At 35.9% G+C, this 143185-nt stretch overlaps 15 protein-coding genes and 3 pseudogenes across 22 annotated transcripts; 11 read left to right on the top strand and 7 right to left on the bottom strand.

Moving 5' to 3' along the window:
* Positions 1-12190: 12190 nt before the first annotated feature.
* LOC120141896 (trehalose-phosphate phosphatase A-like) lies at positions 12191-15267 on the top strand. 2 transcript variants are annotated; one of them, XM_039156655.1, is made up of 11 exons: positions 12191-12511; positions 12781-13271; positions 13372-13512; positions 13592-13663; positions 13778-13900; positions 14000-14056; positions 14141-14242; positions 14347-14424; positions 14555-14624; positions 14708-14871; positions 14964-15267. In XM_039156655.1, the coding sequence occupies exons 2-11, from the start codon at positions 12987-12989 to the stop codon at positions 15063-15065; spliced, it is 1194 nt and encodes a 397-aa protein (XP_039012586.1). In that variant the 5' UTR covers positions 12191-12511; positions 12781-12986; the 3' UTR covers positions 15066-15267. The 2 variants fall into 2 exon arrangements, with proteins under 2 accessions (XP_039012586.1, XP_039012587.1); XM_039156656.1 differs by lacking the exon at positions 12191-12511 and adding an exon at positions 12645-12697.
* Positions 15268-15357: 90 nt separating this feature from the next.
* On the bottom strand, positions 15358-17184 carry LOC120141905 (annotated as a pseudogene).
* Positions 17185-19077: 1893 nt separating this feature from the next.
* Positions 19078-22008, bottom strand: LOC120141963 (plant intracellular Ras-group-related LRR protein 9-like). The gene is given in 4 exon segments (XM_039156725.1): positions 19078-19787; positions 19790-19818; positions 19896-20062; positions 21246-22008. Coding segments are annotated over 4 exon segments (1536 nt in total). The 5' UTR covers positions 21975-22008; the 3' UTR covers positions 19078-19176.
* Positions 22009-22376: 368 nt separating this feature from the next.
* On the bottom strand, positions 22377-26351 carry LOC120141906 (C2 and GRAM domain-containing protein At5g50170-like). Its single transcript, XM_039156669.1, is given in 10 exon segments — positions 22377-22592; positions 22700-22978; positions 23105-23279; positions 23378-23640; positions 23739-23855; positions 23937-24220; positions 24294-24476; positions 24548-25658; positions 25661-25743; positions 26000-26351. Coding segments are annotated over 10 exon segments (3063 nt in total).
* Positions 26352-27782: 1431 nt separating this feature from the next.
* Positions 27783-29412, top strand: LOC120141942. Its single transcript, XM_039156703.1, has 2 exons — positions 27783-27965; positions 29021-29412. Exons 1-2 carry the CDS (start codon positions 27822-27824, stop codon positions 29171-29173), a joined length of 297 nt encoding a protein of 98 aa, XP_039012634.1. The 5' UTR covers positions 27783-27821; the 3' UTR covers positions 29174-29412.
* A 2762-nt stretch (positions 29413-32174) lies between these two features.
* Positions 32175-34267, top strand: LOC120141953 (L-type lectin-domain containing receptor kinase S.1-like). The gene has a single exon (XM_039156713.1). It carries the CDS (start codon positions 32207-32209, stop codon positions 34193-34195), a length of 1989 nt encoding a protein of 662 aa, XP_039012644.1. The 5' UTR covers positions 32175-32206; the 3' UTR covers positions 34196-34267.
* A 1414-nt stretch (positions 34268-35681) lies between these two features.
* Positions 35682-38336, top strand: LOC120141949 (annotated as a pseudogene).
* On the bottom strand, positions 38245-41571 carry LOC120141950. 2 transcript variants are annotated; one of them, XM_039156710.1, is made up of 4 exons: positions 40842-41571; positions 39337-39392; positions 39063-39255; positions 38245-38740 (listed from the first exon to the last, which is right to left on the bottom strand). In XM_039156710.1, exons 1-4 carry the CDS (start codon positions 41442-41444, stop codon positions 38369-38371), a joined length of 1224 nt encoding a protein of 407 aa, XP_039012641.1. In that variant the 5' UTR covers positions 41445-41571; the 3' UTR covers positions 38245-38368. The 2 variants fall into 2 exon arrangements, with proteins under 2 accessions (XP_039012641.1, XP_039012640.1); XM_039156709.1 differs by having other exon boundaries at positions 38245-38743; positions 40842-41558.
* A 3680-nt stretch (positions 41572-45251) lies between these two features.
* LOC120141897 lies at positions 45252-68804 on the top strand. Of its 2 annotated transcripts, XM_039156658.1 has the most exons (3): positions 45252-45256; positions 60168-60180; positions 67258-68804. In XM_039156658.1, coding segments are annotated over exons 1-3 (1491 nt in total). In that variant the 5' UTR covers positions 45252-45255; the 3' UTR covers positions 68735-68804. The 2 variants fall into 2 exon arrangements, with proteins under 2 accessions (XP_039012589.1, XP_039012590.1); XM_039156659.1 differs by lacking the exons at positions 45252-45256; positions 60168-60180 and having other exon boundaries at positions 67239-68804.
* On the bottom strand, positions 63053-64362 carry LOC120141952 (probable aspartic protease At2g35615). Its single transcript, XM_039156712.1, has one exon. It carries the CDS (start codon positions 64358-64360, stop codon positions 63053-63055), a length of 1308 nt encoding a protein of 435 aa, XP_039012643.1. The 5' UTR covers positions 64361-64362.
* Positions 68805-69278: 474 nt separating the features above from the next.
* On the top strand, positions 69279-74664 carry LOC120141955 (pentatricopeptide repeat-containing protein At4g19440, chloroplastic-like). Of its 3 annotated transcripts, none has more exons than XM_039156717.1 (5): positions 69279-72098; positions 72220-72498; positions 72612-72699; positions 74140-74210; positions 74323-74664. In XM_039156717.1, the coding sequence occupies exon 1, from the start codon at positions 69475-69477 to the stop codon at positions 72064-72066; it is 2592 nt and encodes an 863-aa protein (XP_039012648.1). In that variant the 5' UTR covers positions 69279-69474; the 3' UTR covers positions 72067-72098; positions 72220-72498; positions 72612-72699; positions 74140-74210; positions 74323-74664. The 3 variants fall into 3 exon arrangements, with proteins under 3 accessions (XP_039012648.1, XP_039012647.1, XP_039012646.1); XM_039156716.1 differs by having other exon boundaries at positions 72220-72293; positions 72372-72699; XM_039156715.1 differs by having other exon boundaries at positions 72220-72699.
* Positions 74665-87626: 12962 nt separating this feature from the next.
* LOC120141908 (carbon catabolite repressor protein 4 homolog 4-like) lies at positions 87627-89749 on the top strand. Its single transcript, XM_039156670.1, has 8 exons — positions 87627-87782; positions 87879-87928; positions 88126-88195; positions 88344-88465; positions 88623-88705; positions 88851-89025; positions 89147-89294; positions 89376-89749. Exons 1-8 carry the CDS (start codon positions 87627-87629, stop codon positions 89709-89711), a joined length of 1140 nt encoding a protein of 379 aa, XP_039012601.1. The 3' UTR covers positions 89712-89749.
* Positions 89750-91088: 1339 nt separating this feature from the next.
* On the bottom strand, positions 91089-95234 carry LOC120141925 (probable apyrase 7). Of its 3 annotated transcripts, none has more exons than XM_039156685.1 (5): positions 95024-95234; positions 94632-94786; positions 92552-94537; positions 91592-91915; positions 91090-91414 (listed from the first exon to the last, which is right to left on the bottom strand). In XM_039156685.1, the coding sequence occupies exons 3-4, from the start codon at positions 94476-94478 to the stop codon at positions 91614-91616; spliced, it is 2229 nt and encodes a 742-aa protein (XP_039012616.1). In that variant the 5' UTR covers positions 94479-94537; positions 94632-94786; positions 95024-95234; the 3' UTR covers positions 91090-91414; positions 91592-91613. The 3 variants fall into 3 exon arrangements, with proteins under 3 accessions (XP_039012614.1, XP_039012616.1, XP_039012615.1); XM_039156684.1 differs by having other exon boundaries at positions 92552-94545; XM_039156683.1 differs by having other exon boundaries at positions 91089-91414; positions 92552-94786.
* A 729-nt stretch (positions 95235-95963) lies between these two features.
* On the top strand, positions 95964-96769 carry LOC120141909 (F-box protein SKIP31-like). Its single transcript, XM_039156671.1, has 3 exons — positions 95964-96241; positions 96322-96440; positions 96728-96769. The coding sequence occupies exons 1-3, from the start codon at positions 96118-96120 to the stop codon at positions 96767-96769; spliced, it is 285 nt and encodes a 94-aa protein (XP_039012602.1). The 5' UTR covers positions 95964-96117.
* Positions 96770-107841: 11072 nt separating this feature from the next.
* LOC120141910 lies at positions 107842-108462 on the bottom strand. Its single transcript, XM_039156672.1, has one exon. It carries the CDS (start codon positions 108460-108462, stop codon positions 107842-107844), a length of 621 nt encoding a protein of 206 aa, XP_039012603.1.
* A 1103-nt stretch (positions 108463-109565) lies between these two features.
* On the top strand, positions 109566-110579 carry LOC120141969 (protein MODIFYING WALL LIGNIN-1-like). Its single transcript, XM_039156740.1, has 3 exons — positions 109566-109696; positions 109795-110003; positions 110247-110579. The coding sequence occupies exons 1-3, from the start codon at positions 109592-109594 to the stop codon at positions 110476-110478; spliced, it is 546 nt and encodes a 181-aa protein (XP_039012671.1). The 5' UTR covers positions 109566-109591; the 3' UTR covers positions 110479-110579.
* A 1079-nt stretch (positions 110580-111658) lies between these two features.
* LOC120141911 lies at positions 111659-118280 on the top strand (annotated as a pseudogene).
* Positions 118281-119231: 951 nt separating this feature from the next.
* LOC120141941 lies at positions 119232-122372 on the top strand. The gene is made up of 8 exons (XM_039156702.1): positions 119232-119468; positions 119584-119652; positions 119925-119954; positions 120497-120529; positions 121113-121183; positions 121508-121589; positions 121893-121985; positions 122104-122372. Exons 1-8 carry the CDS (start codon positions 119355-119357, stop codon positions 122137-122139), a joined length of 528 nt encoding a protein of 175 aa, XP_039012633.1. The 5' UTR covers positions 119232-119354; the 3' UTR covers positions 122140-122372.
* Positions 122373-143185: the final 20813 nt, after the last annotated feature.

Raw genomic sequence — 143185 nt, forward strand, 5'->3', positions numbered from 1 at the left:
GAATAAGCAAAGAAAGCTTGAAAAGAAGCTTCTTAATGAAGATGACCTGCATTTCATCTTTCAAATCTAATGATTGATTTTGGGGTTTCTACTGAACCAGATCAGATAACTCAAAGAACACTTCCAGAAGATGTTATTGGGCCTCCTTACTTCTACTACAAGAACGTGGCACTTGTTTTAGTTGGTGTTTGAACCGAAATGCCATGGTAATTACACGATGTAGAGCCAGAATCTGTAGATTCGAAGTATTTTTATACTGCTGCACAGAAAAAGGGCTATAATCATAATCTGCCAAATTTCCTTTTATTCTGATTCCTCCACGTACCATACATGTTGTTTTTCCATTGAAAACAAAATGATGACCTTCTTGGGATCTAGGAACAAAGTTGAGCTATTTACAAATATGTACAGGAAGTGTCAAATTGACAGAAAGGATCTGAAGACTCTTGAAGTTTATGATGATGAGACACCTTCAAGTGTCCAGAAGTATGTTCTTGATGAATACCGAAAATGGAATCTGGTATGGGTTGGAAGGAAAAAAATTGCTCCACTTGAACCTGATGAGGTGGAAATGCTTCTAGGTTTCCCTAAAAACCATACACGATGAGGAGGATCTGCTATAGACATATTCCCCGGTGGTATCAATGTCGTGTCTCTTTTCCCTGGGATAAATGATACAGAGGTTGCTTTCTACTGTCTGGGCATACATTTGAAAGCAGATGTGCAAGAACTGAATGGTGATCGGTTGGAGCAATTGATGAGTAGATTTGACAGATTCAACCTTATTGTCAATGGCATCCAATGTAACAACCTTACTAGAAGAAATAAACATCATCGGGATGAACTAGAAGATTTTTGTTGGTGCATTTTGTTGCAATGACTGCTACAGTGACTGTATCTTCTGCTGCTCCAAAATGCACACTTCCATATCCCACTCTTCCCGAACTATGGAAAGGTTTAGTTGATGGTAAAACTGGTTATCTCAACTAGGGCTGTAAATGAGACGAGACAGATCGCGAGCTACTCGAGATCGACTCGATCTTGGCTTGATAAATACTCGGATCGAATGGACTCGACTCGAGCTCGAACTCGACTCGAGTTCTTAACGAGCCGAAACGAGCTACTCGATATTCGACTCGAAAAGCTCGTGAGCAGCTCGAAAAAAATATTATATTATAATTTTATATTTTTTAAAATTACATTATTACAAATATATTAAAAATACATTATTGATGAATAAATATTCTTGAATTGAAAATGGTTAAAAATTATTTTTGAATAAATATTCTTATATTTATTTTAAATTGATAAAAAATTATTTCTCTAATGACAAATATTTAATATATTTCTAATGCAAATATTTGTAATAACTAATTTTTTAAATTGTTGTTATATTTTGAGTTTTTGGGTTCAAATATCATAAATATCAAGGGTTTGAGCATTTAATATCAAGATACTATATTGTACTTACCTCATAACTAATTATGTGATAAGGTTTAAGGTTTAGGATTTAGAGTTTATGTGATAGGATTTAAGGTTTAAAGTTTAGAGTTTAGGGTTTATATGTTAGGGTTTAAGTTATGCCATGAAGGTAACATACAAATTATGCAAAATGATGTTATGTGGCTCATAAATAAATTATTCACATACTTATACATAAACATATCAACATGCAAAATAAATATACACAACAAATTAAAGAAAACAATCCTAAACAGAGACTAAATTAAGAAAAATCTAAATGTGAGGACTAATTTAAGCTAAAATTTAAATAATTGAGGGACTGTTTTGTACAAAACGCATAAATCTAGAGAGCCTAAAGCTAATTTACCCCTAAGGATCAAATTTGAGTTTGAGTTCGAGCTTTAATCGAGTTCGAGCTTGAATCGAGCTCGAATCGAGCTCAAAATCGAGCTTCAATCGAGCTCGAGTCTCGAGCTTCAATCAAGCTCTTGAATTTTTTTTTAGTTCGAGCCTTTTCGAGTTCGAGTCGAGTTTTAATATTATCTTTCGAGTTCGAGTCGAGCTTGAAAATTTTAGGCTCACGAGTTTTCGAGTCGAGTCGAGCCTACATTTAAAGTTTTCGAGTTCGACTCGAGCTCGGCAATACTCGAGCTCGACTCGGCTCGTTTACACCCCTAATCTCAACTTTTGGAATCATGTAAGGAGTACAAGTGTAGAATCTGTTCCCATGTCTAATTATGTGCCTATAAGTTCTCCATTTCAAGTTCAGCAATCTTCTGAAGGACATAATGGATATAATCAAAGAAAATGATCGACATGAAAAAAGTAGCAATAATGTATCAAGACTTGAGCTAGCATCACAGTATAACCAGAGTGCAAGTGGTGAACTTGTTCATTCCTATAATACACCTTAATGAGGCTTATATCTCTGTGATGTAATCTTCTAGGGAACATGAATTGATGGCTGGGGAAAATAATTTGTCTGATAATGCTTATCGCCCTCAGCATGAGATAAGTGATAATCTTTCTTGATAAATTTGCTAATAATGTTACAGAAGAACATCATAAGTTCAATTCTCCAGACTTTCTGGCTTTTCAGACCCCTTGCCTTCAAGAATGCTTCATCATTCTGGCCTTGTTTATTCTTTTTCTACAATAGAGGTAGAATAGGCAACAATTTGCTTCAGGGACCTTCCTCATTTGAGACTGTCCTGTTTGAAAATGTTTTTTTCTCCTTTCTTTATCAAAGAATGAATTTTTTTTGTAAAGTATTGCCTATTTCATGTTCATAATAGAATCAAATCATAAACCATGAATTCAAAGAATATCAAAAGAATCAACAACTCTTTAATGTTTACGAATTATAGCTCTTTGACAAGTATCAAGATTTATGGGTTAGTTTCAATGTGGCTTTCCTATTTTCTATGGTTACATCTTAGTGAAGATGTCACTCCTCTCTCACTCTTTGTGAACTTTGTCACATGCTTCACTTTGAGGACTTGGTATTTTAACCGGATACGTACAAAATGACACAATCTAGCATAACGGTTACTAGACCTTCTATAATACTTCCATTTCAATTCTTTGGAATCTTTCATTTAGACTTATCTAATCAAAGTGATGCGAAAATATCGGTCTAAAAATAAAATTTCTGAGTGCTTGTGTGAAGTTGACTATAACAGGTGTTTCGCAACTCCCTTAGTCCATTTGTTAACACATTTGCCATTTTGGCTAGCTGAATTCAGCTTTATTGTATATAATAATATAATCACCTTTATCAGGCTAATTGAAACTTATCCATAAAGTCGGGGCGATTAACCAATTGCTCTAGAGGGATAATTTTATTGCATATAATAATATAATAGATTAGCTGAATATTATCCATAAAGCCGGGGCTATTAACCGTTTGCTCTAGAGGGACAAATCGAGCTTTATTATATATATAATAATATATCATGGGTATCCAAATCCAATTTCTTAAGCTTGTTAAGAAGAACCTGTTATAGTCTATGTGTTTTGGTGGAATTCAGAAGATCTCTTTGTTAGAGTTCAATTCCCAAGCAACTGGCTTAAACTAGATTTATCTATTTGTAAAGATTATGTTCATCATCGAATGTCATCAATAGAAAAATATTCTAGTCGGTTTTGTAATGTAATACACCAACGATGCCCCATGTTGTACGCTCCTATATATAAAATACCAAGCTTTTTTGTAATTCCTTTCAATAGGAGAAGGCTATCTCATATTTGTAATATGATAGTGTTTGGGTGTATTTCATCTGAAGTAAGGTCAAGGGTCTTTGTTTTTCTGGTTTTCAATCCTGATATTTTGTCAAAAATTATAACTCTAATCATTTAAAGAGTTTTTTTAATCCAGTTGATATTCAAAGAACTGCAAGATTGCAAAATTGATTCAATGCTCATAACCATAAAAGCAACATAAATTTATTTATTGCACAAAAGGTGGAGAAATGGAAAAAAAACAAGTTCAAATAAGATGCTGAAAATGAAAGGTACTACAGTGGTAGATAACACTTCCACTTGTTTATGCATCATTACTCTTCTAATGTTGGGTGTGTAATAGGATCATGGTCATTGTCCTCATTTGCTCCCCATTTCTTGATCATTTCTTTTGTCAAGACTCCTTTGTCAACAAGCATCTCTATTTCTTTTAACAGTTGCCTACAATTTCCCGTGGAATGCCCAAATACTCCCAAGTGGAAATCACAAACACTACCTTGATCATAACTATGAGAAGAAGGGTTTGGTGGCATTTTCATTGGTCTTGGTGTGATGTACCGACCTTTAATCAAATGAGGGTACAAGTCTGAAATGGAAGTTTGGAACACTTCCAAAGTTTTTCTTGATCGCGTGACTTTCTTTGGTTGATCTGAACAACTACTTGCTCTTTTTCTTTCGCAATTGTGGGGACTTTGGATACGATACTCATTTACATCACCAGCTTTCGCTTTTTGATCCGTCGGGCTCTTTGAGTTTTCTTCGCTGGTTACATTCTCAATTGATTCTCTACTTGTTACAAGATTCTCGAATTCCTTCGTCGGATTTTCCTGCATTAACTCGAAGAAAGGAGCGGGAAGGGAATCACGAAACATACGTGATATCTCTTTTTCTAACATGGGAGGTTGAACTTGTGCTGCTACTCCTCTCCATCTTAAGGCATATTCTTGAAACCTTTCATTGGCTTTCTTCATTACTCCTTGAAGATTCATACGTGTTGGAGCTAAGCCTTTAACATACCGATATTGTCCCAAAAATGCATCAACTAAATCAACCCATCTCTTGATCTGTTCTTAGGTCAACTGATTGTACCAGACTACTGTTGGGCCAATAAGGCTATCATGGAAGGAGTGAATTAACAGATCATCATAACTTAAATATTCTTCCATTTTCTTGTAAAAAATTTTCAAGTGGATTAAGGGACAACTAGTGTCGTTGTATTTCTCAAAATCTGGCATCTTGAATTTATGAGGAATAAACAAGTCTGGAACCAAGCTGAGCTCTCTTGCTTATAATTCTTTGTGGGAGGCATTAACACTTTTCATATTTCTGATTGCTTCATTCATCCTCTTGAATCTCTCCTCATACTGTGAATAATTAACGAGGCTATTCCTTGGGTTCGAGTGGGATGCCCCAGGGTATGTTATCATTTTTGACTCTTCATTCTGACAGCATGATTGCTCTTTATCGATTTTCTCTTCTTTATCAGATGCCTTCCTTTGATTTGATCCATCTGGTACTGAATCTGAAGTTTCTTTCCTTATATCCTGAGGTAACCCTATCAATTATTCTGGCCACTGATCTTGTAGTCTCTCATAAGATTGCTCCATTGTTTTCATGATGATGGTACAGTAAAATGAATGAATGATCTTGATTTTACTGTTACAAAACTTTTCATTAATTATTTTCATGTTTTTATAATTAATATATATACCAATACTTGAACAAATAAAAAATGTAATGTAAATGCAAAAATGCATAAATACAAAAATAAAAATACAAACTGTGCAATGCAAAAGCAAACACAAAAGTATAAATACAAAATAAAAATGCGAAGATGTGAAATGCAAATGCATGTATGAAAAGGTGTTACTCAAGAGTGATCATCTTAGAACAGATTTCATTAAACACAAAAGTTTCCGTCCAACAAACAAAACTTTTACATGTAAGGGATAGCTTTCACTCCTATTTTCTCTATTTCCCTTAAAATCCAAATTAACTTCCACTCATGCTCAGGTGTGGAGTTATCAATCTGCTTTAAGTCTCTCGTGAAGCCAGCTAAGTCCACCAGCTTATAAGCCACATTACTTGTTTGAGCAGCAGCTTCCTTCATGATATTGTCTTTTTCCTTCATCTTCTGTGTCGTTTCCTGGAGTTGCGAACAATATTGCTCATTTTTTCTCGTGAGATAATCTTTGTGCTCAATAAGTTCTTCTACAAGATTTCCATAATCCTCTAAACATTTCTTCAATGTCATGTTCTTGTCTATAGTGGCTTTTAATTCAGTATCAATCTCATACTGATGGATCTGATATGCTGCTTCCATATTGGTCATATCACTATTCAACAATTGATTTTCAACTTGACATCTTTTCAATTCACTGACAGATGTATTGCGTCTTTCTTCTGCAACTCGTAAATCATGAGAAAACTTCTTGGCTCGTCCTTCATTTATATTGCAGTATTTTGAAAGGCTTGACTAATCTTTTGAAAATCTTCATGCATGATTTCTATTTCTGTGCTCAATTTCTTGTATTCAATCTTTAAATGACGTATTTGAGCCTCGAACCTCAGCAAATCTTCTTCTTTCTGGGTGCCCCTACTGATACTCTTACCTTTGAAGATTTTTGGTATTAATCTAGCAGGATCTTTAATTACCAAACTAGGTCCATCATTTATCATAAATTGTAAGGTTCCATGATCCAAAAGACTTTGGACTCGACGTTTGAAGGCAAAACAATTCTCAATGGTATGTCCTTGAGCTCCGACATGATATTCACAATAAACATTGATGTCATACCACTTCGGATACGGAGGTTGGAACGGTTTTATGTAATATGGAGCCACTTCTCGTGCTTCAAGTAGCTTTTCATACAACTCTTTATATGATATAGGTATAGCATCAACATGAGAACTGCCTTTTGTCTTGGATTGAACATGAGTTTTAGATGTCGGGAGCAAACTAAACTTCGATGATTTCAGGTTACATAATTTATTCTCTTCTCTGAGAGCTTTTACAGTTGTCATCATTTCTTTGGTATCTCCAAACTACTTGTGAATACGAATGATGATTGTCTGTAACTTCTCCAATTGATTAGGATCAGAAGTCCCTTGCATATCTGAAATTACAAGATTATGTTCATTGATCTCTCTCTCTTTTTGTGCAGGAATCTCTTTTCCTTTGGCCAAAACAGATATTCTTTCCATCATCTTGGACATATGCTCTATTATTTGTGCTCTTCAATGGGCATACAATCTTTGGTTGCACAGCTCTCCTCTATCCTTGGAGTTCCTTCAAGATGTCTTTCCTTGGCCGCGTCATAATTTGTTCGATCATAAATTTTTTTGTACATTTATGATTTCTTTCCAATTTGATGAACAGTCTTTCAAGTCAACACCTTTTGGTTATGTCATGATAATGTAATGCAGACAAAAGAAATTAATATGAACAAGTTAGAGCAAAATAACATGCAGTAAAAAAGATAAAAAAATAAAATAAAATGGTTAGTACCAACTAATGAAAAGAAAAAACTTCTATCTATCAAGGTATAAATCCTAACCTTATGCTTTTTAGTTCCATGCTTTGTTTAAAAAAATTAACCTAACCGCATGATTACTAGTTCGCATACATTTATTCAGAAAAAATAAAAATCAAATAAATTAAAAAAGACAAAAAGTTAGAACTTATTACTCATTTGTGTACACCTACAGACAGAGGTTCAGTACTGTCTTAGATCAAGAGAATTTCTAGGGTTTATTATATGCAGGGTTTCAGCTCTAAGAGTAAAGGTACCTGAATTGTCCTTGTTGGTGCCCCTTTGGGCTGCTAACCCACAATCCTAGTCCATCATAGACTAAAGTGGATCGAGTTCAATTCGAGGGGATACACTTCTCTATGCCTGACACAGAGAATAAATTCTCACGAAGACATAGAGCATATGAACCCCGAAAGCTACTTGATAGGTTTGACACAGAGAATAAATTCTCACGAAGACGTCACTTTCACTCCTACTTAAAAGGGACAAGCTTGATTATAAAGCTTATGTATGCAATGCAAATGATGTATGTGAGGAGAAATGTTCAAACCTCTGACAAATAAATAATAAAATTTAATCAAAATAAAAACAATAATAAAAAAATAATAAGTATATATAAAATTTTGAAAAGAAATAATTATAAATTAAATATATAAAATTTTAATTTCTAATTAATAGAGATAATTTATAATTGATTTTAAAGTTGGACCGGTCCCCAGCGGAGTCGTCAAGCTGTCGTAACCGGTTTTCGCCCGGGCATGAAATTTTTACTTGGCGAGAAAAGTGAGGTGAATAAATGATTTTTTTAAAATGTTTTGGGAGTCGCCATCGGCCGTTTGGGTCAGGTAGGTCGAATATCTAAAAATTATATTTTAAAAGAGTTTTTTAAGAAAGCATCAGTTAAAAGATAAATGGTATGCGTTTTAATAAAAAAATTGTTCTTTTTAATAATAAAAAGGGATTCGTGGTCGATTACGTTTGTGGAAGGATTAACACCCCCACAACGCCCAAAATTGGTACTCATTAATTATAAATTGTCTCTATTATTAGAAATTTAAAATTTCGAAGATATATTTAATTCAATATCTTTTTTATTTCAAATTTATTACTATAATTTTAAGAAAAAATTATATATATATAAACAAGATATTTACTTATTTAGAAATATCAGAAAAGGACTTCTATGTGCTTTAAGATAACCATTTTCTTTGATATTAAAAAATGAATAAATATTAATAAAAATATGATGAGTTTTCCTAATAAAATCATTTAAAAATAATTTAAAAATTAAACATATATATATATATATATATATATATATATAAGCATGATATTTATTTATTTTTAAAATACTAAAATAGGACATCTAGTTATTTTAAGACCGCCCTTTTCTTAATATAAAAAAATAAATACATATTATTATTTCATCAAATTATGAAATTAGTCAAGTTATACTTATGAATATTATATATATTCATAGGACTAAAATGAAATGAACAAAAAATAAAGTGAAACAGTTAAAAGATTAAAATTAAAGTATTGAAAAATATAAAGCAAAAATAATTAAAAAAATAAAAAAACTAAAGTAATGAAATTAAATAACTGAAATTAAATAAATAAAAAGTAAATGACATAAATTAAAATATAAGGTAAAGGACTAAAATATAAGATAAAAATATAAAGTAACGAACTAAAATAAAAATATCAGAATATAATGCCCAAAATAAAATAGTTCAAAAGATTAAAATAGATAATTAATATGACTAAAATATAATTAAGTAAAGCAAAGAGATCAAAATAAAAGAAAATAAAAATATAGCAGCTAATTTCGAAATAATAAAAAAAGAAATTAGGAACTGAAGTGTAAATATGCACATAAATTAGAAGATTATTTCATGATTTTTCTTATTTTAAGTGAATAAAACAATACTCCTAAAACCCAGGGACCTTATGCCTTATTTACCCAAAACTTGTATAAACTAAAAACCCATTTTCTTCCTCTCTTCCTCACGTACCAGACCACACTTCTCTCCCTATATTTTTACTAGGAAAAACAAGAAAATAAAGAAGAAAACATGTACTAAAAAAATAAACCTTTAGAAATGTTTCTTGTTTTTTGTTATTATATTTCGAATAAATGGGAAAAGTTACAAATTTTTTTCTTGAAAAAACATACACGGGGCTTTCTTATAATCTTTCTTTGGGTTTTTATAACCCAAAATGTTACAAGATTTTTCCAATGTAAAATATCTTTTTTGATTTGTTTGTTGTATGTATGTGATTTGTTGATGAAGATGCTAGGATGTGGAGTATTGGTGGCCGTAGGTGTGGCGGCTGAGCTAGAACGAGGAGGTACAGCTGGTGAGGTGCTGGTAGCTACTGAAATACTGTTGTGGTAGAGCTGCCGACGTGGAGGGAAAATTGGTGTTCCTCTAAAAGCTGCTAGAATCGTCGGGTGGAGTTGTAACGTGGAGGGGGCTGTTGAAATTGGGAGGTAAAAATGGTGATTACACAAAGCAGTCAAAAAACCCTGCGCGATCCCCGATATCACATCTCCATCCTCCAGAAGCCCTAGGTGCATAGCAACATCCTCAAGTGTAATCGTGCACTCTCCGCACGGAAGATGGAATGTGTGGGTCTCCGGCCTCCACCGCTCTACTAAGGCAGAAATAATGTCTGGTTCTATCTTACAGTGATCATGATATCTACCTATGTAACCGAATTCAGCCTCTACTAAATACGGTAAGACACTGCTAGATATCACTAACTTAAGATTCCTAATAAATGGATCTAATACACGGCCCTTCTCCTAAAATTAAATAATTACAAAAATTAATTCTTAATATAATAATCATGCATTAAATAAATCAACAAATAATTACTAATAATTTAAATTAAATTAAAACGTTAAAATGTTACCGTATCAACAAAGTGTCGAGATATATGATTTACATCCAAGCGAAGTAGACTGTCTTCCATTTTATATCTACAAAAAAATAATTAAAAAAATATTAAATAAATTAAATATTTAAATAAATTAAATACAAAATATTAAAAATATAATAAAATATACCTTAGACAGATATTATAAGAGTATTTGAAAGAAGTTGAGAGAATTTGATGTGATGAAAATGATTGAGGATGGGTGTATTTATAGGGAGCGATTGGGGTGTGAAACGTCGGGGTAAGTGAGAAATTATACCCAAGGCGTGCCGTAGGATGGCGCCGCAGGGGACGCGCCTTACTGACGAGTGACAGATTCTGGGGTAAAGCGCGACCCCTGCACCGTGCTATACCCCTGTACACACGTATATATCATGTCAGCATAAGACGCGCTGCAAGAGGCGCGCTTTACCCTACGTGATATATTCAAGAAAATCGCCAATGTTTTAATCCCAAATAAATAAACAAAATCGACGTTTGAACAAAAATAAATAAGCGAACAAATCGTGGTTCTAAAACCTATATAATTACGCGCCTCTCTCCCGTCTTCCCACCTAAATAAGCGAACAAGTCTTCGCAGGTGATTATAATCTTCTACTTCGCGTTGTCGAAACACATTTTCTTTTATTTTTTTTATTCATTTTTGCTCGCTGAGAAGATGGAATGAAGGCAGTGGTTTATTTCATCACCGCGTCGCAAGTTTCTTCTTTTGTTTGTGCTTTATATAATATTATCAAGGCTTTCTTGCGTTCTTTAACAAAGTAAATGGTGCATTCATCATTTTGTTGATTTGGTTTTTATTTCTTTCAATGTTTGCTCTTTGGCGGCGTTTTCCCTCGAAGCTTCCTGCATTTCTCCAGCGCCGTTTCTGATCGCGTTTTGTTTCTTCTTTTTCACTCGTCGTTTGATTTCGAGGTTTCTAAAGTAGGTGAGGTTTTATGGCTTTTTTTTTAGCACACGATGTCATTTCGTTGACTTGACTTTTCTTCGTTTCTCGATTACTTGCGCTTTATTAATAAGAAAATCTCTTCTTTCTAGAGGATTTCTCCGTTTCGTTGCTCTCTACTCTGTTTTCTTCAAGATTCTGTCGATTCATTTTGTCAAAATCAAGCTCTTAATTTTCTGGTTAGTTCCGTCGATTTTTCTATACACACACACACATATATATATCAGTATATGTGTATGTATGCACATATACTTCTTTTTTCATGCTAGTTACATTATTGGTTAGTTCATTTTTTCCCTCCTGACAATGCACTTCCAATTTGTCTACCTCTTCTAGTTTTATTTGCTTTGGCTGATGTTATATTCTGGTATTCTTTTTGTTTTCAAGTTTGAGATTTTTTTTAATTAAGTAAATTACAATTGTATGTGCATTTTCATCCTCCCCACCAAATATATAAACGATTCAAAACCAGGTGCCCATTAATTATCCGGTAGTTGAATCTTTGGATTGTCTGCCGTCTATTAATTATATGTTATTGGTAGTTTTGATGCTGATTGATGGCAACTTGAATGAATGCCTGTTGTTTCAGTTTTTTGTTTTCGGTTTCATGTAAATTCAGGTTTTGGTGCCTTTTGCATGCTTGATTTGAGGATGATGTAGGTATTTGTTTTTATCTTCCTTTTCCCCATACACTTACAGTTTGAGTTATTGAGGGTGGTGTGTTCCTGCAATTTTGATCTTTTTTTTATATATCCTTTCATCCTTTGTTCCTTTAGGTGTTGTAATTAGGTGATAATGTTCTATTAGAGTTTAAAATAATACTATTCAATGGCAACAATTTGCCTTGAATTATCATAATCAGGTTGTACGGTAGATACATTATCATAATATTTTAGAAGTTCATGTAAAACTGCAGCCTAGATGCTTAAAAAAAGAAGAAAACGACACAAGACAGTGTTAAATGTTAGTGTCCAAAACTTTCGTTCTTGCAAATTAACTGTCTGGTAAGAAAAAGACTGAACTTTAAAATGAATCTGAGGCCGTGAATGGTCATAGAAAGTAGAATTTAATATATTTACCCGTGATGATTTATGCTTTTTTATAGAAAATTCTCATGCTTATAAATTCTCTTTCATTGCAAGTTGTGTGTCAGTTGTTGCCTGCCTGTTCTGACTGATAAGATGTTTCCCTTCTTCCCAATTTGTTTAAGTTCAATCTGAGCGGTTGGTTTTCATTTCCGGGGCATCTTTGCTCGTTTTCATCTTCCAACTTATATGCAGTGCATATATTTGACACCGTTGGTGTCAAAAGATGTATGTTTAGTTTTCCTGTGCTTTTTCTGCCTCGAACCTTTTTTTTATAGTTAATTGTTTATATTTGTTTGGTAAGGCATGGTTTGCAATCCTTGCCTTCAAATCAAAGAATTTGTCAATTTTGTTTATTATTCATTTTCTATTATGACGGATGTTATTTTTGATCTGTACATTAATCATAGTTCTCCAATCAATTCCCTGCAGATACTGTCCACGTACGTAAGTTTTTAAGCAGAGTAATCAAAAGATATGAACAGGTTTGACTCTGATAGCTGGTTCTTTAAAAGGTATTGTGATCTTTAGCTAGATTTTGCCCATTTTAACACTCTTTCTGTATCAGTTTTCAGGGCCCTTATGCTTGATGGACTTCTCGCTGAACAGCAGTGACAAGAAAACTTTAAAGAAGTGGTTCTTCATTGATAAAAGGGTTGGCTAATTAGAATATCTGAGATTGAACATTAAGATTTGCTTTGTTGCTCGAGTGGAAAGTTTGCTAAGGAATCTGTTAGCTTATACGCTATAAGTAGTGATACATAGGTGGACCAAATGGACCTGAAACCCAATCCCACTGCTGCTGTTCTTGCTAATCCTGTAACGATAAGCAAGTCAAGATTAGTAGTACCTTCTGGTCTGTTGCCATGCTCACCCCCGACATTGGTGTTTTCTCCAAATCTATTAACTGTTCCCAGGAAAAAAGCTGGAATTCTTGATGTTCGTGCCAGCAGCTGGCTGGATGCTACGAAATCCTCATCCCCACGTCATAAAATAACCATGAATTACAACCATGAGCGTGTATCAGCTGATACGGATGTTGCATATCACACATGGATGGTATTGTTTCACTTTTACTTCTTTTCTCTGAGTTTTAACTTTGAAGCAAGTTGACGGGTTATTGATCTGCTCTATGTACTTTACTCTCTGGTTTTTACAGGAAAAGTATCCCTCTGCACTCACATATTTTGATCAAATTACAAATTTTGCAGAAGGCAAGAGGATAGCATTGTTTTTGGACTATGATGGGACGCTTTCACCTATTGTGGACAACCCAGATCTTGCCTTCATGTCAATTGATGTAAGAATGAATGGTTTGCCTTCATTTTTTTCCTTTTGTTCTCTACTTATTAGTAGACTAACCAAAGGCTTTTATTTAGATGCGAGCTGCTGTAGCAAAAGTGGCTAAAGACTTCCCGACAGCAATAATTAGTGGAAGAAGCCGTGACAAGGTGATTTGAGGATCAAGTTCATTAATAACTTAACATCTTCCTTTGCACTTTTTGATGCCTCATTATTGCGTTTTAATTTTAACCGTATATTGCTCCATGCCCTTGTTTATTCAGGTATACGAGTTTGTTGGACTAACAGATCTCTATTACGCCGGTAGTCATGGAATGGATATCATGGTTCCTGTTAGGCAATCTTCTGATGATTCTCCTAACTGCATTAGATCTACTGATAAGCAGGTTTGGGCTACAAATGTTCTATCCTTTTACATCATTGCCTGTGTTTCCCTGTATTCTTTCTTAAGTTGTTTCTTAATCACATTTCTCTTTAATGCATAGGGCAAAGAAGGAAACTTGTTCCAGCCTGCTAGCGAATTTCTACCGACGATCGAGGAGGTATGTAAATGTCTTCACTGTGCCATAGTTAAAGCCCTCGACTTTTTCATATCTGTTCTAATGTCGAGCTCTCTTTCTTCGCAGGTTTTTAACTCACTTGTCAAAAGCACCAAAGAAATAAAAGGAGCGAAAGTTGAAAACAACAAGTTCTGTGTCTCTGTCCATTACCGAAATGTAGATGAGAAGGTAGATACTTTGCTCGGTATAAGAAGCCTGTATCTTTTGGTGACGATTCTCAATAGCGTCTACATAATTTATTTATTTCTGGGAACCTTTTTTTGTTCGCTCAGAACTGGAAAACTGTTAAACAATGCGTTCATGATGTCATCCGAAACTACCCTCGTCTACGATTGAGTCGTGGCCGGAAGGTGATCTTTAAAGACAATCTGATTCTCTTATCATTTTCACTGAATTTTTGCTCGTGACTTTTTCTGCATGGATGTTGTGAATTCGAGTTGTGTCCCTTTTGTAATATTATTCATTCATTTACATAATTAGGTTTTAGAGGTTCGGCCTGATATCGAATGGGACAAGGGGAAAGCTGTTACATTTCTACTTGAATCACTTGGTATGTTTCCTAGACTCTCTTCTTGGTCGTGTCATGAGGCGTGTTTTTTTATCCATAATAATTGTAAAAAGAAAATGGTTCAGGGCTCAGCGATCATGACGATGTGCTTGCCATCTACGTCGGTGATGACCGCACAGATGAAGATGCTTTTAAGGTTCTGAGAGATGGAAACTGCGGAAAAGGCATCTTAGTATCATCCGTGCCCAAGGAGAGTAATGCATCTTTCTCCCTAAGGGACCCTCTAGAGGTACATAAAAAAGGATGGGCAGACGTGGAATCCACTCATTTCTCTTTTTCTTGCTTGTGTTACATGACTCACAGTTGTTGCATTTGATCCAGGTCATGGAGTTTCTTAAATCACTGGTGACGTGGAAGAAGAAGACGAGCTCTCTGAATACAGCAAGTAAAGTAGAGAAGGAAAATACACTGATACAAACATAGACCATGTTTTTACTATATTATAGTTAACACATAGAGGCTCAATGCTTCTTGTCTTAACTGTATATTCCTCTGCTTCAGTTATCTTTTCTCACTTCTAGGTGCTAGCCAAGGATTAGATGCCCTTCCCCATGGAGAACACAGTATTTTTTTATATGTATTTACAAACTCCTCTGGGATTTTGTTTCCTTGCAATTTTCTCCTATTTCTTCTAGCAGATTTAATTGAATGGAAATACTCACCTTATTTTAGGTTGAAAAAAGGCTTTGTGTTTATACATACATGCATATAATACTCAATTTGTTTGAGGTGAGCTTCAGCTTTAACTCTATAGTCCTCTGTCCAGCATCATATGTCTAACTCTCTCCACATCCTCCCACCTACCTGCGTTGCTATAAATCTTCATCAATAGCTTGAAATTATGTCGGTTATCCGGCTCCAGCTCAAAAAAATTTCTACCTGCAATCTCTCCAGTCTCTATATTTCCATGAACTGAACAAGCATACAGCAATGCTCCCCACACAGTTGGCCCTGCCTCGAACTCCATTCTTTCCACTATCAAGTTGAAAGCCTCATATATCAGCCCTGATCTACCATGCAAGCATACTGTTCCATTCTCGGATCGATCCGGTACTTCTTTCTCATTAACCTAAACAGCCGATCTGCATCCTTAACCAAACCTAAATGAGTACAAGCTGATAGTATTGCCACAAATGTGATGCTATCGGGTGAAGTACCACTTTCATCATCTGTTCAAAGTACAGTAGAGCTTCTGGGCGTTTACTATGACCAGAGATAATCGAATTCCACGACACGACATCCCGCTCAGGCATTCGGTGAAACAACCAACTTGCCCCATCTAACTCACCAAGACTGGAATACACCATAATTAAAGCATTAACAACGGATATATTCCACTCGATTCCCCGCCTGAGAACCCACCCGTGTATCTGTGCCGCGATCTTCAATGACGAAAAACTAGACAGAATTGTGGATATGGCAACAGGGTCAGGCACAAATCCCTCTTGAATCATCCCACGGAATAACTGCAATGCCTTGACCGATAACCCGTGACGAATGTAACCCGTCAACATAGAATTCCAAGAAATGTTATCCTTACAAGCAATGTTATCAAAAAACTGCCTAGCCTTAACAATGTCTCCACATTTTGCGTACATATCAATAAGAGCATTAAGAAATAAGAACAAACCCATCATTTCCAAAGCCTTTGCGCACCGTATTGTGAAATTAACAAAACCTACAAAAGTAAAAAGAATTAAAATGTAAATAAATTTAAAAAAAGGTGAGTGAACAAGTTGAAATCCAAATCCCAGGGAAATAAGAATGGTATGCTAAATTCTAAACTAATCTTACTAGCGGTTTCAAGTCAGCAGAACTCAGGTTTAAACAATTCACACCAAACAAAACGTGGTCAGTTCGATACTGGACCCGGGATAGACCGAGGGGTTGTCCGGGTTAAAAATTTTAACTTCTCATATAATTTAGATAATTTTTTTATATTTTCTATTTATGTACACGACCCGGTATATGTACACTTTAAATACTTTCGCATCATCTCCATCGGACATATTTATGTTGATATGTGCAAACTCAAAGAAGGTTTGCAAATTAACAGGAAACTACATTTTTCCCTTACCCACATATGAAAGAAAAATAACACCACGTCCTTAAGTCAACCCATAAAGGAGGGCCCTTTCTGGGGGGGGGGAGTGGTGAAGAATCGGTCGCTTTTAAAGATTCAACATGTCCAAGCCTGACACAATTCGAAATGCAACATGTTCATCACTTCGACAATCGAAATACAATACCTGATGGGCCATCCCTGTTGTTAATGATTCCCAAGTGTTGAGTCTGGACGCTGCCTATAAAACAGCAACAAGAAACCAATTGTTTAAAACGATGAATAAATCAAAACCGTGTAATGAATTAGTATTGATTTTGAATTGAAAAGGGGAAGAGGTGGAAGAGAATCGGAACCTGGGCAACGAAGGAGGACCTGGAGGATGAAATGAAAGAAGAAAGCAAAGCCACGCGCCTCCACATCTCCTTTGCAGGGCCGGCCTAATACATGTGTCAGATGGGTCTTAGCCCAGTACAGCATGTTTGAGGGATGCATCAGTTTTTTAGTGCTTATAGTGTGTATATATATATTTGGCCTAAAAAAATTAGCCCAAAACACATGATCGGTCGATGGAAGGCTTAGGGTAAGCGACGAAGATCCAAAAAATTAATTCTTTCTTGGAAGTGCAAACGTCAGACGGTGTTTAATCAATTCTCCCTTCGAAAATCCAAAAAAATTAATGGAAGTTGGATGGTTTCTCAGTGCAGACGGTGCATAATCATCGATGGAAGATCGATAATCTTTTGCTTCTCCCTTCGAAAATCCAAACAACACCCAACGGTCAAGAACGAACAGGAAATAGATTGATGAAAGATCAATGGTCTTCTACTTCTCCCTTCGAAAATCCAAACAACACCCAATGATCACTCGGTCTTAACCTTGATTATCGTAAAATAATAGAAGTTTTTGCTTTAAAAAATGTACGAATACATCGTTTTAGGTGATATTTGTAGCCTTGTAGGTTTTGATTTGTATTAGTATTGATATTATTTGACTATAATTTTTATTACATTGTTGTTTTAAAAAAAATATTTATGTTTTGTCTATTATACGGTACAAGTATAGGGACATAAAATTATTATCTCTATTAAAAATATTAAAACTCATTAGACCGGCCTACTCCGTTGGACTTGTCTAGCATTTTAGCTCTTGCGCTCGTTTTTTGTTTTTTTTTTTTGGGTTTTCAGTTATAAGTCGGGGAATGAAGCTGAGTTGGATTTTGTTTCTATTATGGTGACATTACGTCGAACAAGTAACGTGCTCCATGTCAGATGTGTTGTGTCCGTATGTCGAGTGTTTCCTACAGAAACGCAGAGCAGCAATGCAAGGAGACTGTCAGATTGTGGGCAGTGACGTGTAGTAGTCCATTGTGGGCAGTTTGATTGAAATGGGGCCAGCTTACTTTTTCCTTTACAGGGATGAAGGATCCGAGATTCGGATGTGCTACCTTCTAAAGTCCAAATATAACTGAACTTCATCATAAATTTAATCACATTTTACAACTAACAATTCATATAATTATAATGTTTTAAAGACTAAATTGTCATATATATATAACCATTCACAATAGAAGAGACAACTTTGTTTCAATGTTATCATTCGTTAGGGAAGGTGATTAGAGCAACGTCGACAATGACCGACAACATTACAAGTTAAAAAAGACGTTGAGAGAATTTGCGAGTCAAATTAATATTTTATTTAAATTTTAACAGTCAATAAGAAATTATTTATTTTTAATAATATACCACATCATCAATATAAGGGAAGTTAATAAATGCACAAATTAGGGAAACAGAAATGGTGCCTGAAACATCAGTGCTGTTTATGATCCTTCACTCAGATCTACTTAATTAGTCAACAACATTATTTTTATATATGCTACTAATGCATACACAGATGCATTTCTATCCTAATTTTTTAACATGGTAAATCTGAGAAAGGATGTATGAAAAGGCAAGATGGCTAAACTGTGAATAAAATAAGATGCAAAGAGATCCAAAATTTAATTTACCAGTACCATTTAGGCCAACACGAACTACAACGCATACACATTGAAGATGATGGAAGAATTAATAAGAAGGTTCTTTCCAATCTATTTTCTTGCAATCCAGAAGCTCAAATATTAGAACAATAACAAAACTTGTTAGGTTATCAACCCTGGCCTAAAGCTGGAATTTAAGCTTAAGAAAAGCTTGAATAATTGAAATTGACAACAAACTTAAGGTGCAGTGGAATCATCCCTCCTCATCCAGAATAAAGTCTCTAGAAGCAGAAGTTCCAAGGTCCTCTAATAATATAACAAGGTTCTTCGCAACTTATTTTCCAGCAAAACTCTCACTTGAATAAGAACAAGAACAAAAATTGTTACCCTTCCAACCCTGGCCTGACCTGAAGCTGGAATTGAAGGGTAAGGAAAGCCTAGGAAAAAGTCGAATAACTGATATCAGCAGCAAATTGAAGGTGACGGTGAAATCATCGCGCCTCATCCAGAACTGGGTCCCTGGGACCAGCACTTCCAAGGTACGTTGATACGGTCTCACCAACAACTGAAGCATAGCTCTTCAACATAGAGGCACTGCGTGTCAACCACCCAGTCTCTTCCACTTCATTTACTTCCATCATGCTCTCTCTTTCTTCCTCAGCAAGTTTGTCAACCCACCTCTCTGCCATGAACATCTTGATGGCATCAACCCCTTGGTCTACTATTTCCTTAGGTGGAACAACAAGAGGATTTTGATCCACATTCAGTTTCGTCAGCTTGTCGAGCCGACCAAATGAATCAGGAAGAGCATTGATTTGGTTGTTACTTATATCAAGCTCTTTAAGATTGGTCAATTCGCCAAGTGACTCTGGAAGTTCTGTCAGATCAGAGAAATTGCACCTCACGTTGAGGACCTCAAGATTTGTCAATCTCCCAATTTCATCCGGAAGACCACGGAGTTCATTGAAGTGGGCATCCAGAAAATGCAAAGACCTCATCTTACAAATAGAAGTTGGCAGGGATCGGAGTTTGTTCAAATAAACTGAAAGCCTTTGTAGATTCTCCAATTCATCCCCAAGATTAGTTGGCAAGTACAAGAGGAGTTGAAGCTCACATCCAACTCTATCAAAGACCTGAATTGATGAAAGTCAAATTTTAGCAATGATAATGACGAAAAACAATTTGTTTTAAAATGATTAACTACAATTACCTGCAGTGACAAATGGAATCAGGTAAGGCATTCAGTTTATTTCCTGAGACATACAAGATTTTCAAGTTCTGAAGTAATCCAATTGAATCTGGCAGAGACTCCAGAAGATTCGAGGAAACGTTAAGCTCCTCGAGTTTTTGCAATCCAGCAAGCGAGTCAGGAATAACCTGTACCATCATACAGGTTAGTCAGATGCAAAGAGAAACTCATAAAAAGACTTGAGACCAAGGTTTAGTATGCCTATACAAGAACAAGTCAATTGCTTAACTTATCCCTTTTAATTACAGAACAGGAAAACAGAGACAAGACAAAAAAATATAGTCTAAATCAAGCTCAAAGTTGTATCTCTGATGTCCACTGACCAATTGTCAGAAAATAATAATGTAGGATTGTTTCCTAAGAATATTGAATCCACAACTTTGTTGATTATTTAAAATGGGAGATGAACTAAAGCAAATATCATTGGAAAGCAATATTGTTGTTAAGAGGTTAAGAGAGTATGAACAAATGGGCAATAATATAACAGGCAAACTGTTATGAACAGGACAAATATGGTTAGTTACGAACAGCAAGAAATGCCAGCTAAAAGGGCAGCTCAGCAACTGAGTCAGCAATCGGATTTGAAGGAGATTCGCGAGAAAGAAGGGAGCCAAAGACTAATTTTTTGAGAATAACAAAGTGGAGTATATATGTGGACACAGCACACAGGGTGTAATGTGTTTTTTTAATGCTAAAAGTTATCAACAATTTACTCCTGCAATCTCTATCTCCTCTTCTTCTATATTCAATTTTTTGGCAGTTTTGACTAAATTTTAGGATTATTCCTAGGAAACTGAAAATAGAAAAACTACTTATTGGTTCTTACCATTGAACAGTAAATAACTCTGTCGGCATCGTAAGCACTAACGGTTTCAAGTAGCAGGAGATGACATGTAATTGTTAAAGTTTTCCCAACTGAAAGTGAAACAAGCATAAAAACACTACTTTGGGGATGGGGGAGGGTTTACAACAAGTTTCAAATATTGGACATGGTGCCAACAGACTTGGAACAAAGTCTGAATCAAGTTCAAATTTTCATCTCCAATATCTACACACTAATTGTCAAACCATAATAACGAAGAATCGTTTCCTAAGAGTGTAGAAATCCAGAAGTCCAGTTGATTATTTACAAGGAAACATGAAATATAGTATATATCACTAGAATTCAATCCGCTTCTGCCAATAGCAACCTATTCTCAGTATAAACGAATGAACAATATAACAGGGAAATTGACAATAGAAAACTACTTGGTAATTCTTACACACTCGATCATCAATTCAATAAATATCAAGAATAAAAAAAGAACAGACCTCGAGCTGATTACCGGAAAGATTAAAGGAAAGCAAGCCACTAATCTTCCCGAAGGCTTCGGGCAAAAATCTGAGCTTCCTTCCACACAAATCAACTCTTTCCAATCCTTTTCCTTGCGCTTCCTCCAGTATCCCAACAACCTCCGGATCGGTCTCCTCAATTTGCTCCAAGCTTTCCTCCACTTCTCCCGCCTTCTCATAAATCTTAATCAGCCTCTCTTCCGCTTGCTTCACAAGCTTCTCGTACGCCTCGTGCATTTCGTCCAATTGCAATATCGATTTGTACATAGACATTTCTTTTTCGGCTTCTTGTCGAATCCGTTGCTCTTTTTCGGCCAAGTGAGCGCGCCACTCGGCTTGATCAACATCGGCGGGTCGAGGAGAGAGGACCAACTCTTCCAGGGATTTGGAGAGGCCGGAATTAATCTCGGCGAGTTTGGAGCGAGCCATGTCGACCGACTCGTGGTCGGGTCGGGGCCCGAGGGTTTGGAGGACGGAGCGGGTTTGGGCAACGTCGAAGATAGCATGGGTCATGGAAGCGAGGACTTTGGGATGGGAAAGGTTGGGCATTTCGTCCACAATCGATGGATGATTGGCGGAGGAGGAGGATGCCGGCGGTGGTTGTTCGAGGTCGGAGGGAGGATCGTAGTGAGGTTTGGAGGATGACATGGAAGGGAGTCGGGACAAAACGTAGGATAGTAGCGGGTAGCTTTTCAGGTGGGGATCCATTTTCAGGGACGGAAGCCTTTTGGGTTTTAGAAGGTTAAGACAGCGAATGATCGGATATTTCCAAGTTTTCACTTATCAGCTGTTTTAAGACTTTCAGATAAACTGGGTTCGGATCTTGGGGATGTCTAAGGTACACAAAGTTCGGATAAATACATCATTTTTTTCTTTTAAAAAATACAGATAATTTATTTAACTAAATTTTTATTACAAATGAATCCTCTATTGTTAAATATTTTTTTCTTTTGAAAATTGTGAATAATTCATTCAACTAATTTTTTATCACAAATTAAACCATTTTTTATTAAATTTATATAATTTATTTAACATAAAAAGTTATATAATATACTAAAATAATAATCTTACTTGTCAAAATTTATATAATTTATAAGCGCTATCTACCTATTATCTTGTTGAGTTGCAACTTCCAAATAGAATCTCTCTTTCAAGCAGTTCAAATCTCTCTTTCACTCTATGAATAAATTTATCAGTTACGTTCCTAGTTATTCTCAGCTGGAAGTTGGTGCTTTTAACTTTAAGCCACACGATTCCGATGTGTGCATCGCACTTACAAGCATTCTGAGCTAGACTCGACTTCTCAATCTGGTACCTAAGCTTCACCTGCATGCATGAAATCAGAACTAAATTTGCAAACAATGAAAAGCCGGCACATGTAGCCATTAGTGGCCAAAAAACGGAAAGGGGCTCGGCTTCGGCCTTTTACGTACACGAAATTCGTCGCTGAACGGAACATCTCGCAGCCGCATGACCTCATTCACAATCCACCCCTCACCATTTGCAGTAGGACATTTTTGTTGTGTGCAGGTAACTTCCCCTCCGAAGATCGAAACTTGGCGATTGAATTTGTAAGAGACCCGTCTTTCATAAACACCACTCTTAGACTTTACCTGTTCCCAAGTGGTCGGGACATAGTTAAGGCAACCGGATTTTTCCATAATTTTGTGCTCCAATTGTCCCCCATCAAAGATTTCCATTAGTGATGTTATCTGCAGCGATGTCAAATGCAGTTGTTGCACCAATGTGATAAACATATATAATGCAGTTCCTAGATGCATTGTTTGAATGTAAAATAAGAAGAAAATCGGATTAGGACGAAGAAAGAAATAATTTACACAGATAGGGAGTTCAGCAGTGTAAATCCTCGACATCTCTATATCTTCCGCATGGAGAATGGATCCAACCTCTTCGAGTACGAGAGGTCTTTCCTCTTGTTCCTGCTGCTCTTCTGCAATCTCTGCTCGTTGATCAGTTGTAAAAGTTCTTGTTCTCCACAACGCCATTATCGTCCTGTCATATTTAATAGAAAACACTATGATGGGAATCAGAAGATGATAATATCCAAAGGAGCTGCATTGGCTTATTTTCTTCTTTTGTTACATTAATACCTGCAGGCATCATTGAATGACACAAAAGATTGAAAATGAAATCTTAGTCGTCCTTCTTCATCTTGCGACTTTGCACCGTGCCTCGCGTCAAGACCTCGACCCTTCCCTAGAACTATGACTAGAGAAGGGCTAACGACCGATGCCAGCGATGGAGGAAGCACTTGGATGTCTTCTATGTCTCCCCAAAGGAAGAAAAACTTGGTCTTGTGTCCAAACAAATTGGCACTAAACCCCACAATTCTGGCAGATAAAAAGAGGCGGCCCTGCATACATACACATTTTTTTCCTGTTTTAAGCCATGTATTCTTACAAATGTAAGTGCTTTGATAACATGTAGTGATATGAAAAGTGTAATTAGCACCTGCACAGGCAGTTTTCTCTTGAGCTGACATGTGAAGTCATTGATAAGAAATTCTTCTGGTGGCAAGCTGAATAGTTTCTGAAACGTCGAGTTCTTGTGAGGCGAACGTAGATTCAACTGCAAAATACAGACTCTGTGGTTACACAAATAGATTCTTAATGATTATTTTCTGTAAAATATAAATTGTCTTTGTCTTACCTTCTTGCCTACTTCTTTTTCCATCTTTGTTAAATATTCCTTTATAGCTTGAACTCCTTTGTTATTGTCCAAAAATATTCTCAAGTGCAACTTCGATTGAGAAGGCTGAGCAAGCTTTCCCTCAAGGGAGACCCACAAGTCACTTAGTTCCGAGGGTGTATGCTTCAAAAGATTGATCTCACAATGCCCAAGTGAGGCAGCCTGGTCGAAAGGGCCATCGGAATCGAAAACTTCGACATCCAAGACTGACGGGGGTTCTTCCATGGCATCAAATTCAAGTATCTCTGCATAGTATCGTCGTTGAAACAGGTTACCGATATCTTCAGAAGAATTAACCAAAAGGTGTAAAGGAATTACCATTCCATTGAGGATCATGAGTTTGTAGCTTGACAGAGCTTGTTCTTGTTTTGCCATTGCAGGTAAAAACCACGTAAGGGTCTAAAGATTCTGCTGAGTTCAGGGATGCCAAATTAACACCCTCGATCAAAGCTACTGTGAGAACCCATCCATCACCTTGCGCTTTGATTCCGTGATCGTTTCCTGTTAACGTAAATCGACATGTAAGTTTAGTTGTGAATTGTGAAGTATGGATGAAGTAAGGTAATAGTCACCTCTTTTCAATCTAGCATGTATGAAGTGAGAAACCATGTTGTAAACATGCTGCAAAAGCATAACTAAAATTCCACTTGTGAGAAGCTCTTCGAAACTATCAGGCAAGTCAAGTCCATCAATTTCCAAGCCTTGGATTTCGGAAGAATGACAAAGTAAAACGTGCAACATGAAATACAAAACCGCGAAAATGGTGAAAACAACGGTGAAATTCCCGAAGTATTCGATCGCCAATTTCCAATCCGACTGGTGTTCTGTTTCCAAAGCTGACAGCATATGATCCCTGTCTGATAATTCCATGGGATTCAGAATCTTCAAATTCTGAGCTAACAAGTCAGAAAACTGATCAAAACTCTCCTTCAGTCCTTTCTTAGCTCCTCCTTCGATCATGCTTTGCATCATCGTGCTCTGCTGAAAATGAACTCTCCATGATACTATGAGATGAGAAGATTCTTCTTCTGTTGGTACCTCCGGTCCAGGCATTATCTTGTAAAGCAACTCGATCTTGAATGTACTTCCATACGGAACATCGGGAGTACTTACAGTTACCAGGATGACATATTCATGTCCATTAGCTTTGATATAGGTTTGCTCTTCGGTTGCTTTAACAGCCTTGACTAACTTCGTTGCAGCCTTCGTGTACGTAATTACTCGTGTTAAGCGCGAAACATCCTCGGATTTCCACTTCCATGGCCCCACCTCCACATCTGTTGTTCCCTGCAGCTGTGCCATATCTTTAATGAACTGTGAATCAGGTGCAAACAGAAACTTATTTAGATCACATGGGGATACTATGTACATCTGATCAACAAGGACGCCGCCGTCCAGGTTTTCAGGAATATCATCTTTGTCGTGCTCTAACTGCATCAATTCCATTGCTTCTTCAAAGCTGCAATTAGAGGAGTGTTCCTCCTCATGATCAGATAAAGCAGAGGAAAAGTCCAACGGCGAATCATCCATTCTCGAGACATCTTTGTTCTTATGGAAAAGCTTGTCAACCCGTCCTGCAATAGTCTTCACCAACCCTTTGGTGAATTTCAGACATGGAGCTTTGGCACTAATTATGTCTTGAGATAGTTTGTATGTACTTTCGAATTCGTCATCGTCTCGTGGTAAACGTCAGATTGTGCAAGAAGAAGATGGTTGTTCGAATGATCATGCCCTTTTCCGTGCAAAGAAAGGGTGAGAAGAATTTTTCCTGCATTAATTAACAAAAAGAAAATACCGTAAATTCATTAATGAAAACCGAATGAAACTATCTTAATTTAACTCTGTTGTTCTACGTCCTCAATGAAGTTCATCCACACGGACAATGATCGGTTTCTCCACTTAAATCAAACTTATATAAATTATTCAATCCATTTAATGCCATCAACAAAAATCAATAATGGCACAAAAATATAAGAAGATTAAGAGGAGGCAAAAAGGAAAAGTAATGGGCAGAGAGCAGTAACCAGAATCTTTGGTAATGAAGTTCCCAGTCTTGTATTTGTGAAGAGGAAACCAAGTAGGAGGCAAGGTTTGATTATGCTGATCAGCAACCAAGCTAAGTGGCACAGAAACGAGTCCTAGCAAACACTTGGAACCATTGAAGAAAGCCGAATCATGTTCGACGTGAAAAACAGAAGCAACAAGCTGTTCGCCGACAACATCATGAACCCTGAAAACGAACTCCTCGTTCCAGACGGGGTTCCAAGTGTTGGCCGGAGTCTTGGTCTTGGATTTGAGCCTGCCAAGTTGGAGCTTGACGTAGGTCCCCTGAATCGGCAAGTCTTTGGCTTGCAACACGTAAACGTAAAGCCTCATCACGGTATGGATGCAAAAGGATGAAACTTTAAAGAGAGTTTTTTGAAGCTTCAAGCGCGGCGTGTATTTATAATTTAAAGCGGTGGGGACTGGGGGACAGAAAGGTGAAGGTCAAGGCAACAATGATGTATGGCTCGCCATAGACACATGGATACGTTAGTAAAAGGACACGATGTTAGTATTTTCTATAGCTTATTATATTGTGCCTCTAGATGGACTAAGCTAATAGATTAGGAAAACCATAGAGGGAGGGAGAAGAAAAAAACTCGGCTCGTGTAGCGTAGGGTTGTAAATAATAAGAGATAGATCTTAAATTATTTGATTAAATTTTAATTAATATTCAATTTAAATGTATTTAGTTTGAGTTTGAATTCAACTAAATTTTTAATAAATCGAATTGAATTATTTGACATTCTATTCGAAAAGGTTTGTGAGTAATTTGAAAAAAAAAATTTAATTTATAAATAAAATTATTAATAACATTAACATATATATGTTGTTGGTTTTTTAAAATGTAATATAAGATTTTCATGTACTTAAGGTTAAGGTTTGACCTCGAGTTTGAATTTGAACTGAGCTCGAGTTCGAGTTTTAATTGAATTAAATATGAGAATGTCTTGAGTTCAAGTTTTTTCAAACTCAAGTTGTACTTTAATTATTTCATACTTGAGTCGAGTTCGACAATTTTAAACTTACAAGCATTCAAGTCGAGTTTAACTTAACTTTGAACTTTTCGTATTGAGTCTAGTTCAACAATATTCAAACTCGACTCGACTTATTTACCATCCTAATATAATGATGTAATTTAAACATGTATGAAGTATTTATAGATAAAAAAAATTTGTCTCGTTAATTATTGATGATTCATTTCTTCTAATTTAAAGATAAATGTATGATGTAGAAGTGAAGGAGGAATAAGTCAAGAGAATATCTCTTCCTCAATCGTTATTAAAGAGTATTTATATTGACTATAGTTGATGGTATCAGACATATAATTATTATGGTTACTCGTAAATTAACATAATAAATAGATCTAATGACCAGATTCTTCAATTTCATCTTGAAAAATCACGTAGGTCTATCAAAAGTCTTTATATAAGTATAACGAATTCAGATGATACGAACTTCTTAAAGACTCTGATATAATATTAATAAAAATCTAAATACCTTAACTTTAAAATTTTCATTTACATAACTAATTGTTAAATTGAGAAATACATCATTGGAACAATATTTTAATATAAGAACAGTAACCAATTTAGAACATGTCGTCTAATGCATTTTACTTTTTAGACAAATATGATTTATGCTCAGGCTTGGACCAATTAGTGGGCTAAATGGGCCGAAAAGAAAACTTGGAGGCCCAAAAGGCAACATCTAATTAAAGGCATATAAATTTAAACCGCCACGCCACTCGCACAAGCTGGTGTTTTGAAAAATACTAATTACATTTAAAATAGAAAGGAGAGGATGCTACAAGTCCCGGCGTTCATGACGCAGTTCCCATCTACGGCGAGGGCCATTCCGCCCTCGCATCTGCTTCCTTCTCAATGGCCCCAACCCCACAGCGAAGAGCTGCTTCTGGCCCTGGAGGAATCTCATCTCGAAGACAAGGTAATTTCAAATTCTAAATCCCCCTCTTCTAGGGTTTTTCCCGTCGCATAAATATAATTTTTATTTGCTTTCTCGGAAATGAGTATTTTTATTATTATTTAAAATTTAATTTCGAAAAAATAATAATGTAATTTTAATTAGGTGTATTGTAATGAGTGAATCATTTTTGAAAAGCAAATGATCATGTCATTTTAGTTGGGCAAGATTTAATGAATGCCGTTTGCTCTCTTTGCTGCTTGAATATACTGAAGTTTTTCTTTCTGGTGATATAGTGGGTGTGTTATGTAATGAATTTTGTAGAGAAGGTCACTCCATAAAATTCTAAGCCTTCTTTCGAACAAGAATCTAGCTCGCATTACCATTTTTTATTATAAAATTTCAAGAAGTAATGCTATGCTTTTTATATGATCAGTGTCTAAGTGTTTAAATGAAATAGGAGGCAGTTGTTGATAATTCAATAAATCATTTGAACAAATTAAAGTGAGTGCAATGAGTCCACTTGCTTAAAACGAGCCGTTGTACTTTTAAGGGACCTGGTCCTTTAAAAGGTTTCTATGCTGCAGGGGATTGAAACTTGAGGCTGCATGCATGTCCACTGAAACAGGATTTAACAAATAACTTGTGTCAAAAACCATGATTTCTTATACTTCGGGTTTTGCTTGTCCTTGTCCTAATTGTGCTTGGTTGCTAGGTTAAAAGTTTCAGCACGAAACAGATTAGAAGTTGAGTTTAAAGTGTTGGATGTCGGAACTTAACTTTAAAATGGATTAGTTTGTGATTACACGTTTTTCCAGTTCCCTCTCATGGTAGAGTGCGATCAACTTGAAAGACTGGAGAAATCTTTTTCCTATTTCCCTGTATTTCTTTTTCATAAATTCTCATGTTGGATTACAAGTAGTTTATGACATCGGTAGCTGACATCTCTTTACCGTATAAGTCAATATGAGTATGTGAACGGATTGTTAGAAATTAGTAGAAGCTGATGTTTATTGAGGCAGGTTCATGTGTTTGCCGCTGTTGGTTTTGTTGACACTTGTGTAATTAATTTTTTGCAGTTGAATGAAATCAGGGATACTAACAGAAATTTTGTTGTGATTGGGAAGACAACTGCTGATAATGATAAAGAAGACGGTAATGACGTAGATGATGATGATGCTGACAATGCGGATGAATCAGAGGGTGAGGATTTTGAGCAAGAAACTGGTTGAACATTATACCGGTTCTCTTGCTTACGACTCTCTTGGAAAATCCCTGTTGCTAGTCCCTGTAAAATGTGAATTGAGATGAGCATTACTGCTATGTTATTTTTCCACAGAGCCTGTTTCACACATGTAGGTGTTTCAACAAGGTTCAAACAGAGTGTTCATTTTCATTTTCATTTTCAAGCATTGCTGCTATTTTCTGTAAGACATGAGAATTGACGTTAGGAAAAGATTTCTTGTGCCCATTTCTGTCGTTTTGATGGGTGAGGCTGCGCATGGAAAGAGAGGAGGCAGGTAAGTGTTCATTCTCATGTTACAACTTACAAACTAGCGGTAAACAAAATTCTACTTGAAGAAATCAAAATTTTCGATTCAACCGGTGATTTCATAAATTTGATTAAAAAAATTTAAATTTAAGTGAAGTTAATAAAACAAACTCGAACAACTCGTGATTAGTAGATTGATTTTTAAGTTCGATTTGAATCTCTCAATTATGCATTATATGTATATATCATATATGAAAAAAAATAAGCAAAAGGGTCATCTTTGTCCTCGTAGTAAACTCAATTTATTATTTTCGCCCATATCGTATTTTCACATTAATTTAACTTTCGAAGTTGCTTAATTTTATCATTATATACTTTACTCCTCACTTAAAATCTTAAATTGAGGGTTTTAAGTTAGAAATTAAGGTTTAGGGTTTAAGATTTAGAGGTTATAGAGTTATGGTTTACAGTTATTAATTTAGGGTTTTAAGTTAATATAGGATATATAATGATGCAATTAAATAACTTTGAGGGTTAAATTGATGAGAAAATACAATAGTGGCGAAAATAACAACTTGCGACTACTATAGGGGTAAAGGTAAGCCTTTTGCCAAAAAAAAATATATGTATATTGTATAAGGTTATAAAAAAATTTAAATTGAGAATAAATAGAATTATTAATATTTATAATTAAATTAACGTAGAAACTCAAATAATTTGGTTTGACTCAAAAAAAAATTCAAATAAAATTTGAGTTATAAAGATTGATTCAAAATTTTTAAACGACGATTCGATTGAATAATTACCTCTATTACAAACCCAATTTCAGATCTCGGATGTGTCATGTCGTTTTGTAAGCTTTGAGAAACAAAACGAACCTATAATTGTCGTTTTGAATCATTGAAAGAGATGGTTTGAGAAATGAGCCAGGTCCAGCAATGCAAAAAGATACAAGCCTTTGATTTGTTGAAATGTTTTTAAGGAAATTAGAATATGTGAAGTAATTAGAATCGGTTAGGAATTGGAATCAAATTTCATATTCTATTTGGTTGGCAGAAAATAGAATTGGAATCCAATTTCATATTCAGTTTGGTTTGCAGACATATTAGATGAATTCGATTTCAATAATGTAAAATGACAGAATTGTCCTTCTTGTTTTTTTTACTTTATTTATGTTTGTTTTACAACTTACATGTAGTAATATATTATAAAAAAATTTAAAAAAAATTAATTTTTCATTTTATTGATTGATTATTCATTTCAATAAATTATAAAAATTATGCTAATAAACATCATAAGTTAAAATCATCGCAATCAAAATATGTTAATAAGTTACCAAAAGATAGAGTAATATTTCGATACATTCCAATCAGAGTATGTTAATTAGTTACCAAAAAATATACCAAAAACTATTTTTATTTAATATATGAATTAGAAACCTGACCCGACATGACACAAACTAATAAAAAAATTATTTTTATTCAATAAAACATTGATTTAATTGAAAAAATTATATATAGAGGGGTATTATTGTAATTATTCCTAAATATATAACGTAAAATTATATATTTTTTTCGGGTGGGGTTCGATTTTTTTCACCCTAAATCCGAACCCGACCCGAATATCACACTTAAAAAAACCTGACCCGACTCGAATATCACACTAAAAAAACCCGACCCGAATATCACACTTAAAAAACCCGACCCGAATATCACACTTAAAAAACCCGACCCGACCCAAACAAAATAAAGTTTCACCCGATCCAACCCGAATATATGAATTAGAAATCCGACCCGACCTGATCCGAAATAAAAAAAAAATTATTTTTATTCAATAAAAACAGTGACTTAATTGAAAAAAATTATATATAGAGGGGTATTATTGTAATTATTCCTAAATATATAAGGTACAATTATATATATTTTCGGGTCGGGTATTTTTCACCCTAAAACCGAACTCGACCCGACCCGAATATCATACTTAAAAAAACCGATCCGACCCGACCAAAATAAAGTTTCACCCGACCCTAAATAATAAAAAAATATTTTTATTCAGTATATAAATAAGTTATAAAAGATTGATGAGGGTAGTATGGTTAATTTCAACTCCCTCCAACAAGAGAATTAAATTTCATCTCCAACAAGGGAATTAAATTTCATCTATTATTGATGAAAAGTTGAAGCCATGAGGGAATCCAATTCCTTTAAAAAATTTAAACCAAATATCGTAAATTGGTGGAATTAGATTCTAATTCCCATAAATTTTAATAGATTCATGTCAACTAAATATCACCTTTGTAATTGATTTTTAGGGCGGCTGATCCTATTCTACTCAATCACCAACCCAAAAGTTGACCCACCACGCAATAGGACCTTTTCCTTTGGTTGAAGTACATAAAAATTTAATAAAAAAAAGTACATGAATAATAACTCAATTATGTTAAAATAAAATTTTATTATTAAAATTTTGAAAGTTATATAAATAAAAATAAAATTTTAAAAAATATTTTTTAATAATTTAATATTTTTTTATAATTATTTAAAAAGCTTAATGATTATTTATAATTTTTAAAATTTCAATAATTAAAAATATTATTTTAACATATATATTTTTTTATTATTTATGTACTTTATTCTTTTTTTTTAAAAATGATTTTATTTTGTTTATTTATTTTAGAAACATACAAAGCAAAAGAACAAGATAATGCTTGTCATCAGCTTATAGACTTTCTTTTCTCATAATCACAGTTCCTAATCAACCCCCACCACCTCCCATGGAGCCATGCCCACCATCACTCCGCCGCCCGCCGCTAGCCCTCCATAAGCCATCCTTTATCCTCCTCATCCTCCTTATATTAGTATCTCCCACTTTCGCTGTTGATTTCCTCTTCAATTCCTTCGCCACTGCCATCAACACCACCAATCTCACCCTCATCAACGATGCCCAGATCGACACCTCCACCGTCCGCCTCACCAACGACTCCAATCAGTTCTCCTTCGGCCGCGTCTTTTACCCCACCACCCTTCGCATGAAGCCAACTTCTAATTCCTCATCACTCTCTTCCTTCTCAACAGCCTTCGTTTTCTCTGTCTTACCGGAAATCTCCACCAGTCCCGGGTTCGGCCTCTGCTTCGTCCTTTCCAACTCTACTTCACCTCCTGGCGCTCTAGCTAGCCAATACTTCGGCATTTTCACCAACGCCACCACCCCTACGGTGGCTCCCCTTCTAGCAATCGAGTTCGACACCGGTCAAAACCCGGAATTTAATGACCCCGACGGCAACCATATAGGGATCGATTTAAATACTATTATATCTGCTCAAACAGCTCCAGCTCAATATTTTAATTCTTCAAATGGTAGTTTCGTTCCTTTTAACATGCGGACGGGTCAAAATGTCCATGCTTGGATTGATTTCGATGGCTTAAATTTTGAGATCAACGTCACGGTTGCTCCCGTGGGCGTTCCCAAACCCTCGAGGCCAACGCTTAATTATAAAGATCCGGTGATTGCTAACTACGTTGCTAGTGAGATGTTTGTCGGATTCTCCGCTTCCAAGACTCAGTGGGTCGAGGCTCAGCGAGTTTTAGCTTGGAGCTTGAGCGATACGGGAATTCTTCGAGAGATTAACACAACCGGTTTGCCTCGGTTCTTTATAGGATCACCATCTTCTTCTTCTTTGTCACCTGGAGCCATTGCTGGGATCGTGATTGCTTGTGTTGCTTTAGTAATTATTTGTGGATCTGGGTTTTATTTATTTTGGAGGAAAAAGTTGAAGGAAGAAAGTGAAGATGAGATCGAGGATTGGGAACTCGAGTATTGGCCACATAGATATTCTTATGATGAGCTTAAACAAGGAACCGATGGATTTTCGAATGAAAATCTTTTAGGCTCCGGTGGGTTTGGTCGTGTTTTTAAAGCGGCGCTTCCAAATCAGGCGGAGGTTGCGGTGAAGTGCGTGAACCATGATTCGAAGCAAGGACTAAGAGAATTCATGGCTGAGATCGAAAGCATGGGAAGACTCCAACATAAGAATCTTGTCCAATTGCGAGGTTGGTGCAGGAAAGGCAATGAACTCATGCTTGTTTACGATTACATGCCTAATGGAAGCCTTAACCGTTGGATTTTCGACAAACCAAAGAAGCTTCTCGGCTGGAGACAACGGCTGTTGTTGTTGGCCGACGTAGCGGAGGGTTTGAACTATCTGCACCATGGCTGGGACCAAGTTGTTGTTCATAGAGATATCAAATCGAGCAACATTTTGTTGGATTCCGAAATGAGAGGGAGGCTCGGAGATTTTGGATTGGCTAAGTTATATGAACACGGACAAGTTCCCAATACAACCAGGGTGGTTGGAACCTTGGGTTATTTGGCTCCTGAATTAGCCACGGTGGCAGTTCCTACGGCGTCTAGTGATGTATACAGCTTCGGCGTGGTGGTTTTAGAAGTGGTGTGTGGACGACGGCCATTGGAGATGTCGACGGAAAGGGAGGAAGAGCAAGTGTTGATGGATTGGGTGAGAGAGTTGTATGGAGAAGGGAGGTTGAGGGAGGCTGCGGATGGGAGGTTGAGGGAGGAATACGACGGCGAGGAAGTGGAGATGATGTTAAAGCTGGGGTTGGCTTGTTGCCACCCCGATCCTTCGAAGAGACCCACCATGAAGGAGGTGGTTGCGGTTTTGGTTGGGGAGGAAGTGGGTGCTGCTCCAGGTGAGTTGTTAAATGATCTGGCTCGTGGTGGCGGCAGCGGTGGAGAAAGAGTTTGAGAGGCGGCGCCACCTGCCTGAAGACTGTTTCATTTTGTTAAATATTATTCTGAGAGTAATAATGGCGGTGGTGGAACATGGTTGTTGACTTTACATGTTGTGTTACTTTTGATCAAATTTTGTCAATATTATTTTTGTTGAAAGCAATAATCAATGTTTGTGCTGACCGCTTAATATTGTTTGTGGGTCAATATTTTTTTCTCTATTCATTAGGGTTTGGTGGTGGGTGAATGATTTACCATTTAAATTAGAGTTGTCTACCTAACCTCAAGCAATAAGTACCATGATCTCAATTCAAATCACCAATATTTCTCAATTGGTTCATAGGTTGTCAATCCTCGAAAAAATGGTTGTCCCTTGTTTTCATATGTAATGGGATAAGGAGGAAGTAAGTTAGTAGACTGCCCCCAACATTAAGTTGAGAGCAATTTCCGTAGGAGACCTCCAAATTATGAAATGCCCTTCATAGGACGACTTTAAGATTAAGAACCTTGTGCTCTACCAACTGAGCTGGATGGTCATTTCTTGTGAATCCTCGAAAGTGAGTACTTATTATTCACTTATAATCACTTCCATTCCTAGAATTCTCTCTATCGATTTTGATATATTGGACTCCAAACGGGTAAAAATTGTCTCACACTCAAGGGTACAAATTAATTTATTTCAGTGATTAAAGAAATCAAGGGTTCGAACACTTACAATTACAAGAATGATTAGGCGTTTATGAATTACTTGCCATCTTAAGGGACTTAACTATTGAACCACATAGAAAAGACAAGTGTCTTCTTACCCATAATCAACATCTTTAATCCTTTGATCTTATACAGTTTGACTCTTCTCTTTTGACAACTCAAAACATTTTTATAAAATGAATTATATAATTTAAAATCATAAAATTTGATTTGAAAATAGACTCGAAACATACAATTTAAGTAACTAAAACAAAACCGTATAATAAATAATCTAAATTCAAAACATTTTTATAAAGTAGAGTTCTTTATCTCGGTCCAAATATATTGCGTCATTTATCGTTAAATTATCTTTTTTATTTCTATTTTGATTATTAAATTAATTTTTTTTTTAAATTTATCACTAAACTTTTAAATTATTCTTTTTTTTATCTATCAAATTCTCAGGACTTTACCCTAATTAATCTGAATCGACTCGTGTCGTACACTTAATTTTTGTGGGTAAGTATTCCAACGGAGATTTTTTGCATATACAAAAACTCAAACTTAGGATGTACTTAAATAATATCAAATTACTTACCGCTTAAACTAATCTCGTTAATGATTTATTCATATTTTAATCACTTGACACTGATTTTTTTTTATTATTTTCATCATAATATTTATATTTTATTAATATTAAATATTACGAAAAACTAAATTTAATAAAATATTAGTGATCATTTATATATTTTATCCTTTAATCAATTACCCAAAAGTACACATTTGAATAGACACAAACCCCACACCTGCACCAATCAAAACGCAATTGAAATGGTCCATTTCTGTAAAACCCAGTTTCCTTGTACTTTCTCGCCACTCACCTCCTTCAGTTCCTCTAAGCTTAAACTCGAAAGCCAAGAAGAAGAAAAAAACAGCGCAGCTTCTAAAACTCGATACAAGCTTTTGCAAATTCTAGAGGAAAATGGGTAGCTTCACGCTTGGGGAAATTTCAGGGCTCAGTGAAGAACTTGTCAAGAAAACATGTTTAGTTTCCATGGCAGCACACAAGTCACCGGATAAGCTATTCCTCGTAGAAAATTCTCGTACCTCATCCGATGTATTCTTCAGCTTCACCGGATCCTGGTCTGCTGCTCACTGTTTCACTCGACAACCTTTCGGGGAAATCAAGGTTGACCAGTCAGACTTGCTGTGTCCCAAGGGCAACGATAAAGTTGCCACATCTCTTAGAAGTATTGGTCGTTATGAACTCGCGACTGTTAATGAAGGGTTTTTGAGAAGATTTGAGAGGATTTTGGTCACATCTCCGCTTCAAACTGAGGTACAGATTAATTACCATTGACTTCATATTTCTGTTAACTTTTCCCCACTTTTAATTATAAATGTACTTGTCTTTGGATCCGGATGTTTATGTACTTATTGAGATTTTAGTATTAGTTTTACTGAAACTGTGGGATTAGATTCCGTTTACTAACTTTTTCTAGTTAAGTTTACATGGTGTTAAAAGGGCAGTTAAAATGAAAACCATTGGCCAAATTAATGGATTTGTGAAAGCAAATGAGCATAGCTTGAAATTGATGGCTATGATTTTTGATATTTCTCAGGTAGAAAAAGCTATTTTGGAGGAGGAAGATAGTATTTACTGGACATTCTTCTGGTGGTGCCGTAGCTGTTCTAGCAAAAGTTTGGTTCTTGGAGCAGTACTTGAAACCTGAGAAAACTATGATGTTGCCTCTTTGTGTGACGTTCGGATCGCCTCTCGTCGGTGATTTCATTTTCAACCATGCTCTTACGAGAGATAACTGGTCTCAGCACTTTCTGCATTTTGTGATGAGATATGATATCGTCCCTCGTATTTTGCTTGCCCCTTTGTCTTCCATGGGGCAAGAACTAGAGCACATCCTGTGTCTGTTGAACCAGAAGGGGGTGTTTCCGATTCAGGGATCTATTGTGGAAGCATCAAAGTTTTACAAAACGGTGATGAGAAATGTATCAGCTGTTGCCAGCCATGCTGCCTGCCGATTAATGGGGAACACGAATCCGATATTGGAAACTGTAGCAAGCTTCATCGAGCTAAGCCCTTATAGGCCCTGTGGAACTTTTGTTTTTTGCACTGGACATAGGAAGCTGGTTTTGGTAAGAAATGCAGATGCTATTCTGCAACTACTGTTCTATTCTTCTCAGCTGTGCTCCGAGAATGAACTTAAATCCATCTCCGAGAGAAGCCTCAACGACCACTTCGATTATCTAAGTAAGCTTCAAGAAAGCTTAAATAAGCCACTTGTGGAAGCACTTCCGCTTTCGCTGAACGGTGTAACTGCTGAGAACATACCAACAAGCAGTGCCTTGAATGACCTTGGCTTGGTAAGTATTATTTTCGCCTGTTCAACTTGTGAAAATATGCCCTTCACTTGATCAGTCTTGTCCGAAAGTCGTGTTATTCCTAACGTGATCGCTTTGCTGGTGTCTTCGAATTCCAGAGCGATAGAGCCAGGCTGTGTCTTCGGGCTGCAGGAGAGCACGAAAAGCAAAAGTTAAGTAACCAGCAAAGAATGGATAGTAAGAAGAGGAACATCGTATCGGGACTTCAAGCACTAGAAGAGTACAAGACCAAATCTGCTTTCTGCATTGTGGGATATTACGACGCCTTTAAGATTTCAAAAGACGAGGATGATTTCAAAGCAAATGTAAAGAGGCTGGAACTAACAGGGATATGGGATGAGATTATTGAAATGCTGAATAGGTATGAACTCCCTGAAAGATTCGAGAGCCGAAAAGAATGGATAGAGCTCGCAACCAAGTAACGTCGGATTGTTGAGCCTTTGGACATTGCCAACTACTATCGGCACGCAAAGAACGAGGACATCGGACCCTATATGTACAAAAGCAGACCAAGGCGCTACAGATACACCCAAAGGTGGCGCGAGCATACTTTGAGAATGCCTGTGGGATCGAGTGCAGAATCTTGTTTCTGGGCCGAGGTAGAGGAGCTCTATAGGACTACCAACCCTGGAGCATTTGAAGACATCAGGGAAAGAACTATAAAACTGGAAAGAGAATTGGAGGTATGGTTTCATAGTAAGCAAATAGGCAATGATGTGTTTTTGAAAGGCTCCACTTTCACCAAATGGTGGATAACACTCCCTCACCAACACAAATCCGCCTCCCGAATCCAGGGTTTAATCAACAGCTAAGATTAGATATCTATTCTACGGCTTAAAGAAACCGATGAACAAGCATCGGTGACTGATCTGGCAGCTCATTAACTACAGTTTCATTTTGATGCTCGCTATCAACAGCTCAATAACTTGAGGCTGCCAGAAACCAAAAGGAATATCACAATTACATAAGCTTACATTCATTGAAATGTAAGTTGTTTCATTTCATCCTCATAGATAAACTACCTACTAGAACTACTACTATATATATTACCTGATCAGTTCATATTTACTGAGAGGATATTTTGTTAGACCAATATTTGTTTCTATTGCACAAACTGGTTATTATTATATCTAGAAACGCAGTATTCCCGAACACGAGATGAACACGAGCCATCTCTGGCTAGAATCCCTTCCAGGTCTCCTATAATTCTGGCCAACCATATCTCCAGGTTTCTTTGTACTTCCTGTAAGTTGTTTCTAATGGAATCCATGGATCGTTTCATGCCCACTTTGGCCGTGGCTGAGCTTCCGACATCATCCCTGTTGTAACTCTTCCCGATCTCGGTTTGTAGTGCCATTAGCTTTTGTCCAGTTTCAGATGCATGCTGCTGAAGCCGAAACGCTTCCAGCAAAAACTCAGTCTGTCTTTGAGTTCGAAACTCTAGACTGAGTGTGGGTTCAGAGGGATCACTAGCCTGCTGCAAGATTAAGAAAAAGATTCTAGTGAAGAAATAGAAATAGTCGGTTACATATATGGATCATCTCCAAAAAGGATTGATCATCCAAGTTAGGCAAAATTTTAATGTTATTATTAACTGCAACAAAATCATCTTCAATCAAAACCGTAGAAAACCAAGCCGTAAATGGAAATGCACCATTGGGTTCCTCACATAGTCCTGTTACATATGTTTGAGTTCCATTTTGAAACTTTATATGGTATATATGGCTCTTAACAGTCCAAGATTCACAAGTAGAAAAAGTAGCAGAAAAATACAATCTAAGGCAGATATGTCTTACCATTCTTCTGCAGAGATCTTCAATCTTTGCAGTAAGAGCTTGATATCTTCTGGCCTGCTTTCTCATTAATGAAGGTACCCTTGAAAATTCACTTTTACCAATTTTTTCCAAATTCAATAGTTCCTGTTCAAGCAGCTTTAGCTTAGAGGAAACTCCAGTTGATTCACCGCCTACCTTCCAAGGTGATTCCCTTCTGAAGAAAAAATATAAATTGATCCTTCATCAGCCACAGCATTTCACATGAACATATTTTAAGAACCAATATCTACTGTACCTTGCAACAAAATGCTTCATATGATACAAAGATTCGAGAGATTCATACTTTACATCCTGCGATCATAAACATTAAACAATTAACCTTTAACAGTCACAGATGTAGCAAATTATTCAGGAAGAAATAATAAAATATGGCAAATAAATGGCCTGTGAATCCTCAAACTTTCAAAGTTCAAATACAAAGTTGAGAAATCCTCAACATCTGTCATGTTTTAACATTTTTTTTAAAAAAAGGAAAAAGTTTAAACGATTATGAGAATGCTTAACAATGCGGTAAAAAATGACAATATTAAACAATTTCTCACAAAAGGCAATCAATTTCACGCTCTCATCCCTCATTTATTCATTCTCCCCTCAAAGACAAGTACGACAAGACCAGAATCCACACAATAGTACTCATGGCAAGTATTAAAACCAGTCATGCATGACCAGATCCATCTAATATCTTCAGATGGTAGTAAATAGTGTGCGCAAAATATTCTGTTTTACGTTTGATAAGAATCATAGTTGATTGATATGAGGTCAGTTGCCAATATTATGAAAGGAACTAGACTTACAAATTTTAAAGTATGTGAACTGAATCAAAATCATATAAATGCTTCTTGAAGCTGCTTTGGTTGCAAGTTGCAACTAATTGAGGCCTTGTTGACTTTTATATGAAATTGTATAGGTTATGATGCAGTTGTCATGTCTTAGTTAAGGGTGGTCCAGCCACATGAGAGGGCTTAATCAGAAACCAAAAGCTACTTTTTGAGTGGGCACCAAACCAACATATCATGAAAAGGAACAAAAAGAATCAAGTAAAGAGAAAGGACTACATGCATTAAGCATTAATGATAAAGAGACTAATACACAACTCAATACAAACTTCATTGCAAACTGAATATTCTGAATGATGAAGATGGATGAGCAAGAAGACATCAATCCAATTATTCATTGTCATCTTTAAGCAGAAAGCTTCTGTCGGTATAAGGAATTTCGTAACGCAACCTACGGCAGAACAGAAGTTAACCAGTATGCAAAGCAGAGGTAATAAATGGTGGCCATTCAGCAAAAAGACTTTGGATTCATGATACAGTGCTCTCATGTTTGACCAAATTTTTACAGACCCTTCTAAGTTCTAAGTAGCGGCTTCCTTGTACCAAATAAATAAATGAGAAGTAAAAGGATTGAAGCAGTGCCTTTTTCTATTTAAAAATTCAACAATGAGAATTTCCATTCTCTCTCCGAGATACAGAAAAATATGGGATAAATGAAAGTACAAAAAACAAAGAGTTGGCAGGAAAGGAAAAGTTATAGTTCTACTCCTACTGATTTAAGGGTTTTCACCATAATTTGTCTCCTTTGTTCCGCACAATCAGAAGAATAAATAAATAAATAAATAAATAAATAAATAAGAAAAACTATGAGATATTTCAACATTCCCAGTAATCTAGTATTTGCTTGGGAACCAGAAAGATAAAAAAAGAGAGAGAGAAAATGAAGAAGAAGAGTGAAACAAACCTGCCAGGCAGTAGCTCTGTCTACCCAAAACTTGGAAGAAGCTGAAGCCAATAAATCTGAAGTGAAAGGAAAATGCCCGTTGTTTGCAACATTGAACTTTACTTGGCTCTCCCTGGAGTCTTCCGCGGCGAATTCCTCCTCCATTTTTTCTTGTTCTCCACCAGCAGCCCTATTGTTAGAGATGAAGCCGATAATGTCCTGGAGCTCCTCAATTTTCCGCTTGGATTCATGGGTCTCCTTCTCTAGCTCCTCGATCTTTGCTCGCTGATCCTGGATCTGCTGCAGAAGCTGTTTCTCCTCGGCTTGCCACGCGTTCCTGTGGGAAGCGAAGATCTCCACCACTCTGGCGTTTGCTTTGGAGTCCTCTTTTCTCCTCGACTTCATCTGCCTCAACTGTTCCTCCGCCGTCAAAAGCCTTGACATGATATCTCCCACCCGGGTTTGTAACTTGGGAATCAAAGAGAGTGAACACTCGGGAATGTAAGCCAAGAAAATACTGAAACTGACTCCGAGATACAAAGAAAGCAGCTTCTGGGTTTGCTGCCTGAGAATTTGATTATCATTTTCTTCACATTCGACTTCACATTCACCTGCTGTCGCCATCAACGGAGACGAAGAAGAAGCAAAGAGGCTATGAGTGCCTTGGATTACGTTACCGGCGTTGAAGGACGGGTGAAAAGGCTTTGGGAAATTTCGATTTGTGTTGAAAAGAATCTGCCAGCCCCATTACATTAATGCCTATTCTCCTTTCTTTTCTCTGTCTTGTTAACATCGTTATTTATTTATTATATCCTTAATATAAAAATAAATGTATAAATTATATATTTTTATTTAAATGCTTAAATCTTTCTTTATATGTTTAATGTTTTTAATGTTATTATTTCGGTATTTACGTTATGACGGTAAATAAATGTTTTTTTATTAAAAATCAATCAATTAGTATTTAATGTGTGATTTGATTTTTTATTTTTTTTTAATTTTTTTAAAAAATGAAATTCATAATTTTTTAGATACTATTTTTTTTATTTTTCATAAAATGTCCCATGACTTTTAATTCCGACACCAACCACCACCGACGACAATCTTACACTTATCCGTTAGCCATCAATTCATTTACTATCCCTCGACCACCCATCCACCAATTGAAATAAATATGTGTTGCAATTTAGAGATTGATGGATTTAGGTTTATAAATTTTGGGGTTTGATGCCATAATTGACGTCAGTTGATGGATGGGTAGAATGCGACAAGTAGGTAGGTCGTTGAAGGGGACAACAACGACGATGGATAGTCGACGGATGAGGTGGATGCTTGAGATTAAGGATTTTGAGATTTTTTTTAGATTTAAAAAAATTATATTTTTTTAAAATAATAATAATTTTAATTTTTTTTAAAAAAAATAAATTTTTAAAAATTTAAAAAGGCATTATGTGTCACATTCTGAGTGGTTAATGGAATTTTTTAAAAATATCAATTACGATCGAGAAATAAACATCCCATTCATGTGTTGTTCCAGAAAAAACATGATGGGAGTTTGAGATTGTGTGTGGATTATACGGCATTAAACAAAGTGACTGTCAGGAATAAATATCTCATTCCTTTGATTGCAGATTTGTTCAACCAGTTGAGTAATGCTAAGTATTTCACGAAGTTGGATTTCAAGTCGGGATATCATGAAGTGAGAGTTACCGAAGGGGATGAACCGAAAACGACATGTGTAACTCGATATGGGGCATTTTAATTTCTTGTTATGCTTTTTGGACTAACCAATGCTACTGCTACTTTTTGTACTTTGATGAACCAGGTGTTCCATTAGTACCTCGATAAGTTCGTAGTCATCTACTTGGATGATATAATGATATTTAGCTCTTTTATGGAAGAATATTAGGAGCATATTCGATTGATGTTGGCGATATTGCGAGAAAATCAATTGTTTGTGAAAAAGGAGAAATGTGCTTTCGCCCATACACAAGTCCAATTTTTAGGCCACATCATTGAGCAAGGGTGCATTCATATGGATAAGGAGAAGGTAAAGGCTATCCAGAAGTGGCTGACCCCACGAAAAATTAATGAGCTTAGATCTTTCCTTGATTTGACCAATTATTACAGACGTTTTGTGGAAGGTTATTCCCGTAGAGTAAAATTACTCATTGATTTACTAAAGAAAGGTTATGAGTGGGTTTGTTCCAAGAATTGTCAAGAGGCCTTTGATAATTTAAAGAATGTGGTGATCAGTGAACCAGTTCTTTGTCGGACCTTGAAAACCTCTAGAAGTAGAGACAGACGCGTTCGATTTTGCAATTGGAGGGGTACTCTTATAAGACGAACATCCCGTGGCATTTGAGAGTATGAAGTTGAATGAAACTGAAGTGAGATATACATCTCCGGAGAAAGAACTTCTAGCAGTAATTCATTGTTTGAGGATTTGGAGGCATTACTGTTGGGTTCCAAATTTGTGGTAAAGAATTATAATACACTAGTTAGCCACTTTTTTACGCAACCGAAGTTGACTGCAAAGCAAGCTAGATGGCAGGAGTTTCTAGCAGAGTTTGATTTTAGCTTTGAGCATAAGGTAAGGAAAAAGAATCAGGTAGTTGATGCACTGAGTTGCAGGGCAGATTTGACAGCACTCCGACGTTTGGCTCTCATATCTACTAGTAGAGTGTCCAACAAAATTCGTCAGCTTATTGTGAATTTTTCCAAGAAAGATCTGCAAGTGATGACACTCATGGAGATGGTTAAGAAGGGCCATTCAAAAATGTTTTTGGATAGAAAATGGTTTATTGATGACAAAGGGGCCACGAATGATTGTTCATCGTGTTGGGAATCTGAGACAGAAGCTGTTGAGGGAATGTCATGATACCCCATGGGCTGGGCATCCTGGTTGGAGGCACACTTTTGCTTTGTTGGGAAAATGGTATTATTGGCCTCAAATGCTCCAAGATGTGATGGGCTACACCAAGACATGTATTATCTGTCAACAAGATAAGGTGGATCGACAAAAGACATTCGATTTGCTCGAACCACTACCGGTACCCGCTCGACCTTGAGAGAGTATCTCCTTGGATGTTATATCACGCTTGCCACCGGTGGGAGATATTGGATCAATTCTGGTGGTAGTGGATATGTTCTCGAAGTATGCCACTTTTATACCGGTATCGAAGTATTGTTCGACAAAAGAGATTGCTAGGTTGGTGTTTAAACACGTGGTGAAATATTGGGGTATTCCTCAGAGTATAGTTAGTAACAGAGATGGAATATTTATTGGGAAGTTATGGAAGGGTTTGTTTCAGTTAGTGGGAACACTACTCAATTTTTCGTCGAGTTACCACCCTCAAACAGATGGGCAGACTGAGCGTTTTAATGGGCTATTGGAGGAGTACATGAGGCGTTTCATTCAGGCTAATCAGAAGAACTGGCCTCCATTATTGGATGTTGCACAGTTATGTTTCAATTCACAAAAGAGTTCGTATACTAATAAAAGCCCTTTTGAACTGGTGACAGGTCAGCAGTCAAGACTTCCTCAAACGGTAGTGTTGATTTAATCGATTGACGAAATCGGCCAAGAGGGGGGTGAATTGGCAATAAAAATTTTGGTGGAAGCTTTTGCAGAAAATTGAAAATAATTGCACAGCGATTTAGAGTGGTTCGACTTTCTCAACCAAAGTCTACGTCCACTACCTTAGCTATCCACACTAAGGATTTTCCACAAATTCACTAATTTATCTTTCTTTTGAGGACAAAGAGTAACCTTACAAACCCTCAAGAATTATACCCAAAATTCTTGAGAACACTCTCTCTCAAAGAGAACAATACAAATTTTGCAAACTTACAAGGAAATCCTCACAAGGTAGATTGTTTGCACAATTATAGAACAAATAAAAGAACACTCAAAATGAATACAATTGAGCAAAATAAGTGTTCTTGAAAGCAAAATGAATATTGAATGAAAAATAGGCTTGAAATGCTCAAACTTGAGGTTTGATGCTTTCTCTTTGATTCTATCTTGATTCTAGTTGCTTGATGTTTCTTGTTTTTGATCAATGGCTTCTAAGCTTGCTTAAATACACCTTGAATCACTTCTGAACGTTGAGGATCATTAATGAAGATAATATAGCCGTTTTAGTGTGAAATCAATTAATAAAACAGTTTGGAGCGTGGGGGAATCGGTACCCCCTATGGGGAATCGGTTCCCTAAGTGTAAAATTCAAATATTTCGACCGTTACACAGGGGGGAATCGGTTCCCTCCGAGCATACTGGAATTCTCGGAGCCAAACCATTCAGGGGGAATCAGTACCCCCTTGGGGGGGAATCGGTTCCCTCTGAGCAATCTGGAATTTTTGACTTTGAAATGGTTCGAAATACTTTGTAAAATTATTTTGAAATTGTTTTAAGATTAAAACTTAATTTTACACTTGAGTAAAGATTAAAAATGATTTTTGAAAGATTTAGAGTAATATTTTGATATTCGAATAATTATATCGAATATACTTAGAAAACCTTATTGCACAATCTTAAAATTCATTTAACTTAATTTGTTATATCGAAATATCAAAATGTTTTCAACAATCTCCCCCTTTTTGATATAACAAAATATTTTAGTAATTTTAAGATTTTGAAATAAAAAACCGACATTTTTGAAAATTACTCCCCCTTACTTTAACACTTACTCCTCTTTAAAACTTTAACACTTCTCCCCCTTTTTGTTAAATCAAAAAGACATTTGTAAAGAATTTTAAACAAGGTTTTGAAATCATTTAGTCAATTGAATATAATGTTTAAGCTGCTAAGATCACAATCAAGAGAAACGTTAGCCATTAGTTTAATAATCAATATTCATATTTAATGTGACATGGCAAAATTGGTCATATTCCTAAAATGATGTAAATGATGTAATTAATGAATAAATTTAACCACACCAAATATATAAGTTCTCACCATCCATAAATCCAAACAAATTCAAAATCAATCAATCCACAAATTCAAACTTTCCAAAATAATCAAAATGTTAAAACAATAATATTTTAGTTCAAAGTTTTTAAAGCTAAGCACAAAATCAAACATCCGGATCGGGAGGAGGAAAACAAGCTCGCATAGCAGCCATTTCGTGAGTGAGTTCATTAATACGCGCGTTGGTTGCTTCATTGTTTGCACGCATCTCCCGAAGAATTTCTAATTGTTGAGCTCCCATTGTGGATAAATGGGACTCTATAGAAGTAAATCGCTAATCCATGGTCGTATATCAGAAATCGAATGTCTTCATAAAGGATTAAAAATATGGAGGCATTTGATGCGTTTGTTGTGCTTGCTCCTCGGGCTGCTCAGGCTCATCTTCGGCTTCATCGGTGTCTCGCATTAATTGTTGAAGCTCGGGATCGTCATCAACTTCTGGTTGAGCTCGTGAAGAACTAGCTCCGGAGTATTTTCAGATGATCGAACCCATTCACGGTTTCCTTATCCTTTATCCATCCCGCTCTTGTTAAAGAAGGAAGATTAATTTGTTTCTTTATAGGAAAGGAGGCATCTAGACCTACTCTAAGCCCGGCTTTAGAAAATAGATTACTCAAAATGCAATCGTAAACTAGAGATGAACATAGTTTCTTGTTAGGAACAAGATTTACGGTTTCAACAATTTTAGCAAAAATGATCTGAGGTAGGTTTATTTTTAATATTGTTTTCGAAACAATGTAACCACCAAAGATCCAAGGCTCTAAGAGTAGAATAACGACCTCCGGATGGTCGAAACCACCAAGAAATTATTAGATGAAGAAAATGTTCATGAAGGTCTAAGACACTTGTACTATCCCTTCTTTTATAACGAGATCCTAAGATTTGTTTTTCATTTTAAATACCATCATTATCTAATCCGAATGCATTGGCTATGTAAGCCGTGTCAGTATATAAGAATTGTCCTAGGAGGTAGGAACGAATTCCTATGGTTTCGATTTCAGTTCAGTTTTTAACACAAACGACATTAGGATAGAAAATATGAACAAGTTGATGGTAGACAATGGGTTCAAGTTCAAAGAGTTTGTCAAATTTCCACTCTTGTAAAATAAGAAGATATTTAAAATTAATATCTAACATAGCTTGACGAGAAGGAATACGTTCTTCTCTAATTTTGTAAGAGTCGAAATATTGATAATACCAAAAACGATGATTTCTAGGACCATGATGATTGAAGCACGAGTTTTGGATAATCAAATTAGGATCAATGGGATTAGGATTAGGAATTGGATTTTCAGGAATAGGATTAGGATTTGGAGGTGGATTTGCTTGATGGTGTGAGCGACTAGATGATGACCTAGCACGTTTAGGATTGGACATGGTTTAGGAAATCGGAATAGAATGGATAACATGCAATTTTGAAAACACATGTATGCAATTCAATCAATCCTAAAACTCAATTGAGTCCTTAATATTTCAAGGTTCTCTAAATCAATCCTAATGGGCAAAGTTTTTGAAAACTTTTGAAAAATACGGTTTTGAGAAACAATATATGTATAGTTTTCATAACAACAACATAATTCAATCAAAACACAATAATTTGAAAAACAATTTTTTTTTATTTCAAAAATTTCAATAATTTTTAGAAAATTCTTGTGTTTTTGATAAAAATTAGTTGTAATATCTAGTTTCTAATCACTAATCAATCAATGCCCGATCACTATTTCTATCTAGAACTAATTAAAACTAGTCCTATGTTCAAAATCAATGAAATAGAGAGTTTAGAAAATTTTACCTTGAAGGATGAGATTGAGTGGATTTTGATGTTGTTTGCACGATTTTAATGATGATAGCAACTTTAAAAGATGATATTTGAAGTGAATTCCGATTAAAACTGATGATTTGAGGCAAAAATGGAGATTTGAGAGTTTAGAGAGGATAAACGACAGAAGGAAGAATAAGAAGAGGGTTTGAGCAAAAATGTGAGGTTCTGTCCGATAAATCCAGAACCCCAGGGGGGTATCGATTCCCCTAGGGGGAATCGGTTCCCCTTCAAATGGGGAATCGATTCCCTCATGGGGGTATCGATTCCCTCTGCACCAAAATGCTAAAATCCGATTTTAAACACACAAAATGCTAAATTAATTTTCTCTAGTGGTATTGGCAGCCATATATTGAAAATTAATCATGTTCAAACAATCAAATTATTCTTTAAACGATATTTGAACATAAAATTAATTTTTCATCAAGAATCATAAACTCCCCCTAACTAATAGCAAAGAATGCAATTAAAAATTAGCATTTTTTTTAATTTAGTCTTAAAAGTTCTAAAATTATTTTAAACACTAAGTGAAGATATGTTGGTTAAACCTAATTCTCTCCTAAGTGTCCAAAATATTTCCTTGTCTAAAGGTTTTGTAAAGATATCCGTTAATTGGTGCAAAGAATCAACAAATTCTAGAACTACATATTCCTTAGTGACATGATCTCTAATGAAGTGATGTCTTATTTCAATGTGCTTAGTTCTAGAGTGTTGGATGGGATTTTTAGTGAGACAAATAGCACTAGTATTGTCACACTTGATAGGAATGGTACCAACTTCAATTTCATAATCAAAAAGTTGTTGTTTCATCCATAAAACTTGTGCACAACATGTAACACCCTTAACTCATATCCGACCCGAATACAAGTCTGAGGTGTCACATTGACTTTTCAAACTTTAACTCTTATAGAAAATCACGAGAATTTTTAAAACTTTCATTAAAATAAAATACATTAATTTACATAAAACCATAAAATACAAAATCGATCAGAGTATTTGTAATTAACACTTATTACATGCCCACATTCTATACATAACCAAGTACATACTTTGTCAATTACTTCTGATCTGATCTCTTAGTAGTATTGCTATCCGTGCTACTTCTATTTCCACTTTTTCTGATTCTTTGTACCTACGTGTAAATCACTTACACGCTAAGTCATAGACTTAGTGAGGCAATAAATGAATATGCAACAATAAACTTATGAATGTGCATACTTACCATTGAATCATGACATTTCAAGATACATGTATCTATCACACGATAACATATATAATCATATAATGCACATACGAAACTTACCTTCTTGGATCACTTTCACTTTAAATCGGTATTTCAATTGTATAGCCCATGTATATTATTGAGAATAGAGGTATGTGAGTGCATTGAGGTTGTGCACTAATACTGTCACCACAGCTCGTATCAATTCCCTCATGGGGCACCGAATCTTAGTTCAGTATTCGTCCCGAAGGACCACGATCCAGAGGTCACAATATAAACTGTTCATATGTGCCTTTAAACATATGTAAACTGTTCATATGTGCCTTTAAACATATATAAACTGTTCATATGTGCCTTTAAACATATGTAGACTGTTTATATGTGCCTTTAAACATATGTAAACTGTTCATATGTGCCTTTAAACATATGTAAACTATTTATATGTGCCTTTAAACATATGTAAATTGTTCATATGTGCCTTTAAACATATGTAACCCTCGACTCTTGGCATGCCAACTACACCTATAGTTCTCAAATCGTATACTATGGCATTATTCTTATACCTTTCATATCACTTGTTCTTTCTCTTTTGTCACATACCACTTGTATGTGTAATTATATATTTCATATCATATTACATGTATCACAAGTGCATACATTCACGTAGATCATGTAGCTCATATCACTTAATTCATATCATGTTCTCATATCACATATCATATCACCATAATTATCATGTATGCATGTTCACAATCATTGTATTATAAAAATCAACATAAGGATTAGACTTATCACAAGTCTTATTCCATTATACTATACATATAGTATGCACTTACCTTAGCTTTGATTTGATTCGATTCTAATCCTTTGATCGTTCCGGAATAAGCTTACTTTTAGTATCTACATAATCACACATGGATCTATATCAGTATTATAACTAATATACTCTAATGGTTCACTCTTTAGACTAAGAGAAAAGTCAATTTCATCTTTTAATGAAGGTATGCATCGATGCACTACTGATGCATCGGTGCATAAAAGGTATTCGATGTTGTATTATTACTGGGATGCATCGATGCACTCCTTATGCATCGATGCACTGATTGCATTCGATGTTTCACTATTAGTGGGATGCATCGATGCACTACTTATGCATCGATGCACGAATTGCATTCGATGTCTTTATTTTAAAAGAGTACATCGATGCACTACCAATGCATCGATGCACATTCATACAATTTCTGGGTTTTAACCTTGATGCATCGATGCACCATGAATGTGCATCGGTGCACTCTGCCCAGAATCCTCTTTTTGAACCCGAAAGTTCATTCATTTGGATTAAATCCTTCATGTTTAATCCCCCTTTTTCATTCTTAACTCTAGTACACATCCTTAAACCAATCTATATTTATTTATTTCATCTTAAACCTCAAAATCCTATCTTCCATATGTAATTTAATAATTACATCAATTTTGCAACATGTTTCAAATCTAATTCTATTACTTCATATTCCTTAATTAGATTGATGGAAAATCAAATTCCTTCTCAAAATTCACTTACTAACTCTTTTTCAGAATTTCCTTAAGAAACTCATTTTCTTTAATCTTTCATAACTTCTTTATCTTTTGATTTTAGGACAACTTAAGCTTTCCATAAGCTTAAGTATTACCTAATGATCAAAACCCACTCTTAAAATTAACAAATAATCAGCTAACAAGGAATCTTACCTTTGCAAGCTTGGCTCTTCTCTCTCTCGTACATGAAGAAGAAGAAAAAGAAGATGAAGAGAATATCTCTTCATCCTTATCCTCTCTAACATATATATCCTTATCATATCTATTTTTAATTCATTTATTAGTCAAATGACCATTTTTCCCTCTACTTCATTTGATAATTACTAACAACTTTTAGGATTTATTTCCAGATAAATCATTGAACTAATCCATTCTTATACTTTAATCACCAAATTTCTGAAACTTTACCATTTAGTCACTAACCCATAGTTTGGGATGTTACAACTCTCCCCTCCTTATAAGAAAATTTGTCCTCGAATTTTCACTGCACATCTCAATAAGAACATATCTTCTAATGTTATTATGTTGCTTCCTTGACTTATTATTTCTTGTCATCATCAGAAACTTACTTTTCAATCCTTTAGTTTTCCAACTATCTTTTTCATTTATACATTCATCTTCTGTTGCTTATCATATAAACAATAACCAGTAATACCAATCCATTATTGTCTTTTCTCTCATTCGATTATGTATTTTCCCTTTGACCTTTCTAAAATTCCATATAATGTCACTCATCACGTTGACAGTAACATCCATCTCATCACTCTATATCATAAATTCATCTATTTCTTCATAACTCACTTGTATTTCGTCATCATTTGACCAAAACACAACTTTAAATATTCTTCAATTGTGATTAAACATATACTTTAAGGAGTCAAACAATATTTTCACATCACCTTGCACACTTTTCGTGTTTCTATATCGAACTTATCATTTACACTTCCATACGAATCCTCACTTCATTCACTATATCACATTTACGTAATCAAAATGTACAACTATATCCAATACAATTTCATCACAAAATCTTGTTAGTCAACGCTAACTCTTTCATTCTAAAGTACAAATCCTTATCATCTCCACACTCTTTCTTATACATAATAACATCCCTTTGTTTCAAATTCATAACTCTGATTTCATTCATATAATGTTACTTATCCTGTAGACAGTAACATCAATTCTTATCACTCAAAATCAAAAATCAATCAATTGATTTCTTTCCTCATTTTCTAATTAATTCACCACAATCCAAACTTTTACTCATTCTTTCATCCTTGTCTGTATTACATAATTTCTTCATATAACCTTACATACTTTTCTTACTTCTAATCAAACATATAATCATACTCATACAAGGTGTAATTCCCTTGTTTCAAGCTCGTGTATTCCAGTTTCATCTGTCTTATAAACTGATCATCAATGCATTTATTCTTGAACTCTTATACAATTCTAATCACATCATTTAATCTTTTAACGTTCTTATGGTGACAATTGTCCACCATACTCTAACTTACCAAAGTAGTAACAAAACTACTCAATTCAACATCTCCACCTTGAAGAAATAAAAACCTTCTATCATATCATTCAACCAAAGGTCTATAACAATAGAACCTTCCTCAAATCCACCTTTGAACTTGGGTGCTCGCAACTTTATCAACTCATTTGATACATTCATTCTATGAGTTAAATAAGTATAAATTGAAAACGCATCAGAACATTCTTCAACATGAAGAATAATTTTCCAAATTTTATACATGCACTTCCTGAGGTGTTCGCTCTTCTCCCTGCCTGGCCAGGGCAGGTGAATGCTATTACCTTCAGGTTTATTACCTTTCACTTCTTTCGAAGCTCTTATTATCATACTTCTATTATCACATAATAATCTATTTTTATTAGCAAGACAGCATACTCCTTACACTATCAGATCAGAATTTTTCACTTTGAGTTGGCATGTATACTTTTTAAAACACTTCTGACTTCGATTTAAGCCTAGAATCGGCTAAACCGTAGCTCTGATACCATTAAATGTAACACCCTTAACTCATATCCAACCCGAATACAAGTCCGAGGTGTCACATTAACTTTTCAAACTTTAACTCTTATAGAAAATCACGGGAATTTTTAAAACTTTCATTAAAACGAAATACATTAATTTACATAAAACCATAAAATACAAAATCGATCAGAGTATTCGTAATTAACACTTATTACATGCCCACATTCTATACATAACCAAGTACATACTTTGTCAATTACTTCTGATATGATCTCTTAGTAGTATTGATGTCCGTGCTACTTCTATTTCCACTTTTTCTGATTCTTTGTACCTACGTGTAAATCACTTACACGCTAAGTCATAGACTTAGTGAGGCAATAAATGAATATGCAACAATAAACTTATGAATGTTCATACTTACCATTGAATCATGACATTTCAAGATGTATGTATCTATCACACGATAACATATATAATCATATAATGCACATACAAAACTTACCTTCTTGGATCACTTTCACTTTAAATCGGTATTTCAATTGTATAGCCCATGTATATTATTGAGAATAGAGGTATGTGAGTGCATTGAGGTTGTGCACTAATGCTGTCACCACAGCTTGTATCAATTCCCTCATGGGGCACCGAACTTTAGTTCAGTATTCATCCCGAAGGACCACGATCCAGAGGTCATAATATAAACTGTTCATATGTGCCTTTAAACATATGTAAACTGTTCATATGTGCCTTTAAACATATATAAACTGTTCATATGTGCCTTTAAACATATGTAGACTGTTTATATGTGTCTTTAAACATATGTAAACTGTTCATATGTGCCTTTAAACATATGTAAATTGTTCATATGTGCCTTTAAACATATGTAATCTGTTCATATGTGCCTTTAAACATATGTAAATTGTTCATATGTGCCTTTAAACATATGTAAATTGTTCATATGTGCCTTTAAACATATGTAACCCTCGACTCTTGGCATGCCAACTACACCTATAGTTCTCATATCATATACTATGGGCATTATTCTTATACTTTTCATATCACTTGTTCTTTCTCTTCTGTCACATACCACTTGTATGTGTAATTATATATTTCATATCATATTACATGTATCACAAGTGCATACATTAACGTAGATCATGTAGCTCATATCACTTAATTCATATTATGTTCTCATGTCACATATCATATCACCATAATTATCATGTATGCATGTTCACAATCATTGTATTATAAAAATCAACATAAGGATTAGACTTATCACAAGTCTTATTTCATTATACTATACATATAGTATGCATTTACCTTAGCTTTGCTTTGATTCGATTCTAATCCTTTGATCATTCCGGAATAAGCTTAATTTTAGTATCTACATAATCACACATGGATCTATATCAGTATTATAACTAATATACTCTAATGGTTCACTCTTTAGACTAAGAGAAAAGTCAATTTCATCTTTTAATGAAGGTATACATCGATGCACTACTGATGCATCGGAGCATAAAAGGTATTCGATGTTGTATTATTACTGGATGCATCGATGCACTCCTTATGTATCGATGCACCGATTGCATTCGATGTTTCACTATTAATGGGATGAATCGATGCACTACTTATGCATCGATGCACGAATTGCATTCGATGTCTTTATTTTAAAAGAGTGCATCGATGCACTACCAATGCATCGATGAACATTCATACAATTTCTGGGTTTTAACCTTGATGCATCGATGCACCATGAATGTGCATCGGTGCACTCTGCCCAGAATCCTCTTTTTGAACCCGAAAGTTCATTCATTTGGATTAAATCCTTCATGTTTAATCCCCCTTTTTCATTCTTAACTCTAGTACACATCCTTAAACCAATCTATATTTATTTATTTCATCTTAAACCTCAAAATCCTATCTTCCATATATAATTTAATAATTACATCAATTTTGCAACATGTTTCAAATCTAATTCTATTACTTCATATTCCTTAATTAGATTGATGACAAGTCAAATTCATTCTCAAAATTCACTTACTAACTCTTTTCCTGAATTTCCTTGAGAAACTCATTTTCTTTAATCTTTCATAACTTCTTTATCTTTTGATTTTAGGAAAACTTAAGCTTTCCATAAGCTTAACTATTACCTAATGATCAAAATCACTCTTAAAATTAACAAATAATCAGCTAACAAGGAATCTTACCTTTGCAAGCTTGGCTCTTCTCTCTCTCGTACATGAAGAAGAAGAAGAAGAATAAGATGAAGAGAATATCTCTTCATCCTTATCCCCTCTAACATATATATCCTTATCATATCTATTTTTAATTCATTTATTAGTCAAATGACCATTTTGCCCTCTACTTCATTTGATAATTACTAACAACTTTTAGGATTTATTTTCAGATAAATCATTGAACTAATCCATTCTTATACTTTAATCACCAAATTTCTAAAACTTTACCATTTAGTCACTAACCCATAGTTTGGGATGTTACACAACAACTACCAGCTGAAATGTATTCGGCTTCAGTGGTAGATAACGCAACACAATTTTGTTTCTTTGAAAACCAAGAAATCAACATATTTCCAAGAAATTGGCAAGTACCGGAGGTGCTTTTCCTATCTAATTTGCATCCTCCATAATCCGCATCAGAAAAAGCATGCAAGCTAAAGCTAAAGTCTCTAGGATACCAAAGTCCTAAACTAGGAGTGTCCTTAAGGTATCTAAAGATTCTCTTAACAGCTAGTAAATGTGATTCATTAGGGCATGATTGAAATCTAGCACATAAGCAAACACTAAACATAATGTCCGGTCTACTTACAGTTAGATAAAGTAGAGATCCAATCATTGACCTATATAATTTAACATCTACACATTTACCTCCTTCATCTAAGTCAAGCTTTGTTGAAGAGCTCATTGGAGTGTAATGAGGTTTGGCATTTTCCAGTCCAAACTTCTTGAGCATATCTTTGACGTACATAGCTTGATTGATGAAGATGTCATCTTTTCTTTGCTTGATTTGGAGTCTCAAGAAAAATGAGAGCTCCCCCATCATGCTCATTTCGAATTCACTTTGCATTAGCTTGGAAAATTCTTGGCAAAGAACATCATTAGTAGAACCAAATATTATATCATCAACATAAATTTGAACTACTAATAAATCTTTACCTTTATGCTTTAAAAACAATGTAGTGTCAACCTTCCCTTTTGAAAAACCTTTTTCAATTAAAAAATTTGACAATATTTCATACCAAGCTCTTGGAGCTTGTTTTAAACCATAAAGTGCTTTTGTCAATTTAAGAACATGATCCAAAAATTGTGAATCTTCAAAACCTAGAGGTTGTTCCACATACACTTCTTCTTTTATAAAACTATTTAAAAATGCACGTTTAACATCCATTTGATATAATTTAAATTCATGAAAACATGTAAATGTTAGTAACATTCTAATTGCTTCCATCCTAGCTACGGGAGCGTATGTTTCATCATAGTCTATGCCCTCTTCTTGAGTATACCCTTGAGCAACAAGTCTCGCCTTGTTTCTCACTATATTACCACTCTCATCAAGCTTATTCCTAAATACCCATCTAGTACCTACAGTAGATTTATTACTAGGCCTTTCAACTAATGTTCATATTTTACTTCTCTCAAATTGATTTAATTCTTTTGCATAGCCATAATCCAATGTTCATCTTTTAATGCTTCTTTAATATTCTTAGGCTTTATGCATGAAATAAATGCAACATAATTACAAATATTTCTAAGAGAATATCGAGTTGTTACCCATTTGGATAGATCACCTATAATCTCACCATCCTTGACATAGTTGTACTCTCTTGGATAAGATACTTCCCTTTCTTCAATGGTTGGATTCTCAAGAGGATCATGAGTTACCTCATCTTTTGTTTCTTCCTTTGATGATGGTTCTTCAACGTCATGTCTAGCTTCATTTGTATTTATAATACCTACATCATCATTCACACAAGAATCCTTCCTCGGAATGGGATTATCATCGAAAACAACATGTATAGACTCTTCTACAACTAAAGTTCTTTTATTAAATACTCGATAAGCTTTAGAATTTAAGGAATAACTCAGAAAAATTCCTTCATCACTTTTAGCATCAAATTTGCCAAGGTTTTCTTTACCGTTGTTTAAAACAAAACATTTACATCCAAAAGGATGAAAATAACTAATGTTAGGCTTTTAATTTTTGAAAATTTCATATGGAGTTTCCTTTAAAATATGCCTAATCATTACTCGATTTACAACATAACAAGCGGTATTTGTGGCTTTCGCCCAAAAATATTTTGGCAAATTATTTTCACAAATCATAGTTCTAGCCATTTCTTCTAAAGTTCGATTTTTCCTCTCAAAACTCCATTTTGTTGAGGGGTTCTAGGTGCTGAAAAATTGTGATTAATACCATTAAAATTACAAAACTCAGTAAATCCAAGATTTTCAAATTCAGTGCCATGATCACTCCTAACACTAGTTATAGAGTAACCTTATCGTTTTGGATTACTTTTGAAAATGTGATGAATTTTTCTAATGCATCATCTTTAGTACTTAAGAATAGAACCCAAGTATATCTAGAATAGTCATCTACCAAGACAAATGCATATTGTTTTCCACCCAAGCTAGTAGTCCTAGTTTACCCAAAAAGATCTATATGGATCAATTATAATACTCTACTAGTTGATACGTCATTAATAGATTTAAAAGAAACTCGCTTTTGTTTTCTTTTAGCACAAGCATCACAGATTTTATCATTATCAAATTTAAGCTTAGGCAACCCTCTAACTAAATCCCCTTGAATTAGCCGTTGCAAAACACTCATACTAGCATGTCCTTGTCTCCTATGCCATAACCAACTATCATGTTCATCCTTAGCAACTATGCACAAATTAGTCATATCAATATAATCTAAATGCACCATGTATATGTTTCCTATTCTATGACCAACAAGCATAATCTGATTAGATGTAATGTCAATGACTTTACAACCATTAATATCAAACATGACATTGAATCCCTTATCACAAATTGACTAATACTCAATAGATTATGCTTTAATCATTCACATATAAAACATTCTTAATTTGTATGGAAGAGGTATTACCAATAGTACCAATACATTCAATGTGACCTTTTAAATCTTCACAAAAAGTCACTTCTCCTCCATTTTTGGCATTAAGCTTAATGAACCGGTTTTTGTCTACGGTTATATGTCTTGAGCATCCACTATCAAGGTACAATGAATTTGGATTTGTTTCCCGTGCCTTGTAGCAATGCTCCTTTTCCTACAAACATAGATTAATTTCTAATTTTTGGTACCCAAATTCTTTTGGGTCAATATTCATTAGTTTCCAAAATCCTAGTCCCCTTAGGTATCCATTTGTGTAGGATATCCTTATATTTAGTAGTAATGAGCTCCTTAGGAACCCATATACTTCTAACGATTTTTCCATTAGAGGTTCTTTGGGGACCTCTATGATTGTAGTTTTTAAAACTATTTCTAACAAAGTTGGATTTTGAATTTTCTCCACTTTCAAAACGTTTTGTTCCAACTTTATCAAAAGAAGCTTTAAGATCATCAATTTTCTTTTGATGATCATCATTGACCTTTGAAAGTAAATTTTGCAAATCTAAATTTTTCTTTTCAAACTCTTCTAGTTTGATTTGTAAATCTTTGATTTTACTTTCAAGATCGTTGTTGGTTTTGGATATGAGTTTATTTTCATTTTTTCAATTTTGAAACATCATTTTTATATTTTAAAAACAAATTCTCATAATCCGAAGCCAACCCATTATATTCCTCTAATAGCTCATCATAGGATAAATCATCAAAATCAGATGAGTTAGAGGTTACCTTAGAATCTTCTCATAATGCCATTAAGCGCAAGTTTGCTACTTCTTATTCCTCTTCATCGGAACCTTCTTCATCGCTCTATGTAGCCACATGAACCTTGTGCTTATTCTTTGATTGACCCTTTCTCTTCAATTGTGGGCAATCATATTTGACATGCCCCGGCTTTTTGCATTCATAGCAAATGATCGGGTCCTTCTCTTTTGGTTCATTTTTTAGGCCTTCATTTCGTTTGAATTTTCTTCCTCAATAAGGTCTCATCATTTTTCTGAACCGTTTGGCAAACAATGTCATTTCCTCGTCATCGTCATCTTCATCCGAATCACTCTTTTTTTTGTAGATTTGAGAGCAACTCCAATATTTTTCTTCTTCTCATTCTCCTTTGGTGTCTCTTCAATCTTATCAAGGTCCACCTCATCTTCAAGCATTATTTCATGAGTATGGAGTGAACCGATTAGCTCTTCAAGAGTTAAGGAAGTTAGATCCTTAGACTCGATGATTGTCGTCTTCTTTGATTGCCACGATTTTGAGAGGGAGTAGAATAACTTACTCACAAGCTTTTCATTTGAAATGATCTCTCCATATGATTTGAGACCATTGACAATCGTTGAAAATCTATCCGTCATAGCTTTGATATCTTCATTTGGTTTCATCCTGAAATTTTCATAGCTATGCGTTAGAATACTAATTTTAGATTTCTTTACCTCATCGGTACCTTCATGAGTGATTTGAAGTTTGTCTCATATTTCTTTGGCGGTTGTACAAGATGAAACTCTTTCGTATTCATCTGGTCCAAGAGCACAAAATATGATATGGATGACTTTGGAGTTCAGTTGGAACATTTTTGTCTCTCATTCACTCCATAATCTTGGATGAGTGAGAGGCTAGAAGTATCCTTCTTCTACGACATTCCATGCTCCCATGTCACTTGCTTGAATGAAGTACATCATCATATTTTTCCAATAGGCATAATTAGCCCCATTGAAGAAAGAAGGCTTGTTGACGGGCATCGAATCGAGACCGGAGTCGAAGTTTGAAGTAGAGGCCATTGATGACTTTGATTATCGATGTAACTCTTCCTGAATCGACTCAAGAGGCGATTAAACCTTCAAATGAGTTAGGCTCTGATGCCAATTGTTGAGTTAATCGATTGACGGAATCGGCCAAGAGGGGGATGAATTGGCAATAAAAATTTTGGTGGAAGCTTTTGCAGAAAATTGAAAATAATTGCACAGCGATTTAGAGTGGTTCGACTTTCTCAACCAAAGTCTACGTCCACTACCTTAGCTATCCACACTAAGGATTTTCCATAAATTCACTAATTTGTCTTTCTTTTTAGGACAAAGAGTAACCTTACAAACCCTCAAGAATTATACCCCAAATTCTTGAGAACACTCTCTCCCAAAGAGAACAATACAAATTTTGCAAACTTACAAGGAAATCCTCACAAGGTAGATTGTTTGCACAATTCTAGAACAAAGAAAAGAACACTAAAAAATGAATACAATTGAGCACAATAAGTGCTCTTGAAAGCAAAATGAATATTGAATGAAAAATAGGCTTGAAATGCTCAAACTTGAGGTTTGATGTTTTCTCTTTGATTCTCTCTTGATTCTAGTTGTTTGATGTTTCTTATTTTTTGATCAATGACTTCTAAGCTTACTTAAATATACCTTGAATCACTTCTGAACGTTGGGGATCATTAATGAAGATAATATAGTTGTTTTAGTGTGAAATCAATTAATAAAATAGTTTGGAGCGTGGGGGGAATCGGTACCCCCTATGGGGAATCGATTCCCTAAATGTAAAATTCAAATATTTCGACTGTTACACAGGGGGGAATCGGTACCCCCTGGGGGGGAATCGGTTCCCTCCGAGCATACTGGAATTCTCGGAGCCAAACCATTCAGGAGGAATCGGTACCCCCTTGGGGGGGAATCGGTTCTCTCTGAGCAATCTGGAATTTTTGGCTTTGAAATGGTTTGAAATACTTTGTAAAATTATTTTGAAATTGTTTTAAGATTAAAACTTAATTTTACACTTGAGTAAGGATTAAAAATGATTTTTGAAAGATTTAGAGTAATATTTTGATATTCGAATAATTATATCGAATATACTTAGAAAACCTTATTGCACAATCTTAAAATTCATTTAACTTAATTTGTTATATCAAAATATCAAAATATTTTCAACAGGTAGATAGGACCTCTCAAGGAATATGTCCTCGTGGCTTAAATTTTGTGGGGGGTGGAAGCAGAATATGGAGATTGTCAAGGCTTACTTGGAGAAAACAACAAAGTATATGAAGAAATGTGCAGATCGTAACACAATGGATCTAAACTTTCAGGTTAGAGATTTGGTGCTGGTCAAGTTGATGCCAGAAAAACTTAGATTCTTGCGTCAGAGGGATCGTCGCTTGGTACGCAAGTACGAAGGTCCAGTCTCGATAGTAGCAAAGGTGAGGAATGTTTCGTACAAGGTTGACCCTCCTACTTGGATGAGAGTTCACCTAGTTTTCCATGTGAGCAATTTGAAGTTGTTTCACATTGATCCCAATGCCGTAAATCAGAGTCAGTCTGCCAGGGATTCGATTGGTATGCAACCACCTTCACAACGTCATGTTGACGAGATTCTTGCAGGTATAATAGTTAAGGTGGGCGAAAAGCAAAGACGAGAGTACCTAGTCAAGTGGGGAGGCCTTGATCAGGAAGAGAACACTTGGGAAAAAGAGTATGATCTCAGGGCATTCAAGCAAAAGATCGAAGAGTTTCATGTAGTGCAGTCGACGAGGGCGTCGACAAATTAGGTGTGAGAGATTGTCGTGGCCGCCCCTTTTATGGGGCCACAACCGGGTACTTACACCAAGGCCAATCATGTATAGGGCCTATCGGTAGGATATAATAAGTTTGTCATCTTTTCAAGCATTTCAATATTTAAGGTAGGGAATGAGGGTAGGACTTACAGTCCCCAGTTCGAGCATTTTAATGTCTATAGGTAGCAATTTTGTTATTTTGTTTTCGCATATATGTAGGGGTGTACAACCGGTAGAGTTTGGGTTGATCCACATGTAAAGGTTGTACCTTGTGAACACCATCGAGGGCTGCCCCTACTACCTAGTCGATGGTGTGGGTGAGTCTTTTGTAACCCGATGTTATTTTCCATTAATAAAATATTTTTCTTTCAGAGAAGTCCGAGGTCGGGTGTGTGCACCTACTATGCCTCATTGTCTCAAATTATTGATCGAAGGACCATGCGGTTACAATGATCTAAAATGATGTTTGTTTGTGTTTGATCAGATATACGAGACAAAGGCTGACTTGACTGGGAAATGTCCCTTTCCAGTGCCACACGGATTAGCAATCGAACCAACTAGGTTAAGTCAGTGACACGTATTACTAGGGGTGTTCAAATCCGGGTACCCGGTCTTCAGGTGTTAATTTCTCGGTCTGTGTCCCGACCCGAATGTTACGAGTACCCAGTAATCAGGTACCTAAATTTTGCAGGCACCCGAATACCCAATTTTTTATCATTTTCAAATTATTAATTAAAAAAATAAACAATATACGCCACTTCTATTTATAAATAAAACTAAACCATATAGAGGTAAAAAAATGAGAAATAATGAAAGAAAATGGGGTTTCTTACATGGGGAAGGAAGGTCAAAACGGAGAGGGAGCCGGTGACTGTTGAGATGAGAGCGCACTGCTGGAACCTGGAGCGGTGGAGCCGAGCGTGAGGAGAGGAAGGAAAGGAATGAATGATTTAGTCTTTTAGGGATTTCAATTTTGGTTGGGTGTTAGTTTAATTTAATATATATATATATAAACTAATTGGGTACCCATAAAAAACTATTGTGTAATATGGGTCTGACTCAGTCGGATAATTTTTTTTAAAATTATCCGATTTTTTTAAATTCGATTCAACGGGTCGACGAATCAGATCAACTAAATCGAATATTTTTAAATACACCTGTACATTACATACTCAACTCAACCTATTTATTCCTATCCAACTCACCCAACTTCATTGCATGCTCAACTGAACTCTCTTCAAGTCTTAAACTTTCTATTTTATTGAAATTGTTACTCTTTTTCAATTCATGACATTTCGCATATTCTAATGGTCGTGGATGGTTTCATAAAATTATTGTCGTATACATATATAATGTTAGATCTAAAAATATTTTTTAGCATGGACATATATATATTAATAATAAAAAAAATTTGTATGGAACAGACACAAATAAAATTATAAAGTGAACACCATTAATAAAATAAAAAATTAACATAAAAAAATTAAATTTCATAATAAAAACGTACTCATTCTAATATACACATATATCCACCACTTTCCACATATGATTATCAAGTCAATAGGAGCACTACAAGTTGGGTAGTTCTGTTGTACGACAACCTAGTATAAGGCTAAGGAAAGACGCTATTGAAAATGTTAATATTTTTTTAATATTTTTAAAAATTATTTATAAACTTATATATTCTTTTCGTCTCTTTTTGACGTGGTTGAAAACTCTAATCCCTTTCAATTTCCACCTTTCTTCTCCTCTAGATTGTACATCTTTCTTCTCCCATTAATTGTTAGTTCCGGAGAAAAAATTTCCTTCACCCTCCCATATGTAAGAATTGTTAAAAGGAAAACCAATTATAAGAAAATTAGAAAATGGCTTTCAAGTTCAACCTCATAATTGTCACTGTCTCATCATATATATCAAACATTTTATTTAATTGTTTATGTATTTCTGTATCGAGTCCTAATGACTATTGGTGCAGTCGGTTGGCGTGAAGGACACAGTCCTTTCTTCAAGGTCATAGCTAACCAAGAAATTCATCTGAGACAAGTTCCCAAAAATGGCTATATCATTGGATGGTACCATGGTGAAGCACACCATGTCGTCCTGGAGTTGTGCGAATGTGTTCTGTGGCTGCAACTTCACCTCCGCGCCACCCCCGAAATGGAACGTGATTGTTGGTAGATCTGTGTCCTGACCGGCTTTGAAACATGGACTGAGGAGACCTTTGGGATCACTCACTCGTTCCACCTTGATCGCTTCCTCCAATGTCGATTCGAGGCTGTTATAAAATTTGGACTGCAAGAAGGTCAATGTCGTCCCGGAGTCGATAATGATGTTGCCTTTCTCTGTTGCTGATGAAGATGAAAAGCTGCCGTAGGGCAACCTTTTATCTCCGACACTGACGGCCTCTAATGTCACGTAGTAATATGTTGAAGGGTCTCTCTGAACTAATGGAGTTGTACTTGTAACAGCATTTGATTCCTTTGCAGTGCCAAATATGAATGTGCTCGATTCAGCTGCCGATTCGGGTGCCTGCAGGCAGTAGGAAAATTTCCCATTGATGGACTTCTCCAATTGTTTGACTAGAGAAAGGGGACCTCCCCCGAGGCCGACGATACCGGAACCTACATTATCGAATGTTCCACCGTTGTTGTGTCCACAGCCGAACACAAGGTTGGGGAACGAAACCGGACCGACCGTGAAATTTTCGAGAGCAATGTTACCTTTGGTGAAGGAGCGGTCTCCATAGGAGTAGCTGTATTTACAAGTGTTTTTCTCTGGATCACAGACTCTGTCCGAACCATCCAATACATTGCAGGGATCTGTCCCACATTGAACGCTCTTGTATGTAGAGGATTTCGTGGGATCAAACAGAGGAGACTTCTGCTCGTAACATTCTTCACAAGGCTTACACTGCACCCATGTTAGATCACTGCCGGTATCCGCTATTCCAAGAACCGAAACCGGTGGAGTTCCGATGGAAATTCGCATGAAATATTCTCCTCCGTTAGCCACTATATCCGACTGGAATGCCTTGGAATACGTTGGCCTGAACCGATTAATTCGAGAGACAGAGCGGTTATAAGCATTGTAAAAACGATCGAACTCGGTTTCGAGAGGGTTGTACATCGGGGAGAGTGGTGAGTCACGGTGTATGAGGTCCACCGAGAAGCCACTCGGGAGGGTTTTTGCAACTGTAAACACAACCAGCCACTGAGTCAAGCTCACGAACAGTAGCGAAACCAGAGAAAACGACATTGAGGCCATGGTTTTGAGAAATACGAGCTATGAAGAGTTCAAACTCAAAAATCTAAATTTATAGGTAGGTGGAGGAAGACTAAAAGTTAGCAGCACTTATGATCGGCTGAAACGAAGATAAGGGAATCTCAAAGAGGAGAAATATGATCACTCTGACATATAATTTGTTCTACTCAATCATAAATTAACATCGTCTACTGGGAATAAATAATTAAAGCATGTTCAATGTAAAAGTACGACATTTATAAAAGGCGAGATATAAAATTGTTTAATTTCTTCTAATTTTATAGATGAAAATAACAATAATTCATTATAAACATTGAGATTATAAAATATATCTATACTAAAAAAATAATAGTATTCTTAAAATAATATTTTTAGTTTTAATAAATGGAATTATTTATTATTTTAATTTAATTAATATTGAATTAATTCGTGAAATAAATCTAATTAGGAAATTAAAATAATACAGATAACCTAATTTACATTAATTAAACGTAAAGGACCGTATAAATTCTGGTAACCGCCCTAGACATCTTCATTCTTGGAACTAAATAATTGTATTATTTATCTAATAGCAGATGCAATAATGACTACTGAGGTGCCGGAAAGTGTAAAGGAGAGTCATGTTGTAGTGCTATTCCGTTAAATATACACAACAATTTTTATTTTTTTAATAATTTAAAGGGGTTATAAGATAATGTTTACTTAAAAAAATTAATTAATTGATAATTTATACACATCTTATCTACGAGTTACTAAAATATAAAATCTTTAAGAAAAATAACAGTCTTTTATTATTACAACTATTTAATAAGTTCAATATACGCAACAAATTTAACTTCAAAAGACATCGTATTATTCCCTAAAGAAAACACAGAAAATTATACCTAGTATAACTGGAAGCAAAGCTAAAACAATAATTTATAATATATGTAATATTTATATTTAATTTATATCATTCGACGACTCACGTTATATCTTATATTAAAAAACAATAATGTATATAATTATCTGATTTATTAACTATATTCAAAATTATATACTAAGAGTATGTAAAACGGCCACTCCTATGTCCTATAAGCTTTAGAGGCAAGCTACTATAGCTTTTTTTTCAAGAGTAATTGGTCCGGGGAACACATAGAGAGCAAGGATACAGCAGACAACATCCTATCCCGTTTTCTTGTTTTGTTCTTTTTAGGGTTTGGGTGAATCAGGAAAGTTATATAGTACGGCGGTCTTAATATACAGTTAAAAAAAGACACTTCATTTTTGTTAATTTTTTAATAAAACAGTAAAAAATTATCGGAAACATTATTATTTCTACCAAAATTATTGAACGTTTTACCGAGCTTGGTAATATATCGATAAAATATTATCTAAAATATTATTTTTTCTACGGATATATTACCAAACCCGGTAAAGTGTCAAATAATAACAAAACTGGTAGAAAAAAAATAATGTTTTCGATAATTTTTACGATTTTGTTAAAAAAATAATAACAAAACGATAACACGTTTTCTTAGTCGTATATTAGGTTGCCGCACGTGAGACTTCCCTGATAAATTATGTAGAGCATGCATTTATAATTTCAAGTTAGGTATGTCTTCGATGTAGTTAGAGATGAATAAGGACGAGGATAACCGTTTTAAAAATTTTAAATTATATATATTTTAATATTTTATACTCTCTAAAATTTATAAATTCGTTTACTATTGAAATTTGAAAAATTCGTCCCTCGACTTAATATCCTAAGTCGTCCTTGAATGTAGTGTTTGAAAGGACATTAGATAAAATATTAATTTCATGTTTATAAATTTATCATTAACATTCATTTCAATAAAAAAAACAAAAATCTATATCTATATCAATAAATTTTAGTATCCTTATTTTTAAAGGAATATTAATGATATACTCCGTTATTATGGTTTGGTTTTAAATGAAGTTGAAAAGTGTTAAACTAGATTTATTGAATTTAGGACATTTTTAGCTGAAACTAACATGACATTTTTGTTAAGTTTTTCGATTATTAAAAGTTACAAAATGATCCTCCAACTTGTTGAATCCCTTGAGTATTAAAAGTTATAAAATTATCACTTGACTATTCATATGTTCCAAACTTGTCTTTTTTTGTTAAAAAATTAGAATTCGTCTGAGATAGACGTAAAATATAATCCCAGAATTGATTTAGCTGTATTTTGTAGGTCGATTATTCATTTACATTATGTCGTCGAGTAAGTGCTTGAAAGTAACGACGGTGGTAGAAGATAACATTAAAATATGTTTTAATCCCATCTCAATCAACATGTTAACGTTCAACTTAGATGGTCGTCAAATTTTAAATAAAAAAGAAAAGTGTGGAACATATAAATAGTCATGTGACTATTTTGTAACTTTTAAAAGTTTGAGACTCAACAAAACAACACTCTATATTTGTGTTAAAAATTATTTTATAACTTTTAATAGTAAGAGTACTTAATAAAACATCACCCTATAATAGAGATACTAGTTGTATATTTTACCCAATATATTTTAGTTGTTATAGTTATGGCCTGTGGGGTTGGCTAGCAGGTAAAAAAGCATGAAGTATGGGGAAGAGCAAAAGGGAATTGTTGATGGCACGTTTTATTTCTGTGGGACAGCCAATAAAAAACAAAGAAATAGAAATCTGTAATGTGGAACCAGTTGTATAAAAGCGTTATGAAGTTTGGTTTACAGGAGGCGTTATAAACGCACTAAATTTCAGAAAAGTAAACTCCAATTACAAACCAATAATGCTTGGTTGCTTTTTGGCTAGTGCGTGCCCAGTGCCTCCCTACAACCACACCTTTTGCCTCCTTTCCTTCCTAATAATCAAACTTTGCGTTTTGGATCGTACAGTATATTGTGCTTACTAATTAGCCTAAAATTAAACATCGAGTAAAAGCCATTATGGCCTTCAACAACAAACCCAAGAAGCCCCATCTGATTTCATTCCATTCTAATTTCGTCACCGCTCTGCTCTTCATACTTGCCTTCACCGTTCCTCTCCTCTTTATCATCATCCTTCACATCTCTTCGTCCTCCCGTTGCACCCCTTTTGCTCCGAACAACGTTGAGCCTTGGTCCGGCGACCTTCGGAATATGCAGTTTGCTTGGAATCGTCTTCCTTTCAAATATATTCAATCTCCTCCGGTCGTACTCAAAATCGCTGTTTTCTCACGGAAATGGCCTACTGGCACCACTCCTGGTGGAATGGAACGTCATGCCTACACCTTGCACACGGCTTTAGCTCACCGCGGCCACCGTGTTCATGTGTTTACGTCCCCTCTGGTCGATAATAACATAGACCACCGTGATGATTACCCGAGAATTCGTTGCCATGAAGGTGATGCTGGTAAGTGGAGATACAACAAAGCTTGGGAGCTCTTTGATGAAGAGAACCGGCGTGAACCGTTCGACGTCGTCCATTCGGAAAGTGTGGCTCTTCCTCATTGGTTGGCTCGTGATCTCAAAAACCTAGCTGTTTCGTGGCACGGTGTAGCGTTCGAGAGCTTGCAATCGAGTATCTACCAGGATTTAACTCGGAAGCCTAATGAACCCATGTCACCTGCTTTCAATGATAGTTTATATGGGGTTGTCCCAAAAGTGCTTAACGAAATAAGATTCTTCCACAACTATAATCATCATGTTGCAATCAGTGATAGTTGCGGAGAGATGTTGAGGGACGTGTATCAGATCCCGATTGGACGAGTTCATGTCGTCCTCAATGGTGTCGATGAAACCGGTTTCCGAAACGACTTATCCTTAGGCCTTGAGTTCAGGTCCAAAATTGGTGTCCCCATAAATGGTAGTTTGGTGCTCGGAGTGGCTGGAAGATTAGTCAAGGACAAAGGGCATCCTCTGCTTTACGAAGCTTTCTCCAAGCTCGTAAAAAAGCACCCTCATGTGCACTTGATCGTCGCGGGGAGCGGACCGTGGGAGAATCGATACAAGGAATTAGGCCCTCGTGTACAAGTTTTGGGGTCTATGAGTCCATCCGAGCTGAAGGCGTTTTACAATGCTATCGATGTTTTCGTGAACCCGACACTGAGGCCTCAAGGGTTGGATCTGACGCTGATGGAAGCGATGATGAGCGGGAAAGCGGTGATTGCATCGAGGTTCCCCAGCATTAAAGGCAGCATTGTTGTTAATGATGAATTCGGTTTCATGTTTGCGCCGAACGTGGAGTCGTTGTTGGAGACGTTAGAGGAGGCGGTGCGGGAAGGGCGGAAGAGGCTAGCACAAAGGGGAAAGGCATCGCAGGAATATGCAGCTTCCATGTTCACAGCAAGCAAGATGGCATTGGCATATGAGAGATTGTTTCTTTGTATAAAAAATGACACATTTTGTGTCTATCCTTAGGATATGGTATACATGTATCCATGTTTATACTACTTTGGCTTATTACTTTGATAAATTTTAGTTTCATTTTCATCTGAATGAAAGATTTTAGACAATACAAGGGCTAGATTGAGGAACAACAGCCTTCCTCTACTTTTAAAATATGTTTTTATGCCTTCTCTTTGGTCTTATGTTGAGATTTAAATTATGATTGTGGTTGCGTTTTCGATTGTATTGCATTTATTGTTATTACGGTCATTGCGAGTATCTCAATCATGCAATAATAATTTCGGACCGCACCACTATCACTATAGAACAATCGTTATTCCTATAGCGAATTGCTGATTAAATCTCTAGTTCATAGCTTGTGTCTCCTTTCCTCAATATTATACATACCATGCCACCAGGCTATGAGCTTAAGTCCAATCCAAAAGTGGGCTAGTTCAGTTGGGTTGAAAAGCCCGTATTGTAATATCCTGATCTGATCTACGTCAAAATCTCTGAACCCTGATTCATCATTTCTTCATTGTTGTGCTGTCGCCCATTTATTTCTTGTTTCGTTTCTTTCTTCCTTGTGTACACCTGCCTGCATTCCGCAATCAATTGAATTGGCAGCCGGCCTAGTCTTTTAGTTTTAGCAAGCCGAGTTAACTGAGTCGACTCTCGGAAGGGGTGTAAGTAGGTAAAAAAGAAAAATGTTTGTTGTGTGGAAATCGGTATGAGCGTGGCTGCTTATCATCCTCTCGATCTCCAATGAACCTATGATCCCGTTCCCATTTTCAATTTCACCATTATCGTTTGATTATCTTTTCCCAAAAACATTGTTAGCAATGGATGTGAGAAGACTGACGGCTGTCACCAAACCCATCTATATCTACACCCCAATCACTCGCCCCTTGACATGCGTTACATCGTCGTCTACCAACCTTTCTCCTGCTGTTCCACAGCTCAATCCTCCACCGTCACCGCCGCCGCCTCCGCCTGTGACTCTAAACCACTCCTCTTCCCACCGTAATAACCGGAGTTTGCTAGATAGTCTGTCTTCTGTTCTCTCTAAGCCATCACTGGATTCGTCCAGATCTAAACAGCTTATTCCTCTTTTGTCCCCTTCAGATTTTGATCGATTCTTCTTCTCTGTTTCCTCCCATGTCAATCCCAAAACCACTTTGAACTTTTTTTCCCTTGCTGCCCGTTCTTTTAACTTCCGTTTTACGCTTCGGTCCTATTGTGTCTTGATTCTTTTGCTTCTTTCCAATCATTCTTCCGCTGCTAGGTTGCTTTTGATTCGTTTGATTGATGGGAAGCTGCTACTTTTCTCTCTTGACAATCATGCCATTAGTCATATTCAGATTGCGAGTGCATTGGCGGATTTGGATACCTCTTTTAAGGGGGTTGCGGGGGTTGATTTGTTACTGCATCTCTATTGCACCCAGTTCAAGAATGTGGGTTTTACTTGCGCTATTGATGTCTTTTTCACACTCGCAGACAAGGGTATTTTTCCTTCTTCCAAGACTTGCAACTTTTTCTTGAATTCTTTGGTTAAGGCTAACGAACTGCAAAAGGCGTATCAAGTGTTTGAAACTTTGTCTCGTTCCGTTTTTCTTGATGTCTACTTGTGTACTACCATGATTAATGGATTTTGCAAGGGTGGCAGAATTCAGGACGCTCTCACCCTGTTCTCTACAATGGAAAGCCTGGGTATCTCTCCGAATGTAGTCACCTACAATAATATTGTCCATGGATTATGTAAGAGTGGCAAACTGGATGAGGCATTTCAGATTAAACAGAACATGAGAAAACAGGGAGTTGACCCCAGCCTCATTACATATAGTGTTCTTATCAATGGTTTGATTAAGTTGGATAAATTTGCGGAAGCCAATTCAATTTTGAAGGAAATGTCTGATAAGGGCTTTATCCCTAACGAGTTTGTATATAATACATTAATTGCTGGCTACTGCAAAATGGGAAATATGGATGAGGCACTTAGGATAAAGGATCACATGCTATTCAATGGGGTGGAGCCTAATTCTGTAACATTCAATTCACTTATGCAGGGTTTCTGCAGGATTGACCAAATGGAGCATGCTGAGAATCTTTTAAGGGAAATGTTATCTAGAGTGTTGTCTATAAACATTGGCTCCTTTAGTTCTGTAATTCAATGGTTATGCTTGAAGTCTAGGTTTGATTCTGCTCTACATTTTACCAAGGAAATGTTGTTGAGAGATTTAAGGCCCAATGACGGGCTGATGACCATGTTGGTTGGTGGACTTTGCAAGGACAAAAAGCATTTCGAGGCTATTGAGCTTTGGTTTAATCTTTCTGAGAAAGGATTTCCTTCTAACATTGTGACCTCAAATGCTTTAATTCATGGTTTGTGTGAGGCAGGTCAGATGCAAGAGGTTATCAGGCTTCTAAAGGAGATGTCACAGAGGGGTTTGACATTGGATAGGGTCTCATACAATACACTTATCTTGAGATGTTGCAAAGAGGGAAGAGTGGAAGAAGCTTTTAGGTTAAAGGAAGAGATGTTTAAGCGGGGAATTCAGCCTGACATTTACACTTACAATTTGCTTATACATGGCATTTCAAATATGGGGAAAATGGAAGATGCTGTCAAGGTTTGGGATGAAAGCAAAAGACATGGTATAGTTTCCAATGTTTTTACATATGCAATCTTGATAGACGGATATGGTACAGTTGATCAAATTGAGGAGTGTCAAAATTTGTTCGATGACTTGGTTGCTAACAAACTGGAGCCCAACATTGTTATTTACAATACAATGATTAAAGCTTACTGTAAAAATGGGAATATGACGTCGGCCTGTCAACTTCGTGATGACATGAAAAGCAAGGGCATCCTACCAAATATTGCCACTTATTCTTCTTTAATACACGGAATGTGCAAATTGGGTCTTCCTGATGATGCAAGACAACTTATTGTGGAAATGAGAGGTTTGGACTTGTTGCCAAATGTCATATGTTATACCGCACTAGTTAGAGGTTATTGTAGGATAGGTCAGATGGATAAAGCTGGGAGTCTTATACAAGAAATGTCTTCATATAACATACAACCGAATAAGATTACCTATACTGTCATGATCGATGGATACTGCAAATTAGGTAATATGAAAGAAGCCACCAAGCTTCTAACTCAGATGATTAAAAATGGAATTGCACCAGATGTCGTCACTTATAATGCCTTTATGAATGGATTATGTAAGGAGGGAAGGGTGGATGATTCTTTTAGAGTATGTGATGGTATGAATAGTGAAGGATTAGCATTAGATGATATTACATATACGACTTTGGTCAATGGGTGCTATCAGCCGTCCGCATTCTCTAACCAAGAATGAAGTTGTTGAAAGTTGGGAGCATTTTCTGTTTGGTATAGTCTTGCTGTGATATCTTACTAGATCCATGCAATAAAATTATATATAATGTCCCACTCTGCAAGATTGTTGCTTTACCATGTTTGATCATTTGTATTTTGCATTGCTCTTTATCAGGAAAGCTTGTTGACTACGGGACAACAATGATACTTCTCTTTTTAGAATTCTGTTCTGGTTGTTACACATCTGAGGTTCGTTGCTTCATCTTGTAATTCTTAATCTTTTTATTTACTCTTGCATTTAAGCTTTTTGCCTAATGGCTTTGATAGGTGTTTTACTTATGCTGTGACTGTGGATTTCTATCCAATATAATAATCGTACGAATTCTTTACTTATTGACCTTCCTGGCGGGTTGTCAGAAGCAATGGAGTACTAGGCCATTCTTGGACTTTTAAGGTACTTTCTAGCATCTTTTATATTGCTCTAATAGACTTCAGGGTCTGGTTCACTAGTCATGACTTTTTCCTGACATTTTCTTATTGCGCTCGCTACAAAATTCTCTTGACTAGGCTGGTCTGCAACAAAAGGATTTTGCTGGGTACCTGACATAGGACAGATTGAGCCATTGAGATGATGCCTCTAGTAGACTTGTTACAGGTTAGGATTGGAAAGATGGTTTTTCCTTTTGTTTATTCTAAAGTTCAGTCGTAATACGTGATTCTAATACTTTTAAAAGGACAATTCTAGCTACAGCTTTGTTGTAGGGGTCTTAACTCTTCATTTAAAGGCACTTGGACTGAATAATCAGAGTTTAATATACCTTTGGCTTGATTGTTTGAGAAGCTTATTTAAAATGTATATTATGATTTAATTTTAATTGAAAGTTGGAAGAACTGTGCTGACAATCTACATTTCTCATAATTGCGTAAATGAGTATAATTCATATAACTTGGGGCTTTGAATATGCCAAACTTAACAAACAGTGGCACCCTATCTCTCGGGGTCATCTCCAATGTAGGTGCAATTATTTTCAAGTCAAGTCTTTGGTATAATATTTTAGTAGTCTCCACTGAGGACAAGTACATTTTTTAGGTTCATTTTTTCTCATGCCATTAGAACCTGCCCTGATTGTTGAGGGGAACATCTAGCACATGGATTAAGAAATAAAATGCCAAGATTCCAAATATCACCTGCCCTAGAGCACAATTTACAAATTTGCATATTTTTTTTGCATATGAAAGTACACTTTAACAGAAAAGTATCTATCAGTTCTTCATATGGTTATTATTATGGACAAGTATTATGTAGAAACTATTGCACTATTACATATCCGGATATTTCAAGTTCCAAGCTATGAAAAATCATTTAAAATTGACTTACAGAAATGAACAAGAATCCTATATAAGAAGCTCTGATGTGGGACCAGAAAATAGAGATAGACCAAGGAAATCCTTTCTGCAGGTACCGGCTTGTTCCTTGAAGATATTCTTCCCTCCATATTTAGATGTAGATCGAGGGTAGAGAGAGAGAGTGTTGTGGCCTTGTGGGTTCTGTACAAGTCTTAGAAAGAGTAGGATACAATATGTTGAGATTGAATATTAATGCATGCATTATTTTAATGGATTTTATTAGAGAGCTCCGTTCTATAAATGCTAAACTCATGATGCTTCATTCCTATGCTTTCATTTTGTAAAATAACTCTTAAATTATCAATTGAGAAAGCGATGTTTCTGCTCAAGAAATGTGAAAAAACAAAGGTTGATTGATAAAAAATTATAAACTCAAACCTTGGACATGATGCCTATCTTGCTTAGTGGAATGTCTTCGAAAGTGACCCTCCAAATGCCCTTCTTCAATAACGTGTAAGAATAATCACTAATCTTAACCATAAGTATTTTTTCTGTTATCCTAATTAAAAGAGGTGTAAAGCTCCTAATTATATCTTTAGTGTTATGTAACAAACATCCATATCTTTTTATCTTGTGGATACCTTTATTTAAATTTTCTTTTCCTAGTTACTAACAGCTGTTCTGATCTTTTGCTTCTCATACCTTTATTTGAGCTTCAGATTCCTGAAGGAGTTTTTACATGCAACAGGCTGATGCTGCAGGATGTGCTTGTGCGGGGGACGTGATGACTTTCTTACATAATGAAGATGATATGGGCGAGTAAGGATCTATTTGGACATTTAAATTTAGTGGGTCTAATTTTGTTTACCAGTTAGTTTTGCTTCACGTATATTCTGAAAGTTTTGTCCTAAATACTTTTAAAAACTTCCAGGAACTTCTCCTGGATGAATAGAAGTGCCATGTGTCACCAATCAAGTTCCTCACTTTCTCTGCATGCAACTATGTGGCATATTGTATGGGCAGGGACCTACTGCCTTCCTGTTTTGTGGACGGGCAAATCGTTCACCATTCCTCGTTAATCGGTAGGTAGAGAAGACCTTATCAGCTAGATTCCTGTTTTCAGTCTTTGGCCAAGGAGGTGGTAGGTCAACCCCCAACCTTTTTTTTGGATACTGAATTAGATTCTGTCATGTCATGTAAATGTCATAGAGAGAAAATGTCAAATTGCCGAGATTTTCGAGCTTCAGTGTAATGCTCTCAATTTTGAAACGTATATAAATTTGATATTGATTTATTATCTGTTGAAACGTATATAAATTTCATCGCAGCATAATTACTTTGTTTCTTTCTTTTTAATCCCCTCTACTCCGATGAGATATCGGCTTAGATTTATCGTTGCTTTACTAATAACAGGTTCTTGAATTTTTTTATTTTTTATAACATTCATATTTGCTAGTCTTTTGCTAATGCCCTACTATACGTTACATATCTATGTTCTACAAGGAATCTCCCCATGTCATCTCCTTTATTATTATTATTTTTAGATAAATTGTGCATATTACCCAAAGAAAGCAGAAACCTGCTGCAAATTACGAAGCATCCAGCAAAAATAAGGATACCTCAAAGGGGAATACCCCATCTAGCACAAAGCCTTCTATTTACATTATCTACCATATAAATGTTCTATTTGTAAGCTTGATCCTCACTATATCCCTAATGATATCCAACGGGCCAACAAAATCTCCTTCCGTCTAACAATGGTTTTAAATTGTCTACTATTCTTCTCCTCCCAAATACAATAAAGAGAAAATAACCTCAGTGACAAAAAATCCCATATAATATACGATTTTAACCAACTTTTTCCGGATTTGCCAAAATGACCAATAAAATCGCAATGCGATCGCTAATTCGCAACGCGATCTCCATTATCGCAAATCAGTTTCCAGATTCGCAACGCGATTATGACTATCGCAATGCGATTTTCCAATTTCGCGTTGCGATTTTTCAATTTCGCGTTGCGATTTTCCCAATTCGCAATGCGAATAAGTAAATCGCAATGCGATACTGACTATCGCAATGCAATTTTCCTAATTCGCATTGCGATTTACGTATTCGCGTTGCGATTTTCATAATTCGCAATGCGAATACGTAAATCGTAATGCGAATCTTACTATCGCAATGCGATTTACATAGTGCCATTCGTATTAACGCGTATTTTTTTTTTCAAATTCCAAACACGAATTTTTTCTTAATAAATCGGAAACTGAACCGTCCACATTAATCGCAACTCATAACCTCAAACCTAAAATCACAACACTCAGTCCCATCTCCATCTCTCACTCTCTACGGCGAAATCCGTCCCCATCTCCGAAGATTTCCGTCCCCATCGCCGGCGAAATCCCTCACAACCATTCACAGTCAAAAATCCCTCACAATCATTCAGAAATGGAAAATCAACTTCCGAGGGTTAGTTTTGTTTTATTTTTATTTTGAAATTTTTGCATTATTTTAGGTTTTTCATATTGATATTGATAATAAGTTTACTAGTAATTTCAATAATAGATTAACCATTTCACTTAGATTTCTTATTAAATTCATTCGATTGCTGCCAATACTGCTAAACTGTTTAGCCTGTGAAGTTAGTATTTGTCTTTGTTTTGTCTTTTGGTTGAAGTAATGCAGAAGAATAATAGTTTCGAGAATGAAAATCGCAACGCGGAAATAACTATCGCAACGCGAAATAAAAATCGCAACGCGAAACCAAAATCGCATTGCGATTTTCATTTCGCGTTGCGATTCTCTCGTTGTGATTTTCATTTCGCGTTGCGATTCTCTCGTTGCGATAGTCATTTCGCGTTGCGATTCTCTCGTTGCGATAGTCATTTCCGCGTTGCGATTCTCATTATCTCGTTGCGATTTTCATTTCAACCAAAAGACAAAACAGTGTTGCAAATTTTAGTTTCAAGAATAAACTACTATTTATGTTTATTGTTTTTGGTATATCTTGACAGTGTAGTTTTTGGTATATCTAACTTGATATGTTTATTGTTTTTGTAGAAATTTTTTTCGGCTTCATTGACATTAAGGAATAAAGTTAGCCTAGCCACTACAATTGCTTCGAAGCTTTCACCTGCACAAAGAAAATTGTTTGAGGAAACCTGCTTCGGGCCATGGCTGAGAGTACAGCATCCGGGTGGAGATGCTAATTTGACCAATTTGTGGCTTCAGACCATGACTAGCGATCTACCCGACAGTATACAACGTGGTGAGGAAGAGATATGGTTTCATTTTCCACCGGCGTATACTTGTTTTGGGCGGAAGGAGTTCTGCTTATTCATTGGTCTACGATTCGGACACGATGATGTAGGCCGGTACACTCGTCATATCACCCGCCCATCATGGTTATCTAGGGTTTTTCCTGATGAGTCAATAGAGAAGCCGAACTTACACGTCGACAACATGAAGAAATTGTTTAATAAGAAAGATGGTTTAACTCGGATGAATGACGTCGATGTTGTCAGAGTATGCCTTCTACTACTTTTGTATGCCGGCTTTTTAGGCAGAGAGGCCAGACAACCTATTCCTCAGGAGCTAATATTATTGGTAGAGGACCTAAATGCATGGAATCTGTTTCCGTGGGGTTCGTATATATGGAAAGCTACCTGGACTAAGTTGTCGTCTGCCTTTGATGACCGCAAAAGTTTGCGGGGCGATGGGTCGAAATACACTTTGTCAGGCTTTGTTTGGGCCTTTAAGGTAAGAATTTCTATATAATGTTTTCAAAATTATAATTAATTATTTAACAATTACTAATGTTTGTTATTATATTGTTTGTAGATTTGGATATTCGAGGCATTTCCCGCCATGAAGACATATGCAATAAAAACTTCAAATGATATTCCCAAGGCTATTTCCTGGAAGAGGAAACGTCTGTTGGATTGGGAAGACTTAATACCATATGCGACAATAAATAATGTAAGTTAACACAAATACTATCATATATAAACAAGTTATTAATAGTAGACGTTTAACTTTGTTTGAGTTTTTATATTTTTAGGAGGCCAACATTCCATTAATGAGACTGACACCCACGAAGGCTGAGCTTGCCACTGATTGGTGGCAAGCTAGTCAGTGTTTTCTTGATGGCACGAATGATGAGCAGCCTCCACTTCCTCCACTTCGAGAGCCATCACCTCACCCAGAGCCATCACCTGATCGACCCGACTATACACCTCTACAACGAGAGCCATCACCTATCTCGTCACATCATCGAGCCTCTTCTCCACCATCACCTCATGATAGGCGATCGACAAAGATGCCACGACTTCTATCTCCCTGTTCTCCACCTCCACGGGATGAGTCAAGGGAGTTACGTGATGAGGTCAATGCCTTGCGTGAGGAGATCGGTACTCTACGCGATAACGATGGTGCATGGCGTGTGGAGGTATCTACTTTACGTGGTGAGGTTGTCGCTCTACGTGAGATGGTAGTATCGTTACAGAATGAGGTTCATACTCTATGCAACGAGGTAAGTTTAAGATTTTCCATATTTAACTTGATGATAAATTTACTCGTAATTTCACTTAAATTAACCATTTCACTTAGATTGCTTAGTAAATTTATTCGGTTGCTGCCAATACTGCTAAACTGTTTATTAACACTGTGAAGTTAGTATTTGTCTTTTTGTTTTGTCTTTTGGTTGAAGTAAATTTATTCGGTTGCTGCCAATTCTGCTAAACTGTGTATTCTTTAACACTGTGAAGTTAGTATTTGTCTTTGTTTTGTCTTTTGGTTGAAAGTTTGAAATATATTTGTCTTTGTTTTCACTGTTTAAATATCATGTCTGTTTTTTTATTGATATTTGTATTTAATTATTTAGCAGACCGATAAGGTGGATGCTTTACGTCGGGTTTTTCTTGCACGACAGAGTTCACGCATCAGACGGCGTGCACGTGCTATTAAGTCTCCGTATACCCCAATAGTGCGAAGACACCGCAAGAAGAAGCTTGACTCGCCTGTCATCCCTCAAGAGTCCACTCCTATCGTTGAAGAGGCCCCTATCATTCCTCGAGAGTCCCCTCCCACCGTTCAAGAGGCCACTGTCATCGTTGAAGAGGTCCCTCCCACCATTCAAGAGCCCGATTCACATGGCGTCATATGTAGGATTCTTGAGAAACCCTCTGACGTGTCGGACATGATGGATTCAAGTTGGCTCTCGTATGAGTTACCGGCCAGTACCATACCGGTATCTGAAGTGGAGAGGAAACAACTACCGAACACAATTCTGGATAACACCCTTTGGGCTAAGACCGCAGTTGATTTTTATCTACATGAGTGGAGCCAGGGGTGTTTCACTGACATATGCAAGCTCAACGATGATATCTATTTGTTGCTTGATCGGTCTTGGTGGGGCGTATTATTAGGGGTCGAAGACAATGGCTATTTCGATGGAGGGTAAGTCTTATATTTTTCTTATATTTTAATTTGATTTTTTTTTTAAATTTATGTAAGTTACTAATATATGTTTTTTTTTGTAAAACAACATATCGATGCGTGGGTGTCACGTCTTCTAATAATTAGGAAACTTAAGGAAAATAAAAGAAATACACGATATACAATTATGCCGACGTCTTTTAACGCCGTTCACTTGAAGAATCAACGAGATGAATCATTTGCGTTGGGCAATGGACAAGCTAAACTTTATCCTGCATGGTGGGAGGTCGATAAGGTTAGTGTTTATTTTAGATTGAGTTTAAAGGTATTCATAAATAATTGCACAAATGAATGAATTATTACTTATGATTGCAGGTGTTTATCCCTGTTTTGGAACGTAACCATTGGCTTCTCGTCGAACTTCAGATCCCATCCCTTAAGGCAATAGTATATGACAGCATGATAAATTACATATCATTGGCTGATTTAAGAGATATTATTAAGGGATGGAGCTCTTATTTGGCTAAATTCTTGGATGCGATAAATTATTGGACTCGTTCTGGAAACAAGAAGCCAAAGAAGCTCAATATTACAGTTAGCAGAGATGAGACCGCACCACAACAAACGAAAAGACCCAGAGGGGATTGTGGTCCTCTCGTATGCTTCGCGTTGGACCGTTTGATCACAGGAAGTATAAAGTATCTACCTCCCACCGATATAGATAGAGCTGCAGTAGGCTTGTGGTTTCGGCATTATATGGCTAGATCGATATATACGAGACGCTGCCTACCTGCATCCGCGTTATAAAAATGTCCATAAACAATTGGTATGTTTATAGGCTTGTGGTTTGAAAATGTTTGGTTAAGTACCTAGAATTCAATAATTTGCTGTTTGTAGGTTTTAAATGTGTAGAAAGTGTTGTTTGAGCAAATGTTTGGTTTATGCAGGTTAATCTCAGAAGTGAGCTGCGTGAAAATGATGTATGGCTGCAAAAGTTAATTCAATAGTAGAAGTGTTATTTTCTCTAAGAATTATTGCTTAATTTTTGATTGTTTAATTGATTTGTAAAAGTTGATTTATTTAATTGATGTTAACATAATTCTTATTTGTGCTTGTTTAATTGATTGAAATGTAATGGTTGATTTTGTTGATTTCAATCTGCATTATGTTGAAGGAAAAATGTACTATCGCAATGCGAAATGAAAATCACAACGAGAGAATCGCAACGCGAAATGAAAATCACAACGAGAGAATCGCAACGCGAAATTAAATTCGCGTTGCGATTTTCATTTCGCATTGCGATTCCCTCGTTGCGATTTTCATTTCGCATTGCAAAATTCGCGTTACGATTTTCATTTCGTATTGCGATTCTCTCGTTGCGATTTTCATTTCGCATTGCGATAGTAATTTCCGTGTTGCGATAGACATTAAGATGATTGCCTATTAAGTGATAACAACTGAACAGATCATAGCAATTTTCAAACTCAAGTTACTAATACATGCCTAACTGAAAATGTTAAAAGTTCACACATAAAATCTACATAATACAACGTTTGCATTTAAAAATCACCTAAGTTAACAGTCCCAAAAGATGAAGCCAGTTGTGATTGGGATTTTAAAGATGATTGCGATTTTGATTGCCTTTTTCTTGACACCATATGAGCTTTGGATTTTGATGATGATCCATATTTTGGTAGAGGAAAAGATGATTGTGATGGCACTGGTGATCCACATGTCAACCTTGTATGACCACTTTCCTTGCACCGACTACATGTCGATCTCTTCTTCTCTTCACCCTTAGACGGTATACGATCGTGACTTTTTGGTCGGCCAGGTAGCCTTCTGTCCATGGCTGGTGGCAAAACTGTTTGTAAGTCATCTGGTATGTCCCACTCAGAAGGATGTGGAATAGGGTAGACAATCTCGGCATAAGTCTGTCGATATACTTTTGTAGTGTAGCAATCCATAGCGTATGTGCTTGAATCATCTTGGTTTAGATGAAGAGCAACTTTTATAACATGGCCACACGGATAACCAGATGTTTGCCATTTCATACAACTACACGTCCTTGCATTTAGATCGACAAGCCCATTTAAGTTATTATCCAGTACTTCAAACAAAGTGTTTGAACATGGTTCAACTCTCCATGACGTTGACTTCACAACACGTTTCGTTATCTTTTTTTCAGTCCATGGTGTAACACGATGTTCCAATGTTCCTGTAAATTTAAATAAATAATACTTAGTAAAATATATGATAAGTTACGAATTCAAAGAAATAATACCTGTATGGTTTCTTTTCTTGTAGTACCATTGTTGAATAGAGGCTCGAAAAAACTCCATTAACATAATAATGGGTAATTTTCGGGAATGACGACTTAGAGCGTTGATTGATTCTGCACTATTAGACGTCATGAAACCATATCTTGCTCCAAGTTGATGTACTCTTGACCATCTTTCAAACCCGACATCTTCTAGTGTTTGAGCACACTGAGGCAAAACACATCTTAAGCAGTTTATATGCTTATTGAAATCCACTTCCCGATAAGCTTTTATAGTCTTCCAGTATGTCCATTTGTGCTTTTTTATACCAGCAGACCTTGATTTTAGATTTCTATACAAATGAACACCACAAAGTCCATGAAAAGCATCTGTGAAACACCTTCTAACAGCGTTGTCAATTGAATTTGCCCTATCGGATATGATTGTCAGATTGTTAATAGGACCTATGCAATCCTTAAGATGCCCTATAAACCATGTCCATGAATCAGAGGTTTCAGATTTGCCAACCCCGTAAGCTATTGGGAATATCCCATTGTTAGCATTCATGGCTACTGCTAATAAGTTTACTCCAAGGTATCGACCTTTCAAATGTGATCCGTCAACTATAATAACTGGGCGCATGCAAGTAATAAACGAACGAATCTACAAAATAATATACACAAGAAATATAATCATTTAAATGTGAAATGCATGTAACTAACAGAAATGAGTCAACAAAATTATATTGATTTACTAACCGCAGCACCAATGGTGATAAACAGTAACTCAAAGCGTCCATCTCTATCTATTTTGATATGAGTTACCGACCCAGGATTTTTCAGCTTTAAATTGTGACAATAAGCCGGTAGTTGGGCAAACGATGCTTCTGGCGACCCCCTCAACAATTCCAAGGCATAACAATTGGCTCTCCAAGCTTGAGAATATGATATACTAATCTTGAACCGAGCATTCATGTCAGTCATAATTTCATGTCCCCGATATACCCTGTCATTCAAAAACATTAACTCAGCCAGAAAACCACCCAACACCTTTTTGTTTGCCTGTCTATGGTGAGGAAAAACTTGGGTTCTTGAACATGTATGTTTATCAATAAAAGTCCTAACTTGAAACATTTCGCAATCTTTTATCCTCTTTGCAATCATACGCCACGTACAATTTTTGTCAATCATACACCTTGTTTCGAAACGATCTTTGCTTGATTTGTTAACTTTTAGTTGATAGCCATCTTCCACACATTTCGTATACAAAGCTATCTTCAAGTCTTCCTTTGTATCAAAACAATCATCTTTCTTGATACAAATAACTTTTGTGTAACAATCAACTGATTTCTTTACCAACTCTTCTTCCGGTATCTGAAGTAATTCTGGCATATTCCAGTTATACTCCCGTGGCATTTTCTTTTCTTCGGGGACTTTTTCTTCTTCTTTTTCTTCTTCAGGATTATATGAATTACAGAATGGATGTTCAACATGTTCATTCACAACCTCCACTTCCTCCTTATTATCATCAACAACATCTTCCTCGGCAACGGTTGTTTCATCATCAAAATTTGGGTATTGACCAATATCAAAATCATTACACGCAGGGTCTGTTTCTTCTTCTGAAACATCATCAAAATCTGAGTATTGACCAATATCAAAGTCCGGGTATTGACCAAGATCAAATTTCGAATACTGACTAGTACTCACAATTTTTTCTGTTGGCTCATCATCGTCTAATTGGTCAATACGAAAACCGGAATTTGGTGCTGAAAGTTGATTGAGATTTGGATTAGAGAAAGGTTGTGGGTTTTGAGAAAAACTTAGTTGATTACTACCCGCTACTGACCCAACAATACTACTTCTAGGTTCAACAACATACAATGTAACATCATCACTTGAAACACTAATGTAAGCAATGAATCGTTCAACATCTTCATTGTCGGTTAACAAATAAACTTTACCATTCCTCTGATAAGATAGCCTAAATCCACTTAGGGGCTCTAAATTCAATTTCTTTGAAACACGTAACATTAGAGTTTCATAAGTTAACTTTTTTAATGATAGTTTTAGTTGAAGATTCATGGGTAAAGGCATATATTGTAAAACACCATGAACATTCTCCCATGACCCTCCAAAACACAAATCTATCCAAACATGATCAACATTAGATGATTTCATGGTTGTAAATTAATTTACTAAACAAACGAGCTGCGAAACTAAGACCTGTTGCCGGATGGGGAAGGATGTAGGAACGGATATAGGAACGGATATCGCCGGAGAGAGTGATAGATGGAGATGGAATGAGTTGCGATTTAGGGATTTAGGTTATGAGTTGTTGCTTCTGCGTAGATATATACACAAAAAATTTGCGTTGCGAAACTAAAACCTATTGCAAACTTTGAAAATCGCATTGCGATTCTGTATTATCTCGTTGCGAAAGTAAGTATCGCGTTGCGATTTTCCTATTTCGCAATGCGAATAAGTAAATCGCAATGCGAATTTGGAAAATCGCAATGCGATACTGATTATCGCAACGAGATAATACAAAATCGCAACGAGATTCTGACTTTCGCAACGAGATTCTGAAAATCGCAATCATCTTCAAAATCCCAATCACAACCAGCTTCACCTTTTTGGGACTGTTAACTTAGGTGATTTTTAAATGCAAACGTTGTATTATGTGTATTTTATGTGTGCACTTTTAACATTTTCAGTTAGGCATGTATTAGTAACTTGAGTTTGAACATTGCTATGATCTGTTCAGTTGTTATCACTTATTAGACATTCATTTGACTATCGCAACGGGGAAATCGCAACGCGAAAATGGCTATCGCAATTCGAAATGAAAAATCGCAACGCGAAAATGGCCATCGCAACTAGAAAATCGCAATGCGAAATGAAAATCGCATTGCGATTTTCTCGTTGCGATAGTCAGTTTCGTGTTGCGATAGTCTATTTTGCCTTCAACATAATGCAGATTGAAAATCAACAAATCAACTATTACATTTCAATCAATTAAACAAGCACAAATAAGAATTATGTACACACCAATTAAACAAATCAACATTTACAAATCATTTTTTACAAATCAATTAAACAATAAAAAATAATAATAATTCTTATTTCCTCATCAATTATTGAATCAATGAATCAACTTTTGCACCCGTACATCCATTTCACGCAGCTCACTTAAGGATTAACCTGCAAAAACCAAACATTTGCTCAAACAAGACTTCCTACACATCTAAAACCTACAAACAACAAATTATTGAATTATAGGTACTTAACCAAACATTTTCAAACCAAAAGGAGTATATATATTAACAAAACTTGCATTTGACTTACCAATTAACAATGGATACTTTCATAACGCGGATGCAGGTAGGCAGCGTCTAGAATATATCGCTCTAGCCATATAATGCCGAAACCACAAGCCTACTGCAGCTCTATCTCTATCGGTGGGAGGTAGAAACTCTGTGCTTCCCGTCGTCAAACGCGCCAAGCACATGCATACGAGAGGACCACAATCCCCTCTGCCTCCCGGCGATTGTTGTGGCACGGTCTCGTCTCTGACAACTGTGACATTGAACTTCTTTGGCTTCTTGTGTCCAGAATGAGTCCAATAATTAATCCCATCCAAGAATTTAGCCAAATGAGAGCTCCATCCCTTGATAATATCTCTCAAATCAGACAGTGGTATGTAATTTATCATGCTGTCATATACTATTATCTTCAGGGATGGGAGCTGAAGTTGGACGAGAAGCCAATGACGACGTTCCAAAACAGGGATAAACACCTGCAATCATAAGTAATAATTCATTTATTTGCGCACTTATTTATGAACACCTTTAAAAAATTTTAAAAATAAACACTAACCTTATCGACCTCCCACCATGCAGGATAAAGTTTAGCTTGTCCGTTGCCCAACGAAAATGATTCATCTCGTTGATTCTTCAAGTGAACTGCGTGAAAAGCCGCCGGAAGTGTATTATCCACAATTGTTTCCGATAGTTGTCTCCTCTCCACTTCAGATACCGGAAGGGTACTAGCCGGTAACTCATACGAGAGCCAACTCTCATCCATCATGTCCGGAACTGGTGGGGGTTTCTCAATACTTCGATATATTACCCCATGTGAATCGGGCTTTGGAATGGTAGGAGGGACCTCTTCAACGATGACAGTGGCCTCTTGAACGGTGGGGGGGACTCTTGAGGGAGGATAGGGGCCTCTTGAACGATTGGAGGGGACTCTTGAGGGATGACAGGTGAGTCAGGCTTCTTCTTGCGGAGTCTTCACACCATTGGGGTGAACGGAGACGTAATAACACGTCCATGCCGTCTGATGCGTGAACTCCGTCGTGCAAGGAAAACCCGACGTAAAGCATCCACCTTATCGGGCCGCTAAAAAAAATTAATACATAAATTAGTAAATAAACAGACATGATATTAAACAAAGACAAATATGTTTCAAACTAGCATTGTATTCACCCAAGTCATTATTCTATCATAGTTCACAAAATGCTCAGATAACATTTCAGAAGTAAGCACTTATATAAACATTTAAAAGGACAACATATATAAACATTCCAGAAGAAGAATAGTTTACTTTCGCAACACGAAACTTAAAATCGCAACACAAAAATGACTATCGCAACGCGGAAATGGCTATCGCAATGCGAAATGCAAATCGCAACGACAAAATCGCAATGCGAAATGAAAATCGCAACGACAAAATCCCAATGCGAAATGAAATCGCAACGACAAAATCGCAACGCGAAACACAAATCGCATTGCGATTTTCATTTCGCATTGCGATTTTGTCGTTGCGATTTTCATTTCGCATTGCGATAGCCATTTCCGCGTTGAGATAGTCATTTTCGTGTTGCGAAAGTAAACTATTCTTCTTCTGCAAATTGAAACTTGAATGGATTGCATTACTTCAACCAAAAGATAAAAACAAAACCAAAAAAAATTACTAACAAAAACAGTTTTAACAGTATTGGCAGCAACCGAATGAATTACGAGTATGAAAAATCTTAAACTTACCTCGTTGCGTAGAGTATGAACCTCATTCTGCAACGATGCTACCATCTCACGTAGAGCGGCTACCTCACCGCGTAATATAGACACCTCAACACGCCATGCACCATCGTCTTTGCGTAAAGTACCGACCTCCTCACGCAAGGCATTGACCTCATCACGTAACTCCCCTAACTCATCCCGTTGAGGTGGAGAACAGGGAGATAAACGTCGTGGCATCTTTGCCGGTCGCCTATCTTGCGGTGATGGTGGAGAAGAGGCTCGATGATGTGACAAATAGGTGATGGCTGTCGTTGTGGAGGTGTATAGTCGGGTCGATCAGATGATGGCTCTGGGTGAGGTGATAGCTCTGGGCGAGGTGATGGCTCCCGAAGTGGAGGCTGCTCATCAACCGTTCCATCAAAAAAACGCTTACTAGCTTGCCACCAATCAGTGGCAAGCTCAGCTTCCGTGGGTGTCAGCCTCTGTAGAGGAGTATTGGCCTCCTAACAATATAAAAGCTCAAACAAAGTTAAACGTGTACTAGTAATAACTTGTTTATAAACATATGGTAGTATTTATGTTAACTTACATTATTTATTGTCGTATACCGTAGTAAATCTTCCCATTGCAAGGTCCGTTTCCTCTTCCAGGAAATAGCCCTGAGAATATCATTTGAAGTTTTTATTGCATATGTCTTCATGGCGGGAAAGGCCTCAAATATCCAAATCTACAAACAATATAATAACAAACATTAGTAATTGTTAAATAATTACTTATAATTTTGGAAACATTATATAAAAATTCTTACCTTAAAGGCCCAAATAAAGCCTGTCAAAGTGTATTTGGAACCATCGCCATGCAAACCTTTTCAATCATCCAAGGCAGACGATAACTTATTCCATGTAGCTTTCCATAAATACGAGCCCCACGGAAACAGGTTCCACGCATTTAGGTCTTCTACCAATTTGATTAGATCATTTGGAATAGGTTGTCTGGCCTCTCTGCCTAAAAAGCCGGCATGCAAAAGAATTAGAAGGCATACTCGGACAACGTCGACGTCATCCATCCGAGTAAAACCATCTTTCTTATTCAACAATCTTGTCAGGTCTTCTACGTGTAGATTCGGCCTCTCCAGCTCAAGAAAAACCCAGGATAGCCATGATGGGCGGGTAATGTGTCTAGTGTACCGACCTACATCATCGTGTCCGAAGCGTAGACCGATGATTAAGCAAAACTCCTCCCGCCCAAAACACGTATACGCCGGTGGAAAATCAAACCATATCTCTTCATCACGACGTTGTATAGTCTCTGGTAGATCGCTAGTCATGGTTTGAAGAAACAGGTGTGTCAACATGATTTCTTCTTTCTCATAGTCTTCTTGTCTGTAACAATTCAAATCTATAGTTATGGATTGATCCATCTACACCGAAACTTTCCTTCTTTCATGATTTCTTCTTTTTTGTCATCTTTTCTTTGTTGTGTCTTAATCTAGTCTCTGGATTGGAAAGAAACAGCACAATGAGTGTGAGTTCAAGCACTAGCACTAGCACGGGAGGAAGCCGCCAGTCGGCACAAATAATTCGCGAATTCGCTAAGCTAGAAGGGGGTGGCAATGCCAGAGGCCAAGCCGATGCTATCAGATTCCGTCTTGTATCATACAACATTTTGGCTCAGGTAGTTTTTCTGTTCTCATTTTCTTTGGGGTTGGGAGGTCTACTCCCTTTATTCAGATTATCAGTCAATGCTTGTATTTGTTTTTTGCACCCGTAGGTGTACACCAAGGACCACTTTTTTCCGCATTCTCCGCCTCCCTGCCTCCGGTCAGCTCGAATCAAACAATCACTTCACATATATTTCTTTATGTCTTTCCAATTTTACTGGTTTTGATTCATTATTGTTCGGTACATACTATATACTACATATGTATCTGCCTCTATTGATGTCTGCTGTGTTTATACACAAGTGATGGCTTGGTACTCTAAATATAATCCATCAACATCAAACCCTGCTGTTTCAGATGGAACGATCGTTCTCGAGAAATTTTAAATCTTCTTAAAAACCTTGGATCTGACTTTTATTCCCTTCAGGTTTGTTTTCCTTCCTTCCAATGAAATTCATAGATTTTCATTTTTTTCTACTCTTCTATGCATTTGGCTCTATATATCTGTGTGTACATTGAGTGCATATGTCCATAACATTCTGATTTCACTTATATATGTTCTAAACTTGTACCAGGAATTAGATGAGTTCGACTCCTTTTACAAAAAAAAGATGGAGGGCCTTGGCTATTCTGGTATATATATTCAGAGAAGCGGACAGAAGCGTGATGGATGTGGAATATTTTATAAGAAGAACCGGTGTGCTTAAACTACTATGTTTTTCTTTTTCCTTTTACAAAACAATCTCCTTCAACATGTCTTACTAGAATATATACTAGAATTTTGACTCATTTTTGTTTACAAAAAGCTGTCGTACCATCTTATTTTCCTAGCTATCATTGCACAATTGTTTCAGTGCAGAATTGCTCTTAGAGGAAATGGTAGAATATAATGATCTTGTACCCCCAGTACATGGTGAAGCCTCATCTTCGGATAAGCGGAATGCTCCACTGACCAACAGAAACAACAGGGGTGATCCAAAGCAAGGTAACCTTATCTATTGGTATATTTCCTTTCTGCATCCAACCACACTTGCATTATACTTGTTGCTTGATATTTTGTATTCTGGTGGTTCACCGCTTGGATGATTTGTTGGAAAAATTCTCAGGATTGTCAGTAACAAGTAGTCCACAGCATCATGGAGATCCCAATGATCCACGCGTAAGATTTAAAAAGGATTGTGTAGGAATTATGGCTGCCTTTAAATTCAAGCATCCTCCTCATCATGTCGTCATTCTAGCAAACACTCATCTTTATTGGTAAACAATCCAAAATTTTCATTCATCCATTCTCTATAGCTATCATGTGTTCTACATTTTAGATTTCAAGAGTTGGCTGTGCTGAAGCATATGTACGTTTTGTTATAATTTTCTTTTACAGGGATCCAAAATTGGCTGATGTTAAGCTTGCCCAAGCCAAGTATCTTTTAGCACGCTTAGCTCAGTTTAAAACACTTGTGACTGACAGATTCAAATGTACTCCTTCAGTAATTTTGTGTGGTGACTTCAACTCAACTCCTGGAGATGAGGTATGCCTTGAGTGGTTACCAACAGCCTGTTTTTCTGTTAATTTCTGCAACATTCTGAATGTTGTGAGTTATATTTTGCAGGTTTATCAGTATATTATTTCTGGTAACACTTTGTCAGCATCATCAGATAGACCTTTGGAAGAACTTCCCCTTCCCTTGTGCAGCGTTTATGCTTCCGCTAGAGGAGAACCACCATTTACGACCTGCACCCCCAAGTTTAAAAATACACTTGACTATATTTTCTTTTTTCCGTCTGATGGCCTAATGCCTGTCAGCATTCTCCAACTTGCAGAGTTGGATTCGCCTGATGTTGCTGGTGGATTGCCAAATTATAGCCACCCGAGTGATCATCTGCCAATAGGTGCTGAATTTGAAATTACCAAAGGCAAAAATGCTCAAATCCGAAAATCCATTTAGCTGATGAACTGAATTTGGTCTGTTCGATGCATTCTGGTTCTTGAATTGGAATTGTGTAATCATAAAGTTGGGTACTACTGTATGACATTTTGCTATGGGATAAGTTGGATTGGGCAACTCTATACAGATGGGAGATGAAAGAGAGAAATATGGTAAATTATGAGTAGAGTAGCACTTGCTTTATGTCTATGAATCAGCTTTGCAAATTGCTGAGGTAAGCGATTGATGGATAAGCACTAAAACCAGAACCACTCACATACAATGTCTATGTACCTTAATGTGGGATTTCTTGTTAGCAATGGTGAATGATATGTTTTTTATTACATCATCACCGTCGTCGTCATCCTTATGATATATTCAACGAATGCTTCATTGCATTCTATATGAGGCTTTGTAACATATTAGAACTGAGTTACTGAGAGATGATGGAGAATCTGAAAGAAATAGAACTGCAATGAACTTGTGGAAAAAGTCCATCGTGAAAGCTCCGAGTGATTATCTCTCACAGTGCGTCACCATATTCTTGCACTTTCAAACCTCGATATTCTCTCGGCCGCTTTCCCATGACGTACTTGTACTTGTATCGTCACAACAGATCAAATAGAGATTTGATCAAAGACAGCAACACATTGTTTGAGTCGCTCAAGATTTCTCTCGCCAAAACTCCAAGTTACTACTACCCTTTTGCTGGTTGAATAGTTGAAGACCCACAGATAAGCCGGAGGCGAATCATATGTGACAACAGTGGTGCACTTCTAGTGCAGGCGCTGGCCAATATCCCTTTGAGCCAACTAGATTTCTACAATTTGAAGCGGACCCTCGTAGGGACAGTCATGCCCTGCCTCAACGTCGACGAGTTTCCTTTTCCCGTGCAGGTCCAATTAACGTATTACACTTGTGGAGGGTTGCCCATTACTTTCACATTCGACCATGCTCTATAGGTGATGCCTATGCTTTCGGCAACTTTCTCTCCTCGTGGTCCCGGCAAATTTCAATGTCGTTAGTTATGAAAGTCAAATTAGCTGAATACAAACTTTTTCTCTAATGATTTAAAATATAACTCCAAGATTTTTCGCATATACATTGTTTTTATTTTCTTATAAACAATTATTTATTTTAGTAAAAATAAATATTAAATAATTATAACTTATGGATTCATTTTATAATTATTTTCATATCAGTTAATTTTTAAATCATCTAAAACTTTCCCCTTCTGGTATGTTGGTGTATTTTATTACATTATAATGTTTTTTTAGGTGGTTTAAATTTTATAATAAATATTTTTTTATATTCGTGTTATTTTTGTAACACTCAAAACGCGACAATGGATGATAACAAGGATCATTTCTGCTCTTAGAGGGAGGGGGGAAAAAGGAGTAATACTAGCTGTGTCTGTGTAATGACAGTGCTTCCAGGTATAGGCTGTGCAATAGTAGTACTCGAAGAGGTAGAAGAGACACTCAGATTAAACAATAAGTCAGCACATCACCCTACCCTTGTGGAATATATGAATGAATGGTAGCCGATGCTCGAAATCCCAAGAAATACGCAATTTACAAACGCCGGAAAGTCGAGGAGCCCGGTTAACAAGACTCGGATATTCCTTCTAACCAAAATCTGGAGGAACCCAATGATCAGACCATCTCATCATCATTTGCCTAGAGTCATCCCGCTTCGCATAAACCCGGTTTTGCTTGTAACATCTGGCAATGAATTCAATGCAATTTATTAAAGATCGAGCAAAACGCATTAATGCCCATGAGAAAATATTTTTGGTTTTTCTAGGCAAAGTAATGAGAGTCAGAGTCCCGTTCTAACAAGGGATAGCAAAACTAAATGTGAAAAAAAGATGTTTAGAATTGACTGGAGAAGATGCATACCAAAACTTCTGCAAAGCCTGTCCTAAACTTTCACCATTTGTGTCTCGGCTAGCGAGGAATTAAGGTCTTCTCGTGATTGTGATCTCCTACTTTGCAGTCGCATCTGACTTCTGTGAGGGGACCAGAAGGAACCCATGCTACTACTGTCAAATTGCATCTGCCCCAAGCTGCTGGAGGAATAACTATGTGAAACGCTGCTGGTTGAGGGGTACAACGAAGACTCGGTGAGTTGGATGCTGCTGCCCAGACCATGTCCCAAGCCAAATGGTGTTTGTTGACTACCTTGAACTGTTGGACTCAGGGGCATCTTAATTCTTCCATCTCCTGTAAAAGAGAGAGAATGAGGATCATAGTAACATTCATAATGAAGCCAAGTTCATTCAATAACATTCAAGAACCTCTATAGGAATTACTTAGGTTCATATACTGAACAGACATTTCAAGTTCATTAAATGTAAGTTAATGGATCATGTACCAAGCCAACTTAGAATAGCATCCCTTATTTGCCGACACAAATAGCTGAGGGCATATCACATCCAAATTATTGTGTCCGAAAAATCCTTGAAACTGAGGCACTTTTGAGTGCTCAAAGATATGTAATGCTAACTGCAAATTTTGAGTATCCCAGTAATAAAAGTATAAGACCGAGAACTTCATCATTAGTCGTATCCATGTTAAAAAATATTCTTGATGCATCTATATAAACATTAAGTTTGTAAGGTGTGGCTCTTGGTTCAAAAATCTTAACAAGAGAACAGCACCATTGCTTTTGAAGCCTATTTTGGAGCAGAAGGCCTTATGCAGATGGACAACGGTGACTAAAATTGGACAGTAGGCATTCTTGCATGGAAGGAAGGTATCCGTTAACATATTTGAGAGGATATTTTTCTCTCATGGAAAACATAGCCAAGAAAAGCAGTAGAATTATGCCCAAATAATAGGTCATACAAGAGATCTTACCTGAGTTCACAGGACTCCAGCGCTTGAACCGGAAAGGAGATGGTATATTAAGAACAGATGTAGATCCACTGTTATGCTGGAAAAGAGGAAGATATGGACTCCGGAAAAATCTTGGCATCCAGTTACTAACACATGATAAAGCACAGACAAGCAAAACCAATGACATTAACAGAATGGCAATAAGAATGACTGGATCAATCTTGGTCTGCAATATTTGATATCCATGGAGCCCTAGTCCGCTTGAAAATGACTTCCCAGCTTCCAACAATGCAACACCCATTGTCCATGTAATACTTCCAGAACCAACGACAAGTTGACTGTCTGAGATGTGCAAACCCTCTCTCAACAGTGATACTATATACGGTGCTCTAAAGCAGTACTGCTCAATAAAGGGCTGTGGAGCAACACTGTTTCTGGCCACTTCCCAGGTTTTTTCACAAAATTCCCTACCCTTCTCTAGTACATCATCAAGTGCAGCTTCTGGAGACAAATTGAAGAACCGAAATACAACAAAAAAGCCAGATAGAGCATAGAACTGGCCATAAGGACGAGGCAAGCTATCAGAAAGTGCACAAGGCTGCAAATCACAATCAATCCCTGGGTATAGGTTGGACCATTCAGCTAAATTGACAGCAGCTTTGGCAATTGCACTGCATTGCTCCCAATTTGGAGCACCAGTAAGCTGCACTGGTATTCCAGATTTTCCTCCTTTATCCAAAATTTTCCCTTGAACTAAAGGACTCCCACTTTCTTGATCTTTTGAAGCACATTGAGAACAAATATACTGTTCATTGTAGCCAGAGTTCAAGCAAGGATGTTTAATTTCTATCTTTCCATTAGCCCGGTTGGCAATGGAGCCATCTCGAAGCCTCTTTAATAAATGAACTACAGACTTTTCAAATGCATCATTCAAACCATAGCCAGAGAGAGAGTAAGCACTAAGATGATGATTAACCACTCCAATTTTGAGGTTTAAGTTGGTTTCATTATGTTGGCGGTGCTCATTCTCAAATGTAACTTGTAATGATGATCCACCCAAATCAAGTGCACCAAATGTTGCCTTCTTAGGGGTTGTTCCCAACATGCCTGTGAGATAGTTAAGGGCTGTCCACCCAAGGTAAGCTTCCTCTGTCCCACTGATAATCTTAACCCACTCTCTGCGGCTCAAGAAAGGTGAATGCTTTAGTATTGACCAAGCATTTTCCAGAAGCCATTTTGAATCAGCATTAGGCAACCTGCGAACTCCAGCTGTAGCATACAGGAAAAGACAAGTATTCTTATGCTCACGTTCAGGTATTTGCTTCTGTGCCCATGAAATAAGTGGGTGTATTGCAGTCGCCAAGCCAGATTTATTGTGCACCAACTTATGAAGCCCAGGCTCAGTTTCCATCCTATCATAAGCACGTCCACTTTGTGTGCTTGGCTTTCTAGAAAGACCTCCAGTTAATGATTTCATGACAATAGGCAGACTACCATCATTCTTGGGATCAATTGAGGCCTGATAAACGTAAACTCGAGTTCCAGTACTTCCACAATCAAGAACAACATAGAACTTGGAAGCTCCTCTAGACCAATTTGAATAAATATACATGCAAACCACGTATGCCAAAAAAATGAACAAGAGTAGGCACAAGAAAACCATGATAAACCGCACCCACTTTCTCATTAGAAATGGGGTTCCACCTGGAAAACCCTTCTCTTTCGAGAAACTTGCTGCAACATTTTCTTTCTGTAGAGAGGGTTTCGAATAGGTCATGCTCTTGTCAATTTCAGAAAAAAGATTAGCTGCTTCTGGATCAAGACAGTGATATGATGAGAAATCTTGGAGTGATGCAGAAAGGCGCAAATTATTTTTGTTTCCAGAGTTAGCAAAACCAAACCCATGGAGAACATTTTTATCTGTATGTGGTGACAAAGCAGGCGACATGCATGAAGCTGCAGAAGACCGCGTAGCAGATAAAAGATTCGATGCACCAGATATCGCTTCTGCAATTCTACTAAATACCATAATTCTATTTTGAATACAAATTAACAGCTTTTCATTGGGCATATGTTTCCAATATTGAAATTTCTAATTTACCTGCCGTGCTGTTCGAATACTATCTGAGACAACCCACATCATACTTGCAGTTGCAATTGAATTCAATTCAAAGATTACATTGATTTTGCCAAAATCGTCGCAGGATGAAGGTACCAGTGTGACAACCAAGCAGGCAAGATCAGAGATCACGAATCCTAAGTGCCAAAAATCAAATCAGTGGTGTACATTTGAAAGAAATAACCCGAAAATCGCGTGATGCAGGAGATATACAATCAAAAACGAGAATTGAAAATCGCAAGAAAATGTATACAGAAAATCATGTTCATTTCGCAAAATTTATACAAGATATTGAGGTGCGCGCAAAAGAAAGATTGATCTCCAATAAATTCTAGTATTATAAGTAAACGACTAAAACCAAGTTGGAGGAATACCTCCAGGCAAGTGTTGATAGCGGCACTTGCTCAGATCTCCGCCTTGTTCTTCGCAGTCTTTGAAAACCAAAATTTAAGCAAAAGTTTTTCACAATCGAAGTGTCAGTTGGAAGATTCAGTACCTCAGATCCAATGGAAAGCGTAATACTTTTTGGCCTTTGGGTCTCTCTTCTTTCTTTTCGTTCTGGTTTCTGCAGAAACCTTCTTCTTCTTCTTTGTATCTCAGTTTCTATAATATTTATTTCTTTGTAATTCCATCATTTACCCAATCTTCTTCCATCTTTTCTACATTGACCCCTTCAAGTTGTTGTTGTTAGTCAATTTCACCTTCACACCTATTTTTCTCTCATTTATTTATCTATTTCTTATTTTATTTCTTTTCATAAATAAATAAATAAATTGATTGATATGCTTTTCTAGTTTATTAATTCTGATTTATTGTTGGATCATTTATGTACCTACCAAACCCTACATCCTAAACTCTTGAATTTCTCTATTTTTATATTAAAATCAGTTTGATTTGAATGGATAGATGCTATTTTTATTTGTTGCTTTCTGCTTATAATAATTCAGTTTATGATATTATATTATAATTTATTTGACTGAACTTAAAGTCATTAATTGAATGATGTCGATTTAATTGATTAAAATATATTAAATTTTATTACTTTTCAGATATATGAATCCATAAAAAATAAATTTTAAACCATATATCGAATATTCGAATTCTCACAAATTAAAATTCAAATGTGTTAAAAGTTGTGTGACTAAGATATTTGTAGGGGTGTAAACGAATCGAACGTTCAACGAATCGTTCTTGAACTGTTCGGTGAAAAGTTTGTTTATGTTCGTTTATTTATTAAACGAACGAACATGAACAATATTTTGTGTTCGTTTAATTAATCCATAGTAGGATTAAGTATTGCTTCATTCTTTAGAGGCATCCATGAAGATGCTTAATTCATTTTTCCTTTTCTGAACAAGAACTAAAATGTTTTCTTTTGGCTGTTTTCTTCTTTGTGTGTGTGGCTGTGCGTGTGAAGGTGAAGGACGACTCAATAATTCTTGCCAAGACAGTTGCTGATCAAGTATCTATGTGGAAGAGTAATCGGGGCCTGACCGATAAGATTTTCAATGACCATACTTGTTCTGGAGAAACCTGTAACTACTACCAAATCGGGGATGCATTTGTTTGTGATAAGACGGGGCAGGATCATGGTAGGAAACGTTTTTATTTGTTGCCAAATTATCACGCAACTTCAATTTATGGTTTCTATTTGTGTTCGTTCTTGTCTCAGTATGTGATGATACTTGTCGAGAAGTCATTTTGGATCCCAACAATGAGCTTTTGGTCTGCACAATTTCAGGCCACTGTTTTGATAGGTTACTGTCTCCATCCGAAATGGAATTGGATACCGTGAGTAGAATTTCTCTTAACTATTTATTTTTCTTGCAACATTAAACTTTCTAAGTTCCACGAAATTCACACTCTACATGCAACTGTACACGTTCAATAACACGATACATGCTATTAAGTTACAGGTTGCTGTATTTATTTCATTTTTCATCCATGAACAAGCTAGGCATCCTCAATTTGTGCTACATGTGGTGTTAGGGGGAAAGTTATGACTTGATCATCTTAAGCTTTTTATTGTTCCATTTTCCAACACCTGTATGCCCCTTGTCAAAAAAAAAAACTTTCAGGAACAGCAGCAAGCTGGTGGCACAGATGAAGCAGCAAGCTGAAACTTACTCGGATCTCATATCTTTCACATAATCCCTGGTCTTGACTGCATCTGCATGTATCTCATTTTCATTATACAATGCTGTGGCAGCAAGAGCTTACTTATTAGGATACAACTGCGAGGTTGAAAAGGAGCTGGAAGCTGCTTTGAGTTTTTGTTGATCCAAACAGGGTTTTAAAAAACGGTCCGCGACCACGATTTAGGCCGCGATATAGCGGTTTCGCCGCCGTCCGAGTTATCCGCGACGGCCGCAATAGCGCCCGCGACGGCCGCAATCAAGGTAAATCCGAAATAACCGTGTGGGGGTGTCTGGCCAAAGTGGGTTTGCCAGACTTTAAGAAGTCCACCATCGGACCTAAAACTGTTGATGCAGTGTTTATAGGGTATGCTACGAATAGTGCTGCATACAGATTCATGCTTTTACAAGATTATTCTATTTGTGAGTCAAGGGATGTTGTTTTCTTTGAAAATACTTTTCCTTTAAAGGAACCGAGAATGAATATTGAAACACAAATAGAATATATTTCATCCACTTCTTCTAGTAATCCTGCTAGGTCTTCTGAACAAATTGATTTCGAGCCTAGAAGAAGTAAAAGGCAAAGAGTTGAAACCTCTTTTGGACCAGACTTTATTACTTCCTTTATTTATGAGATAAATGATTTAGACTCCATTTCAGATCCTATAGCTCAAATTTTTCTGTTAGATGAGGATCCTAAAACTTTTGAAGAAGCTATAAGATCTATCGATGCTAGTTTTTGGAAAAGCGCTGTTAATGATGAACTAGAATCGATAATGTCTAATCATACTTGGGAATTAGTTGACTTGCCTAAGGGATTCAAACCAATCTCCAACAAATGGGTCTTCCGGAAGAAACTAAGGCCAGATGGTTCGATTCAGCGGTACAAGGCAAGGTTAGTCGTCAAAGGGTTCACTCAAAGGTTTGGTTTAGACAACTTTGATACATATTCTCCCGTTACAAAAATATCAACGATTCGTGTATTATTTGCACTAGCCTCTATTCATAAGTTGCAGGTACATCAAATGGATGTTAAGACTGTTTTCTTGAATGGAGATCTAGATGAGGAGATTTACATGGAGCAACCACTAGGTTTTGAAGCACCTCGTATGGAAGGCAAAGTCTGTAGACTCAAAAAGTCACTCTATGAACTTAAGTAGGCTCCTAAACAGTGGTATGAGAAGTTTCATAAAACTATTCTTAGTTTTGGTTTTGTTGTGAATGGTTCGGATGCTTGTGTGTATTCGAAGATGTTTGACACTGAATGTGTTATCATAAGTCTTTATGTTGATGAAATGTTGATTTTCAGTTCTAACATTGAGTCCATTAACAAAGTTAAAAATTTCTTGTCCACTAAGTTTGAGATGACAGATTTGGGAGAAGTAGATGTAATCTTAAGAGTCAAAGTTACCAAAACTGAGAAGGAATTTTCTTTATGTCAAGCACATTATATAGAGAAAGTACTAAAGAAATTTGACAGTTTTGATGCCGTCCCTGTTCGAACTCCTTATGACCCTAGCATACATCTAGTTAAGAATAAAGGAAGTAGCGTTTCCCAAACTGAATATGCTAAGTTAATCGGAAGCTTAATGTTCTTAATGAACTATACTCGGCCTGATATTGCTTATGCTGTGAGTAGACTGAGTAGATATACTCATAATCCGAGTGGTGAGCACTGGATTGCTCTTAAACGCTTACTGAAGTATCTTAAGGGTACTTTGGATTGGAAACTTGAGTTTGTTGGCTTTCCTGCGGTACTGGAAGGATATTGTGATGCCAACTGGGTTTCTGATAATGATGAGGTAAGCTCTACGAGCGGGTATGTTTTTACTTTGGGTGGAGCAGCAATCTCGTGGAAATCATCAAAGCAGACTTGTATTGCTCTTTCTACTATGGAGTCAGAGTTTATAGCTCTTGACCTAGCTGGGCAAGAAGCCGAGTGGCTCAGAAATTTGTTAGTAGATATTCCGTTGTGGGGAAGACCGACTCCTCCAGTTTCATTATTGTGTGATTCACAAGCTGCGATATATGTGGCTAAGAACCAAGCTTACAATGGTAAGAAAAGACATATTCGTATAAGACATGAGTCAGTTAGACACTTAATAAAGAATGGAGTGCTCTCTTTAGAGTATGTGAAGTCGGAAATGAACCTAGCAGATCCACTTACAAAAGGGTTAAGTCGGAAGCTGGTCCTAGATTCGTCGAGGGGGATGGGTCTAAAGCCCATTGGTTGAGGAATTCATGGTGGATACCCAACTTAGTTATCTAAGTTCCATGTGGTCAAATGAAACCATGTAAAGACTTATAGTGCATATTCCTAGTGACTATCCCTATGACGAATAATGTGTATGCCCAGGATGAGCTTATGTGCTCTTAATAAACTCATAGCCCAGGCTTTGGGTGGTCTTAGTGAGAAAGACTTGATGAATTTACCGATTTTGGTTGAATATCTATTCTTAATAAGTTCATAACCCAGAGTGAGTGGGTAGGAAATGATGAACTTACCTACAGAAATGTTGAGTTTGTTAAACTCTTAATAAATTCAAATCCAAGTATTTGGATGGTTCTAGTGAGAATGACTTACTGAATTTACCGATAAATGAGGTTGAATATTTATTCTTAATGACTTCTTAGCCCAGAGTTTGGGTGGTTCATTAATAATGAACTTGAAGAAAGTCAACATACCCTTTGTGAGGTTGAGCTATTATTAAAGCTCTTAATTATTTCATATCCCTTTTTAAAGGGTGGTTTATGTTTAGATAAACTTGATGAAATAACCTATGTAAGTGAGAAGGGTTAGCCGCCTTCTATGAAAAATGTTGGGCCATTTTTCTAGCACACTTACTAGAATCCTGAGGTAAGATGGCTAAATATATACTTTGTATGGAGGACTCAGGTGGATGAAGGGGTTAGTTGTGCGTTATGAGTTTACCCTGATCTTAGAAAGTTCCAGACTAGTTTCACTTATCTAAGAGAATGATTGCTCATCATCACTATGTACTAGTTCCAGATACGTTCACTAGTGCTTAAGCAACTAATCTCGCTATTGCTCTTCTGGAAAGTTTGTTTTCGAGTTTCAGAAGATTTCTTTCGCATTAGTGGGGGAATGTTGGTAATGCTCAATCCCACATAGTATTGGAAACACTATTGGGAATAGTATTTAAGGCTTGGCTTTCCCACTTCCTTGTTGAGTGATAGAGAACAAGGGGGACTCTCGCGCACCGCCGCCGTCGTCCGTCCGTCTCGTCTCGGCTCGGCTCGGCACGGCTCAGCTCGTGGTCGTGGTCATGGTCGTAGTCGTAGTCATGGTCGTGGTAATATGTGTCTTCGACACGTCTACGCGGATACTATCTTTTTAGAGAAAATTCTTGAGGAATTTCTCTTTGAAAGAAACAAATGGAAAAATGTGAAAGATTTCAACTGATATTTATAGGTTGATGAGGACTGTTTAATTTCAAATAATAACAGCTAGTTTATGAGAAATTAAACAGTTTTTCCTAAATTAAATAAAAAACGTTAAGATGTATCTGGACTGATTTCCAGCTTTGTACATAGGAGACAAGTTGTTAATATCAGGAGTTACAGGAGTTATTTGATTTAATTCCATGAGTTACATGATATAATTTCGGGAGTTATAACAGCTGAACAATGATGCAATGAACCTGGACTATTTTTGAGTCAGGTTCATCTAGACGTTTCAGCTGTTACAAAAGAAGAGATTTAATCCTGAAATTTTATGGACGATTTTAACCCTATTTCTAGCCTATAAATAGAGGGTTATATTCAGCTTCTCAACTCACTCTCAAACATTCACAATTCACTTACAAAAGTGTTTTCTACAATTCTCTCTGTGAGTTCTCTCTGAGTGCTTTCCAATCAGAAGAGCAATACCACTAGCAGTCCACTCCGGTTTTGGGTGTACGGAATTCAGAGCGATCGTGTTAACCTCAGGGGACGGTCCGCCTACTGCAGCGATTACACACATCGGGGCGAATTTGTTTCTAAGGCAGTGGTTTTTACCACGACACGGTTTACGAATTTGTTCCTTTTAATTATTGTTTATATTTCCAGTCAATACTAACAGTGTAGTTTTGCAGTTCATATATCCAACAATTTAGAAACGAATTTCATATACTGCAATCATGACAACACCTTTGAACAAACTAATCCCTGACCTTTCCAAGCTTGATGCACTTGATGGAAAGAATTATAGAAGGTGGTCCCAAAGAATCCTGATATTCTTCGGGCAGCTTGATCTTGACTACGTGCTACTCAAGCCACCACCTACCATGCCACCAACCCCAGCTGCCGGTAATGATGCGGATGTGGTCCTCAATGATGATGCCTTAGCAACCGCCGCCGCCGCTCTCGCTACCTACGAGAAATATGAGAAAGACAACAAGACGGTGCGAGGACATCTGCTCAGCCACATGTCAAATAAACTATTTGATATGTTCCTTAGAGAAATGAGTGCCAAGGAAATATGGGACACTCTCGACAAAAAGTATGGTGCAGACGATGCGGGCATCAAGAAGTACGTTGTTGGCGAATGGCTCAAATTCTAGATGACAGACGACAAGCCAATAATGGATCAAGTCCATGACTATGAGAACTTAGTCGCTGACATCATCGCTGAAGGGATGCAAATGTGTGAGGTACTGCAAGCCAATATACTCATTGAGAAGCTGCCCAAGTCATGGTCCGACTACCGCAAGTCTCTTAAGCATAAGAAGAGAGACATTTCGCTTGAAGAACTTGTGGGCCATATGAAGATTGAAAAAGCCAACCGTTTAAAAGATAAGCTTACTAATTCTATGAGTAATTTATCTTTTAAAGCTAACTTGGTTGAGTCTAAATTTAAGAAGATCATGAAACGTGGGAATCAAGACAAGAAGACGAAACCACAGAAGGCTACCAACTTCAAGAAGTCAGGAAAGGCCAAACTGGAAGAAAAGACGTTCAAGTGTTATGTATGCGGTTTACCCGGCCACAAAGCTTACCAATGCCAACACCGATCAGACCGCCAGAATGACAACAAGCCACAAATGCACGTTGTAGAAGAAGATGATGAGATCATTGTTGCGGTGGTCTCAGAAGTTAATCTGGTGGAGAACAGTTCAGAATGGGTAGTTGACACTGGCGCTTCGAAGCATTTCTGCGCAATGAAGGAATTTTTCACCGAGTTCGAGGATGGGAACACTGGTGAACGTGTGTACATCGGGAACTCTAGCAGTTCTGAAGTGCTAGGCAAAGGCAAGGTTTTACTCAAGCTGACTTCTGGTAAAAATCTGGCTTTAAATAATGTTCTGTATGTACCTGCCTTGCGTAGAAATTTGATAAGTGGTGGACTTCTGAATAAGGCAGGCATTAAGTTAGTTTTTGAGGCAGATAAACTTGTACTTTCCCGAAATGATGATTATGTGGGGAAAGGGTTTTTAAGCAATGGTTTATTTGTCATAGAAACTCAATTTAATGAAAATAAAGCTACCACTTCTGTTTATATTGTTGAATCCATTGATATGTGGCATGCTAGATTAGGACATGTGAATATTCATGCTTTAAAGAAATTAATGAATATGAATGTTCTGTCTAAACTAGACACAACTAGCTTTAACAAATGTGAGATTTGTGTAGAAGCTAAGCATACTAGACCTCACTTTAAGACTGTTTCTAATAGAAAGACTGAACTGTTAGAACTCATTCATACTGATCTAGCAGATTTTAGAAACACTGAAAGTAAAAGAGGAAAACACTACTACATAACTTTTGTAGATGATTATTCAAGATATACAAAAGTTTATCTCCTAAGAATTAAAGATGAAGCTGAAAACTTCTTTCTTATTTATAAGGCAAAAGTAGAAAATCAGTTAGATAGGAGAATCAAACGGGTTAGATCTGATAGAGGTGGTGAATATGGATCTAATTTCTTAAAAGATATTTGTGAAAAGAAGGACATAATTCATGAAACTTCATCCCCCTATTTTCCTCAACAGAATGGTATAGCTGAAAGGAAAAATAGAACTTTAAAAGAGATGATGAATTCTTTACTAATAAGTTCAGGGTTATCTGATAACATGTGGGGGGAAGTCATTCTATCGACAACTCATATCTTGAACCGAATTCATCATAAGAAATTAGATTCTACCCCATATGAATTGTGGAAAGGATACGCTCCTAATTTACAATACCTGAAAGTGTGGGGGTGTCTGGCCAAAGTGGGTTTGCCAGACTTTAAGAAGTCCACCATCGGACCTAAAACTGTTGATGCAGTGTTTATAGGGTATGCTACGAATAGTGCTGCATACAGATTCATGCTTTTACAAGATTATTCTATTTGTGAGTCAAGGGATGTTGTTTTCTTTGAAAATACTTTTCCTTTAAAGGAACCAAGAATGAATATTGAAACACAAATAGAATATATTCCATCCACTTCTTCTAGTAATTCTGCTAGGTCTTCTGAACAAATTGATTTCGAGCCTAGAAGAAGTAAAAGGCAAAGAGTTGAAACCTCTTTTGGACCAGACTTTATTAATTCCTTTATTTCTGAGATAAATGATTTAGACTCCATTTCAGATCCTATAGCTCAAATTTTTCTGTTATATGAGGATCCTAAAACTTTTGAAGAAGCTATAAGATCTATCGATGCTAGTTTTTGGAAAAGCGCTGTTAATGATGAACTAGAATCGATAATGTCTAATCATACTTGGGAATTAGTTGACTTGCCTAAGGGATTCAAACCAATCTCCAACAAATGGGTCTTCCGGAAGAAACTAAGGCCAGATGGTTCGATTCAACGGTACAAGGCAAGGTTAGTCGTCAAAGGGTTCACTCAAAGGTTTGGTTTAGACTACTTTGATACATATTCTCCCGTTACAAAAATCTCAACGATTCGTGCATTATTTGCACTAGCCTCTATTCATAAGTTGCAGGTATATCAAATGGATGTTAAGACTGCTTTCTTGAATTGAGATCTAGATGAGGAGATTTACATGGAGCAGCCACTAGGTTTTGAAACACCTCGTATGGAAGGCAAAGTCTGTAGACTCAAAAAGTCACTCTATGGACTTAAGCAGGCTCTTAAACAGTGGTATGAGAAGTTTCATAAAACTATTCTTAGTTTTGGTTTTGTTATGAATGGTTCGGATGCTTGTGTGTATTCAAAGATGTTTGACACTGAATGTGTTATCATAAGTCTTTATGTTGATGACATGTTGATTTTCAATTCTAACATTGAGTCCATTAACAAAGTTAAAAATTTCTTGTCCACTAAGTTTGAGATGACAGATTTGGGAGAAGTAGATGTAATCTTAGGAATCAAAGTTACCAAAACTGAGAAGGGATTTTCTTTATTTCAAACACGTTATATAGAGAAAGTGCTAAAGAAATTTGACAGTTTTGATGTCGTCCCTGTTCGAACTTCTTATGACCCTAGCATACATCTAGTTAAGAATAAAGGAAGTAGCGTTTCCCAAACTGAATATGCTAAGTTAATCGGAAGCTTAATGTTCTTAATGAACTATACTCGATCTGATATTGTTTATGTTGTGAGTAGACTGAGTAGATATACTCATAATCCGAGTGGTGAGCACTGGATTGCTCTTAAACGCTTACTGAAGTATCTTAAGGGTACTTTGGATTGGAAACTTGAGTTTGTTGGCTTTCCTGCGGTACTGGAAGGATATTGTGATGCCAACTGGGTTTCTGATAATGATGAGGTAAGCTCTACGAGCGGGTATGTTTTTACTTTGGGTGGAGTAGCAATCTCGTGGAAATCATCAAAGCAGACTTGTATTGCTCGTTCTACTATGGAGTCAGAGTTTATAGCTCTTAACCTAGCTGGGCAAGAAGCCGAGTGGCTCAGAAGTTTGTTAGCATATATTCCGTTGTGGGGAAGACCGACTCCTCCAGTTTCATTATTGTGTGATTCACAAGCTGCGATATGTGTGGCTAAGAACCAAGCTTACAATGGTAAGAAAAGACACATTTGTATAAGGCATGAGTCAGTGAGACACTTAATAAAGAATGGAGTGCTCTCTTTAGAGTATGTGAAGTCGGAAAGGAACCTAGCAGATCCACTTACCAAAGGGTTAAGTCGGAAGTTGGTCCTAGATTCGTCGAGGGGGATGGGTCTAAAGCCCATTGGTTGAGGAATTCATGGTGGATACCCAACTTAGTTATCTAAGTTCCATGTGGTCAAACGAAACCATGGAAAGACTTATAGTGCATATTCCTAGTGACTATCCCTATGACGAATAATGTGCATGCCCAATATGAGCTTAAGTGCTCTTGATAAACTCATAGCCCAGGCTTTGGGTGGTCTTAGTGAGAAAGACTTGATGAATTTACCGATTTTGGCTGAATATCTATTCTTAATAAGTTCATAACCCAGAGTGAGTGGGTAGGAAATGATGAACTTACCTAGAGAAAGGTTGAGTTTGTTAAACTCTTAATATATTCAAATCCAAGTATTTGGATGGTTCTAGTGAGAATGACTTACTAAATTTACCGATAAATGAGGTTGAATATTTATTCTTAATGACTTCTTAGCCCAGAGTTTGGGTGGTTCATTAATAATGAACTTGAAGAAAGTCACCATACCCTTTGTGAGGTTGAGCTATTATTAAAGCTCTTAATTATTTCATATCCCTTTTTAAAGGGTGGTTTATGTTGAGATAAACTTGATGAAATAACCTATATAAGTGAGAAGGGTTAGCCGCCTTCTATGAAAAATGTTGGGCCATTTTTCTAGCATACTTACTAGAATCCTGAGGTAAGATGGCTAAATATATACTTTGTATCGAGGACTCAGGTGGATGAAGGGGTTAGTTGTGCGTTATGAGTTTACCCTGATCTTAGAAAGTTCCATACTAGTTTCACTTATCTAAGAGAATGATTGCTCATCATCACTATGTACTAGTTCCAGATACGTTCACTAGTGCTTAAGCAACTAATCTCGCTATTGCTCTTCTGGAAAGTTTGTTTTCGAGTTTCAGAAGATTTCTTTCGCATTAGTGGGGGAATGTTGGTAATGCTCAATCCCACATAGTATTGGAAACACTATTGGGAATAGTATTTAAGGCTTGGCTTTCCCACTTCCTTGTTGAGTGATAGAGAACAAGGGGGACTCTCGCGCACCGCCGCCGCCGTCCGTCCATCTCGGCTCGGCTCGGCTCGTGGTCGTGGTCGTGGTCGTGGTAATACGTGTCTTCGACACATCCGCGCGGATACTATATTTTTAGAGAAAATTCTTGAGGAATTTCTCTTTGAAAGAAACAAATGGAAAATGTGAAAGATTTCAACTGATATTTATATGCTGCTGAGGACTGTTAATTTCAAATGATAACAGCTGGTTTATGAGAAATTAAACAACTTTTCCTAAATTAAATCAAAAACGTTAAGATGTATCTGGAATGATTTCCAGCTTTGTACAGAGGAGACAAGCTGTTAATATCAGGAGTTACAGGAGTTATTTGATTTAATTCCATGGGTTACATGATATAATTTCGGGAGTTATAACAGCTCAACAATGATGCAATGAACCTGGACTATTTTTGAGTCAGGTTCATCTAGACGTTTCAGCTGTTACAAAAGAAGAGATTTAATCCTGAAATTTTATGGATGATTTTAACCCTATTTCTAGCCTATAAATAGAGGGCTATATTCAGCTTCTCAACTCACTCTCAAACATTCACAATTCACTTACAAAAGTGTTTTCTACAATTCTCTCTGTGAGTTCTCTCTGAGTGTTTTCCAATCAGAAGAGCAATACCACTAGAAGTCCACTCCGATTTCGGGTGTACGGAATTCGGAGCGACCGTGTTAACCTCGGGGGACGGTCCGCCTACTGTAGCGATTACACACATCGGGGCGAATTCGTTTCTAAGACAGTGGTTTTTACCACGACACGGTTTACGAATTTGTTCCTTTTAATTACTGTTTATATTTCCAGTCAATGCTAACGGTGTAGTTTTGCAGTTCATATATCCAACAAGAAGTAACCCATCTCTAATGGTATGAACCTTGGGACATTGAGTATGATTCTTGAGGAAGGGCGTACTATAAGGATGATCAATCTAGCTGTTGCAAGCGCGGGCAACCAAAATAGAGCACTCTCCCGTCAAAATATGTATTGATTGTAATGTTTCTGTTTGTTATGATTATTATCTTGACCGCTTGCCCTCGACTACATTTCAGTCACTTATGTATCATATAAGAAACATGTATAAGTAAAAACGTATGCAAATACTCTTATTTAAAAATATGTATACGGATCAAGCAACTTCAGTGGTTAGGAAATTGTTATTACTTCTTGATGTTTCAGATGTTGGCACTATGTATGTAAGGGTATGAGCGTTCAATATTAAATAGTTGAGAGTCTTTGAACAAATATTATCTTGTGTTATCTCAGACTAATCAAAAAAATATGCACAATATATAGATGATCGGTTTGTTATTAATTAGAATTAAAGTGATATTTATTTATTCTAGTTTAAGTCTAATCATGGTCATCCGCGATGACCTTTATAGTATTTGATTTGGATTGATCGTTTAATAGGTTGAATATCGATAATTCTATTAAAGAATAGTTTCAATTTATTCTAATTTAAGTTTGACCATGATAATCTAATCCAGATTTATTTTGATTTGAATCGGATATATTTCAATGATCAATATAATTATGTTTTGTAATAATTAATTTTGATGATAATTTTTTATGTGTTGTTACTCGTAACTATATCTATAACTTAAAAGATGGCATAAACTTATAACCAATCAATTAATGAATGTATTTAATTTGAAAGAAGAAATAATCTTATATGAAGTTGAATATAATAGCTTCAATAACCCTAAATAACTTTAAAAGAAATTAGTTCTAAGGAAGCCCCGTTTCGTGAATCGTGAACATAAATTGATGATCGGAGAAATAGAGGTAACTGAGTTGGGGTGAGATGCTGAATTGCTGCTTGCGTAGCGCTTCATTGCCCCGCATGCATTTACAGAGCACAGCCATTCAGCATACAAAAAAAATAAAGAAACAAAGCAATAGGGAAAAGAAATCATTTGGCCTTGGAAGTGCAGCTTGAAGGAACGTAGGATAGATTGGAAGCATGGAACTGCAACCGGCAATCAAGACGACTCGAGAACCGAAACGACCCGAGACGGTCGACTCTCCATCTAACACGGGCGCCTCCTTTCAAATTGAACGTAATCAGATCTTTCTGCAAACCGGTCTCCACCTCGTCTGCTTGTTCTGGATCTAAGGGTACGGGTGATGCTTGAGCAACAAAAGTAAAATCGACTGAACTGTTCTTACTTACTTCAAAGTCTGGTTCTTGCAATAGGGCTATGTCTTTTCCATCTAAGCTAAGTGTGTAATTAGAATGCGAGAAGCCAGCATGCGCCATATGGTTCCCATTGTTAGCTCGAATTACTATGTTGACCTGCATTCCCAGAGCGCCTTGGTAGTGATCGATCTCCATCCGGTCTAGATGAGCGTATACGACGCTAACATAAGGCACCCTGGGATGTATGACCAAGTATCCTATGAACGTAACGATGCCGGTGATGATGATTGCTAAGGTGATGATGGTGCAGATGACGGCACCACACCACACTAAGACATTCCTCCCTCCATCCCGGTCAGATCGTGACGATGATAACTTTGACTTCGAGGGCATTGGATCGTGGTCGGACCGACCGATAACAACATTCGAGGTCGGAGAGTTAATAGTTGGTTCATATGATTGCTCTGTCTCTCGGTTTCAGCCTTCCCAAGATTGGCAAGGTATAGAATTGTTAATGAGCTCTAATTGGTGGGGAAGGTTTTGGTATCTTCTTTTCCTACCTTAAAAGTATTTTCTCATATGTTTTCAAATAGGGTAAACTACTTATTTGATCACCCACTTATTATTTAAGTTTTGTTTTGGTCACCTAACTATTATTTTTTTAAGGCATAATATCAAAAAAACTCATAATACTTAACTAAATAGTCATTTTGACCCATATTCTTTTTTTAGCATTTTGGCTCCCAATATTTCATTTTATGGTAAAAGAAAGCCCTTTTATAGATGAAAATTGTTAGTTAACTAAAGGTTAACACTCCAAAATAGAGGTCATTTTACCCTAAAATTAATCGTAGAGGGCTAAAATACTCTAAAAAAGGATAATGACTAAAGTGACTATTCAATAAGATTTTAGAGTCTTTTTATCCTAAAATGAAAAATTCGGGGGCAAAAATGTTCCAAAAAATAATATGATTTAAAATGCCTGTTTTGGTAAATGCTTGGGATAATTTTGACATTATGTGTCTTTTTAAAAAGTCGTATCTAATGTTGCATTTTAGTTCTGATTTGATCACATCGTTAAAAAATTAAATGTGATGTTAACGTGTCTACATAAGATAATGTCACGTCAATATTGAAAAATAATTAAAAATGTTACGTTAGCATTATAGTTAATTTTTTAACGATGATTGTCCAAAACACAACTATAACATTGGTTATGATTTTTTTAAGAAAATAATAGTTAGTGACAAAAACATAAGATAAATAATAGTTAGGTGACCAAATAGGTAATTTATCCTTTCAAATATACGCATGTGATATGTCTGTAACGCTAAACCCACTTTATTAATCAAGGAATTTAAAGACTGGAAACTTGCCAATCACCTTCTCTCTCATTCTAAGCAACGAAAGAATTGTTTGGAAGAAAAGCAAGGCAGCAGCCATACAAGGAAAAACGCCATCAACACCTCTCTTTCCATCTCTTTCTTCTTCTTCTTCTTAACATCAACAAAAACCAAGCGCCATGGGAAAAATTACAGTCCGTTGCGTCTTGATCTTCTCTGTCGTTGCCTCGCTTGGCCTTGTCTCGTTTGCTCTGTGTCTTGTTGCAGAGGCCAAGAGAACCAAGGTTGTTGATATATATATATATATATATATATACATTCGTTGCGACTAGTTGATTAGTTTTTAATTCTAAAAGTAATTTTCCTATTGCGTCTGTGTAAGGCTGAAGATCTCAAGTTCGATGGACGGCTATGTCAAGTACCGGTGAGTCGTTCCTTTGGGTTCGTCGTTGCGGCACTAATCTGTCTCTCCATCGCTCAAATCATAGGGAACGTCACGGTGTGTGCAAATTACTGGTCGTCGAGGTCCAAAGGAAAGGTCCAAAATGGAAACGCTAAGAAACCAATTCTGTTTCTTACTGCATTTTCCTGGTAAGCCATCATCGGTCTATTGCATTGCCTATGCCTAACAGATGCGTAAATGAATTGCACTTTAACGAATTTATGTTTGTTTATCTATTTTAGGAGATGTGTAAATATAAATGAATCGAACACACTTTTGTGAGTTCTTTCATCTAATAAATTAATATAAATTTTTTATCAATACTCATTTATTAACTTAATAAACGAACGTCATACAAACGACTTTACTTAAAAGAAGATTAAAATTTGCAGGGTGAGCTTTGGAGTTGCGGTGATCCTAATGAGTGTAGCCACGAGCATGAGCCGAAAACAGTCCTACGGAGAAGGATGGTTGGACGGGGAATGCTACATAGTTAAAGGCGGAGTGTACATAAGCTCTGGACTTTTAAGCCTGGCTGCACTCTCGGCCTTGCTCGGAGCAGCCGCCGTCATGACAATCACCACTCCTGTTGATCAAGTCCTCAAAGTACATGCACACAATTAATGCATCAAAAAACAAATTATGTGAAGATGGAATTGCAATTTTTGGAGGCCTAGTTTCTACCCATACGATGCGTTTTGATTTGCGCTAGCTTTGGCTTGGAATTAAACAATCAACTACACAAGTATATATCCTAAATTTTGGCACAATTAACACTGGCTGGAGTGGAATAAAAAATATAATTAAATATAAAATGTATTTATATTCAAATCATTATTTCTATATTCAATCATAAATGTAAAGTAAAATATTCGTACAAATTGCAATTTTATGAGAACAATACCTATTTTTTTAAGAAAATAGTATCCAAAAAATATTATTTTGGGAATGGTATCATTTTCGATTACGTAAGTCCAAGATGTTATATGATAATTGTATTGTATTAAAGGCGTTATCAATTGATAGCATTGTCTATGTAGATGAAATGATGGAAGACGCTTCCGACACGCATTGCGCCTTTTATTAAAACTATTTATCAAATTAAATTTTAAATGTACATTGATTTTAAGCTTTTAAAAAAATATAAAAGATATTTAAAAGAATAATAAATTAGATAAATTATATTTAAACGCTTAAAGTTTATTTATGTTTTATTTAGTTCTCAAACATGTTATTTAATCAAAAACTGATCCTAATTGTTTGTGTCATATTTTATAACTTGTATAATATATTTGATATTACAATGTTTGAGATAAATATAATCTCTGAAAAATCTATTTAAATCCTAATTGATTTAAATCTTTGTTAATCTAATATCTGAACTCAAATTAACCCCTATTTTTATCTAATATCTCATAAATGTATTATATCATATTTTTATAAACAAATATTTAAATAGATAATATTTCAATAAAAATTAACACTGACAAAACATAAATAAAATAATAAATTTAATATATTTTATACCTTTTTACCCTCTAATTTTATTTCTCTTCTTCAAACAAAGCCTTATTACAGTGCTAGCGTTCATTTCACCCCACTCTTCTGTTTTTACTCTACTTCTCTCTGTCTGATAATATATGTATATATTCTTCTCTCATATACAAAGATAAACCTCATTATTTTGATGATACCATCTGATTATTCAGTTTCAGATCTCAACACCGAATGAAAGAAAAAAGGTGATTGAAGACATAGAGCAGCGAAGCTGGAGCAATTAAGGACTTTCGGTAGGGAGCTCGCAATGGGCTCCCAAGGCGGATTCTACCAGTCCAAAGAATTTCTGGATCTGGTCAAGTCCATCGGCGAGGCTCGATCCAAGGCTAACAGACCGGCTTTTGGTTCACAAGTAAAACCGCAAATTCTAAAATACCTGCTAATCTAGAATGACCTTTATTAAGGGAAGGAAAAAGTGGGGGAGCAGAGAGACCATGTATTTTACATAAAATCATATTATGTAAGTTCTCAATATGTTGCTATTAGTATTTCCATTTTTAGGAAGGTCCATTTTAAGATTTCATCAATGAGAATTTGAAAATCTCATCCTATAATAACAAATTTGGTCTTGATGTATTAATAGTCGTGTTTCTCAATATATTTTTCTCTTCAAGAACCGTAGACTGTCTGATTCAAACTTAAAGCTGTATCCTTCGTTTCAGAGGCTTTGTGATAATGACACTGGAGTTATGGGAGCAACCCTTTGTCCGCTTTTTGATCTTATAACACAAGACACTAATTCTTACAAAGATTTGGTTGTCAGCTTTGTAAGCATTCTTAAACAAGTAGCTGAACACAGACTGTCGAAGGCTTATGACTACCATCAGATGCCAGCTCCATTTATTCAGGTGATTGATTCATCTTTTAGGCTTTACTCGAGCTTTTAGAAAATTTCAATCGACTATGTAGGTCATATGATGAGCACAGTTTTATTGTGCAAATCAAGTTGCTAAAAATTCTGGCGTTGCTTGGAAGCGGTGACAAGAAAGCAAGTGAAAACATGTATACTGTAGTGGGCGACATATTCAAAAAATGTGATTCATCAAGTAATATAGGGAATGCGGTACTTTATGAGTGCATATGCTGTGTTTCTTCTATTTATCCCAATCCCAAGTTATGAGATTCTGCAACCGATGCTATATCAAGATTTTTAAAGGTAGCCGGTGACTATTCAGTGGAAGTTCAGAGCACTAGAGCATTATGGGTTCCTTTTTTTCTTGGTGACTATGATGACTCATGCCATCTTTTGTTTTCTGTTTGCAGAGTGACAGTCATAACCTAAAATACATGGGCATTGATGGTCTTAAAAGATAAGTCCAGAGATTGCTGAGCAACATCAACTGGCTGTGATTGATTGCTTAGAGGTTCAAAAGCTTCTTTTTTTTAATTCTGTCATTGGTATCTAGTCTTTGTTCTGATATAACGCTTAATTGGTTCTGTTAAATGAGAAATGAGATTTATAGGAACATGGAGAGGATGCTCTTTGAAAACTTTGATCCATCTATCTAGCTTAGAATGTACAGTTTTTCCCTTTTCTTTCGTGGTGGGCTAAAAATTTTTGAGTGAATGTTTTTGCCTCTTCATTATGCTATTTTCCATGCAATTGTCAATCTTAATTACAATTATTTAACACACGTGCTTGACACAGGACCCAGATGACACTCTGAAGAGGAAAACCTTTGAACTACTTTACAAAATGACCCAGATTTCATTAAATAAAACCATTTCATTCGAGAATAATCATCAACAAAAGTAACAAAATAACGCAAAACCAGATTTAGAGAGAACTGGGACTAAATCCTCACAAATCAGAATGAACTAACTCAAAGGGTGCAGAAGATCATTTAGAACTCTAGGACTTGAGCTAAGATGGTGATGCTTAGTAAACTGACAAGACTTGCAATCCAAAGTTGCTAAGGAGGAAAACTGAGGACAATTTCTTTAAAGAAGAAAATGAAGGATGACCCAACCGATAATGTTCTTCACAAGGGGTAAGAATCCCAATGCAAGCAACAGATTTCGAATCTTGGGCATCAAGGATATAAAGATCATCCAATTCATGTCCTTTACCAATAATTTTTTTTGTCAAGAGATCCTGAAACAAACAATAACCAGGAAAAAATGAGACACAATAATTAAGGGTACGTGTAAGTTTATTGGTTGACATCAAATTAAAAGATAATTGGGATAAACTCAAATCAGATGACAAAGTGATGGATGGAGTATGATTGGAAATGCTACATCTAATAATAGTTGATGTGGAACCATCAGCTAAAGTCATAGGAGTCATAGATGAATGAGATTGAAAGTCAGAAAGAAGATGTGGTTACCTGTCTGGATCTGTAGCACCAGTATCAATGACCCATTTTGACGAGGTGGAAACAAAGCATTTATTGGGTTTAACTGACTCAACAAGGGAGGAAACGGGAGCAGAAGGTTGATTCATATAGTCTTGAAAGTGAAGGAACTTGGCATACTCATTCGCAAATATTGTAACAACCGGTGAAGAAGTTTCTACACTAGATGCAACATGAGCAAATTGAGATTTCTTAGATTGTAGCTTCCGATAATCACGTTTGAGATGTCCCGATTTATGACAATAGTAACACACAACTTCGCCATGCTCGCAACCACGAACTCCAAACTATGATTAGGTCTATTGGATGCTAATCCCATGTTTCTATTAGGTGCGCCATTTTTGTACTGCTGTTTTCCAGATTCGAAAGAGGTAGCATGATTAAGGAAAAAACTGGAAGGCTGAGAATACAGGACAAGTAAAGAAGTTTCAGTACGACGAACATGCCGAAAAACATCATCAAGACTAGAAATTTCTGGACTAGAAAGGATTTGGGACTTGGCAATCTCATATTCTGGTGGAAGACCGGCAAAAAAACTCATAATCGCCATTTTTTCTCTTTGACTCCGTTGGACCTCTATATTGACAATGAAAGGAAGCAACATATTAAGTTCTTCATATGTCTTCTTAAAGTCCACAAAACAATGGGTCAGAGGCCGATCTTCTTTTTCATTCCTGTAAAAACTCTAACATACATCATAGATACGAAAAAGTTTTCCTTTACCAGAATATAAAAATTACAAATAATTCATCAATTGTTTCACCATCTTGCAATGACTAACCATACCCACCACCTCACTATCAATAGAGTTACGTATCTACGTATACAAGCAAGCATCTTCTCTCATATAAGGAAGTTGAGAATCATTCGTAAGAGAATCTTCAGTCAAGTGACTATCGATATAAAGACTCAACAAATACAACTCAATCATATGGTTCCATTCGAGAAAATTAAAATCATTTAACTTTGGTCAGTAACTTTAGAAGTAACCGGAACTATATCAGACATAAATTTAACCTTTTTGTCACCCACAATCGCAAGTCGACATAGAATTCACAGCAAACACAAAACTAGCAACCAAACAGTATTTAAAAAAAAATGACACCTAACCCGAAACAAAAAATGAACCAGAAGCATGGATCGGGGCAGCAGGGTGTGGTCGAAAACAAGCGGAGAGGATGGCGGAGGGAATCGGCGACCACGTGCTCTCACGCGTCGGAGCGTGAAGGGGTCGCAAAATATGGCGGCGGCACATGGGGCTCACGTGCTAGGATTCCGGTGATCGGAATTTCCAGAACGGCTGACCAGCGCATGGCGGATCTCTTGGAGCCGGCGGTGTCAATAGATGAGCGTCCAAAAGTCATCGGTAAAAAACGACCAAAAAGCACTCCTTTCTCCCGATACCCAAACAGCCCCCCCAAAAAACGAAGAACTTGAATATATTAAACCATTTGATACCATGTAAAAACAGTAGAGAAAGCATTCTAATTGATTTTATTCATCAATAGAAAAGAGCTATATATACACAAGCTAGTATATCTAAACTAGGTAACTAAATATATTACAATTAACGGAATATATACTTTTCCTAGAAGTTAGCCTAATAATCTGTAACAGTTATTATCTTAATTTGCGAGTCTGATTGCAGGTAATTTGTTGGGTACAGGGGGAATATGAAACAGCTGATAGAATGTTATCTGCTTCCGACATTACCGGGAAGCTATGTGATGTGGCAGAGGCTTATTCTAGTGATGAGACTGATAAGGTATCAACTAGTATGAACTAATTGTTCTTAGCCTAAGTATTAGTTATTACCGATTCTTGGTGCAGTTAACCAAGTTATGTTCATAATTCTTGCAGTCATAGTTATCTGAAAATGTCATTTATAATCATTTTAGGATTTTATAGTTTTCTTTCATGTTATGATCTTTTATTTATTTTTGAAGGCATACGCAGTTACAGCTCTCATGAAAATATATGCGTTTGAAATAGCAGCTGGGAGGAAAATAGATATGCTGCCTGAGGTTGGTTTCCAGACACGTGAGGACAAATTTTCTATATGCAAATGCGTATTCATTTATCTTGTTGATGTGTTGCATCCTTTGGTACTTCTATGTTAGATTGCATGTTTTTAGTGCAACAGCCTGAAAATTATTTAAACTACCTGTGTCTGCGTTTGGTGTTTGATTTTATGGTTGTTTGGTTGCCTTAGTACTTAAGTTCTCTCAACATTAGCTAGCAAGGACATTTAAAGGAATTAGTACTCTGATTGATTAGGGAAAGTTTGACCATGGTTACAACTTACAAGATAACAATGACATATCTCTGTCTCTTTTCATATGATTTGGCAATGAAGAAAATAAATCTGGCTTGGGCTGGCTGTCAGACTGGAAGTGTGTATTAGCATTATCTTATTATATTGATTGTGAAATTTTGTTTCACAACAATGCTATCTTTTACTCGGCAGTGTCTGTAGCTGTAAGAAAAGGTTGTACTGTTTAAATAGTAATTTCCGTCCTCTACTCTTTCTCTCTCTCTCTGGGGTTATGTTTGAGTATAAAGGGCATGTGTTGAAACTATAATTAAGCGACCTCTTGCTAGGTTGTTCTGATGTTGAGATAATGATATGTGAAGAAGAGTTATATTATATGATTGTGTGCCAAGATCTGCTTTTGGATTCCTGAAGTGGTCAAAATTAAGGATGATAGGTAAGGGGAATACTACCACAACATTGGGCTAGGGAGTGAGAAAAATGTATGCTGGAACAAGCTTTTGACGCATTATATTCAGGAATAAAGCCTACCAGGTGGAAATCAGTGGTTCTTGATTCCATCTGTGCATTGTGCTAGTACTAGTAGGATGTAGATAACTGCAAATTTATTGTAACTGTATAGTCGTGGAACTTCTCGTGACATATTATTGTTGAAATGGAAATCCCCTTATAATGCTTACTAACTCCACTAAAAGCTAGATTCACTTTGATGAAAAGTTTTGTTAATGCCTGAATACAAAATACTTGCATGTATAATCATATTCAACTTTTGTTGGGTAACAATTGGTGGTAACAATTGGTGGATTGATTGCTATTTCCTTTCTTGATGCAGTGTCAATCTTTAGTGGAAGAGTTATTGGCTTCTCACTCAACAGATTTGCAGCAACGTGCCTACGAACTGTAAGCAGTGATTGGCCTCGACACACATGCCGTCGAGTGTATTATGCCACCAGATGCAAGTTGTGAAGATATTGAGGTGTTTTTCTATTGCATTCTGTTTATTTAATTAGGTCTCGATGTACAGATTATAACTTTATCCAATGTCTCTGATGACACCTGTTTCAATTTCCTCTTGATATCTTATGTTTTGTCAACTGCATCATGGTGGAGCATTCTTTTCTTTTCTATAACTTTTTATGCACGAGTCTTATTAGTTCTTCTTGCAGGTTGATAAAGGCCTTTCTTTCCTTAATGGTTATATCCAAGAAGCAATAGAAAAAGGCTCTCAGCCCTATATTCCTGAGAGTGAACGCTCTGGAGTGTTAAATACGGGCAATTTTAGGAACCAGTATCACTTTGAATCATCACGTGGTCTCAGGTTCGAGGCATGTGAGCTCCCTGTGCCTGCGGTGCAATCTACTATTCCTCAAGCCTTACTTCCTTCAACTGAAATTGTTCCTGTGCCCGAGCCAATGTTTCCTAGGGAGACCTACCAGACTCCTATTCTATCTAATCCGTATGCAGGACCAACGGAGCTCAAGCTACGACTAGACGGAGTACAAAAGAAATGGGGTAGACCAACACATACACGCCTGAAACATCTATCTCAAATTCGACATCACAGAAAATGGTTAATGGTGCTGCACAAGTTGAGAGGGCAAGTACTGTAAATTCAACACGTGAAACCTATGCTTCAAGGAAACCACAAGTTGAAATTTCTCATGAAAAGCAGAAACTTGCTGCTTCACTGTTTGGAGGTTCGTCGAAACCGGAAAAGGGGGCTGCTACTGGTCATAAGGTTTCGAAGGCAAGCAGCCATGCGGTGGAGAAGTCTCATGTGCCAAAGTCTAGCAATGAAATTGCATCAGAAAATACCACTCCTGCTCAACCTCCTCCGGACTTGCTTGATATGGGGCAACCAACTGACACAAGTACTGCTCCTTCACTAGATCCATTTAAACAATTGGAGGGCCTTCTCAACACAACTCAAGTTGCTTCAGTTGCAAATGGTGCAACTGCCGCTTCCAGAACACCTGACGTAATGGCATCGTATGCAGACACACCCATTAGTATACACAATAAAGACGACGCTGATCTTTTATCTGGCCTGTCAAATCCTTCCATGACAAACATGCCCGGTGCTACTGCTAAGCCGCAATTAACACGAAACAGTGGTAAGGGGCCAGACCCTAAAGATTCCTTGGAAAAAGATGCATTGGTGAGGCAGATGGGTTGTGAATCCATCGAGTCAGAACCCAAACTTGTTTAAAGATTTACTTGCGTGAATTATATATAAGAAGGATTCAAGGGATTTTGCATGCAGCTGGGCAGTTGAAAGGACAATCATACAAGCGATATGCCATGTATTTATTATCCATAGATGATCCAGCCTTATGGAATGGGGTGTGGGATTAAGTTTCAGGTACTGATGTGTAGTAGTTCTTTTCTCTTTTGGTCAGCATACTGGTCTGTAGTTGGAGGGTGAGCGGAAACGCTGGTGTCGTGTTCTATAACAATGGTGTAAAAATATTAATTAATTAATCTGAAATATGGAGCCAAGCCAACCTGTCTCAATTAGAAACAGAAATAAAGACGATCTGGACACGGAGGTTTTAGACATGCAATTTTCTCCTTTTGTTACTTCTATTGTTTTGGCTTTTGTATTATTATATTTAATTTTCGTATTTGTATAAGTTTTTTCTTATCATTTTCATTTTTTATACTATCATTTCACTATCAAATCATCTTAATATATTTTTTGTTAAAAATATTACATAATCTAAGCAGAAACTACCACTTGTAATAAAAGTTAAAGATTTTACAAATATAAAAATGTAAAAAATGTAAAATAAATCATTAAAACATCTTTACAATCCAAAATTATAAATTAATATTTTTTTCAAAAAGTATCATTATACTTATTTTTTGGAAAAAATAAAAATTATTAAAGATTAATAAAAAAATTCATTTTGTTTTCAAAATGCTTAAAATCAAAGCTTTTAAAGAAAAGTTTTTAGATTTTTCTTGATTTTATTTGAATATTTAATTTTTTTAAATGTTTAATATTTTATTTTTATTTTACAGTGTGGCACTGATAAAAATTATATAATTATCAAACTCGTAATTTAACTATAATACAGAGGCTAAAAGAGGTATTGAGCCTATATTTTAGGTTCTACCCTCAAATTCAAATTTCAAATCATATATGCTTTTCGTGCTCAGGACTATTGGCGCCTATTGTTGCGAATCTTGAGAAAAAGAAAGCAAAATTTGAACATTGATTGGGTGCGAACAAAGAAAACGTTGCCGTTGCTCTCTCAATTTGTGGTTTTCCTTTCGTTGCTGTGCTTGTATTGTGATTTGTATCGAAGAAGATGGGTAGCAGAAATGTCGGTGGTCAGGTCACAGCAATGGGAAAGAGACAATCCGATTTGAAAAAGTCTTTCAACCTCGCCGTCCGCTCTCTTCTCACTACTTGTTCTGCCCAGGTTTATTTATTTTTCTCTTTTAATTTCATTCCTTTTTTGTTTCTGTCGAGATCTTTTCTTTCTTTAGCGACAGTATAGATGATTTCAAATGGTTTTCTCTTTTGTAATTTTGAAGGAATTCAGCAAAGCATTTCCAACTTTTACTAATGTCGAGCAACAACGTCTCCACCAGCTTTTTATTCAGGTCTACTTTCTTATTATGTACTTTCTTTAATCCACAAATATAGTTCATTTGCGTTTTGTGTTTCATTTTAGCTGGGCTTAGCTTGTTATTAATACAAACTCCTTAATAAAACAAATCTTACTTCTCAGATATCTAAAAGAGGAAAACTATTTGCTTTATGTACTCCTCGTATCTCAGAAGAAATTATTTTCTGTTGATTTTATGTATAGAGCTTTTAAGGACTATTTTTAACTGATACTTGATCTTGACGCTAATCTATGGCAAATTTTCAGGTCATTACCTCTTTGCATGGGAATGTTGAGGTATGCAGTATCCTTCTCTTATCTTGCCTTCATTTTTAATTATCATTTTGTAATGCTATAATTAACTCTCCCTTTAATTTATTTAAATTATTCATAACACTTACACCTGGCTATAGTTTTTACCCTTAAAGGACTTTTTGCAACTCTGTTGCTTTTTTCAAACAAATGATGTTAATGCTGATTGAAAGTTTTGGCCATATGGAATTAAAGAGATTACTGGATACAATGATATAATAATGCAATGGAGCAGAAGCCGTGCAAATATCTCGGTATCATAGTCGATGCAACTTTCTCTTACTTTTGGAAACATGTATTTGAAAACTTGAATTTCATTTGCAAAATAAATTGTACTATTTGACAAATCTATGGATTTGATGTACTTGTATGTATCATACAATCTGCACTATTTTTGAAATTCAAATTTCCATATACTGCCTTCAGATATAATTTAAGCAGAAGCTAACTCACTGCCTTCAAATTTCCAATTCTCTTAATTGTGTTATATGAGCCTTATTTCTGATTTTACGTCTTCTATGTATCAGGATGAATTTGAGTCTTTATGCCGTGAAACTCAGGTATTCCCTGTTATAAGACTACTATAGTTTAATTTATATCAGTTTATTATACTCCCGATGTAGGGTTTCTTTCATCATTTGGATATATGTACACGAATCTGTTATGCAGAATTTTATCAATGAAATTTTCTCATCTTCTTCTCTGAATTCTTCACTTTCTCGAATCTCTTTCTTTTCTCCATTAAAATTTGTTTGTTCACAGTCGAGCTGTGAAAGTATTCGTAACAGCTGTCTATTGTAAATCACTGAAGAGTTTTTTGAAGAGTGTTAAATGAGATTTAGTGGTTCAAAAGCTTAAATTAACTTTATTATCTATTATTGATTGCAAAAATACCCGGCAAGAAAAGAGTTAGGGTCTCGTTACTCGTATAAAAACATTTGTTATGAGAAGCCAATAGTAGAGAATGAATAAGGTAACAACAGATCCCAAATTTAACCAATGTGAATGAGACAGCCCCACTTTTTTTACATGATTGTCTATATCACATTCAATTTCCAGACAATTTTATTGCATTGCATTGATGTACATCTATTGTAACTCTTCTAGGCACCTTAATTTTTAAGGTTATTTATTTATTTGTAGGTAGGAGATGCCCTTGATACTGTGGAGCAACTTGTGGAAGAACAATCTCTTGACTCTTTGTTTTCAGAGAGGTAGGTCTGGTTTCTACTTTCTAATGTTCTTTGAATGTTTGGTGGGTTACTAATTAACAGTTGATTACATGTGTAATTCAATCCTATTAGGATATCTGCAGTTTCAAATTGAATGATCACAGAGTTGAATTCTATTAGCTTCTTTTTTCTGGAATAGATGAAGACTCTACTCTTTATACTCGAACAAATTTGTTTTCTAACACCACTTAATTATGTTGCCTATGGTGATTACTGTTACCTCATGTGATTATTTGCTCTTATATTCACATGGAACCATGTTGGCTGCACTTCTCTCATATGAACTAGTGAGGATTTTGAATGCAGGACTAATGTAATGGATGCAGTGCACAGTTTGTTAACTGCAAAGAAAGCCGAGATCCATTACTTAAGAGGCCTGTTGGAAAGGGTAAGAAATGATCTTGTGAAGTTTTTCTATTACAAAGTAATTTATTAAGCATTACAAGGAAATTATTAATGTTTTAGCTTCATTTTGTGTGCCGAAAACTATGAAGAGGGCTATTTAAGCCATCAAAATAGTCGTACAAAAATTTGAACTGTTTTGCAATGAAGCAGAACTTGGTTATTTAAGTAGGTGAATTGTTTTGATTAAATGACATGTTATGATATACCCTCGTAGTTTGCTTATTCTAATGGTTAGATAAAAAACATAGAAAAGTTATGGCATCTTTTATTACCAATTTGTTTGTAGGCTGAAGAACATAAACGGCTCATTCAAGCTCGGGTGGACCTACTTAAGAATAATACACAAGAAGTCTTGGACACAAAACATGTTGTTGAGAAGGTGGGTAATTTTTCACTTTTAGTATTTCCTATCTCAATTATGAGCTTAAGCTGTGTTTGGTAGCCAAATTTTACTGGGGAAATTCTTAAATATTATTTACCTAATGCTTTTGTCGCAGTTGAGAGGTGGAATTTTAAGTTACAGGGGAACCTAAAACGTAGTGCTTTAAATGGTCCGCAGCTGGTGGTGCTATCAAGATGTATCTTCGACTGCCGTGGCATGAAGTGGTTGATAATTACACCAACATGTATTTATCGCAAGATGTCGTTAAAGATTCATTGCCATGGCAATATATACATAATTTAGATATGAATGTGTAGTAGCAAAGTTTTCAGTTTCACTGCTGCCGTTGCCTGTTGGTGTACGTGTATGAGCTTCCAGTTTGCCAAAGCTACATTGCTCCATGCTGACTAATAGACAATATCATGATGTTAACATAAAGATATCTTGTCAAAGTTGTTATATTCGTGTTCGTATTCATAAATCTAATGGTAGACTATTTGACAGTGTTGAAAGCTAAGGCTCTGAGGCAAGAAGTTTGCCTGATATTAAGATTTCTCAATTCAGATCGTTGAATGGCTTAAGGTTAGGTTTTCTCATCCCTGTAACCGCCTCAGACCGATGTGGATAGCCTGATCCAATTTGGAGTGTCACATTAGGCCACCGAGCGACCCACCGTAAAATAGCGGAAAATTTAAAACTTTTTATCAAAACATGTAAACTCATAAAATTATTTATAATACAAAATAATAGTTATTAGTATTCAAAATAAACCAGATTTTCAGACTCATATATAAAACACAATACAATCTATATGCCCCTTAATCACATATACTATACTTTGCAAACAACGCCGTAAGATCTCCCTTACTGAATTTGATAGACGCACTAGTACAATTCTTTTAACCTGCAATGGTGAGTAATAGAGTGAACTTCGTAAAGCTCAGTAATACAGAACTATTAGATGATGCTACATGACATGCAGATAAATGAGAAGCCATAATTTTCTTATTGAATCAAATGTATACCAATTGCGGAATAATCTGGGGTTCCATTAGTAGTTCATCGAGTAGAAGCCATGAATCTCAGTTCATAAGAAACCTTTCATACTATCACGTTTTCATGAGGTCGAATAGGATGCCTAGTGTGTTCCATCAGTACGATAAAACCATAATAAGTACACTAATCAAATGATAGTTCAGTAAAATCCCATAAACTATATTGTAGTAGAGCTTTTTAAACTCGTATTTTAAAGTCATCTTACAAAGAGTTAACCTAAGGGAACATCTCAGGGCCTGAGAGCCTACCCAAGATAGATTTCAGGGCCGTGGCGCCTACCTAAGAACACATCTTAGCGCCGCAGAGCCTACCCGAGAATAATCTCAAGGCCGCAGAGCCAACCTAAGAGTCACATTAGGTCCATAAAAATTTTCCAACTTGATCATAGTTGTACACTACAAATTTGTATCTCCAAGATACAGTTTATACAATGATAAAAATCCATAAGCCATCATCGTTAAGTCGGTACATCCATAAAACAGTAACCATCAGTGTACCACATGTTAAAACAATAAAACAATTTTTCAAAATATAAGGAACACACTAGAGAATCCAAATATTTTTCAGATGCATTTTGTAGTTATCAATATGGATAACATGAACTTGTGCAATTTGATCGGATTCCAGTAATAAGATCTTATTGAAGAGAATCGATTTCTAACTGATTTAATTAGACATTTCAGATTGATACTTTAGAATTCCACTAAGTTTCCATGTGCATCATGAAAACGTTTAGGAACTTTTATACATAATAATTCTAAATTCAGATTTACTGCGAGTGATTCCATTACACAAACAATAAGGGGTATTCAGTAATATACTTTGAATTCATAGGATTTCAGCCCAATTGAACCAAATGAGATATTCAAATCTTTTCATTCTGCTTTACTTGCGTTTTCAAACATGACCGAAGTGATTTTAGATGAAAATATAGAATTAAAATTCAAGTCATTTACAATCTGTTGAGTTAATCGATTGACGAATATGGCCAAGAGGGGGTGAATTGGCAATTAAAAAATTTGGTGGAAGCTTTTGCAGAAAATTGAAAGAAATTGCACAACAATTTAGAGTGGTTCGACTTTATCAACCAAAGTCTACGTCCACTACCTTAGCTATCCACACTAAGGATTTTCCAAAAATTCACTAATTTGTTCTTTCTTTTGATGCCAAAGAGATAACCTTACAACTCCCTCAAGAATATACCCCAATTCTTGAGAACACTCTTTTCTCAAAGAGAAATACAAATTTGCAAACTTACAAGAAAAACCTCACAAGGCAAATATGTTTGCACAATTCTAGAACAAAGAAAGAACACTCAAGAATAAATACAATTGAGCACAATAAGTGTTCTTGAAAGCAAAATGAATATTGAATGAAAAATAGGCTTGAAATGCTCAAACTTGAGGTTTGATGTTTTCTCTTTGATTTTCTCTTGATTCTAATTGCTTGATGTTTCTTGTTCTTGATCAATGGCTTCTAAGCTTGCTTAAATACACCTTGAATCACTTCTGAACGTTGGGGATAATTAGAGAAAATAATATACCGTTTTAGTGTGAAAACAATTAATAAAACAGCTTGGAGCGTAGGGGGAATCGGTTCCCTAAGTGTAAATTCAAATATTTCGACCGTTATAAAAGGGGGAATCGGTACCCCCTGGGGGGGAATCGGTTCCCTCCGAGCATACTGGAATTCTCGGAGCCAAACCATTCAGGGGGAATCGGTAAATCGGTTCCCTCTGAGCAATCTGGAATTTTTGGCTTTGAAATGGTTCGAAGTACTTTGTAAAATTATTTTGAAATTGTTTTAAGATTAAAACTTAATTTTACACTTTGAGTAAGGATTAAAAATGATCTTTGAAAGATTTGGAGTAATGTTTTGATATTCGAATAATTCTATCGAATATATTTAGAAAATCATTTGGAAAATCTTAAAATTCATTTAACTTAATTTGTTATATCGAAATATCAAAATGCTTTCAACAATCTCCCCCTTTTTGATATAACAAAAACATTTTAGTAATTTTAAGATTTTGAAATCAATCAAGTTTTGAAATTACTCCCCCTTACTTTAACACTTCTCTCATTTATCATTTAAAAAACCTTTAACACTTCTCCCCCTTTTTGATAAATCAAAAAGACATTTTAAAGAATTTAAACAAGGTTTTGAAATCATTTAGCCAATTGATTATATATAATATAAGCTGCTAAGATCACAAGCAAGAGAAAAGTTATCCATTAGTTTCATAATCAATATTCATAATTAATGTGATATGGAAAAAATTGGTCATATATCTAATCATGAAATAAATGATGCAATAATGAATAAATTTAATCACACCAAATAGATAATTTCTAACCATTCATGAATCCAAACAAATTCAAAGTCAATCAATCCACAAATTCAAACATTCCAAAATATTCAAAATGTTAAAACAACAAGTTTGGAGGTCAAAGCAAAACATTGAATCACATATCCGGATCAGGAGGAGGAAAACGAGATCGCATAGCAGCCATTTCGTTAGTGAGGTCATTAATACGTGCGTTGGTTGCTTCATTATTTGCACGTATTTCCCGAAGAATTTCTAATTGTTGAGCTCCCATTGTGGATAAATGGGACTCTATAGAAGTAAAGCGTGAATCCATAGTAGCGTATCGAAAATCGAATGTCTCCATAAAGGATTGGAAATATGGAGGCATTGGATGCGTTTGTTGTGCTTTCTCTTCAGGCTGCTCCTCGGGCTGCTCAGGTTCATCTTCGGCTTCATCGATGTCTCGCATTAATTGCTCAAGCTCGAGATCTTCGTCAGCTTCGGGTGGAGCTTGTGAAGAACTAGCTCCCGGAGTATTTGCAGAAGATCGAACCCATTCACCGGTTTCCTTATCCTTAATCCATTCCGCTCTCGTTAAGAAAAGAAGGTTAATTTGTTTCTTAAGAGGAAAAACGGCATCTAGACCGACTCTAAGCCCAGCTGTGGAAAACAGATTACTCAAAATACAACCGTAAACAAGAGATGAACAGATTTGTTTGTTAGGAACAAGATTTACGGTTTCAATAATTTCAGCAAAAATAATCTGAGGTAGGTTGATTTTAATATTGTTTTCGAAACAATGTAACCACCAAAGATCTAAGGCTCTAAGGAGTAGAATAACGACCTCCGGATGGTCGAAACCACCAAGAAATCATTAGATGAAGAAAACGTTCATGAAGTTCTAGGACACTTGCACTATCCCTTCTTTTATAACGAGATCCTAAAACCTGTTTTTCATTTGAAATCCCATCATTATCTAATCCGAATGTATTGGCTATGTAAGCCGAGTCAATATATAAGAATTGTCCTAGAAGGTAGGAACGAATTCCTATGGTTTCGGTTTCAGTTTGGTTTTTAACACAAACGACATTAAAATAGAAAATACGAACAAGTTGATGGTAAACGACGGGTTCAAGGTCAAAGAGTTTATCAAATTTCCACTCTTGTAAAAGAGAAAGATATTTAAAATTGATAGCTAACATAGCTTGACGAGAAGGAATACGTTCTTCCCGGATTTTGTAAGAGTCGAAATATTGATAATACCAAAAACGATGATTTCTAGGACCAGGATGATTGAAACACGAATTTTGGATAGTCAAATTAGGATCAATAGGATTAGGATTAGAAATTGGAATAGGTGGAGGATTTGGAGGTGGATTTGGTTGACGGTGTGAACGACTAGATGAAGACCTAGCACGTTTAGGATTGGACATGGTTTAGGAAATCGAAATAGAATTGATAACCTGCAATTTAGAAAACACATGTATGCAATTCAATCAATCCCAAAATTCAATTGAGTTCTCAATATTTCAAGGTTCTCTAAATCATTCCTAATGGGCAAAGTTTTTGAAAAATATGGTTTTGAGAAACAATATATGTATAGTTCTCATAACAACAACATAATTTAATCAAAACACAATAATTTGAAAATTAACATTTTTTTATTTCGAAAATTTAAAAAAAATTGGAAAATTCTTGTGTTTTGATGAAATTGGTTGTAATATCTAGTTTCTAATCACTAAACAATCAATGCCCGATCTAAAGTTCATCCTAAAACTAATTAAAACAAGTCCTATGTTCAAAATCAATAAAATAGGGTGTTTAGAAAATTTTACCTTGAAGGATGAGATTGAGTGGATTTTGATGTTGTTTGCACGATTTTAATGATGATTGCAAGTTTAGGAGATGATATTTGAAGTGAATTCCGATTAAAATCGATGATTTGAGGCAAGAATGGAGATAGGGAGAGAGTTGAGAGGGAACGACGGAAGAGAGAAAAATAAGAGAGGTTTGAGCAAATATTGGGTTATGCCCGTGTTAAAACCAGAACCCCAGGGGGTATCGATTCCCCTGTGGGGGGAATCGGTTCCCCTTCAAAGGGGGAATCAGTTCCCTCAAGGGGGGATCGATTCCCTCTGCACCAAAATGCTAAAATCCGATTTTAAACACCCAAAATGCTAAATTAATTTCCTCTAGTGGTATTGACAACTCATATATTGAAAATTAATCATGTTCAAACAATTCAATTAATCTTTAAACGATATTTGAACATAAAATTAATTTTTTATCAAGAATCATAAACTCCCCTTAACTAATAGCAATGAATGCAATCAAAAATTACTATTATAAGCATTTTTCATTTATTATTAAAAGTGTTAAAATTATTTTAAACACTCAGTGAAGATAGATTGGTCAAACCTAATTATCTCCTAAGTGTCCAAAATCGTTTTTTGTCTAAAGTTTTTGTAAAGATATCCGCTAATTGGTGCAAAGTATCAACAAATTCTAGAACTACATCTTCCTTAGTGACATGGTCTCTAATGAAGTGATGTCTTATTTCAATGTGCTTAGTTCTAGAGTGTTGGATGGGATTTTTAGTGAGACAAATAGCACTAGTATTGTCACACTTGATAGGAATGGTACCTACTTCAATTCCATAATCAAAAAGTTGTTGTTCATCCTAAACTTGTGCACAGCAACTACCAGCTGAAATGTATTCGGCTTCATGGTAGATAATGCAACACAATTTTGTTTCTTTGAAAACCAAGAAATTAGCATATTTCCAAGGAATTGGCAAGTACCGGAGGTGCTTTTCCTATCTAATTTGCATCCTCCATAATCCGCATCAGAAAAAGCATGCAAGCTAAAGCTAGAGTCTCTAGGATACCAAAGTCCTAAACTAGGAGTGTCCTTAAGGTATCTAAAGATTCTCTTAACAGCTAGTAAATATGATTCCTTAGGGCATGATTGAAATCTAGCACATAAGCAAACACTAAACATAATGTCCGGTCTACTTGCAGTTAGATAAAGTAGAGATCAATCATTGACCTATATAATTTAACATCTACACATTTACCTCTTCATCTAAGTCAAGCTTTGTTGAAGAGCTCATTGGAGTGTCATGAGGTTTCCCATTTTCCAGTCCAAACTTCTTGAGCATATCTTTGACGTACTTAGCTTGATTGATGAAGATGCCATCTTTCTTTGCTTGATTTGGAGTCCCAAGAAAAATGAGAGCTCCCCATCATGCTCATCTCAAACTCACTTTGCATTAGCTTAGAAAATTCTTGGCAAAGAACATCATTAGTAGAACCAAATATTATATCATCAACATAAATTTGAACTACTAATAAATCTTTACCTTTATGCTTCAAAAACAATGTAGTGTTAACCTTCCCTTTTGAAAAACCTTTTTCAATTAAAAAATTTGACAATCTTTCATACCAAGCTCTAAGAGCTTGCTTTAAACCATAAAGTGCTTTTGTCAATTTTAAAACATGATCCGAAAAATTTGAATCTTCAAAACCTGGAGGTTGTTCCACATACACTTCTTCTTTTATAAAACCATTTAAAAATGCACTTTTAACATACATTTGATATAATTTAAATTCATTGAAACATTCAAATGCTAATAACATTCTAATTGCTTCCATCATAGCTACGGGAGCGTATGTTTCATCATAGTCTATGCCCTCTTCTTGAGTATACCCTTGAGCAACAAGTCTAGCCTTGTTTCTCACTATATTACCACTCTCATCAAGCTTATTCCTAAATACCTATCTAGTACCTACAGTAGATTTATTACTAGGCCTTTCAACTAATGTCCATACTTTACTTCTCTCAAATTGATTTAACTCTTCTTGCATAGCCATAATCTAATATTCATCATTTAATGCTTCTTTAATATTCTTAGGCTCTATGCATGAGATAAATGCAACATAATTACAAATATTTCTAAGAGAATATCGAGTTTTACCCCTTTTGATGGATCACCTATAATTTCACCATCCTTGACATAGTTGTACTCTCTTGGATAAGATATTCCCTTTCTTCAATGGTTGGATTCTCAAGAGGATCATGAGTTTCCTCATTTTTCGTTTCTTCCTTTGATGATGATTCTCCAATGTCATGTCTAACGTCATTTGTATTTATAACACCTACATCATCATTCACACAAGAATCCTTCCTCGGAAGGAGATTATCATCGAAAACAACATGTATAGACTCTTCTACAACTAAAGTTCTTTTATTAAATACACGATAGGCTTTAGAATTTAAGGAATAACCCATAAAAATTCCTTCATCACTTTTAGCATCAAATTTGCCAAGGTTTTCTTTACCGTTGTTTAAAACAAAACATTTACATCCAAAAGGATGAAAATAACTAATGTTAGGCTTTTTATTTTTGAAAATTTCATATGGAGTTTTCTTTAAAATTGGCCTAATCATTACTCGATTTACAACATAACATGCGGTATTTGTGGCTTCCGCCCAAAAATATTTTGACAAATTATTTTCACAAAGCATGGTTCTAGCCATTTCTTCTAAAGTTCGATTTTTCCTCTCAACAACTCCATTTTGTTGAGGGATTCTAGGTGCTGAAAAATTATGGCTAATACCGTTAGAGTTACAAAATTCAGTAAATCCAAGATTTTCAAATTCAGTTCCATGATCACTCCTAACACTAGTTATAGAGTAACCTTTTTCATTTTGGATTACTTTTGAAAATGTGATGAATTGTTCTAATGCTTCATCTTTAGTATTTAAAAATAGAACCCAAGTATATCTAGAATAGTCATCTACCAAGACAAATGCATATTGTTTTCCACCCAAGCTAGTAGTTCTAGTTGGCCCAAAAAGATCTAAATGGATCAATTGTAAAACTCTACTAGTTGATACATCATTAATGAATTTAAAAGAAACTCGCTTTTGTTTTCCTTTAGCACAAGCATCACAGATTTTATCATTATCAAATTTAAGCTTAGGCAACCCTCTTACTAGGTCTCGTTGAATTAACCGTTGCAAAACACTCATACTAGCATGTCCTAGTCTCCTATGCTATAACAACTATCATGTTCATCTTAGCAACTAGGCATAAATTAGTCATATCAAAAGAATCTAAATGCACCATATATATGTTCCCTATTCTATGACCAACAAGCATAATCCGATTAGATGCAATGTCAATGACTTTACAACCATTAATTTCAAATAAGACATTGAATCCTTTATCTCATAATTGACTAATACTCAATAGATTATGCTTTAATCCATTCACATATAAAACATTTTTAATTTGTATGGAAGAGGTATTACCTATTGTACCAATACCTTCAATGTGACCTTTTGAATTGTCTCCAAAAGTCACTTCTCCTCTATTTTTGGCGTTAAGCTCAATGAACCGGCTTTTGTCTCCGGTCATGTGTCTTGAGCATCCACTATCAAGGTACCATGAATTTGAATTTGTTTCCCGTGCCTTGTAGCAATGCTCCTTTCCCTACAAACATAGATTAATTTTTGATTTTTGGTACCCAAATTCTTTTGGGTCCATATTCATTAGTTTCCAAAATCCTAGTTCCCTTAGGTATCCATTTGTGTAGGATATTTTTATCTTTAGTAGTAATGAGTTCTTTAGGAACCCACATACTTCTAACGATTTTTCCATTAGAGATTCTTTGGGACCTCTATGATTGTAGTTTCTAAAACTTTTTCTAACAAAGTTGGATTTTGAATTTCCACTTTTTCAAAATGTTTTGTTCCAACTTTATCAAAAGAAGTTTTAAGATCATCAATTTTCTTTTGATGATCATCATTGATCTTTGAAACTAAATTTTGCAAATCTAAATTTTTCTTTTCAAACTCTTCTAGTTTGATTTGCAAATATTTGATTTTACTTTCAAGATCGTTGTTGGTTTTGGATATGAGTTTGTTTTCATTTTTCAATTTTGAAACATCATTTTTATATTTTAAAAATAATTTCTCATAATCCGAAGCCAACCCATTATATTCCTCTAATAACTCATCATAGGATAAATCATCAAAATCGGATGAGTTAGAGTTACCTTAAATCTTCCCCAAATGCCATTAAGCACAAGTTAGCTACTTCTTGTCCTCTTCATCGGAACTTTCTTCATCGCTCCATGTAGCCACATGAGCCTTGTGCTTATTCTTTGATTGACCCTTTTTCTTCAATTATGGGCAATCATATTTAACTTGCCCTGGCTTTTTGCATTCGTAGCAAATGATTGGGTCCTTCTCTTTTGGTTTATTTTTGAGGCCTTCATTTCGTTTGAATTTTCTTCCTCGATAAGGTCTCATCATTTTTCTGAACCGTTTGGAAAACAATGTCATTTCCTCGTCATCGTCATCGTTATTCGAATCACTCTCATCTTTTGTGGATTTGAGAGCAACTCCAATATTTTTCTTCTTCTCTTCTCTTTGGTGTCTCGTCAATCTTGTCGAGGTCCACCTCATCTTCGAGCATCATTTCATGAGTGAGGAGTACCCAATTAGCTCTTCAAGAGTTAAGGACGTTAAGTCCTTAGACTCGATGATTGTCGTTTTCTTTGATTGCCAAGATTTTGGGATGGAGTAGACTAACTTCCTCACAAGCTTTTCATTTGAAATGATCTCTCCATATGATTTGAGACCATTGACAATCGTTGAAAATCTATCCGTCATAGCTTTGATATCTTCATTTGGTTTCTCCTGAAATTTTCATAGCTATGCGTTAGAATACTAATTTTAGATTTCTTTACCTCATCGGTACCTTCATGGTACTTGAAGTTTGTCCCATATTTCTTTGGCGGTTGTACATGATGAAACTCTTCCGTATTCATCTGGTCCAAGAGCATAAAAAATGATATGGATGGCTTTGGAGTTGAGCTGGAACATTATTGTCTCTCCTTCACTCCACAACCTTGGATGAGTGAGAGGTTTGATGTATCCTTCTTCTACAGCATTTCATGCTCCCATGTCACTTGCTTGAATGAAGTACATCATTATATTCTTCCAATAGGCATAGTTAGCTCCATTGAAGAAAGAGGCTTGTTGACGGGCATCGAGTCGAGACCGGAGTCGAAGTTTAAGTGGAGGCCATTGATGACTTTGATTATCGATATAACTCTTCCCGAATCGACTCAAGAGGCGATTAAACCTTCAAATGAGTTAGGCTCTGATGCCAATTGTTGAGTTAATCGATTGACAAATATGGCTAAGAGGGGGTGAATTGGCAATTAAAAAATTTGGTGGAAGCTTTTGCAGAAAATTTAAAGAAATTGCACAGCGATTTAGAGTGTTTCGACTTTATCAACCAAAGTCTACGTCCACACCTTAGCTACCCACACTAAGGATTTTCCAACAAATTCACTAATTTGTTCTTTCTTTGAGGCCAAAGAGATAACCTTACAACTCCCTCAAGAATATACCCCAATTCTTGAGAACACTCTTTTCTCAAAGAGAAATACAAATTTGCAAACTTACAAGAAAAAACTCACAAGGCAAATATGTTTGCACAATTCTAGAACAAAGAAACACTCAAGAATAAATACAATTGAGCACAATAAGTGTTCTTGAAAGAAAAATGAATATTGAATTAAAAATAGGCTTGAAATGCTCAAACTTGAGGTTTGATGCTTTCTCTTTGATTTTCTCTTGATTCTAATTGCTTGATGTTTCTTGTTCTTGATCAATGGCTTCTAAGCTTGCTTAAATACACCTTGAATCACTTCTGAACGTTGGGGATAATTAGAGAAAATAATATAGTCGTTTTAGTGTGAAAACAATTAATAAAACAGCTTGGAGCGTAGGGGGAATAGGTACCCCATATGGGGAATCGGTTCCCTAAGTGTAAAATTCAAATATTTCGACCGTTATAAAAGGGGGAATCGGTACCCCCTGGGGGGGGAATCGGTTCCCTCCGAGCATACTGGAATTCTCGGAGCCAAACCATTCAGGGGGGAATCGGTTCCCTCTGAGCAATCTGGAATTTTTAGCTTTGAAATGGTTCGAAATACTTTGTAAAATTATTTTGAAATTGTTTTAAGATTAAAACTTAATTTTACACTTTGAGTAAGGATTAAAAATGATCTTTGAAAGATTTGAGTAATGTTTTGATATTCGAATAATTCTATCGAATATACTTAGAAAATCATTTGGAAAATCTTAAAATTCATTAAACTTAATTTTTATATCGAAATATCAAAATGTTTTCAACACAATCTATGACTATCCATCGTATTATCAAACAACTTGAGTTACACAACTCCCAAACTGATTCATGTCAACAAGTCAATTCATTATCCTTATAATGTATTCACTCTTTAATACCATAATGCAGATCCATAGATCATCCCCATAATCATCGCTGAATAGATCTCCCAACAATCTTAATTTCATTTCCATGTTTCAACGATATCAGGAAATATGGAACGTACTTGATTCATGGTTCATAACCCATAAAGACAATTCATCATGTAAGTTCAACAGTGTTTCCAGACTCATCCAAATCACTTATTTAATCCTCATTCATTGAGGTTATTTAGTTCATTTAACAATCATGTATATTCTTGTTACTTCAGAGTTTTCCAGAGTAATTCAACGTTTCTGAATTCCAAATACATATTATTTCCATTCAGTTCAATTTAGTCATATACTAGAGCTATTCTAGTATTCGTGGTTGATTTATCTTACAGATATCCATTACTTACTATCGAATATGCTCTAGCGTTGAGTTGAGTACTTCCAAAATTATCATCAATTCAAACTTGAGGAAACGAACAAGCATTCAAGTGGTTTCTATACCATTCAAGTATTGATACAACACTAGCATTGGTTGACCGTCTTAAGTTGTGTTCCATAATCTTTAAGAGCAGTACAACATCCATGTTTATTTGAATTTCTTAAATAAAACATAAGGGTATTTTGGTAATTTTGGTGCTCAATGATCTTCCATTAATTTCAAAGCTTGATGATATCCATTCATTCCTGGCTTGGTGATATTCTTTAATCATTTCCATTACAGGGGTATTTTGGTCATGTCACATATCTAGAATATTTCAATCATTTCCTTCAGTCAGTCTTATTATTTAATTCAAACTTATCATTTACGTCAGTCCCTTCGAATTATTCTGACAAAATATCACCATCGATAAATTATTATTCTTCATGTACTTACTCAAGTCGGAGATTTCTAGGTTAAATGCCTTCTCAGATGTTACTAACGGATTATCAGGAATTTTCCATACAAAAATAGGATCTCAACAATTCAAATCAATAATTTATCGGTTTAAAAATAAATTCTCATGTTACTTCCTCATTCAGATTCAACTTGGACTATTTTTACCTCTAAAGGGCATTTTCGTAATTTATTAACCAGATAATTTCGGTATTAACTCTTAACAAAAATAATTATACTTTAGAGATCCAATGGTTAATTGTTTTCCCGAACATTCTTTGATCTCGAAAATATTCCTTAACAGACTTATAGTATCTTGTACAAACACTTTTGGGGTTAAAAACCAGTTATCCAAATTTTCTAAGCAAAACTAGCATTTATTTTGCACATCTTTAATTTTATCGGATCAATATAACTTTTCAGAGTTATTAACCAACTTCCAGGAACAATTATTATCATCTTACAACATAAGGGTATTTTCATAATTTTACCTACCAGAGTATTCTCATAATTTCCCATCCAAGTACCTTTAATATTTAACCTTTGATTATATGCTACAAATCCAAGATAATACCTTTATCACTAATCACAGAACTCATAATTTAATTCTAACAATCCATTCATTTCTTATATCAGTCATCTGAGACATATTCATTTATCAAATTTTATGTATCCGAATCGTGTGTAGAACTTCATTAATTACACATATAAGACCAAACATTTTCATTCATGCATTTACCAATACCAACATGTTCCATAAAGCATGAAAAGGTAGTAATGTATTACCTCATTTTTTGCAATACTGATCGACCATTAAATTCCATTCGAATGCCTCGATCTTGAAATCATCTTCTAATAATTCCTCAAATGTATATCAATCGAAATTACATCAAAACAGAGCTTAATTCTGAAAAACGAATCGAATCGGGTGATTAATCAGTGAAATAGCTTACCGGGTTTGAATTTGGCGAAACATACCTCAAAATCGAAACATCAACAAAACCCAAAATATTAGTCTTAATTTCCAGCTCAATAACTTAATTTCTAGCTTCCAATCTTTTTCTAACGAACACGGATAATTTATCGTACAAATACGGATTCCAAAATTTTCCTTGCCATAAAAAAATAACTTATTACAATCTAATTAATAATTTGGAAACCCAATTTACATAACTAAAAACTTGGAGAGTTAGTAATATATAATTACTAACATCATGGACTAAATTGATCTTGTAAAAACTATTATGTCATAACTATAACCACTTGGAAACCAAGAGACAAGGTAAAGATCTCACCAAAACTGGATGGCATACCTTGTGGTTTACCCCTTTTTGAATGTTTCTACAATTCCTCACAACCACATGAATTCTTTTATTACTCACTTTTCACTTTCCCAAAGCCATGTGCACTCTGAACCAATATACATTTGTTTATTAATTTATTTGTTTTCAAAATCTCCATTGATTTTGATCTATGAATTATGCTACAAAAATTCAAACATCTCTCACCTCTCTTCCTCTACGCACGTTAGCCATGGACCTTATGCATCATTCCTCCACTTTCATCCTCCCTTCCATTCCCGTTGACAACCACCACCCTCCTCTAACATACGCCCTTGTGGTTCTTAACCAGAGCCATATATAATCTTCAAGTTCGAGAACTAGGGGCTGCCGACGTCAAAATTAGAAGGCAATAGCCATACAGATTCGACGACCTCCCATCCAGGCCAACCATGACCTCAAACGACAAAAAATAGAATTGAAATAGAGTTGCGGCAGCAACATAAACAGGGCCGAAGAAGAAATTTCACTGTCAACCGAGGTTGTTCAGCACTGAACCAAGCCAGCTGAGCCTTCCCAAGTGAAGACTCAATCTTACCACGACCGGAAACAACCAAATCATGATGGTGGCGGCAAAAGAGATGAATTTCATGAAACACAAAATTCCAAGGGCAGCAACGAGCTTGGTCTTCAGTAAATAACAAAGTCTTCAATTATTCAACCAAATGAAGCTTCCTGAAAATAGATATAAAAAACTTAACTAAACTTAATTATTACACACTCTCATCTCTTTCATAATTGAGGAGTAGTTGGTTTAGGGTCTACATACAATAATGACATTAACAAGTGGCCATCATAATTGCTACGGGCCAAAACAGGTGGCCTTAATAATTATAATAACTTGGGTGTTACAATTCTCACCTCCTTAAAATAATTTCATCCTCGAAATTCATTCATGTCACTGAATTGCAGAAATAAAACTTCTATCAGTTCTTTCATATCTTCCAGTAGCTTTTACAGAAGTACGAATCCTACACTAATCCTTACCCAGTTGAGTATACATTTTCGTCAGAACTCTCCCTCATTTCAATAAAAGAATCCGAACGAAAATTTCATTAAAGAATCAATTCAGTCTTGGTCACAAAATAGGCTCATAGAGCAATAGCATATCCCAATTCAGTCTTGGTCACAAAATAGGCTCATAGAGCATTAGCATATCCCAATTTCATTACTAGAGTCGGGTCAGAATATCTCAGAATAGTAACTCTCACATGGCTCGTGTAGTACTCTACAGAATTTAGACAAACGTTACTAGTATTCCTTTATAAAATGATAGAGTCCTACCAGATGAAAACTTAGGTTTGCTCATTACAGATAGAGACTCAACCTTAGAGTTCCCGGCTTAGAGAAGTACGATTGTAGTCTAGGGGCATGTATTGATCAGACATCTTTTTGAAATTCGACCGGCCGATCTATCTTGAAAAATCTGACTCAACTATAGCTCTGATACCACTAAATGTAACCCCCTTAGACCGAGGCGGATAGCCTGATCCGATCTGGAGTGTCACATTAGGTCACCGGAGCGACCCACCGTAAAATAGCAGAAAATTTAAAACTTCTTATCAAAACATGTAAACTCATAAAATTATTTATAAATACAAAATAATAGTTATTAGTATTCGAAATAAACCAGATTTTCAGACTCATATATAAAATACAATATAATCTGCATGCCCCCTAATCACATGTACCATACTCTGCAAACAACGCTGGAAGATCTCCCTTACTGAATTCGATAAATGCACTAGTACAATTCTTTTAACCTGCAATGGTGAGTAATAGAGTGAGCTTCGGAAAGCTCAGTAATACAGAACTACCAGATGATGCTACATGACATGCAGATAAATGAGAAACCATAATTTCCTTATTGAATCAAATGTATACCAATTGCGGAATAATCTGGGGTTCCATTAGTAGTTCATCGAGTAGAAGCCATGAATCTCAGTTCATAAGAAACCTTTCATACTATCACGTTTTCATGAGGTCGAATAGGATACTTAGTGTGTTCCATCAGTACGATAAAACCATAATAGGCACACTAATCAAATGATAGTTCAGTAAAATCCCATAAACCATACTGTAGTAGATCTTTTTAAACTCATATTTTAAAGTCATCTTACAAAGAGTTAACCTAAGGGAACATCTTAGGGTCTGAGAGCTTACCCAAGATAGATTTTGGGGCCGTGGGGCCTATCTAAGAACACATCTTAGGGTCGTAGGGCCTACCCGAGAATAATCTCAGGGCCGCAGAGCCTACCTAAGAGTCACATTAGGTCCATAAAAATTTTCCAACTTGATCAGAGTTGTACTTTAGAAATTTGAATCTCCAAGATACAGTTTATATAATGATAAAAATCCATAAGCCATCACTGTTAAGTCGGTGCATACATAAAACAGTAACCATAGATTTCAGTGTACCAAATGTTAAAACAATAAAACAATTTTTCAAAATATAAGGAACACACTAGAAAATCCAAATATTTTTCAGATGTATTTTGTAGTTATCAATATGGATAACATGAACTTGTGCAATTTGATCGGATTCCAGTAATAAGATCTTATTGAAGAGAATCGATTTCTAACCGATCTAATCAGACATTTCAGATTGATACTTTAGAATTCTACTAAGTTTCCATGTGCAACATGAAAACGTTCAGGAACCTTTATACATAATAATTCTAAATTCAGATTTACTACGAGTGATTTCATTACCCAAACAATCAGGCTCATAGAGCATTAGCATATCCCAATTTCATTACTAGAGTCGGGTCAGAATATCTCAGAATAGTAACTCTCACATGGCTCGTGTAGTACTCTACAGAATTTAGACAGACGTTACTAGTATTCCTTTATAAAATGATAGAGTCCTACCAGATGAAAACTTAGGTTTGCTCATTACATATAGAGACTCAACCTTAGAGTTTCGGCTTAGAGAAGTACGATTGTAGTCTAGGGGCATGTATTGATCAGACATCTTTTTGAAATTCGACCGGCCGATCTATCTTGAAAAATCTGACTCAACTATAGCTCTGATACCACTAAATGTAACCCCCTTAGACCGAGGCGGATAGCCTGATCCGATCTGGAGTGTCACATTAGGTCACCGGAGCGACCCACCGTAAAATAGCAGAAAATTTAAAACTTCTTATCAAAACATGTAAACTCATAAAATTATTTATAAATACAAAATAATAGTTATTAGTATTCGAAATAAACCAGATTTTCAGACTCATATATAAAATACAATATAATCTGCATGCCCCCTAATCACATGTACCATACTCTGCAAACAACGCTGGAAGATCTCCCTTACTGAATTCGATAAATGCACTAGTACAATTCTTTTAACCTGCAATGGTGAGTAATAGAGTGAGCTTCGGAAAGCTCAGTAATACAGAACTACCAGATGATGCTACATGACATGCAGATAAATGAGAAACCATAATTTCCTTATTGAATCAAATGTATACCAATTGCGGAATAATCTGGGGTTCCATTAGTAGTTCATCGAGTAGAAGCCATGAATCTCAGTTCATAAGAAACCTTTCATACTATCACGTTTTCATGAGGTCGAATAGGATACTTAGTGTGTTCCATCAGTACGATAAAACCATAATAGGCACACTAATCAAATGATAGTTCAGTAAAATCCCATAAACCATACTGTAGTAGATCTTTTTAAACTCATATTTTAAAGTAATCTTACAAAGATTTAACCTAAGGGAACATCTTAGGGTCTGAGAGCTTACCCAAGATAGATTTTGGGGCCGTGGGGCCTATCTAAGAACACATCTTAAGGTCGTAGGGCCTACCCGAGAATAATCTCAGGGCCGCAGAGCCTACCTAAGAGTCACATTAGGTCCATAAAAATTTTCCAACTTGATCAGAGTTGTACTTTAGAAATTTGAATCTCCAAGATACAGTTTATACAATGATAAAAATCCATAAGCCATCACTGTTAAGTCGGTGCATCCATAAAACAGTAACCATAGATTTCAGTGTACCAAATGTTAAAACAATAAAACAATTTTTCAAAATATAAGGAACACACTAGAAAATCCAAATATTTTTCAGATGTATTTTGTAGTTATCAATATGGATAACATGAACTTGTGCAATTTGATCGGATTCCAGTAATAAGATCTTATTGAAGAGAATCGATTTCTAACCGATCTAATCAGACATTTCAGATTGATACTTTAGAATTCTACTAAGTTTCCATGTGCAACATGAAAACGTTCAGGAACCTTTATACATAATAATTCTAAATTCAGATTTACTACGAGTGATTTCATTACCCAAACAATCAGGGGTATTCAGTAATATACTTTGAATTCATAGAATTTCAACCCAATTGAACCAAATGAGGTATTCAGAATCTTTTCATTCTGCTTTACTTGCGTTTTCAAACATGACCGAAGTGATTTTAGATGAAAATATAGAATTAAAGATTCAAGTCATTTACAATCTATGACTATCGATCGTATTATCAAACAACTTAAGTTACACAACTCCTAAACTGATGCATGTCAACAAGTCAATTCATTATCCTTCTAATGTATTCACTCTTTAATACCATAATGCAGATCCATAGATCATCCCTATAATCATCGCTGAATAGATCTCCCAACTATCTTTATTTCATTTCCATGTTTCAACGATATCAGGAAATACGGACGTACTTGATTCATGGTTCATAACCCATATAGACAATTCATCATGTAAGTTCAACAATGTTTCCATACTCATCCAAATCACTTATTTAAACCTCATTCATTGAGGTTATTTAGTTCATTTAACAATCATGTCTATTCTTGTTACTTCAGAGTTTTCCAGAGTAATTCAGACGTTTCTGAATTCCAAATACATATTACATTTCCATTCAGTTCAATTTAGTCATATACTAGAGTCATTCTAGTATTCGTGATTGATTTATCTTGCAGATATCCATTACTTACTATCGAATATGCTCTAGCGTTGAGTTGAGTACTTCCAAAATTATCATCAATTCAAACTTGAGGAAATGAACAAGTATTCAAGTGGTTTCTATACCATTCAAGTATTGATACAACACTAGCATTGGTTGACCGGCTTAAGTTGTGTTCCATAATCTTTAAGAGCAGTACAACATCCATGTTTATTTGAATTTCTTAAATAAAACATAAGGGTATTTTGGTAATTTTGGTGCTCAGTGATCTTCCATTAATTTCAAAGCTTGATGATATCCATTCATTCCTGGCTTGGTGATATTCTTTAATCATTTCCATTACAGGGGTATTTTGGTCATGTCACAGATCTAGAATATTTCAATCATTTCCTTCAGTACGGTCTTATTATTTAATTCAAACTTATCACTTATGTCAGTCCCTTCGAACTATTCCGACAAAATATCACCATCGATAAATTATTATTCTTCATGTACTTACTCAAGTCAGAGATTTCTAGGTTAAATGCCTTCTCAGATGTTACTAACAGATTATCAAGAATTTTCCATACAAAAATAGGATCTCAACAATTCAAATCAATAATTTATTGGTTTAAAAACAAATTCTCATGTTACTTTCTCATTCAGAGTCAACTTGGACTATTTTTACCTCTCAAGGGCATTTTCATAATTTATTAACCAGATAATTTCGGTATTAACTCTTAACAAAAATAATTATACTTTAGAGATCAAATGGTTAATTGTTTTCCCGAACATTCTTTGATCTCGAAAATATTCCTTAACAGACTTCTAGTATCTTGTACAAACACTTTTGGGGTTAAAAACCAGTTATCCAAATTTTCTAAGCAAAACTAACATTTCTTTTGTACATCTTTAATTTTATCGGATCAATATATCTTTTCAGAGTTATTAACCAACTTCCAGGAACAATTATTATCATCTTACAACATAAGGGTATTTTCATAATTTTACCCTACCAGAGTATTCTCATAATTTCCCATCCAAGTACCTTTAACATTTAACCTTTGCTTCTATGCTACAAATCCATGATAATACCTTTATCACTAATCACTGAACTCATAATTTAATTCTAACAGTCCATTCATTTCTTATATCAGTCATCTGAGACATATTCATTTACCGAATTTTTACTGTATCCGAATCGTGTGCAGAACTTCATTAATTACACATATGAGACCAAACATTTTCATTCATACATTTACCAATACCAACATGTTCCATAAAGCATGAAAAAGTAGTAATGTATTACCTCGATTTCCGTGCAATACTGATCGACCATTAAATTCCATTCGAATGCCTCGATCTTGAAATCATCTTCTAATAATTCCTCAAATACATATCAATAGAAATTACATCAAAACAGAGCTTAATTCCAAAAAACAAATTGAATCGAGTGATTAATCAGTGAAAAAAAGCTTACCGAGTTTGAATTTGGCGAAACATACCTCAAAATTGAAACATCAACAAAACCCAAAATATTAGTCTTAATTTCCAGCTCAATAACTTGATTTCTAGCTTCCAATCTTTTTCTAACGAACACGGATAATTTATCGTACAAATACGGCTTCCAATAATTTTCCTTGCCATAAAAAAATAACTTATTAGAATCTAATTAATAATTTGGAAACCCAATTTGCATAACTAAAAACTTGGAGAGTTAGTAATATATAATTACTAACATCATGGACTAAATTGATCTTGTAAAAACTATTATGTCATAACTATAACCACTTGGAAACTAAGAGACAAGGTAAAAATTGGATGACATACCTTGTGGTTTACCCCTTTTTGAATGTTATCTACAATTCCTCACAACCACGTGAATTCTTTCATTACTCACTTTTCACTTTCCCAAAGCCATGTGCACTCTGAACCAGTATACATTTGTTTATTAATTTATTTGTTTTCAAAATCTCCATTGATTTTGATCTACGAATTATGCTACAAAAATTCAAACATTTCTCACCTCTCTTCCTCTACGCACATTAGCCATGGACCTTATGCATCATTCCTCCACTTTCATCCTCCCTTCCATTCCCGTCGACAACCACCGCCCTCCTCTAACATACGCCCTTGTGGTTCTTAACCAGAGCCATAATATAATCTTCAAGTTCGAGAACTAGGGGCTGCCGACGTCAAAATTAGAAGGCAATAGCCATACAGATCCGACGACCTCCCATCCAGGCCAGTCGTGACCTCAAACGACAAAAAAAATGGCAGAATTAAAACAGAGCTGCGGCAGCAACATAAACAGGACCGAAGGAGTTTCACTGTCAACCGAGGTTGTTCAGCACTGAACCAAGCCAGCCGAGCCTTCCCAAGTGAAGACTCGATCTTACCACGACCGGAAAC

This window comes from Hibiscus syriacus, unplaced genomic scaffold, assembly GCF_006381635.1.
Source record: "Hibiscus syriacus cultivar Baekdansim isolate YM2019G1 unplaced genomic scaffold, ASM638163v2 tig00110816_pilon, whole genome shotgun sequence".
Classification (NCBI taxonomy): Eukaryota; Viridiplantae; Streptophyta; class Magnoliopsida; order Malvales; family Malvaceae; genus Hibiscus; species Hibiscus syriacus.

Excerpts from the sequence above, each read along its gene's own strand:
- LOC120141896 (XM_039156655.1), top strand. The coding sequence starts at position 12,987 with ATGGACCTGAAACCCAATCCCACTGCTGCTGTTCTTGCTAATCCTGTA. Across the intron at positions 14,625-14,707 it reads ATTTCTACTTGAATCACTTG|GGCTCAGCGATCATGACGAT; the intron begins GTATGTTTCCTA and ends AAAATGGTTCAG. Across the intron at positions 14,872-14,963 it reads CCCTAAGGGACCCTCTAGAG|GTCATGGAGTTTCTTAAATC; the intron begins GTACATAAAAAA and ends CATTTGATCCAG.
- LOC120141942 (XM_039156703.1), top strand. The coding sequence starts at position 27,822 with ATGCTACAAGTCCCGGCGTTCATGACGCAGTTCCCATCTACGGCGAGG. Across the intron at positions 27,966-29,020 it reads AATCTCATCTCGAAGACAAG|TTGAATGAAATCAGGGATAC; the intron begins GTAATTTCAAAT and ends AATTTTTTGCAG.
- LOC120141953 (XM_039156713.1), top strand. The coding sequence starts at position 32,207 with ATGGAGCCATGCCCACCATCACTCCGCCGCCCGCCGCTAGCCCTCCAT.
- LOC120141950 (XM_039156709.1), bottom strand. The coding sequence starts at position 41,444 with ATGGCGACAGCAGGTGAATGTGAAGTCGAATGTGAAGAAAATGATAAT. Across the intron at positions 39,256-39,336 it reads ATGAAGCATTTTGTTGCAAG|AAGGGAATCACCTTGGAAGG; the intron begins GTACAGTAGATA and ends TTTTTTCTTCAG. Across the intron at positions 38,744-39,062 it reads AAGATCTCTGCAGAAGAATG|CAGGCTAGTGATCCCTCTGA; the intron begins GTAAGACATATC and ends TTAATCTTGCAG.
- LOC120141952 (XM_039156712.1), bottom strand. The coding sequence starts at position 64,360 with ATGGCCTCAATGTCGTTTTCTCTGGTTTCGCTACTGTTCGTGAGCTTG.
- LOC120141955 (XM_039156715.1), top strand. The coding sequence starts at position 69,475 with ATGATCCCGTTCCCATTTTCAATTTCACCATTATCGTTTGATTATCTT.
- LOC120141908 (XM_039156670.1), top strand. The coding sequence starts at position 87,627 with ATGAGTGTGAGTTCAAGCACTAGCACTAGCACGGGAGGAAGCCGCCAG. Across the intron at positions 87,783-87,878 it reads CATACAACATTTTGGCTCAG|GTGTACACCAAGGACCACTT; the intron begins GTAGTTTTTCTG and ends TTGCACCCGTAG. Across the intron at positions 88,196-88,343 it reads CTGACTTTTATTCCCTTCAG|GAATTAGATGAGTTCGACTC; the intron begins GTTTGTTTTCCT and ends AACTTGTACCAG.
- LOC120141925 (XM_039156683.1), bottom strand. The coding sequence starts at position 94,601 with ATGCCCAATGAAAAGCTGTTAATTTGTATTCAAAATAGAATTATGGTA. Across the intron at positions 91,916-92,551 it reads CTGGAGTCCTGTGAACTCAG|GAGATGGAAGAATTAAGATG; the intron begins GTAAGATCTCTT and ends TCTCTTTTACAG.
- LOC120141909 (XM_039156671.1), top strand. The coding sequence starts at position 96,118 with ATGTGGAAGAGTAATCGGGGCCTGACCGATAAGATTTTCAATGACCAT. Across the intron at positions 96,242-96,321 it reads TAAGACGGGGCAGGATCATG|TATGTGATGATACTTGTCGA; the intron begins GTAGGAAACGTT and ends TTCTTGTCTCAG. Across the intron at positions 96,441-96,727 it reads CCGAAATGGAATTGGATACC|GAACAGCAGCAAGCTGGTGG; the intron begins GTGAGTAGAATT and ends AAAAACTTTCAG.
- LOC120141910 (XM_039156672.1), bottom strand. The coding sequence starts at position 108,462 with ATGCCCTCGAAGTCAAAGTTATCATCGTCACGATCTGACCGGGATGGA.
- LOC120141969 (XM_039156740.1), top strand. The coding sequence starts at position 109,592 with ATGGGAAAAATTACAGTCCGTTGCGTCTTGATCTTCTCTGTCGTTGCC. Across the intron at positions 109,697-109,794 it reads CAGAGGCCAAGAGAACCAAG|GCTGAAGATCTCAAGTTCGA; the intron begins GTTGTTGATATA and ends CGTCTGTGTAAG. Across the intron at positions 110,004-110,246 it reads TTTCTTACTGCATTTTCCTG|GGTGAGCTTTGGAGTTGCGG; the intron begins GTAAGCCATCAT and ends TAAAATTTGCAG.
- LOC120141941 (XM_039156702.1), top strand. The coding sequence starts at position 119,355 with ATGGGTAGCAGAAATGTCGGTGGTCAGGTCACAGCAATGGGAAAGAGA. Across the intron at positions 120,530-121,112 it reads CTTTATGCCGTGAAACTCAG|GTAGGAGATGCCCTTGATAC; the intron begins GTATTCCCTGTT and ends ATTTATTTGTAG. Across the intron at positions 121,986-122,103 it reads CAAAACATGTTGTTGAGAAG|TTGAGAGGTGGAATTTTAAG; the intron begins GTGGGTAATTTT and ends CTTTTGTCGCAG.